The sequence below is a fragment of the Parambassis ranga genome, chromosome 9 (genome assembly GCF_900634625.1).
Source record: "Parambassis ranga chromosome 9, fParRan2.1, whole genome shotgun sequence".
Taxonomy (NCBI): Eukaryota; Metazoa; Chordata; class Actinopteri; family Ambassidae; genus Parambassis; species Parambassis ranga.
This window is the reverse complement of record NC_041030.1, coordinates 11,337,221-11,481,399: the sequence shown is the minus strand read 5'-3', so window position 1 is coordinate 11,481,399 and position 144,179 is coordinate 11,337,221. Positions and strand designations below refer to the sequence as shown.

General features: G+C 41.2%; 7 protein-coding genes across 14 annotated transcripts in view; 5 read left to right on the top strand and 2 right to left on the bottom strand.

Annotated features, from left to right (window-relative positions):
* The window catches only part of npr3 (natriuretic peptide receptor 3), a 13,897-nt gene extending 2,810 nt beyond the window's left edge, over window positions 1-11,087 (top strand). For both annotated transcript variants that reach the window (XM_028414405.1, XM_028414406.1), the window contains 7 exons: window positions 6,117-6,239; window positions 6,351-6,523; window positions 7,244-7,379; window positions 7,905-7,999; window positions 8,121-8,238; window positions 8,330-8,414; window positions 8,654-11,087. In XM_028414405.1, coding sequence (XP_028270206.1) covers window positions 6,117-6,239; window positions 6,351-6,523; window positions 7,244-7,379; window positions 7,905-7,999; window positions 8,121-8,238; window positions 8,330-8,414; window positions 8,654-8,765 — 842 coding nt within the window. In that variant the 3' untranslated portion in view covers window positions 8,766-11,087. The remainder of the gene's footprint in view (window positions 1-6,116; window positions 6,240-6,350; window positions 6,524-7,243; window positions 7,380-7,904; window positions 8,000-8,120; window positions 8,239-8,329; window positions 8,415-8,653) is intronic.
* A 17,182-nt stretch (window positions 11,088-28,269) lies between these two features.
* On the bottom strand, window positions 28,270-34,370 carry sub1b (SUB1 regulator of transcription b). 2 transcript variants are annotated; one of them, XM_028415254.1, is made up of 5 exons: window positions 34,270-34,370; window positions 33,053-33,122; window positions 32,773-32,892; window positions 32,448-32,556; window positions 28,270-28,833 (listed from the first exon to the last, which is right to left on the bottom strand). In XM_028415254.1, exons 2-5 carry the CDS (start codon window positions 33,119-33,121, stop codon window positions 28,754-28,756), a joined length of 378 nt encoding a protein of 125 aa, XP_028271055.1. In that variant the 5' UTR covers window position 33,122; window positions 34,270-34,370; the 3' UTR covers window positions 28,270-28,753. The 2 variants fall into 2 exon arrangements, with proteins under 2 accessions (XP_028271055.1, XP_028271056.1); XM_028415255.1 differs by having other exon boundaries at window positions 33,053-33,125; window positions 34,270-34,353.
* A 790-nt stretch (window positions 34,371-35,160) lies between these two features.
* Window positions 35,161-40,435, bottom strand: ube2l3b (ubiquitin-conjugating enzyme E2L 3b). Its single transcript, XM_028414926.1, has 4 exons — window positions 40,322-40,435; window positions 37,387-37,482; window positions 36,825-37,011; window positions 35,161-36,708 (listed from the first exon to the last, which is right to left on the bottom strand). Exons 1-4 carry the CDS (start codon window positions 40,346-40,348, stop codon window positions 36,554-36,556), a joined length of 465 nt encoding a protein of 154 aa, XP_028270727.1. The 5' UTR covers window positions 40,349-40,435; the 3' UTR covers window positions 35,161-36,553.
* A 951-nt stretch (window positions 40,436-41,386) lies between these two features.
* Window positions 41,387-49,850, top strand: pias2 (protein inhibitor of activated STAT, 2). 2 transcript variants are annotated; one of them, XR_003671287.1, is made up of 17 exons: window positions 41,387-41,480; window positions 42,642-42,829; window positions 42,992-43,079; window positions 43,213-43,263; window positions 43,441-43,531; window positions 43,608-43,742; window positions 43,849-43,954; window positions 44,390-44,463; window positions 44,797-44,957; window positions 45,072-45,205; window positions 45,415-45,589; window positions 45,700-45,836; window positions 45,924-45,961; window positions 46,109-47,603; window positions 48,004-48,054; window positions 48,934-49,034; window positions 49,819-49,850. XR_003671287.1 is itself a non-coding variant. In XM_028414958.1 (14 exons), exons 1-14 carry the CDS (start codon window positions 41,440-41,442, stop codon window positions 46,325-46,327), a joined length of 1,638 nt encoding a protein of 545 aa, XP_028270759.1. In that variant the 5' UTR covers window positions 41,387-41,439; the 3' UTR covers window positions 46,328-48,007. The 2 variants fall into 2 exon arrangements, 1 of the variants encoding a protein (XP_028270759.1); XM_028414958.1 differs by lacking the exons at window positions 48,934-49,034; window positions 49,819-49,850 and having other exon boundaries at window positions 46,109-48,007.
* A 3,222-nt stretch (window positions 49,851-53,072) lies between these two features.
* Window positions 53,073-55,986, top strand: wdr54 (WD repeat domain 54). Its single transcript, XM_028414736.1, has 10 exons — window positions 53,073-53,212; window positions 53,397-53,678; window positions 54,006-54,068; window positions 54,224-54,290; window positions 54,385-54,441; window positions 54,525-54,652; window positions 54,800-54,900; window positions 55,154-55,316; window positions 55,464-55,538; window positions 55,639-55,986. Exons 2-10 carry the CDS (start codon window positions 53,454-53,456, stop codon window positions 55,768-55,770), a joined length of 1,011 nt encoding a protein of 336 aa, XP_028270537.1. The 5' UTR covers window positions 53,073-53,212; window positions 53,397-53,453; the 3' UTR covers window positions 55,771-55,986.
* Window positions 55,987-65,236: 9,250 nt separating this feature from the next.
* On the top strand, window positions 65,237-100,538 carry rhobtb4 (Rho related BTB domain containing 4). Of its 5 annotated transcripts, none has more exons than XM_028413754.1 (13): window positions 65,237-65,400; window positions 66,036-66,175; window positions 69,303-69,388; window positions 84,550-84,751; window positions 85,033-85,136; window positions 88,499-88,684; window positions 88,806-89,625; window positions 89,704-89,923; window positions 90,826-90,944; window positions 94,291-94,441; window positions 94,646-94,734; window positions 94,830-94,935; window positions 95,355-95,533. In XM_028413754.1, exons 3-13 carry the CDS (start codon window positions 69,378-69,380, stop codon window positions 95,531-95,533), a joined length of 2,187 nt encoding a protein of 728 aa, XP_028269555.1. In that variant the 5' UTR covers window positions 65,237-65,400; window positions 66,036-66,175; window positions 69,303-69,377. The 5 variants fall into 5 exon arrangements, with proteins under 5 accessions (XP_028269555.1, XP_028269556.1, XP_028269554.1 ...); XM_028413753.1 differs by lacking the exon at window positions 69,303-69,388 and adding an exon at window positions 65,853-65,964 and having other exon boundaries at window positions 65,238-65,400; XM_028413755.1 differs by lacking the exon at window positions 69,303-69,388 and having other exon boundaries at window positions 66,036-66,160.
* A 5,589-nt stretch (window positions 100,539-106,127) lies between these two features.
* LOC114441636 (drebrin-like protein A) lies at window positions 106,128-130,334 on the top strand. Its single transcript, XM_028414647.1, has 16 exons — window positions 106,128-106,445; window positions 120,462-120,517; window positions 120,650-120,765; window positions 121,573-121,647; window positions 125,793-125,936; window positions 126,170-126,247; window positions 126,403-126,554; window positions 126,705-126,759; window positions 127,078-127,152; window positions 127,306-127,414; window positions 127,537-128,067; window positions 128,560-129,033; window positions 129,128-129,226; window positions 129,307-129,458; window positions 129,689-129,740; window positions 129,857-130,334. The coding sequence occupies exons 1-16, from the start codon at window positions 106,354-106,356 to the stop codon at window positions 129,991-129,993; spliced, it is 2,397 nt and encodes a 798-aa protein (XP_028270448.1). The 5' UTR covers window positions 106,128-106,353; the 3' UTR covers window positions 129,994-130,334.
* Window positions 130,335-144,179: the final 13,845 nt, after the last annotated feature.

Genomic DNA, 144,179 nt, shown 5'->3' with positions numbered 1-144,179 from the left:
TGCTGCACACTGACGTCCGTCATCCTGTCACCGTCACATTTATGCACGTACAGATGTAAGAAGCCTGGATTTCCACATACATGTAGAATTTATATTGATCATTATATACATATACATAATGCAAAAGTGATGTTATAAACAAGTCCTCTGCTAGTATCCTGCAACAGCGCAGTATTATTACACTACTGTGCTTTTCAGGCTGCCAGAGCTACTAAGAAAAATCCATACTTTGCGTCTATTATTGTATTTTTTTATCATTTGCTTAGTCCCCCACAGACTTAAGGTGTTTTTATAAAGCACATTAGTGTAGCAGCCTGTCTGAAAATGGGGTAAAGTTGGTTGGAAGTTGGCTCAGTGAATAGAACTTTGTGTGTGCAGGATGGGGCTGTGTTGAGACTTGAAAAGAGTAAGGATCCTTAAAAAAATAAAGCCAATAATAGATTTTTTTTATTAGTTACTATAGGTTACAGAACTCTTTGTGGGTTTAGATGTTATTTGTGTTTATTTACTGTAAATACATGGTGGGCACATTGTCCTGCATGATACCAATACCCCGTATCAATAAATAAAGTGCGGTGCTATAAATGCTAACTCATAACACCATATTCTCTGCTGTCAACAAATCACTTTCTGATAGGAATGTTTTTTTTTTTCATTGTGGCCGTGTGCTTCATCGTTTTGACTGGGACTTTGAGTGTGGAAGTAGTCAGACCTAACAGAGGATGACAAACCCTGCTCGGTTATCAAATTGCAGGTGATTTGATTTGTGCAGGCAGCAGGTTGTTTGATCTTATCTGAAGTATAGAGATGACATCTTATTGATCCTCATTGTTGCTGCTGTCTTCATGTCTTTGTGTTGCTGTTTTATGTCACACAGTGTCACCTTATGCTGAATTGGATTGATTTATTATCAACTGAAATAGTGGCAGATTGATGAGACCAAGCATTAGTTAAATCTCACATATTGCTGCTCTGAACCATGCAGACAATTATTCCAGCTGAAGCAAATGTATTTATAGCTAATCTTTATATTCTCAAAGGGTTAAATATGCTATAATGACCAGATAACTGCACATTATTCTGCTTACTACACAAGTACCTACAAATGAAATCAATAAGTTTATATAAAATATTAAGCTGACACAAACTGCATAATGAACAAATCAGTTTATGCAGAACGTGCTGTTGCTATGGACGCTGTTAAGATCACCATGGTGATCATGTTCAATCTATCTGAGAAAGAAGTTTAATTTTGTTTTAAGCCAATATTTGTGTAAAATAGGTGATATCTTTTGTGAGTAGTGGTGTAATAAGCAGGATAATAATAGCAAATTTAACCCCACATTGACCTGTGTCACCCTGTTGCTATAGTGACCATTACTGCTGACATCTATACATTCTCAAATATTAAAATTTTTAAGGCATTGTGGTGTATATACTGTTTATTTTTTTTAAATCACACTATATTGTTTTATATTATTCTAATTTTATGTACATTATCTCACCATTCTAGCTGACACATCTGCCCACAGTTGCAATATTACCACAAACAATAAAAAAAGCAGATTGTGTGGAATTTAACAATTAAATGCAACTAAGGCACCTAAAATAATTAAAGCGTGTTATTCTTTTTTCCAGATACAAAAATACAACTTAAATGCCACAGTGTCGGCGGACGTCAACTACACTCTTTTATCAGTCTTAGTCAGTTGGAATGGGGCTCATACACACACACACACACACACACAGTTATTGTGGAATGGGGCTCACATACACACACACACACACACACACACTCGTTTCTACACACTTTGTTTGATACTTAGACCAAACAGTGGAAAGAACAGCAAAGAAGTGCAATTTCCTGACTGGTATCCACCAGCATCAGACAAGCTGTCATTACGCATGCTGTGGTATTTATAGCTGTAACTAATTCATCACATGCACCTGTGAACCATCATCTGTGGTGAGTCACACTCATTACTATTAAACATCAGATCAGAGATTAATTTATGGTCATACTGGAATGGGCTGGCATGTCGGAGCAACGGCTACCATTATGTATAAACACCATATCATGGCAACCCTTAAAAGATCCTGCATTCCCATTGCTGTCAGACTCTCAGGCTCAGTTGTGTATCTCATAATATCACCTGCATTTGTTATCTCTGCATACCTGGTATAAAGTGTTGAAGTTGCACACTTTATGATCACAGTCTTGTTCTATAAATATCACTTTATGGGAAGGGCAAGGTGTGATTTTGTGCATCATTTGAACGTCTAGCCCCAGACGAGGTGGATGAAGAAGAACCCATGCAGAGAGAGGAAGACGCAGATGGTCCCCAGGATGTGCAGCTCCCACACTAACACCAGCAGCAGGTCAAACTTATCCAATGAAAAAAAAACTTGTGCATCATCAGGGTTAGATGTGGTAACTAACAGGGAGCTCTTCTTCCTGCTATTTCTGGAGGAACCCTGACAGATCCATATAGGAGCATATAGACAGTTTAGAGAGGTTTAGTTGAAGGTGATGTTCCTTCATCATGTTATGTTTGACCACAATTAAATTATATTCAAAATGGCCATTCTCGGCTTCCCTACCTCAGACTGACGGTGAATTCGAATTTCATGAGTTGTAATTAAGCTGAATTATTGTTTAAGGTTGAAGAAGTCATCCTCAGCACCATCTGTCACCCTCTTTGTATCCAGGACAGCAAAGGCAGCTGTTACTGCATCACCACCTTTTCTCCCACATGTCTGGCAAAGCAGCGCCTGTGGCTGTACATTTATAATTGCATTACAGATAGACCTGTTGCTGAGATGAACACCATGATGCAACAGAGTACGATCACTGTCAGTTTAATAGAGCAGTGGCACGACAGGAAGCAATAATTAAATCTCCTAAGTACTTACTTTGGTTGCAACAAAATCAAAATGACAACCTTAGACTATTAAATGTACGTGAAGCTGTTTTCTATCATTTTTAAATTTTTTTTTGTGTGAAGTCAAATTCTGACTTATCCACTTCTTTCACCTCGTGTTTTGCTTGTTAAAATCCCCTCATCCATTTGCCACATAATGTTTGTAGACTTAACTCCACAATTATACTACAAGTAACAACCACTTAGGAGGTAAAACGAAGCACCTCTCTTATGATTGGTCCATTTCTGATGTTAATCCTCCAGAGACATGCACTCCAGACCTGAGTCTGTAAGAAGTCTTTGTGTTGTGAGAATACTCCCCCTGGGCTCTGCATAGTTGTAAGGCACTGACTTTACTGTACAACCACAAATGTCTCAAGGTTCAGCCTGAGAGTGCCGAGACAGATATATATGTATCCACAGACAATACTAACAACAAACAGGGAAATCATCAGTGTGCTTATCTGACATTCATCCAGCAATCTTTACGTATGTCAGTGTGTGGCTCCAGGTCAGACACATTCATTTTAAAACATCACCTTTTTGGAGTAATGCTATTACAATTTGCAGTCACCTATTTGCATACGCTCTGGCTTTTACAGCCAGCACTGGGCACTTGAAATACACTGTGGGCACTCAGTAAGTGCGCCATGTGCTGACCCATTCCTGAGTTAATTTGTAACTAGCATCAGTGCCCCAGCAAAAAGGAAAATCCAGAAGTTTTGAAATATTGCTGGCTGCAAGTGCTGCCCCATGGAATGGCTTGCAGAGCATACACAGGGCCAGTAGTGTGTGTAGAGCCCAGTGTAATTAAAGGGTGCTATAGTGCTGGCAGGACTGAGGTGAAGTTTGTCCCACTGACTCAAGGGATATTTCAGGAGGTGTGTTTAAGTGACAGAGTTGTGAGGAATGTTCCAGTGAGACTCTGAATCTTCCCTATTAACAGGGACATTGGGGTTACTCTTTTTTTTTTTCAATCGCAACCCTTGTTTGTGTTTGTTGGTTTGTTTATTTTTAATCATTCATATACCACAGGGAAAGTTTATGCAACCCCTGAAATCAATCTTTTTTTTTTTTTTTTAGAAAAAATATGAAGTTAAAATGAACTGAAATAAGAATAGCTTCCGCTCCACTTTGATGACTTGTTGGGACTCATGCATCTCATGAAGCACTGCACTCATAAATGAATAGTGCTACACAAATAATCCATTATTAATATTATTACTACTGAATTTCCATGACTGGTAGCACAGTTGGAAGTGTATCGCTGCACTGCTTACTTTGCCTCAGACATTTTTTTGGAAACTAAAAGGAAGAATTCTAACTATGGAGGGCATTACTGCAGTGCAGCTTCTCTGAAATCTGACTTTACTGCAGTATGATTGATTCATTGAACCCTCCAGCCTGTGTAGTCATGTGATGGGAGGTGGATATTGACCCCATCTCTCAAACAGATTACATCAAATGAAACATGGGAAGTCTGCCATCCAGTCATATAACTAACTGGAGTGAGAGCTGTGTCCTCTTGGGCTGCAACAGGCCTGTCCTTTTGTCTCATGGGGCACCAAGGGAGAGGAGAATGTTGTTGGCTTCATCAAACAGTGAACTTCAGCACTCACTGAGGTGGTTTGCCAAGCAGCTGGGATGAGAGTCAGTACCAAGCCCGAGGCCAAAGTTCTCTGCCAGAAAATAGTGTCTGGGATGGGAGTGAGTTTCTGCCCCAAGTAAAGGAGTTTAAATATCTTAGATCACAGGAGAGAGTAAACTGGAGCGTGAAATTTAAGAGTGAGTTGATGCAGCAGTAATATGGGTGTTGATGTCATAGCTTTCAGTTCTCCACTTTTTCATAATTCAAACCCTCTATCTATGTACATGAGCTTATGAAAGCAACCTAATGAGAAGTGGGGAGCATATATTAAGTATATGCAATGAGTCTCCCACTAGGGGGGAGTCGTGTACAGCATGATTCTGATTTCGGTCTATGTTGGGACTAATGTTAATATATAGTATATATATATATATATATATATATATATATATATATATATATATATATATACTATATATATGTGCAAACCTCCAGGCGTCGCCATCTTGGCAGTGCCTGAACTCTGCCTAAATTCCCAATTAATCCAAATACAGGCAAAGAGGTGGACAGGGAGTGGAGCAGTCACAGAATCAGGGCTCCCACCAGTCACTCAAAGCTGTTGATCTCCTAATTATGCAATTGCAACCTGTCAACAGCAGAGCAGTGCAAACATGGCAGCATCTTGCCATCCTTTGAGCAGCTCAGCATGCATCAATCACACCGAATTTTAGTCAAAACATGATCATGCAAAATAACTCAGTAATTCTAGAGAGCATGTTATTGTCTGTATGCAGTCTAGGGCAGCAGTACCTGTTCTATCTGCAGCCACTAATCAGTGTGATGATCAGAGTGTCATGCAGCCAGCAGCACTGCAGTCTGCTAGTTACATTATGTGCTGCCAGACATTTGCAAATTAAACTACAGCAAACTTCATGCATAAATGTACGTCACGCTTGTTATCAATAACAGCTTAGATGGAAACACATGTAACAGTGTCACGCTGTATGCTCTGCTACTTTAATGGCATGTTTAATGTGACATTTTGCATCCTTAGTTTTATATTTATCATGTTCATCATGTGGAGGAAAACTGTTATAATAAACCTGAGAACTGGATGTTGCATAATATGTGACAGAGGAAGCCGGCTTGTAATTTCTTCTGCTGAAACAACACACACAACCCCTGAGCGCCATGATGGGATTTCCTAACATTTGGGGGAATCGGTTTATTTTTCTATTTTATGCTTACTCTAGTAGTACATTGTGCACTCTCTTGTTTTTGTTTTGCTGCTGAATTGACTTCCCCCACCTTATCTTATCTTTTAGAAATGTTCCCTTTACTCGTCATGGGTCAAAGGTCACAGTCACAGTCAGACAGGAAATGCGTTGTAGCCCAAAATTTTAGGAAATGGTTCAGGCTCTGTGTTTTTAATTTTGAAGAAAGAAAAGATGCAACACAAAAATTGACTGTAGCTTCAATTTTTAATTTTTACCAGTCATAAATGCAAGATGATGTTAAAAAGGGGGATTTATAGGGCTCTGTATTCATTGCAAACACATTTAAAAGTTTCCTCATCATGTTTGTATTTGCTGACACTTTTTCTGCAGTGGTGATCATGTGCATGGGAGCAGACAAAATACGAGAGATCATGCTGGCTGCACACAGACGACAGCTGACCAAAGGCAGTTATATGTTTTTTAATGTGGAACTCTTCAACGCCACTTCTTACGGTACGTTAACATCACATTACTTTAAATCTGGGCTCTTCAGACTGGATGATATTTATCTAGTAGAGTGCAAAGATTTGGACTGTAACACCTCTAGTCTGTCTCTCGTTCTAGGCAATGGCTCGTGGAAGAGAGGAGATAAATACGACAATGATGCGAGACAAGCCTATGCCTCTCTGAACACGGTGACTCTGCTCAGGACAGTCAAGCCCGACTTTGAAAGCTTCTCCAGAGAAATGTCCAAGTCCATGAAAAGATCTGGACTTTACTGCAAGGACTGTGAAAATGTATGTACATCTGCTGTCTCTTTACTAGTTTATTAAAAACAACCATGGATCCTTCTTCCTATTATCTTCCACGCAGTCCTGAGGGCCAACATGTGGTAGCACTGTGAGACATCAGCCACCAGCTTCCGCAGTCAATGGGAGCCAAGCGTGTGGTGATAGATGCGTGGTTTGGCTGCACATCCACACACATTTGTCCCTCTGACGCCCACGCAAATAATTATTTTCTCCAATTTAGTGACCCAAAGTCAATCGCATTATATTTCTCTGTGGGATTCGATAACCTCTGTTGCATAATACTTGATGCTGATTGCAGTATGCTGCGGTCAATCATTTCTGAAGAGCACACCGCTGCTATGCTAAATGATTGTTGCTATGGATGCGGATCTGGTCACCGAGGAGGATCATGTCCAATCCGCTTAATGAATTCAGTTGTCGTTCACCTCACAGCACACCAGCTTCATTTTTTTTCTCAGAATGATTAAATAACAAATTTATTTATAGCTCAGAAGCTTTAACGGTGGTAAAGTACAGTATTTATGAGCTTTGTATGAAATGTTTTGCTTGTCCTGTTGTTTGACTCTTGAATGGGAAGTATTTGTATTTGTGTGACATGTTTTGAATTGTTTACCTCTGAGTTCTAAAGATGTTTTGCAGCTTCCCTGAATTTCTTCTGTAACTGGTGTAGTATTCATATTAGTGTAACTTTATGTTTGATGTCAGGTCAACATGTTTATGGAGGGCTTCCATGATGCCATGTTGCTGTATGCCATTGCTTTGCATGAAGCTATGAAAAATGGATACACCAAGATGAACGGAACAGAGATCACTTCACGCATGTGGAACAGAACGTTTGAAGGTAAAACACACTCCTCCTGACACAAAACGGTCTAACATCAACACGGAATGTTCTCACATACACGAAGGAAAGAAAGAAACACCCTGAATGTGCTGCGTTTGTTGGATTTGTGAACGAGTAAACCTTTCAGTAAACCTATCTCATTCAAACCAGCTTACTAATACAACGATCAAAACAAAGCTCAAATGCAAAGAGTGGAGTAAAGTACTAACTGAGTGGTCTGTGGAAAACTTCCTGTTTATCGAGATGTGCTGCTCCTGTCACCTAGCAACCTGAAGTGGGCGCTATCATTTAAGTTTTTGCTTTTTAGAGTAGCATCGATGTTGTTCTATTTTACAAAGAATCAAGTTGACACCAGTTCTTCACTCTCTTTGAAAACGGGCCCATTGAATGAAGCAGCCGCTGAATGCATGCACAGTGTAATTCGTAGAATATATTATTCATGTATGGATGGATAAATAAATGTGTAAACCTGTCTATTCAGTAGCTAAGGGATGTTCTTGTGTTTCTCATGATGTTGGACAGGAATTGCTGGGCAGGTTTCCATGGATGTGAATGGTGACAGAAATGGAGATTTCTCTTTGATGGCCATGACCGATGTTGTAGCAGGAACCTATGAGGTGAGAGGAAACATTTCACAGGATTTCAACTTTGTAATGAGCCGATTCCACTGTGCCGACACCGTGCCTAACACGCAAAAGATGGTAACCTAGATGATGTAATGAAACAACAATCTTACAGGTGGTGGCCAACTACTTTGGTGTAAACGGAACTTTTCAGCTGCTGCCTGCTTTCAACATCGACCATTTCACTCTGAGGGGAAGACATAAAGCCCACCCAGAGATGCCAGAGAAATCATGTAAGTACACCTCACATCAGTTTACACAGTTTGATCACAGTGTGTACGATGGTCTTTGAACTCATGATCACACATCACACTCCCGGTACAGGTGGACTGGGAGTATCGGCTCTGACTGGCGTGATAGTCGGAGCTGTCCTGGGAACCGTAATGCTTATAGCCTTCTACTTTTTCAGGTATTAAGATGCATGTATTGTTGTGTCAACATCAATGAACCCCCAAAACACAAAAAGGAGTTCTTCTTTTTCTTCGTTTGTGTGCGCACAAAGCTATGTTTATAGACATACAGCACCCTTTTGGTTTTTCCTGCTAACTTCTACTTTAGCTGCTGCTTTCTGTGATGCTGATTAGCTCAGTTATGACAACTGGTGAAAACTGGCAGGGTGAAATTTTAATGCAGTTCATTCCTCTGCAGGAAAAACTACAGGATTACCATTGAGCGTCGCACACACGGCGAGGAGTGTGACTCTGGGAAGCACCGTCAGTTACGAGAGGACTCCATCAGATCACACTTCTCAGCAGCGTAATCAGAGGTGACAATGGAGAATCTCACATCTGAATGTGACCAAAGACTTTGCAGTGGTGGTCAGCAGACCACGTCGTTAAAATGAGACGTTCTGTGTTTGTATCCTTCTACGTTTTTTGACTCAGGACAGTTGTAACAGTCACAAAGCACCACTTACTTGGACTTTCCTCCACACAAAGGTATATGATTGTATTGGTATAATGAAAGATTTGGCTATTATACTCTCTTTAGTTCCGGTGGGGGTTACCATCAGTGTGAACAATCCAGAGCAGACCGTATATTGGCATGCACTAATAGAGTGGGTGGTAGACAGTAGAACAAAGCTTTGAGAAGATGATACAGCTGGAGCTAAAGAGATATAGGCTAGGTCTATATCTATAGGCTATAAGCTACTGATATTAAGCTACTGATGTTTTAAGGTTTTCTGTTCAGTGTAACTTTGCTGCGATCCAGCAGTCTTCATACAGATCTTATTTATCAACCCCTAATGGAGCACATTGCTCCTTCAATATGTCACATATCTTTTTGAAAATACATTGCTTCTATGTTTTTTTTTTTTTTTTAAGATTGGCCCATTATCATTCTTTGTTTTTGTTGATGAAGATTCTCAGTCATCATTCTCATTCAGAAGTTGGAAGCAAGGCATCTGGACTTTCGCTACCTGCCATTATGGAATTATGGTTCTACTTTTTGATAAGATATACAAAGCATTTTTTTTTATTTATGATAGCACTATTCACAACTAAGCTGCAACTTCAAGGACTGAGAAATGAAGCCGAGAGTTAAAACCCGTAGTTCTTCCTGTGGCCTCTAGGGGCTGACGCAGCAAGTGAGTGAATCTTCATAGACCTTCATGTTAAAATGTCCAACTTTACAGCAGAAATAAACATGTTGACAGCCTGTCACAAAAAACCTGTTCTGGCCTCTAGAGATAATTTACGCATTCATGACAACTATACAGGAAGTGTATTTTACCATAACTCACAGCAACCTGCCCACCTTAGCTTCACTCATACTTCACTTCTTTGGCTGTATTTGGATTAACTGCCAACATGACAGCCAAAGCCAACCAAACCTCTCCTCAGAAATCTATGGAAAGCGTATATTTATTTCTGTAGTTTAAACTGATAAAGCACTACCTGGATTGTGGTCCTGATGTCTTATCATGTACTATAGTAATTATCTAAAGTGTTAGCCAGAGCCACAGAAAAGAAGTGACGTTATTAACACACCCATGTTGATTTTGGTTGATTGGTCAGTTTTTGCAAACTGTGGCCAGTTATTTCTGAACAGCTGTTGCTATGCAGAACAGACTGTTGCTATGGATGGTGTTCTGATGACCAATGAGGATCATGTCCAATCTGCTAAAGTTGTTAAAATCAACTTATATCAACAGGCTGTGCAATGTGTAATAAACAGGATAATACACATCATGTTGTCATTATAGGAAAATTAACCCTTTCAGGATGATAAAAACGTACATCTCTCTAAATTAGGGTTATGCTTTAATGAACAGCTTGTGGTACATTATCCTTTGCATAAGTAATATTCAGTGGCTTTTATGGAGCTAAAGACACAATGCAGACTTCCTGCTGAAGGATGATAATCAAGTCTTACGTCTTATAACTGACCATTTCATTAATTTCATTAGCAGAAACATTGGAAAAAAATCATCAGAAAGTGAAAAGCGTTCCATCACTGCATATCAGTGAACCCGTTTTTTACTTTCAGGTATCTGTTGCTATGTATGCAGAATTTAAAGACAAGGATTCTATAGAAATAAAATTCAGACCTTGTTTGTTTGTTGGATAAAATCTTTTGGAGCTCCACATTTACATTTTATTTAAATCTCTGTATAATGTTACCATTATGAATTTTGTTATCAGGTAGGGTATAGTGACTAAACAGTGACTTTAGTGTATTTAAGTTATTTTATGTTATTTATAACAACACTTTCAAGATGTATTTCTCTCTATATTAAAATTATAATGGTTTTTATTAAACTTTATTCCATTTAGTTTCTTTTTATTATCATTTCTACATCTTAAAATACAATACAATACTTGTGGTTGTTGTACAATGAGTAGACATGGTATTGTTTCATATACTGTCAGTTATTACTGGAGTGTTAGTGTAGGGGCTGTTTGGTTTCAATTTTGGCACCTGACTTTGTTTGAATGTTATTGTGATTAGAATACACATAAGTTTTGGTCATTGGAAGTACAGACAATTTATCATAAATCACATTAAATTTTTTAATTATTTTGCAAAGCTGTGGTATTTCTGAAACGTTGCTGAATTGTTCAACTGAGGGAAACAATAAGAAATCAGGTGGTGTTTATGATGTAATTTGTGAAACAACAGACCATTTACATAATGAACATATGGGGTAACCCTACAGTGCTATAAATTCACTTACCTTTGACTGCCTAAAGGAATCTCTTTATTTTAACATAATCAAATAAAAAGAACACATTTTAATTGCTAGCCTAACAGAGTTAAAGGGTTTTAAGCCGATTCTTTATATTGTGAGTAACAAAGAAAAGTATGGAAGCCAAAAGATTCAAAAATTATCGTCTCATTATCTCTAGATGGTTTTTTCTAGTTTATTTTTCTGTAGTACTATATTGAATATTTCAACATGTGATCTGTGGAACATATTATTTATGAATCTCTGTCGAAGCTTTATAGGATGATAAACAAATTTCTGACATCCGAACTCTGTACGCAACCCTCTGTCACTGCTGTGTATGTGGGGCCAGATGGAGAGTGGTAAGCTGTTGAGAGGTTAGGACAATACACAGACTGCAGGGGGACCAGTGACAGGATCAGCAGGGTCAGATCCCGACCGATAGATCGTGTGGGTCTGCTGATACTTTTGGCCGATTACAGTGTATGTTTGCGGATAGGCTTTTTTTTCTTATGCTACAGAAAAAAAGATGTTTTAGGTTTGTGACATCACTTAGTTTGAGCTGCTTGAACTGTGCAGTGTCTCAGCTGAGCAGATGGTGGTGCAGTGAAGCAAATGATGCCTTCACAGTAAGTTGCTTGTAGTAGTTTGTGGAAAGCATTGCTAGAAAGTTAACAAAAAAGTGACCTTTCAACTGACCAATTAACTAAAAATGCCAAATTTGCCAAATGCCATATTTTTATGTATTTAGTATGCCACCAAGCCAGTTGGTATGTGCCCACGAAAATTAAATCTCGGTCAGGCTCTGGTCTTGATGCACCTCAGGCTGAACTTCTTGTGCATATTTGATGTGTGTGCATTCAGAATAGGCACATTTCTTAGTTTTTATGTCTGAATGCATTAAGGGTCAGTCAGGATTTGATGAGGAAAAAAAGCTGAGAAAAATAAATGCTATTAGTCTTTACTCTTGATACACAGGCTTAGAATGCAGAATTGAGTGTGTACATACATGTGGTTGCATTCATATGTTATGTAAATGTGGTGGGCAACTGGCTGGATTGTACAAGCAGAGGAGATCCAGAGAAAAATCAATACATCCACAACAAAAATACAATAAAGCACAACATGAATCATGAAACAACAACCCAAAGAGGAGAAAAAATCATCTCTACTTCTGAGCGAACATGAGCCGCATCCTCTGGAAATGATGCTGCTGGTTTGGCTTCAGGGTATAGTTATTAAAAAGTTATATAAATAACAGCAAAAACAATACAATTGTTGTAGTGTATCAGAAGATTCTTATTTAATCAGGTTCTCTCATAATAGGCGAACCGAGCTTTGTGTTACTCTTGGTCTTTTTTATTGTTTCTGTGCTGTTCGTTGTGTTCTATATTTATAATTAATGATGTCTTTTGATTACCTGTGTGTGAACCACAAAGGACCTGCAGCTCCTCGACCTGCCGTTTAACCTGAGTTAAATTTAACCATTCAGGTCACATTGCTCCCCAGTTTTACAGGGGCATTCAGAGGTACATGTCACTCATGTGACATGTACTTCTGCTGCACCAGCTCCTACATGGTGTTCTGGGAAACATGGGATGGTGCAGGCTGCCAGAAAATGGCCTGGTGGTTCCTGCGGCCATGGTCATGGTTTTCACCCACAGAGGTTGTGGACTACAGCTTTTCTCTGGCTGACAACATATTAGTGACTTCCAAATTCTGACTTTCAAATTTTATTGGGCAATAAACTGATCCAATTCTGGTCTGACTAAAGAAAGAATTGCCTTTTACAACCAGTCCTTTTCTAATGGCTGGAAGTGAGGGTAGCACAGCACTAAAGAACATGGCCACTAAACACCAAAATAAAGCCAACCCACAGATTGTCCAGGGAGCCTGGTTTTGCTATAAAACCTTATTGAAGAAGATGAAATAGTCTGACATCACGTATCTACATTTTAAATTGATATTATGGTATGAAATGAAAACATACTGTACATTCAATGAGACATTCTGCACTTGCAAGCAGCAGAAACAGCAGCTGGGCTCAGTAGCTGACAGGAACAGTAGTGAGGATGTCCATCAGTATCTGTGCTGATGGATGCTTCCTGACCGCGGTGAGTGTATCCCACAATTTACTTGTTTATTTATACCCACCCTCTAACAGTCCACAGCTGTGACGGTAGCTTCATGTCAAGAAATTCTCTGTAGTGGGGGAGGGCAGTGTGAGAATGCCCAGTTATAGAAATCATCATTACTAAAGGCAGAAAATGCTAAATCCTAAATTATGTAAATTAGGAGCAATTAGGACGTCACAAACGTTTTGAATCACGGTCCACCGTTTCAGCTACCATGGTGATCCACACCATCCAAACCAACACATCTGTCATGCACTGTAAAGATATGACCACAGGTGGGCACCAGATTCGCACACAGAGGTCAATTCAATGGCCCGGACATGTCAGCTCTTTTCTACGTTTTTTTACATTACATCATATATATATGCTTATGTTATAGTATTTTAGCTTGTGTGTTCTTCACTTTTTTTATATCCACAGTGTTGCTTGCAGAGAAAGATAAAATCTCTGTTGACATTATGCAGTTGCATGTGAGGCTGGAAACCAGTGGCATCCAGGCGGGATGTTTGCAGTGATAAGTGACATTCGATCGGTATCTGTGTTGTAAACATCACAATAAGAGCCACTCACTGTTAGCCTCAACAAAGAAAGCTCGTTTTGGCCATTTCCTTATTACCCTATCATGATGTTGATTTGGACATTATCCATTTGGCCATCATGTGTTCACTTGGATGACGTCAAAAAAACCTTTTATCAGATAGAATTCTCACACTCTACACAGCCAAGTTGACAATTTGCAGTGGAATGCATCCCCTCTCAGCTTTGGAAGAAATGGCTTCCTTCCTTCTTTACTTTATACTTCCTTTCTCATTAGTCCTGTACATGCCTTATGGTTGTTTTACTCTCCCTCTGCACACCACACCATTTCTTCAAATCAATCAGTAATATAAATAAAGATTTAAGACTTTAAAGAATCCACCTTGCAACCAGATGTAAAACTTTAACGTAAAAAAAATCTTTTCCACAGACGATAAACGATGTAATGTACAGCAAACGCTATTAGCTCAGGGGGAGCTTTTACATCTGCCTGGTAAAACCTCTTCAACAGACACCGTGATGTACATGCTTCTTCCTGCCTCCAGCAAGAGGCTTTTGACTGGGAGCCAGGCTCCAGAGAATGGGAGCTGCCCACCCTTCATTAAAATGCTCATTCATTCAAATTGCTCCGGCAATGATGCCACAAAGAAGAGCTAGTTCATGGCTGAGCTCATGCAGGCGACTGGTGGGTCCTTGGCTGGAATCAGATCCCCCTCATGGTAATGTACAATGACCTGAAAGGTCTTGCCAATGTGCCAAGGATTAAGGTAGGCTACTGTATGTCCATGCACACACTAATTAAGTCTGGCAGCCTGAATCCTACAGACACAAGCAAATCATGGTGCACAAAGACCAGGTCTAAATGGTCATTTGTTCCTCAAAAGGCAGCACACGGTATATCGAGTGTAGACTGTACAACTGACCTGACCATCCTAATCTGTTGGGTGCATGCCTGTGCATGTCAGCTGTTGATGAAATGCCCTTTGATTATGCTGCAAACCAAATTTCACCACAGGAAAAAAATGAAGTGTCTATCTAATGTTTCCATAGTAACCAACACAACAGAGTTGGCTGACTGAGCCTGCCAGATCAGATTGAACAAGGTAAGATAGATCCTGTTGTTGTACAACATTTTATCATCTGAGCCTGTTGCCAAGCAATCAGCTTTGATTATTCAGTGATAACAAGCTCACGTCTGGTTTTAAATATTTCAAATTAGCACAGAATATACGCTGTGAGGATATTTACATGAACATTAGTGCTGTGGAATCCTGTTTTTGGGATGACTATTAATCCTCCGTATCTGAGTGCCTCCAGATACAGATTGGATTAAGAACAAAGATGTCATCAAATCAAACCCTCCATCTGTAATGTGACAAAACCATGTGAGAAATTATTGTGGATTTCCACTTTGAGCATGCACACTAATCTTTTCTTTAGAACACCAGAAGAAACAGCAGATAACCCCGAAGCTGCGAGAAAACAATTCATGCAATCAGCCCTGAAATTACCACCGGACACTGTCAACAAAATAATGTTTTACAAAGTTCACCGCCTAGGCACAAAACACACCAACAACTGAACATCACCAGCAAAAAGGAAAGGGATAATTATGGCTTCAAAGACCATTTTGTTCCAAGAGAGATCCAGGAAAGTCCTGAAGCCGCTTTGTGAGGAAGGATGATTGAATGCTCACCAAACTACAAATACATGAATCCGCAGCACTACCATTGTGTTACATAAATCGTGACTCCTAATACAAACACTTGTGTTTTTGAATCTATTTTTGTATTAGATTTTGGGTTTGCACCTGAAACTGTCTCCCACTCTCTGTCTGACCATCCCTGTCTGTATGGCATTATAAAAGTAACTTTTCACCACCAAATTGAAAGTCCCCCCTGGGTGTTTCAGACATACCACATGAGCATTAAAATCTTTTGTGAGGTTAAAAAGACCTTTGACCACTAAATTCTCATCCTCGGTGCCAAGTGGACATGTGTACCAAATCTGAAGACATTCCTTCAAGACATTCCTGAGACATAGATTGTGTTTACAAGAATGGGGTGGATATGAGGCTACAGTGATCTCAACCTATGACAAATTTCCTGATGCATCTCATTGGTGTATGGACTTTTTTGTTGTTGAATTAAACCTTTAGTTTTGTGGACTCTTTTTGTTAACCTGTCTGATTCTTGCAGCTAAAATATGTCTGGCACTGTTCACACACTGCTGTTGGTTAACCCTTAGCAAGATCAGCAAGGGTTTAAGGGGACCTTTTGCATTTTTGGAAGGCCAACTCTTTACATATGCTCAAATGCAATAACCCTATTGCATCTCTGCGAGGACATCTACCAGATGCTGATGCTGCTTGGCCTCCACCATGTGAAAGACACTCATGTTTCTGTATCAGTTTAACTCATTAAGTGGATAAAAACCAGCATATGTTTGGATTATTTCTTTATTCAGGAAGAGTGGGTTGGGCAAGCAGCTGATCCTAGTCTGGACAAATGTCATTGTCAAATTAGGATATAAGTAGTACTGTCACCTGTTTGATGGACCACATAGCTGATGGGATCTTTAAAGTTTCACATTCTAAATACACAGAATCTGGCTTTTACTGTATTTTAGGGACATCATGCACAACCCAATGGGAAGTTTGAGGAGGTGATAAGGAATTGGCAGGTTCTCGTTTACATGAGGTTTACCCACAGGCACAGATGGCTTTGAGACCTGCTGAGCCTCAACACCATCTGCCCATGTTTCTGACTTCTGATTTGTAGGCCAAGGATTTGCTCAAAGGATGGGCAGCCACATATATCAGCTGTTAGGGCCAGGTTCAGTGTGTTCTGAGGGGTCATGTCACTTATTCAATCTGTGGCCAAAAATCTCACATAGTTTCAAAGTTTCTGCATTCAAATTTGATGAAGAAGAGGCCGGTTAATTTTGGCACTTAAGAGGAACATTGCCATTGCCATCAAAAACATGGCAAGTATCTTTTGGAATAAGCTGCACAGACACTTTAAGCCACACATGGACAAAGGAGCGCTGGACAAAAACATCAAGATCCCCAAAAAGAAAGAGTCAACAGTCAGCAGGCTGACGCAGACACAGCCTAGAATAAGAGCTACAGCAAGTGTCCAAAGCAGGGTTAGGCCTCCAACTAGGAGATTTGGACTGACAGAGATGATGCCAGAGAGAGGTCTCTTGTGCTTTCTGCTGCCCCATGTGGGCCCAGAAGATATTTGCAAGGTCAGCATTAGACTTCACTCCTTCTTGAGTAACTTCTGCAGGATTGTGATGTTATTGTTGTTATCATTACAACATTTACAGTTTGGAAATGCTCAGGGAGACAGTTGATAAGTTGAATTCTGTCCATTCATTTTATTGGGTGCCTCATTCAAGTGCAGCAGCCTGCTGGATAAGATAACATACCACAAATACTTTCCACTCCGTGTCAGACTAGAGGATACAACTTAAATGAAAACACAGCATCAGTGGTCACCATCTGAGCCCAGCTGAACAACATTTAGCCAATTCTGCATTCAATTTCCAGACACGGTTATACCCAAAACACTGTTTTTGTTCATGTAAAGATTAAAGGGTTCTGCAATTAAGTCATGTCACTTTGGCTCTTCATCACCCAATGCAGAGATGCAGATGTATTCTTATCCACATCGGCCAGGTGTTTACTGGCACAAATGCCGCAAATGCCACAGGACTGGTATGTATGCAATTACTGGGGTGATTTTTAGGCTAAATACCTCTGTAAAGATGTCTGCAGTTTAAATTGTGTACTTCCATATGTGTCATCTCATTGATACATTGAAGTAAGATAAGTGAAATGTTTGCTGTGGTAATCTCGGAGTGCATCAAGGATAAAATGCTCCCTTGTGTTCTCCAAATCTAAGAACATCAAACACAGCATCACCGGCTGCTCATTTCCCTGCACTTAACATCTCAAGGGAGGAGCGAGGAAAGGGAAAACAAGCAGTGCTCTGCAGCCTTATCAGTGATTGCCTGCCAAAAACAGGCAGTAAATAGGCAGTGTGTGTGACACAGAAAACAGTGCTGAGAGCAAAGAGCTGGAGTCCATCAATCAGTGATATGCAAACGTTCCTTTCACTTATCTGTGCTGTTTTTGATTCAAGAATAATAAATAAAAAACTAACTGTGTAGCATAACAGTAAACAAATGGATCATGTTGACTCTCTGGGCTGCAGTTTGAATCTGTGCGCTGTGCTACCAAATTCCTGCCGAATACTGTGCTCCCACTTGCACTGTATCAATAATAACACATTAAAATAGACTCTATTTTCATTAACTGGGATTTATAATATCTTAAAAACTTAACTAAACGTACAAACCATCTCACCAGACTAAGAACATTTTGGCACCTGACCTGGCAACACAGTTACCACCATTATTCCTGACCTTTCTATAACATGATTTGTTGCCTGAAAAGGATCAGTTGACAGAGTCTAATAGCATCTAATCCTTTCAACAAAGCACTTCCTCCTTCCACAGAAATGACATTTAAGCTAAATACATTTACACTTGCCATGACAATGACAATAATCATGGTAATATCTGGCAATAATCGACTTTCATTCAATGTGTAACAGAGTAAAATAATCATTAAATAAATTAGTGACACCAGCTGATACAAAAACCAGCATGTGAAGCAGTACCGTTCATCCCTATTTAAAACCGTTCCTACTTCTGACCAACATGTTCAACTTTATAAAGCAGTCAGTAAAATGTCTTTCTCTCCTGATTTCAAAATGTGTCTGACTCCTGAAGGTTTTGAGTGAGGGAGTCTCGTGAAGTCTGGCATACTCCTGTTTAACTAGGTTTTGCCTAGCAACATGGAGCAGCAGGAATTCTGAGGCACGGGATATTTCAGAAACACAGATGCAAGAGTGAAAATCTATGATTTAAAGAAGAAATTGTTATTTGTGTTGTTGATTTGATGAGGCATTCTATTGGTCATTGGTCATAGGTGAGATATTAACCCTAACCCTAACCCAAACCCTGAGAGACTCACAGCATTTTGATTGTCAGCCGTTATGGTTTTAGCACTGTGAAATGTTTCTTCTATGTCTGCCTGTCTCTCTGCTCTTGTAATTCTAGAAGACAAAGAAACAGCAAACAGCAAAGACGACCTAGTCAAAGACGGCTGGCACCGTCTGTCTTTGTTCGGTCATTTATTAGTGCAGTTAAACACCGCTCTGAGAGGTGCCTTTTCCTCATACACCATGACCTCCTACTGGGTTTACACTGACTGAGAAAATCATGTTTTTATAGCCATAGTAATATGACTTTTAAAAGTCATATTAAAAAACAGTGTGCAGAAACAGACCAACATGTATAATTATACTCAGCTAAAGTGATACTTTGTGGTTGTGATAAATCAAACAAAATAGAAATTAAAATAGAAAAAAAATACTTTTATGCACTGAAAATAGACACAACCTCATAGGTATCCTGCAAATGTAAGGAAGTTCAGGGAGTCAAGCTGTGGAGGAAGAGTTCTGTAGAAACATGTGGAGAATAATGAGATTAAAAGAAGTGGAAGTGGTTCACTGGGACACATGATCAGTGATGGTTCAAGATTCATGGCTATGTGCATTTGCTTTGCCAAAAGATGCAGAATGACACCTGATTACACTTTGAGGTGGTGAGTAAATCCTTTTCCATCCACTAACATGCACAATGTCAGCTTTGAAAAAAATCCAAATAGTTATGTCCTCAACATCATCTCTGGCTATAAGTGCTCTTATTCAAGCACAGGGTTTAGCACAGACTTGAAAAATACAGCTGTGCTGTATGTGTGAAGTCCTACAGTGGAACATTTAAAAACAAATTGATGGAACTTCAAATACCAGAAGGAGAAGCTTTGCTGGTACAATGCCAGTAATTATTTTGTTTAAAAAGAAGAAATATGTCACAGTTGTATTTTGGAGCATCTGTGCAAGCAAAGCACCAGTAAAGAGACCACCAAGGATCCTGTGGCAGATCTGAAGGAGCTATAGATCTCCATGGACAGCACACAGTGTACATACAACTGCTGCCCAGATGCCTCAGCAGTCACAGCCTTTTATGACTTTTGAAAAAACATAGCCAGTGTTTGCCGGGACAGGACATTGTTTTTGAGCTGTCACCTTTGGTAGTGGGACTTGTCATGGACATTTCTCTCACTCTTTTGACTAAAGGACATACTACAGAGAAACCAGACTACAATTAACATAACCATCAGATGTCCACCCCCCACCAATAAATTCATCATCATCTTCAAGTTGAACACCTTCGACTGCCTTTGTGGATCTGTAAAGGCCAATTTTAAAAAGTTGGGTGTAGGGTTCCATTTGGGAATAGAGGGCACACCACCATATGCTCATATAAGATGTATTAATAAGCTGCATAGGCTTATAAAGATAGACAAACCTTCTATGACTATATGAGGTGGCAGCTACTTGTCACTCATAACTGTCACAATATAAACATTTAAACAAATGAGGTATATAAAAATTCACTCCTCTACAGTTGTCATTTTTTTGGACTTTTGGCATCAGCCTCAAGTGGACACTTGAGGAACTGCATATAAAAGTTAATATATATTTATGCACTTAAATTCTGACATTACTTTAGGGGTTCTTCCATTCCATTCATATGACTGACTCTGTAACATATAAAAACTGAAGTGAAAAAGTTTTTTTTCCAAGTGAAATGTATCCTTTATCAGATTTCTTATTATTTTTGCCTCTGGTAAAAATCCAGTATTTACTTAGTGTCTCTCTTCATCGCTCTCTTTCTCTCTCACAAACACACACACACAAGGTTTCATAACTCACACGAGACAGCAAAAACTAACATCTGTCCTACTTTTGCTATGACCCATGACCTTTTTTTAGACTTTTTATATGTTTTTGAAGTCCTGTTGTTTCAACAGCATGTGTATCAACACTAGCCAAAATTCCCCCCAAAAAATACACACTCACAAAAATAGCCTACTCATAACCAGCTCAAAGACAGTAGTCACATGGCCATTATCATGAATGGCCCGCATCGGTCTCCGCGGTCACCAAGGAAACGGAGTATCACACCTACTAGCATAGCAGTTTCCTCTTGACTTGTTACTTTGACAGCAGGAATGTTAATTAGCTTTGCTGGAAAAGAAAGTTTGACCAGCTTTTGTTTGCCCCACCTCATTTCAGTCTTAGGGTGATTGGAGCTGCGAAAGCTAACAGTTGCTATAAATCAACATGGCTTCTCATTAATGTAGTTCAAGCGCCCCTTTTAGACATGCATTCCACAAGCTAATGCTATATCAACATGTTTAAAGCTCCTCTTGCACGGAGGTATTACGTTTATGTGGTTATTTGCATAATGAGTGGTGTTTAAGGTTTTGTCACTTCCTGCTAATTCCAAATCAGCAGTCAAAAAAAAATACTGCAATTGCAATACACTGTTAACTTATTTATATGTGAACAACCAGGAGCTAATGTTTAATTAACATATACCCGTAAAAACCATAGGGGGGCTGGGGGGGGTGGGGGTGGGGGGTGCTGCTTCGTAGATTTATGAAACACCAGAGTCCAGTTATCCCGGTTCATTGTGAAATCCAGATACGGAAATGAAAAGGCCTTAAAGCACTTTAGTACTGGACATGCTTTTCTCCTTAATTAGATTACATTCCTTTGTCAAATTGACTTTCATGGCTTGTCATTCACCACTGAGCCACAGCATGCTGAGACCACAGGTGGGCACTGATTGGATGGATGCTTCACTAGCTGAAACAAAGCTGTAAGATAACCAGCAGAGACACCATAAACTCATCATCTCACTCTATTGGCTATAACCAATGTCCCTTATTAATGTCACAGGACTATTGCAGAAAGTGAGAGATATAATGAGTAAAAATGAATAAATCATTAAAAACTGTGTTTCTTATGTAGGACTAGTAGGTAATTATGTGTTACAGGAGACTACAGTCTATGTTATTTTCACAGCTGGACCCAAATGATGGGTTCTACTACAGCTAATGACGCATGTCCATAGGTTGGATGGGTTTAAATATTTTACCAAATAATATTTGACACCCAATAGCTTGTTAAACAAATGCAGTTAAAATTAATGTTATGCCACCCATAAAGAAGAGTATAACAGCACTGTCTCTGGCCCCGTGCTGACAGGGGACCAGCTTATATTCCTGTTTATGTTACATATTTGTGTTTCTTATCAGACACTGGATTTTGTTTTCATCCCTGAGGTAACTTGCAGAGTGGATGAAAAATGTGAGCCCTGTGTTTCCTCTGTACCCCACAGTGGCAAGTATCAAGAGACTCTCTGTTTGATTATTTCTTTTCTTTGTAAATGTTTAGGAATTGGCTCATCTGCTGAGGAAAAACCCAATTTAGAGTATCTCGTGTGTTTTGGATATAAAGTCCATTGGACGTCTGATATGTCTTCCACACAACTCCAAGGAAATCCAAACAGGATGTCCCTGGAGACTTTGCAGAGGAATGTGGAACATTTCACTATGTACAAGATAAAATATACAATTCAAAGGATCGAATCCAGCAAGAGTAACAGTGAGAGTACAGGCATGTTGCACAAGCAATAAAAAAACTTTAGTAGTCAATGTCATGGATGCCATGGAACCTAGAGTTTGTTGGCCACAAAATGTAAACAATGATGCATACAGACATGTTTTGGATGGCTGTGGTTCAGTCCTCAGTCAGCTGGATGTAACGTATACACCATATCCACTGAAAATGTACACATTTCTCTCTTGCCTAACGCAATTAGAATCCTGAAAGCTGAGCCTCATGTTATTGTATTTTTCCATTGTTATTGTATTTGTGTCATTTAAATCCCCGTGTATGGGGACAAAACTTAACAGAAAGTAAAGTGAGTATCTGCAGTGATCCTTTACTGTTTGAATGTCTTTAGTTTGTTTGGTTCATACTGAACCATTACATTGTTCTGTCATTTCACGATTTAAAATGAACCACCTTATATTTGTGGAAACCACTATATCTACATTTATTTTGAGTTAAAACAGTATTTTTACACTGGCTGTGTGGGAATTGAGGGGGTGGAGTCACCACAGTTGGTGCAGAGTGAAGCTTAGCCATTGGGGGCCCCAATAGCCCCAATGTGTGTTTTTACACGTTGCTACAATATAAATTGTCAACGATACAATCTACAAAACAGTCTGCAAAAAACTGATGAAGTTTCAAACTATATATAATACTTTAATATAAACTTTATATATAGTTTTGAATTATGGCAGTGCTCTAATTCCATAGCTGTAGTTCCCAGGTGACTTTTCATGTATGTTTTGCTACACTGCCTCTGTTGCATTATTACTCATTTTAAAGTATTCCCACACAGTTGAAGTCTTCCTATTAACAGCCTCATAGTGTGGCATTTACTGCCCTGCTGTGAGCGTGCGGGAGGTCAGCATCCATGTTAAGATGGCATGCAGTTTAGTGCCACCTCAACTGCTGATGAAGAATCTGTCTTGTCACAACAACATGTCTACCACTTTGATCGTCATTTGCTAACCTTAACCCTTCGCTGTCTGCCCCATTGATAAATGCTGGCTAATATAAATTTCTTTGTTATAGTGTCACAAAGCGTCTAGAAACCATCCCCCACCCCCTAGTGGTTGAGCCGTTGTTTTCACCACTCCTGTCTATTGTTAACTGTCTCCCAGACCTTGTGACTCCTACTTTTGTTCCCCTCATCCTGTCTTTGTAAGTTCCCTTCCTGTTGCCTTCCTGACCCCTACCTGTAACAACCATGCTACCCCTTTTACCCCACCTGTATAAAAGTTGTATTATTACACCATTCTGGGTTGACTTAACATTTCAGACCCACACTCTGTGATTGTAAGCCCACTCCATACTAGTATGCCATTAAAACAACCCACTACAGCAGTTGGAATACAATGTTGTGGGAAATTCTTCAACAATGCTTTCCAAATATCCAGGTTTTATCACATGCAGTAAAAAGCACACATATACGGTGGCTCCAAAAGTTTAATGCAAAAACACCTATTACTTCAAAAGCTATTGATGGGTAGCATTACCATGGCAACATCTTGCATCGGGAGACTGGACAGAAGCAAATGAGTAACCTGAAACTATCTCCAGTCAATTAAAAAATTTAATAAAGAGACAATGAGAGACAGACCTGTGTGGTTTCACTTGTTCTTAAAGCAGATATCTGCCTCTCTGTTCTTTTTCAATCTTGAAATGTAAAATAATAAATAGTTTTCTTCTTCAAGTCTACGATCTCCAAACATCGAGGAGCTGCTTGAGTCATTTGTGTCAAAGAGCAAAGAGCGAACAGAGCAGGCACGCATGAGTCAACAGTGACAAGGAGCTGCAATGTCTGAAAAGCATGTTTTCCAGCCGGGCTTTGTTGGCTGTCATTCTCATTCCTGTTGGAGACGCATGTCCACACAGCAGTAAGTGCCTGGGAAATGTCAACAAATACTCCACACCCCCTCCTCACCAGACAGGTCACCAGTAAACAGTAAATTTTGTTCAAACAGTTACCATTACGCTTTTCTTCTCAGCAGGCATGATGATGAACTTTACCCAGTCGGGGCATCCTAATGGTTCAGGGAAACAGACCCACTTGAAAAGGATTTCTCCGAGCATTTGTACATGAGAGAAGCTGATGTACAGCAAAGCAGTGCTGCAGGAGGACAATGCAGTGCCTGCTTGATTTACTGGAATGTCTCTCAACTGTTAGCAGAGGCTGACAGAAAGAAGCGATAATCTGTCATAACACATACTTATTAGTGACAGAGATTTAGCATTCAGCTCAGTGGAGAGGAGGTATGTAGAGCTTTAGGCCATCTAAAGTGTAACTTCACCTTCAACTCTGAAGCAAGACCTAAATTCCAATAAAGCTCATTTACAAAGCTTCAAGTTCTCAGTAAAACATTTAACAAGTAAGGAATGGCGCCTGAAACATGACCTGTCATGAATACATGTTTACCAGCAGCCACTTCCAGACCAATTCCAGGCTGCTGCTCTGTGCTGCTAAAATCCTGATTTAAAGTGATTTAAAGGTAACCTGACAAATCAGATGATTTGTGACACAGTCGCCTTGGGAAAAGACAGGGGTCAGTGATGTAACAATTTCAACCAATCGCATCAACAAATCGCCAAAAAAGCAAACACAATAAGGGTTATCAGGATAGGATTTTGGGGAATGTTGACTTCTGGCTAAGCATCAGATAACTCCAACCAGAGTGGATGTAAACACCAACACATAAGGAGGCAAGCCCATGTATCGGATACAGTGGTATCTGGATTTATGTCACTGGACCACATCTCTATTTGACTTCCTAACATAAACTGTGTTAATACTTATACTGGTTCAGCAGCATCAAAGGCCAAACCTTAACCCAGAAGGTGGCACATGCAGATCTCTAGTCTCTCTCTTACCAGACCATACATATCTGCGTATCATTCAACTACACAAGCATCATACAGTAAAACCAGCCTGACCATCTTGTCAGTGCACCAACATAGTTTACAATCTGCTGGAGTTAGAAAGAACAGTGTGGTACCCCTCAGATGTGGAGAAGTAGGATGGGGACCAGAGAGGAAGAGAGACCTGTAGGAGAGTTTTCTCTATGCGATTATGTCAGAACCAGCTGATATCTGCTTGTAGTTGGTGTGACTGTCTATATCACAGCTTTCCTTTTACAGCAGAAGTTCAGTTTATAAACACACAATGAGTGAATTCATCAGTAGAGCTCCCATGGTACTTGCACCCCTTACACAGAGAAGGCTTATGAACTACAGCTTCATGTTTTATACATTCAATGTCCTGGACGTTTTGGGTGGAGGGGGGTCACAAGGATTTCAGGGCTGACAGAGCTACGGCAGCAAGGCCCAAGGCTCTGTGCTGAGCTCTGCCAGTTTACAGATTACACCACAGAGGCAGATGTGGCTCAAAGTCCAGAAGATTTTAAGTGATATGGCCAGATCATAGAAAGATCAGAAAGATCATATCTCTCTTATTTTGGCTGCTCTTCATTCACTCCCAGAATAGACTTTAAAATTAATTTTATGTATTCTTTATAATTTACAAGATTAGGGTAAAGCTCAAGGCAGCTGGTGGACCTCCCATGATGCACCTCTCCTCCCCTCTCTTTTCCAATGTATTTATTTCTCTTATTAGTTATTCATTTTGTGTCTCCTCTCTCCTGTAGTTTGTAGTTTTTCCTGTCTGTTCACTCTCTCGGCTGGCTCTGGAGCTGCATGTGTTTGATCTGCAGTTACTGGCCCCACAGTGTTTATTGTTTGTTTTTCAGTGTTCATCATCTCTCTGTCTGCTCGCCTCTCACCCCAGCCAGTCGAGGGAGACGGCCACCCACCCTGAGTCTGCTGGAGGTTTCTTCCTGTTAAAGGGGAGTTTTTTGTGTGTAAAGCACACTGATTTGATGATTCCACCACTGACTGTATGTCAGTTTCAGCTCAGGTTGTGGTATGTGCTTTGAAATAGACAGCTAGAAAAATGTTTTATCTTACATGTCATATCTTAACCTTTGTACATATTTTACGTAACTGTCTTTGTAGTGTTCAGTGTAGTCAGTGTAGTCTGATAACAGGTGTAAATGAGTAGCATGCTTTTGAGGTAGTTTGTACAACCTGTGCATAAATACATGGTTCAATCTCATTCATGTACTGAAGGTGCCACCTAGTGGTAACAGATTAGAAATTCCTACAGTTTCTGTTTAGGTTTGTTTACATAATCAATGCAGATAATTCCTTCAAATAATCATTAATAATGATATTGCTTCGGGTGACTAGGTGCTTTCTAAAATCCCAGTTTGTACATAAACTCTGATCTGAACATTTTTAATTTATATTTTTGCATCACTTTGGTTTATAGAGCAGCCATTTTAAAAGATATATCACCACTTTGTTTTATGTAATTATAATAAAACATATCAAATAATTATACAGACGCAGATATAAAGTCACTTGTATGTAAATAAATAATTACATTCTGTTCATCTGTTAATAAAGATCAATGGCCAGTAGACTCATCTCCAGGAGTCTACTGGCCATTAAGGCAGGGTGGTTACTGTAAGGTATTGGCTTATGGTACTATAACATGTTTTTTACTGTCATTTTTTTATTTTAGATTCTTTAGTAAAAAAAGTCACAGGCACAGGTGAAGGTTATTTGACAACCCTGCTATACCACTGAGCCACTGCTGCCCCAAGACTTAGGGAGGAGTTGGGATTGAACCACCAACCTTCTGGTTATTGGACTACCCTGCTATACCACTGATCCAATGCTGCCCCATTAGGCTCCTTGAGGTCAGAGAGGTCACATCCTGTATGTACTGTTGTTACATCACTTCACTACACCTTAGAAACAGTAAAATAATAGTCTGACTGCTCATTATCTTTATTTAAGCCAACGTCTCCAGGGACCTTCAAAGGTAGTGGACATGAATGGGACTTGATCAGAGCTGGCACCACAAAGTACATACTGTTACATACATGTAACTAACACATAACATATGTACTACTATGTTAAACTCCAAGAGATCTATGAACCCTTGTGTACAATATGCATTGACTATGAGTGGATGGGCAACATTGAAAACCTGCAGCTGAGCACACACACAACTAATCCTGGAGACAAGTGGAACAAAGTTTAGCCAAAACTGACAGGCGGGGACATGGAGCTGTCAGACTGGCAAGGATAGGAGTAGCAAGTGCTGCGAACCATATCAAACCATGGATAATACAATGACTGCCAGAGCTTCTTAGAATGAGGGGATGACAAGCCAAACCAAAACGGGCAGGTGTCATGGACTTTGAAAGGTACCTCATGTTACCCACCAGACTTGTCTGGGTTCCAATCATAGTAAAGGGTAAAAAATGATGTAGTTTGACAGCTCTCCAGGAGTCTACTGGCCATTAAGGCAGGGTGGTTATCATCATGTGAGGAAGCAGACTTGGTGGCCACTATTAACTATTCACATCCCGCAGACAGTATGATAGGGAGTTAATCAAAGTATTGAATTAAATTATAATAGTCCTATTATCACAGACCTGTAACTTGTTTTATGATTATTCTCTTGCAGCTGTTTTTTTCCAGTTGTTTCCTCTCTACCTCTTAGTACATAGAACATCATGCATGCACTACAAAACTAAAATGTTATGGTTTGACCCATTTGCTCAGATAATTTAAGTATTGTGAATAAAAACCTTGGTGCCCCAAATCCTTTGTATGAGGTACAATAAAATGTCATTTATTTCAGCACTCTGCTGTTGGTACTGTGATTGGTTATTAGTCACCTTAAACACACCAGCCTCTTCCACTGGTTCACAGCTCATATGTTTGATGGAACAACTTCACATGTACACCCACCTGTGTGTGTAATCCAAATTTTATGTGATTCTTTCAACAGTGTCATGTTTAACAGTATCATTTATTTTGAAAAGTTATCCCATGTTTCACTGAATAAAATCACCTTTAGTGACAGCATGACAGACTGGGCTGGGTATTCTGAAGGGAAGAGCACTAACACACACACACAACTACAGATATTACAATGCAGAGGAAGCCAAGAATATCCCCATGACAAACTGAACAGAAACTTACACACTGGCTAAAATTTATAGTAAGCTATTGCCTTGTTTATTATTCAGTACAAAAACACCACTGTTTTATAGCACAGCCTGTCACCCATCTCAACCACCTACTCGTCCGCCCACATTTACTAAAACAGCACAAACACAAGTGTCAAACATAAAATCAGCTAGGTAACCAACCAATTAGAAAAAACAACCCCAGGCTTTATACAAAACTAATCTGCCAACATGTTATTACTTCCACAGAACATTAAAAGGAATGCTTATATTCTTTTAATGGCATCATCAATTTCTGCGATCTGATCCTTCAGTTGGTTCCATTGTTCTGGATTCAGGGAGATACCTGCAAGAAATGTAATTAAGAACTTAAAAACGACCATAAAATCATAAATGATAATATTTGCAGGGTATCATATGCTTTTACTTAGTATGTATGTATGTGATCTTAATCAATAAATGAAGGAAAAGTGTACAGTGGTCCCTCGATACAACACGGTTCACAGCCTCGCACATTGCCTTAATGGCCAGTGCAATTTTGCATGTTTATTTTTTTACAGCGCATTGTGTTCCACATCCTGATTGGTTGAAGACCTCCGTGGCATGTCTTCTGGTTTTGATCTTTGGTTTCATTCTATAATACTGGACTTATGTTTCTACGAAGGTTTAAACTTTAAAAGTGTTTAATCAAGATCCCGCAATCCCATACAACCTGTACGCATGTGTGTGTGCAGGCAGTGGGAGGGATGTATTAGTTCTGTGCACACGTTTGTACATCCAATGCAGCAGGGGCAACAGCTAATGACGTTATACCTAAACAATTATGATGCAGGCATTTGATAACAACGCTCTATACAAGGACACTAGTAAACAGTAGAAAGAGGTGACGGCAGCAGTTCCATTTTTCCTTAGATATGATTCCCATTAAAATTTGATTCGCGTTCTAAATGATACTTTTCATTAATGTATGTATTGTTTAACCTTAGGAAGCACACTTCAGCCCTGTTTAAATGACAGTTGAATTTACAGAATTACATCAGCTTAGAGTCTACTTTTTATTTGAAATAAAACTTGTGAAATGGTTTTTCCTCATTGATATTTTGTTCTGTAATTGTTATTTAAATTTTCATGTTTATTGAAAAACTAATACAGAGGGCACTTTATCAGTGTTGTTTATCTTTAAGATCTACTGATAATTTTTAAGAAGTGACAGATTAGGCCACATTAAGTCATTTACACAGAAATATGCAAATTAGTGTCAATGTAAAAAACGAATCATGATAAAATCGTGATCAAGATTTTACCATTAAAAAATTGTGATATGATATTTTTGCCACATCGCCCACCCTTATAGCTCAGTTAGCATTAGCTTTACTTCCAGGCTTATGGCCTGTCTGTTATCCTACTTTTAAGTGCAGAACTGGTCAAATGGTCTCCCATGGACCCACCACCGGTGGAAGGAACCGTAAGGGGCCGGTGCAGAGTGGATTGGGTGGCAGTCGAAGGTGGGGGCCTAGGCGACCTGACCACGGGACACAGAAACTGGCTCTGGGGACATGGAATGTCACCTCGCTGGGGGGAAAGGAGCCTGAGCTTGTGTGGGAGGCTGAGCGGTACCGACTAGATATAGTCGGGCTCGCCTCCGTGCACAGCTCGGGTTCTGCAGCAGCGGGTCTGTTGGGAGCTTTTGGCCGAACCCTCCGCTAGGAGGAGATCTTCAACTCCCACCTCCGGGAGAGCTTCACCCAGATTCCGAGGGAGGCTGGAGACATTGAGTCGGAGTGGACCATGTTTTCCACCTCCATTGTCGATGCGGCCGCCCGAAGCTGCGGCCGCAAAGCCTCTGGTGCCTGTCGTGGCGGCAATCCCCGGACCCGGTGGTGGACACCGGAGGTCAGGGATGCCGTCAAGCTGAAGAAGGAGTCCTATCGGGCCTGGTTGGCTTGTGGGACTCCTGAAGCAGCTGATAGGTATCGGCAGGCCAAGCGTGCTGCAGCGAGGGCAGTTGTAGAGGCAAAAACTTGGGCCTGGGAGGAGTTCGGGGAGGCCATGGAGGAGGACTATCAGTCAGCCTCAAAGAGATTCTGGCAAACTGTCCGGCGCCTCAGGAGGGGGAAGCAGTACTCTGCCAACACTGTATTCAGTGGAGGTGGGGAGCTGTTGACCTCGTCTGAGGGGGTGGTTGGAAAGAGTACTCAATCCCACCAACACGCCTTTCGTTATGGAAGCGGAGGCTGATGACTTAGGGGTGGACTCGTTCATCACCTGTGCTGAAGTTGCAGAGGTAGTCAAAAAGCTCCCCGGCGGCAAGGCACCGGGGGTGGATGAGATTCGCCCTGGGTACCTTAAGTCTCTGGATGTTGTGGGGCTGTCTTGGCTGACTGACTGGCAGACTGGGGTGGTGGTCCCTCTTTTTAAAAAGGGGGACTGGAGGGTGTGCTCCAACTACAGGGGGATCACACTCCTCAGCCTCCCTGGGAAAGTCTATGCCAGGGTACTGGAGAGGAGAATTAGGCCTTTAGTCGAACCTCGGATTCAGGAGGAGCAATGTGGTTTTCGTCCTGGCCGCGGAACGCTGGACCAGCTCTATACCCTCCGCAGGGTGCTGGAGGGTTCATGGGAGTTCACCCATCCAGTCCACATGTGTTTTGTGGACTTGGAGAAGGCGTTCGACCGTGTCCCTCACGGCATCTTGTGGGAGGTGCTCTGGGAGTATGGGGTCCGTGGCCCTCTGCTGAGGGCTGTTAGGTCCCTGTATGACCGGAGCAGGAGTTTGGTTCGCATTGCCGGCAGTAAGTCAGACCTGTTCCCAGTGCATGTTGGACTCCGGCAGGGCTGCCCTTTGTCACCGGTTTCTAGGTGCAGCGAGGGACCGGAGGGGATCTGGTTCGGGAACCATAGGATTTCATCTCTGCTTTTTGCAGATGATGTTGTCCTGTTGGCTTCATCGAGCCGGGACCTTCAGTGTGCACTGGGACGGTTTGCAGCTGCGTGTGAAGTGGCTGGGATGAGAATCAGCACCTCCAAGTCTGAGGCCATGGTTCTCGACCGGAAAAAGGTAGTTTGTCCTCTCTGGGTGGGAGGAGAGCTCCTGCCCCAAGTGGAGGAGTTTGTGTATCTCGGGGTCTCGTTCACGAGTGAGGGAAAAATGGAGCGGGAGATTGACATACGGATCGGTGCAGCTTCCGCAGTAATGCGGTCGCTGTACCGGTCTGCTGTGGTGAAGAAGGAGCTGAGCCGGAAGGCAAAGCTCTCGATTTACCGGTCAATCTACGTCCCTACCCTCACCTACGGTCATGAGCTTTGGGTAGTGACCGAAAGAATGAGATTGCGAATACAGGCGGCCGAAATGAGTTTCCGTCAAAGGGTGGCTGGGCGCTCCCTTAGAGATAGGGTGAGAAGCTCAGTCACTCGAGAGGAGCCAGCTGAGGTGGCTCGGGCATCTGGTTCGGATGCCTCCTGGACGCCTCCCTGGGGAGGTGTTCCGGGCATGTCCCACTGGGAGGAGGCCCCGGGGAAGACCCAGGACGCAGTGGAGAGACTATGTCTCTCGGCTGGCCTGGGAACGCCTCGGGATTCCCCCAGAGGAGCTGGAGGAAGTGTCTGGTGAGAGGGAAGTCTGGGTGTCCCTGCTTAGACTGCTGCCCCTGCAACCCGGCCCCGGATAAGCGGTTGAAGATGGATGAATGGAACTGGTCAAGCCAGGTAGTAAAAGAAGTTATTAAATACCATTTTAAACAAAAAACCTTTAGAGGGTGAGGGATGAGTAAACTTTGTGGATGTTTTCCTGCAATGAGGCAACAGAGCTATGTCTTTATGGTAATTCCACTATACAGTGAGAGCTGTCCAACACAGTGAGTGTACTACATTTTCACGTATGGTTTGCCAGTGTTAAGAGGTACAGCCTGAGATGTTATGCTGGCCATGCTGCCTAAACCAAAGCCATATGAGTGTGATTACCTCTCTTCCCGGGCTTCATCTCCCCATCTTGGTTCATCCAGTACTCTCTGATGTCAATCAGGACTTTACCCTTGAAGTTTCTGACACTGACATATCGCATCTTTCCAATCTGCAAGAAGTAAACCAGCAGTCAACCTTTGATGTTTCTTCAATTCCCCGACCCATTACAAACATTTTCCCTAAGTCTGGGGTCTCTCAGACATTTAACCTTCACCTCTACTTTAAGAAGCAAGGTGGCAACCATCATTACCCCCCCTCCCCTCTCTCTCTCTCTGTTATGGAATAAACAGCAGCAGGTATACTACATTAAGCCTCTAACACCCACCTGGAACATGTTGTCGTCACCATTACTGCTGCTCTTGGATGAACCTCCTGGCTTTGAGCTCTCTCCACTCTTTGGCTTCTTGGCTGGTTTCTCTGATGTATTAGGCTTCTTTTTCTTTGCCTTCCAGAAAAACAAATACTTAAAATCATTACCTTTCATGAAAATATATGGGCATTATGGTTAAGAGTTAACTGGTATACATAAAAAGTAACCTGCTTTCAGTGACAATTTTGATTTTAGATATTAAAAGAACTTAGAAAGTTAGTATTGAAGCACAAACCTTGGTCTCAACCTCACTGTCGGAGTCACTTCCAGATGTGGAGGACAGCATTTCCTTTGATTTTGGCATTCTGCTGAGACAAAAACCAAAAATCTGACCTTTATTTAAAAACAAAATGTATTGTAAAAACAACATTAAAGCAGCACATTGGTATTATAATGTCATGTTCCTCTTTAACATTGACAAATTATAAGATTACATGCTGATGTGCCTCATGACAACTTTGGGTACACTATGTAATGGATAAAACACACAAGACTTTGGACAGCACTACAAAGTGACTGATTCACTCGATCAGACAATCTAACATGGTCATTATAACCACTGCTTTTTTGCCAGCTTTTGCCAAAAACGTGACGTACAAAGAGCCTGACAGATGTCAGGATTTTAAGGTAGATAGCAATACGGATTTGTTTCAGGAGTTAAACATTCCCATGCCCCCCATAGGCCAGTATTTCTTAAATACATACACAGCATGATAGTTATTAGGAACAAAGTTATACTGAAAGTGATATTTTATTTATTTTTATTGAGTTTAACTTCAATACATAATAACATTCAGAAACATTTTAGTCTAGACCTACGAATTTACTCCATATGGTTCCAAAATCCATGTTCATGAGGAATACAGGGAAAATATGATAATATTTCCAGCTCTGTAAACAATTTGCACCGTGCCATAAAATATTTACATTACTGGCTAGGTTGATTTGAATATTTAATGATTTTGGGGTGGGAAAGAGAGGATGACCTCATATGAACAAAGGCGCAATGACTGAATGTCCGTATTTGTAGGTTAATTTGCAATGCAAATTTAATTTATGATCAGGTTCAGAGCTGGGTTACACATCTGAAGCCTCCGTAGGATTTTCAACGTTTTAACTGCAACTAGACAGACGTTTTATGCGCTTTAACTCTGCAGCAACGCGCAATGACGCACCACACTTTAGCTAAGGTGGCGCACCAAAGTGAGGGCATCGTCTAACTGTGCTTGGATACATGCATGGACGGAAGCTAGCAAGCTAAAAGCTATCTTGAATCGTAGCCTCGGTAGCTAACATTAGCAGCGCTGAAGCCCCGTTGCACTTGTGTGCTGCTTCGTCAGGTAGCTTTCTGTAGCCATTGAACTGCACAAATAGAACAGGACAGTTCCTCCTTGAAGGCAACAGTCTTCACAAAAACAGGTTTTTAGAATTTTCTTCCTTAAAACTGCTTACATGAATTGATGTAGTGGAGCAGATCTCTTGACAGGAAGCGGAAAGCTGGCCGAGTTTTCGCTGCGAGAATAGCTGGAATCACGCGAGAACACGTCAGTGACGAGATTTGTAGATTTGCACTGGACCTATGATTCCAACGGAATTTAACCCTTCCTGCACCCAATGAGAATCTGTTCCTATTATATCTACTCTAACTGTGGTATATTCATTTTCCTGGTTTCCGGTTTCTGTCTGACACAGAAAGTTTCTGAGGCTTCTCTGTCAGGTGATCATGGTTGAGACACTCCACAGTGTTGCTATTCAATTAAAATGCCCGTCTGTATCCATTTTGTTCCATAAAAACTCTATACTAGTATTCTGTTTTTTTCTGAGGTTTTATCAGCACCTGAATTTCCAATCAAGCTATAGTGACTACAGCTTCTAACTAAAATAGTGGCACATGTGAACTACAAATAACTTTTTGCATTGAATACTGGTGAGAAAGTCCAGCAGAGCAATAACCGTCAATACTGGTTAAATATGCAAAAGGACATAAGTTTTACTATGATCTATTTGTAGATAATTATTTCTACTACATCATCAGACTCTGTTGCACTGACAAGGATCACATGAAGGTAAACCACATTTATTATGGCTCCGAGATATATGTTTGGTATAATCTTGAACATAACCACTGTGTAGAACAATGTCCCATACATGGACTCCAAACTTTTAACAAGGTAAATACAAATGTGATCAGTGTAACTGCTGATTGTGTTCAAACCGGAGCTACTGCTAAATAATGTAAGTTTGTAATCTATTTTATGATGATCAGTTTGGATTAATTCTGTTCCTTTATCTAGTCATCACAAACCAAACCCATGCAACATCCACTTCACTACCAGGCAGACAGTGAAGCCAAATGGTTTGCCATCTTTATTATGAAACAATATTGGGACCAGATCAAATAGCTGTTACATGGTGGTTTTGGCCACTGCAGTCCCTTTCCATGTCCTAACACATCCCTGGACAGCCAGCCCTCTCCCAGCTGCCTTCAAGGTGCTTGTTTCTAGGACCGTCTCTGGTAGCTGAGATTCATTCAAGCTGAGTGCTCCTTCTCCAGATTTTCTTCCCCTCCCTCCCTCCCCCCCAGGTTAGGTCCCTTTCATCTAGGAAGCTGGCAGTCCATCTGCAGCTGGAATATGTCTTACTGTAGTAAAGGGCTCTGTTTTCAAACCGCATGGTAGGTTGTTGTAATGGGGTTGCCAAGCAGTGGGAAAAGGGGGGACATGCATGGAAGATAAAAATCATTCAAACACATTCTTCCCACTTTCCCTTCAATTTTATGTCTGAAGCGCCAATCAAAACATAACACGTGGAGAGAGCAAATTATTACCAAGGAAAAGAAAATCATATAGCAATTTGTCATACAAGAAGTATTTTACCAGTACAGTCTGAGTATGTAAGTGATCAGTGTTGTAAAAAAAAATCATGAAAGGTACATCTGAGAATGTGAAGATAGTGCACCAATTTGTCTTCAAGGGTCTGCTGATTGTTGGACACGGAAGAATCCTCTGTAGCATTTACAATTAAATTTGTGTATGGGCTGCCATTGTTTCTGTTTACAAACAGTGCAATCCTAGAAGTAGTGGAGATCTTCAGCACACATACACTTCCAACTACATCTTCTTTTCCATCACATTTGTTCCAGCTTAAAACATTAGATTTGATGGGGCAAAAAGAACAATAAAAAAAATAAAATAGAGCAGTTGGCCAGTTATGATGCTCTTCAAAAATATCAGAAAAATCATGTCTGTGATATACTGTTTTTAAAACATGAGTTGGTTATATAGAGAAACAGAAAATTAACACATTACTCTGAGTATTTCCATCTAACTCTTCATCTGAATATCGTGTTCCCTTAGAATTTTTTTTCATTTTTCAATTTAAGAAAGAGTAGAAAGTTAGAAATGGTCTGGAGATTTATGGCTGTGGAGGAGGAAAAGAAGAAGAGGAGGCTGTCTGATCCACAGAGAGTCCTTGATGGGAAGCGAGGCTGAGGCTGCTGCTGCCTGGCTTCAGCTAGGCAGCTCCAGGGCTGCAGGAAAAAAGGGTGTGGGGGGATCAAGGGGGTGAAGGGGTGGGTAGATGGTGAAGGGTGGACAAGGTAAGTGGCAGGGAAGGTGGTGAAGTGTGGGGAGAGCGAGGAGGGATGAGAACGATCAGTTATTTGGTCAGGCAGATCAGGGGAGACAGGAGGAGTGGGGGAGAAAGACAGAGAGAGGGCTACGCGCTCATCAGATGATCAGTCCATTGGCCGCTTTTCACCGTGTTTCTTTGTAAACTCTTCCGCATTCTTCAAGAATTTTTTACGGTCCTTTGAGTACTCTTCTGCTAGGTCTGCCCGCAGGGGATGCTCTGGTTGGGGGTCATTCACCAGTGCAATGAGGGACTGAATTACTGCAAAACACACAGGTAACGAAATAAAGTTAGATTTTATGCAGAGTTAGCCTTGCAAAAGAGTATAGCGCTGAGCGACTTTTGTCTTTTATGTCGCTCGGAGTGCAAACACCAACCTTGGTCAGTTTTGGTGGCAGGTTTCCAGTTCTCTGCGCTGATCACAGGCAAGCACACCTGACCCTTCTCATCAATGTTGGGGTGGTAGATCTTTGTTTTGAATGTGATCTTGGGAGGCTTGAAAGGGTACTCGGTGGGGAAAATGATTTCGATCCTGAATGCACCTTTGTCATAGGGAGGGTTGTCCTGAAATGGAGAGGAGGTGGTTAAGTAAGAGATGACACTATACACAATTTCAGTCAACAGGTGTTTTTCACTGCAGAAGATAATTGGTGCCATAGCTTATAGGAACAATCACCAAGCCACAAAGGGGTTATAGCCAGAGCCAAAGAAAAATAACCAGCAAATTTAGAGTAGAATAATGTATATTTGTATTAAGAGCTATTCAGCAGATCTTAATACAACCAAAACATAAACATTAATAGAATGTGTTTGGCTTTGATATTTGAGGATTCATTTTCTCAAGCTAAACAAAACAAAACAGTGTTACAATGCAAGTTTCAGTGGTGGAAATGTAAGTTCCTGCAGTAGAAAAAAAACTTATGATAAAGAGCTACTTACAGGAACAATAAGCCCTTGCCATGACAATAGGTTTGATTCCTCAACTTGAATGTTTCTGAAGTTTTTCATTCCAGACGTGCGAATCTCCTCGAGTTCCTGAGAGAACAAGCATATAAGAGATAATTACAAAATGGAATGCAGTTAGGTGAAATACAGCAGAAAATGATGTGTGTATGATGGTATTATTAAGACAAAGAAGTATTGCTTTTAAGTTTTGTTTATCGATTTCTGATGGCCTTGCCATAACTTCCTAGGTATATACAATTACACAAATGTGTGTAGGTACCATGGGAACTCCACAGATTAGTTTGTTAATTGCATGGTTATAAAATGGAACTCTTTTTGTCAAACGTACACCATTATATAAGCGGTCACACCTCTTCTCTGAACTTCCTGTAACTGCGTTCCAGAATCACCTGTCATGTCAGGTGATTAAAAAGAAGGAAGAAACAGTTGCCCTCTGTTGTTGAATGGTTCTCCTAAACCACGTTTGCTGCTGCTCAACGCTGACACACTGGACACTCTTCTTATGAGCCTTCTTGGCAAACAATACAATGCTGACTGAAAGTAAACAATTTATTTGGCCAGAAGCTCTGACGTAAAGTGTACCTGCTAATTTTACAAACAACAGGTGTAACAAAGACAGCTAGTACCAAGCTGCTAAAGAAAGACAACACCTGCCTACAGTATCAGAACCAAATCCCTGCCTGGCTCATCAAAAACATACAGATCACCAGTAAACAACATGGCACATAGAGGAAGCCCCTTTTATTGACAGGAGATTAGTTGGGCATACAAAGAGTGTACACACTTTGTACACAACTAAGCACATGTGAAAGGTGTGGCAGACAGGTGTCATCCACCATGGGATCTTCCACACAGCAGATATAAGCCTCCTGTTGGCTGCTACAATCCAAGACAGTGGAGTTAAAGCTTGTCTTAGATGAGACAGTCACTGGAAAGACAAGTCAGTTCAGATGGCACCAAACTTACCAGCCTGAACACAGATGATCAAGTGCTAGCATATACATGTTAAAACGGAAGCTTTGCCGATGCCGAATTTATCATAGATGCACATCATATTTTATCATACATTTTTCAGTTATTCTTGCTTAATTTAGCCATGTCTAATGCCACATGGAGATTTATTCTGTCCAAGTAGTCAGCTCCAGACCAGGCTAACAGCCATACTTAATTAATCCAGGTGACGTATCTACTCCATCAATCTAATCAAAAATCTGTCCTTTTTTTCCTTTTCTTTTTTTCAAATACATCTGTCATACAATGATGTGATGTATGTGTTGTGCTATAAAGCCAGATTGTACTGACCAGGCCAGTATTGATGCATTCAAAGACAGTAGGTGTGGGGTATTTTTCCTATATACTTACCAGCAGATAGAAATGACAAAGTAATACCTTCATAGCATATTAAAATAAGAGACAGCAATGAATTGTTGTTTGTCAATATGCGGGTCAGCAAAAAGGCAAGTGAGGTGGAACATAGTGTCAAGCAGACATGCAGCATATCACATTTTTTCAAACAAAAAAAACAAAGCCATTGTTATGATTTTGAACTGTTAATTAAGTGTAAACTGCATTCTCCATGCTCACATCTTAAGATGCATGCCAGAGTATAAACAATGTTTTGGCTCTGGTATGCATCTTCTGTTGTCAGAATACCCACCATCTAGCTGAAGCCCTGACACTGATTGGTGCCACCCAAAGACAAGCTGATGAGTCCTAAGTTTCTAAGAATGAACATCCAAAAAACTAATGAAACTAAGATTTCAACCTTTTGCTCAAAGTCTCACTGACCTTGGCACACCCTGTGTTGGATCACTAGGTATAGACCTGTTGTCATACAGTGTGGTACCATTTGTGTTGACAAAATATAAAGGATCTCTTCAAAATCCCGTTAGGACTATATTATTACAGTACAGCTTTTAATAATATAGCACCTCTCCTCATGGGCTAAAAGTAAAGGCATTTCTCGTGACTTTTACTTTCACTTAAGCTAAAAGCTTCCTTGTTCCGTGTATTCTCTAAATGACAAAATGTATAGCTAACTGTCATCCAACATTTAGTAAACGGTCAAGAGCGTCGAAGCGTCAACGTTTGAAACCGTTTTTGCTTTCCAAGTTAGTTAAAGTGAGACTGTAGTGATCACATATCGTAAGAGCTAAACTGTCTCTTGTTCTATGTAGTTTCACTTTTGTCTCGTCGACGCCAGACACAACTGAAAGTACCTATCTATTTCCACGGGGAATTCTAAATACCGTGGTCATTTGGCGAAAAGAAGGAAATCAGTTTGGCAGAGTCTAAACACATGCATGCACGTTTAACACGGGTTCACACAGATCTTACACAAAAATGATACTACCACGTTACAAACCCAAACCAACATTTACTTCACTTTAGCAAACACAATAATGGCTAACGCCCACTTATACTCTAAACACGAACTCCAGGTCCGGCTAACTCTGATTAGCGGAGTCACTGGCTAGCTAGCTGACAGCGGCTAAGATCTGGGGATAGCAATTTAGCTGATTAGCAAATGCCTTACGCCGCACACGGTCTTACGGCAGCCGCAACTAAACGCACTCCCTCGGCTACAAAAGCCGTGTCAACCTGACGTCCAACATCCGACACAAACCCAAACATTGGCCCCTCGGTCGTGTTTGGTAAACTGAGTCGGGACTCTCTGGCCTAATTTGCCGGTGTTCTACTGTTTAACGTTAATATTTGGTCGGCTAGGTGGCCAGTAGTGACCTCTCTTTTTTATTTAGTATACCGCTAAAGACAATCTATAAATTGTATCCTCACTCAACGACATCGTCTTATATGAGCTTAGGTAAAGAACGAGGGCGTTCGCAAACGGCCAATGCGTCTTTACACATTAAAAATTATCTGAAAATAACAAGATCGGGAGGTTTACCTTGGCCAGCCTCCTGCTCGCCGCCATCTTGAAATTACTGTGTGTTCCCAGAATACACAGCGCGGCCAATATGGGTCTGATCCTGATCCTGGGACAGACGATCAGGTCTGCCAACAGCTTGTCAGATCTGTCACATCGAAATTAAGAGAAACCTGCAAGTTTTCTGTGACAGAATCTGTTGAAAACGAAATGGATTAACGTGATAACAATAAGCCTACACGGTGTTGTTGATTTTGCCTAAATTGTTTTAGGAAGTGTCAGACATTTTTACATATGACATAGCAACAGTATCAGTAATGATAAAATCTCTATACATTATTTTTTGTATATAATATTTAAAAGATCACAACAACAGTGCTAAAAAAACTGATTTTCTTCAGTGGACTTGCAAACATATTGTATTTTATTATGTGTCTTTTTCTTCACTGTTTCCCCTGCTTCTTTCTCACTGATTAAATGTTTTCTCTCTTTCTGCTGGCTTACACTGTCAGCTATAAGGGACCGGGCACCTAGTAGTGCTTGTAATTTGTCATCCTGCTATAACAGCAGCCAGGGGAGGAAGAAGAAGATATGATGTGGCTACTGGTTTGTAGGATAAAGGATATTGCTGCAGCATAGCTGTGGGTTCTTTGTGGGAGGTTAACAAATATTGCCTTGTGCATAAATTCACAAACTAAAATTATGTAGAATGATTTAATGGGTTCTTATTTATTATCTTATTTCTTATGGGTAAACAATATACAATAAGACTTATTGTATGGATTTTAAAAATGTTCATATTTTGGTGAGTGGCAGCAGGTAATGAGACTACAAAACAGATCACATGTGCAGGGTGAAACATTACGTTATTTGTAACAGTGTACAGTGAATATAATTATGCAAAACTTCTACTATTTACTTTATCAGGTGACGTTTTCAGTAATTTACAATACCCTATTATGAACCAGTGTCACAGATAAAAATATAAACATTTTTCATATGTTAAGTTGGAAAACTGTGTTTTTTATGAAACCAAGATGCTGGGGTAAAGTCACTTTTTTGTTGATGAGGGTCACACACATACAGCACAGTAGTGGACGTCCACGGCAAGTCACCTGGAAGTAGTCGCGCTGGGCGGAATGACCGGAACAACAAGATGGCGGAGAATGGAGAGTCTCGGGTAAGCGAAAAGAAAAACACCGATTGTCACTGACGTCCGTCAACAAAACAACATGCAACCATGAATTGCAGCGAGTATATAAGTTAACACGTGGTGCCAGTTGTTGGACTGTGAGGACACTGCAAGGCAAACATGTACATTATCAAATCAGATCGTTTACGTTTCAGCATTTAGCATTAATGCTAACAGTTTCTAAATAGCCAGTCGCTGATAGGTCTATTATTATCTGGAAAGTATTTGAAAACAGATTGTTGTTGTAACAATGTTGCCTCCTACGTAATAAAGCTGTAATTATCTGAGCAGGTACGAGTTTTAATTTGTTTAAATCTTAAAGCGACATCAGTGTTCATGTAGGAAAACAACAACAGATCGCTAATACCACGAGGATACACCCAGTTAACGCGAGGCTCCTAAATATGATAATTTCACGAAACTGCGCTGAGTTTATTCAATAATGTACTCTTTATAATGTCTGTAAAGAACATTTTAATGCGATAATTCAGATCTGAATTAATTTGATCTGAATTAATTTGTTCCGTATAAAATATCGAGATTGAGTCTGATGTGATAATTGTTTACGTTAGCTTCTTATTTTGTGATTGTGTGCTTAGTCTGTGACAAGTCCTGTAAAGCGTGGGCCTCGATAATAAACGGGTAGTTCTGTTGTGTACTGGAATAACAGCTGACATGAATGCTTATGAGCTGAAGACCCGCCCCTGCCCCTCGGTTGGACAAAAACACAGCCAGCATAGTGGCATATCATCAGGTTACTGTTATAGGAATAAGCAGAATACTAGGTCAATGATAATGTGTTATACTGCAGATGAGCAGATCACAAGAGGCACCCGCTGTTGTCAGTTGTGAACAGTGAATAAACATTTGATGCTCCTCCTGGATCCCCACAATCATAGAAAAGAGAGGAAATTAAAATGTATAATCTTACTTTAAAGCCCTGGGATCTAATTTAAGTCATCAAAAGTTATGGAAGTAAAAAATATTGATTGAGCTTCTCTTGTGTGTTTTGTTGTTGCTGCTGTTCGGTATCAGTGCCTATCACCAATGTTTTTCCTGTGCCATTGATTGATGAGAGTCACAAAAAGTTACTGTTGCTCTCTGCTGATTAGGTCTAACTATATTCAATATTGTTGTCATTGTTATCAGGGCTCAGTCCTGTAACACAGACAACTTCACCTTGTTGACTGGTAAAACAGCTGTGTGGCACCACATCGAAACCAGCATGAATATTCAGCAGCCGGCCCCCCTCATCCCCCCCGTCCACCCTGATGTTCAGATGAAGTCCCTGCCCTTCTATGATGTGCTGGATGTTTTAATCAAACCTTCAAGCTTGGGTCTGTCACATGTTTTCCTCTTTTATGCGCTTGATTATCTATATTTTTACCAATAAAAAACAAACTTCTCAATGCATTCATTGTGTTCATACAAGCCAAGGTACCAGTTTTAAACTAAAACACTTTCTAAAGTTAGTGAAAATGAATTATTTGTGCTTGCAGGAGTGAGTACTGCGCAGAGGTACCACCAAGAAAAGTATTTTGTCTTTGCCCTGACACCACAGCAAGTTCGAGAAGTATGCATTTCACGGTAGGTGTTTTTTCATTAGGTATGTTATTTGACAGTTTCTGTAACAAACATTGTTTTTCACAGAACTTTATTTTCATACCAGTTCACATTTACATGTTATAGTAGGAAATTAATTAACCTTGTTTGTTTACAGAGACTTTTTACCAGGTGGCAGAAGGGATTACATGGTTCAAATTCAGCTGAGGTGAGTTGTCTAACCTGTATATATGTAAACGCCTACAGAAGTTATGCATTTAATGTTTTTTTCCTTTATCCATGTAATCTCGCCTTAACCCTAAGATGTTGAGGTCAGTACTCTGTATGAAGTTTTGCATGTAGCTTATACAAGATCCAAAATGTTTTTTTCTTATTGTGTTGTCAGGTTCTGCTTATCAGAGACAAGCTGCCCTCAAGAGGACAATTACCCCAACAGTCTTTGTATAAAGGTCAATGGGAAACTTTTTCCATTACCAGTAAGTTCTTATTTTAAGTGAATTCATGTTAATTATTGTACCAATGAGACACTAACTAAGCAGTTTATCCTTTTAGGGTTATGCACCACCACCAAAAAATGGTGTGGAACAGAAGAGACCCGGAAGACCCCTAAACATTACCTCTCTTGTCAGACTGTCATCTGCAGTACCCAATCAGATTTCAGTCACATGGGCACCAGAAATTGGAAAAGTGAGTAAAAAATATTTGGAACTCTCTCTTATAGTTGAGTTATTCATATATTTAGGAAACATTTATGTTAGTGTTGATTATCAAAAGGTGTTTCACATTTTTTCAGACCTATTCCATGTCTGTGTACCTGGTGAGGCAGCTGACATCACCACTGCTTCTGCAGAGGCTGAGGATGAAGGGCATCCGAAACCCAGACCACTCCAGAGCACTAAGTAACCTTACATGAAAACACTATGGAATTACATGTCAGACCTGTGCTCTAAAAGAGCAGCAGTTTTTATGCTGTGTTCTCACAGGCCTGAAAAGTACTCAGCAGCATATTTTTATGCACACAAGAAAGCAGGTTACTCAGGAAGAACAGGTTTCACAAATAATTAGTTTCTCTACATGTGCTGTTTACTACTACAGAAAACTAATTTCTCACAGCATGTACTCCAATAGAAATGTATAGCTAAAAAATTAGGTGTCTTTAATTGCAATTTTGGAAACCAGTGCTATCTCTCCTATATGGACATCAGTGTAATTAAAAGCATTTGTTTAATCGAAAGCCTTTGTAGTGTGTTCCTGTTGGCTGCCTTCATTGAGGAATAAGGTTTCTTTTCAATTGGGTTTTCAAAAAATATTTTCTTCTGCTCTCTGTGTTCCAGTTAAAGAGAAGCTGACAGCAGATCCAGACAGTGAGATTGCAACCACAAGCCTTCGAGTATCACTTATGTGCCCGGTAAAAAGATCATCTTTACAAAGTAGTGATGTGTTTTTGTGTGTTTGTGCTAAATATATTGTAACCTACTGCTATTAAATTAAATCAAAAAGTGTATTTTGGCACATACACCAGATATTATGATAAACTTATATTGGCTGTAATTCATATAGTAGTATGTGATCAACTATTTCAGTTTTGTTATGGAATTCTGTCAGGGGTCATGCATCCTTATCATGTGACTATTTCTGATCCCATGCTCTTGTACTTTGTGTACCAACCGCAGCAGTGTGTATGGGATCTGTTTTTCCATTCCTCTGTGAAGGCTGACTTCAGATATGTTTTGTCTTTCAGCTTGGTAAGATGCGACTGACTGTGCCATGTAGAGCAGTGACCTGTTCTCATCTGCAGTGTTTTGACGCTGCACTCTACCTGCAGATGAATGAGAAGAAGCCTACCTGGATCTGTCCAGTGTGTGACAAAAAGGCTACATACGAAAGCCTCATCATTGACGGGTTAGTTAAAGAAATTACTAATCAGGCATATGATATGCTGGAGATGCGATTGTGTAATGAATTAGTGTGCAATTATTGTGTACCAGTGATTTAAGTGTGTCACTCTGTACTTAGTTTATTTTTGGAGATCCTGAATGACTGCTCGGATGTGGATGAAATCAAGTTCCAGGAGGATGGAACATGGTGCCCCATGAGACCAAAGAAAGAAGCTGTTAAGGTCCCCTCACAATCAGTTCCTAAAATTGAGAGTAAGTACATCATCTTGACACCAGGGCAAGTTTTGAAATGTGTGAATTTATAGAAATCATATTTGAGCTTAAAAAAAGGACAATTGTATTTACCGGTAGTTTGTTTTAAAGTTTACATTGACAGTAGAAAACATAATTGTTTTCTTGGATATAATTAAAAAAAAAAATAAGACAGATCATATCCTTTAAACTTCTTTTTTTTGCCTCAGCTCCTTTGCGCCAGCTCTCAGTTGTTCCCCATTCCACTGATCCAAGTACCACCAAGAAGGCAGATGTGATTGACTTGACCCTGGAAAGCTCCTCCTCTGATGAAGAAGACACTGACCCTCCACTGAAGAAACGCTGTGTTTACATTTCCAAGAACGAAGAGATGCATCCAAAGGGGTGAGCAAAGCTTAATTTTGCTTTCTACTAGAATGATGAGACCTGGAGCTTGTATAAGCTTCTTAATGTGTTAGCTTTAAGCATGCTAACAGTTTGCTGCTTTCCCTCAGCGTGTTGGCCTACCAGCCCACTGTGCGCGTGTCAAACGTCCAGGCACTGGACCCAGCGTATCTGACCTCCACACTTGCTGACTATGCAGTCCCCTTCCACCCATCCACCCTGGCCACCATCCCTACCGACATGCAGAGTGAGTGAACTACACAAAATGTCCATCTACATTATGCACAAGTTAATGTTAACCATGTAATATTTTCTCTGCTTTTCTATTTTAAAGGTCTGGATTTGTTTTCCTTAATTCAAGCAGATCCCCAGGTATGACCACAGAAACGTTTGACCCATAATCTGAAATAAGCTTGCTGTTGCTTGTTGTGACATTGACTTTATGACTAAAAATACTGTTGAAATTGCAACTTGACAGTAAATAAAGTTAATCCTGACCAACTTGTTTTTCCTGCTCAGCACTATCGCCCTCCGATGTTTTTGGATAATCTGACGAGCAGCATGCAAAGTGCATCTACAGCCAGCAGCAGTTCAGCTCTGGTCTCCTCATCCAGCAGCCACTATGAAACCAACGCCCACACTCCTAGCTCCATGCACGAGACCCGGGTCATCACAGGAGGAGTCGGGGGCGCTGGCGGGACTGAAAGCAGCATATCAGATATCATTTCATTAGACTGAGCTGCATCTCACTGGACCTCTTCAGGCCTGCTTTTGTGGCCTTTTTACATGTACATGACGTGGAGTTTTTTCTGAAGCACCCATATTGGTATACATGAGCATTTTGATGACCAAAATATTTTCTCATCCCCTCAGATCATTAAATTGTTTTCTCTGCTATGGTAGGATGATAGAGGATCTGTGCCGTTATGAGTTGGAGCGTACCTATGAGGATAATCAGAGGAAGTGGCCACTCTTACATAACATAGTTTTCGAGGGTCCATATCAAAATCTTGCCTGAAACATTAAGTTCTTCTTTATTTGCCTTCATTAACTGACTTAACAGTTAGTCTTGTAGCCATCTGTATGTCCCCTGAGCTCTGCGGAGGTCCTCCAGGCAGATAAATATCTATAATACTTTTTGAAGTTGGAAATGTTTAGAACATTTAACTCACTTATACCAATCTGCTTGCACATTCATGTAAACTTGATGGGCCTGGTTGACCTGAAGTATGTGCCTCACTGGCATGGAATATAAAATGGGTGGAGTTTGGACTCACTGTTCTCTGCAAAAGCTCAACAGACTTCAGCCAGTGAATGAATCGTTAGGCATAGTAAACGCTTCTGTAAAAATGACTTGTGGACTTATAAACAGTCTGTTCACTGCGGAGGTATACTGTACATGTATGACCTCCGACACACAGTGGGCAGGGCTGTCTTTATTGTATTGGTGCTGGCTGAACATCTGCCTGTTTGATCTTTCATTCACACTAAGGTCCAGATGTTTTCCTTTGTTCTAACAGTAAGTACTTCGGTGGGCTTACAAGGCAGCATTTCTGTCGTCCCTGTGTAAAATATTTCTTTGTTTCACTATCATTTAGTCAAAGCAATAATATTTGACACGTGTTATGTCAAGTAGAGTTATATGTGTAGATTCCAGCTGAACTGTACCACTGCTAAATCAGACCATTGTGTTCTTTTCTCAGTTACCATTTAAAAGTCCATTTGGTAATTCTTCACAACTGTGACCTCTGCTACGTTTAGATTTGTGCGTATGTTGATGATGCTTTGTGTGTCTCTGGGGTGAGTAGACACTGAAACTTTAGCCTACTTTCTCACAGCTGACAGCAATATAAAAGAGTGATCAACAGAGCAGCTACTGTATCATAATGGCATTATCTGTTGCTTTCTGTTAGTGGACACCCAGCCATTGGAAGCTCAAGTCTCAGGGACCTACATGTTCAACTATAGATGCATAGAATAGAACGCTGTCAGCATCTGTACTCAAAATACAAAGGTAAAGTAGGCTAATGTTCAGTATTTTAAGTTCTGTGTTTATTTTTTATGATATGTTTTGTTATTGATATCGCCATTTCCAAGTTGACATGTTAAGGCCTGTGACTCGGGTATGGGCTTGTCCTTTACACCACAGTAAAAAGTGCGTTAAGGTCACTGTTTAGTGAAATTACTGATTCGATTTTTAAATGTGTCATCTGCAGGCAGATGGTGGTGATGTGCATTGTGTTTTACTTTTGACACCATGTTAAACTCAGAGAAACATTACCCCCTCCCCCATGTTTCCTTTCAGTTTCATCACAAGACGGTTTGTTACAAAATTGTCTGTTTTTCTGCATCATTTTGCATTGTGGTACCATGTGTGGGTGTTTTATGATTAAATGTTTTCCTTTTTTATTCAGTTAATGTGTGCTGCTCTTGGATAGTTCATGTTTAATCCCAGGAAGTGATGGGTAAGTATATTGGCTTCTTTTAGGGGGACATAAATGTGCAATAATAAATATGAAATAAATTTGGTAAAATGGAGAAAAGCTCAAAAAAAGAAAAAGAAATGGGGCAGACCTTTTATATAAATAAAATTAACTTTAACTTAAATAAAATTAAGACCTCCCCTTTCACCTAAGGCAGTGAAATGCAGAGAAAAGAGCTCCTCTCCTTTTCCACATGTGGGCAGTACAACCTCAAAACAGTCACACAGAACACAGGTAATCAACAACAAGACAAATACATGAGTGTCATGTCTTGCTTGGTATATTTTCCGTCCACACAACCTACTTCTACACATAACACAAAATATTTTCTAGTAAACTACACATTGTCAAAAAAAATGAGACCCAAGACATACCGAGGTGATGCACAAATAAAGGTGCATCTCAATAACTTAGAATATTATGAAAAAATGTAATATATTTCAGGAGTTGAAAAAGTGAAACTTCTATATATTATATAGATTTCAAAACATTTTTTTTATTGTGATTATTATGAAAACCCAAAATTTAGTATCTCAAAAAACACGAGCCCAACAGAAATATTGCCTTTCTATTGCCCTGAAAGGTATATTCATGTATGTGCACTTAATATTTGATTGGTGTTCCTCTTGCATGAAGTCCTGCATCAATGCAGTGTGACATGGAGGCAATCAGCCTGTGGCACTGCTGTACTTGTTTGAATGTTTTGTAAATCTTTTTTAAAATGTTAAATAAAGACCTCCCTGAAGCCCTATTGATAGTTTTACTATTCAGATCTGCTATAAATTTAAAATAGCATGCTCACTGTTTTAACAAGTACAGGCTTTGACTGATTATTGTACTCCTACTCCTTCTCTTTTGCAGTTTAATGTGTGGAACGATATAACAGAATATAACATCCATCCATCCATCTTCTAGTAACCCACCCGTCATGGGGGCCTGGAGCCTATTCCAGCTATCTACAGGTGAGAGGCGGGGTACACCCTGGACAGGTCATAAACAATATTATACTGTGGATTTTTTACAGTATCTAATAATTAACTGTAGAAAGAATCTTGAAGAAATGGAAAAAAAGAAGAAACTCTTAGACATGACTATGACCTGGATGAATGAGTACATTAACAAACAACAAAGGAGAAAACAAGAGGGCAAAGAAAACATAGGAGTGAAAAAGAAACACAGCTCAAAAAATGACATCAAATCAGAATACATCCATCAAACAAATCCAGTCTGTTTAAAATGCTGTTTATTCACAATAGTCATTGTAGTGTATCTATACATATATCTATATCTATACGTATTGTTCAATGCTTAATGCTCAATTCACCTGTCCAAACAAGGAGGATCTTGAATACACTTCAAGATCCTTCTTCTAACCTACAAGGCTCTTCATGGACTTGCTCCATTGTATCTGCAGGACCTGATTGTACCATATGTTCCTAATAGGACACTCAGATCTCTGAGTGCAGGTTTACTAGTAGTTCCTAGGATTCATAGAAGTAGAATGGGAGGACGAGCTTTCAGCTATCAGGCACCGCTATTATGGAACCAGTTACCAATCTGGGTCCGAGAGGCAGACACTGCCTCCACCTTTAAGACTAGACTTAAAACTTTTCTGTTTAGTAAGGCGTACAGTTAGCCTTAGACCTAGTGTGTAGCACAGCTATGCTGCTCTAGGCCTACGCTGTCAGGGGCACAAACATGATCCACTGAGCAGTTTCCCTCTTACCTCTCCTTTTCTCTCCTTAGTCTGGCTCACACTGGTCTCAAGACCTGGATGATGACCTGCAGTCCGGCCCGTGAAGTCTCTCTTGCTCTACGTTGTCGGGGGGCACAAACACGATCCTCTGAACACCCTCTGACCTCTCCTCCACTCTCCTTAGTCTGGATCATACTGGGTAATATCGTCTCATAATCTGTGTTAACTGTCTTCCTTGTAGTTCTGTGCCTCGCTCTCGCTCTCTCTCTTTGCAGGTCTCAAGACCTGCATACTGACCTGCAGTCTCTCCTGTGCTCATCGACTTCACTAGCCCCTGCTGCTCATCTTTACTATCAAATTACTATTCCTACTTATGGACCGACGATATATATAGATATCTATTACAATATAATCACTGTTTCATCTTGCTGTCATGTTTGCTCTGTACTGTATCATGTTTGCTCCTCTCTCCCTCTCTCTCTTTCTCCTTCATCCTCTCTCTCTCTCTCTCTCTCTCTCTCCCTCATCCTCTCTGACTAGCGGCAGGACTGGTTCCCCCTTAAGTTGACGGGTCCTGCTCAAGGTTTCTTCCTCTTAAAGGGAGTTTTTCCTTGCCACAGTGCTCTTAGGGGGGTTCCTGTAAAGCGCTTTGAGACAATGTCTGATTGTAATATGCGCTATATAAATAAAACTGAATTGAAAATTGAATTGAATTGAATTGAATTCAAACAAGCTGCAGTATTTATTAGCCACATTTAACTAAAAGCAAATGTTGCATTCATTATTTTTGTCAATTTCTTTAAACAACTAAGCTGGGCTTGCATTAAAGTATTACCCAGGTCTGTGATCAGGCATGTTCATGGTAGTGTGGCTGTAAGCAACACACAGACTTTTATACAATTATACATTATGTCCATAGGACTAGACAAGAAGCTCCGAATGCAGCGATAAACTTACAATGCCATTACATCAAAGTTACAAACACACACATGCATAGTTTTAGCACTATGATTTCATTATTACATCTGAGTATTGTTCCTACATCTTAATTAGGATCTCTTACATGTGAGAATCCAAAAGAAGGTGATTCAAATTTAATCAAGGAAAAGACAACACATGTTGACTAGTAGACCTGATACATGTTTTCATAGATATACAAAGTGGTTGTCAAAACATTATTCTATTTAATTGGCATAAAAAAATAAAAGTATTTTAATCTAAACATAATGTGTATGTATAGCTAAATCTTTTGGTCAGATGTCACAGCTCTTAGAGTGAAACAATGGGGTGACCTGAGGTGGTGGACCTGTGGTAACCTGCTCAAATGAAAACAGTGGGGCAGCTGCATCACCCTTTATTAATCTCAGCTTCGGAGATCGGGAGGGATGGTTACATTTGAGAGGGCTAATTTCAACTGTCTCAGGATCCAACAAAGAAACACCTTTGGCCAATACCAATTTGTCCATCCTCAGAGGCCCAGATAAATCCAGTTGTCCCTCTCTGTGTCCAGAGGGAAACGATTTCCTCAGACCAGCATCACACTTATTTCTGTTGTGACACTTCTCCAGCTGCTCCTTGGAGCATGTTGGCAGCTTTAGTGAGGACACTGTCCTCGCAGTTGGCTGCTTGTTTTTTCCTGCTTCTGCTCTGGGTTGTATGCTTGGTCTCCTCTTGGAGTTGAACTGTAGGCAGATGCTATCCACAATCTCATACTGAGGAAAAACACAATGTTGAGGCAAGGAGGGCTGATTAAGCTTTAGTAGGCTCTCCTTTTTCCTCTGATTTAACGACTTAGTGATGTTGTTAAAAACAGAGTGGCCTGTACTTTTCCTCTCTACCTCCATAACCTTCATTTCTGGTGAGCAGGGCAGGGGTGGCAGGAATTTATCTGGAAGTTGCTGGGAAGGTAAAGTAACTTGCAGTTTTTTCCTCCTGACAGTTTTTGGAGGAGGGCAAGGAGTCGGTACTTTACAGTTCTTATCAGGGACCGGTCTTCTGGGACTCACTTCTTTTCCATCTTGCTTTGGAGAAGTGTTTGTTTGGGCCACAACATTACACTGGCGGTCAATTTTTGGCTCTGTTTGTACTGGGATTGGGCCAGTGTCAGCCTCCTGTTAAATAATAATAATAAATATGAATACAGATACACACATTCTCAGTTGAGATTTTAAAAGTAGACAAAGAGAAATATCAAGAGCACCAGTTGTGCGGCGCGATGAAGTCGATGGGTAGCAGTTACAACAGGCACACATCCTTGAGCCCAGGAATCTATAGTTACTGGAACAGGCTCCAAGTCTTCTGTTTCAGCTAATTCCTCAGGTCCCTCTCCTTCATCTATGCACATGATTTGGCACTGTAAGTATCTCTTGGTCCAGGATGCGGTGTAAGGTACAAGCTTAAAGGCAACATATAGGACACATGTATCAGTCTGCGATATTATGTTAACATTGATTTCAAGATCCAAATAAAAAAGTTATATGCCTTTTCAGTTTTACCTGTCTTTTAATGTCCACTTTAAAACAGCCTTCCATGACCTTGTTCTGAATTTCTTCCTTGAGCTCCTTTATCAGCTCCTTTATATCCTCCTGGATCGATGGATCTGGTTGGTCAGTCTGATCCTGCGTTTGACCATCAGGGATAACATCCTTTGTTTCAAGGTCCTGTCCTGGAGGTGGGGTCTCCTGGACAGTAGGCTTAATTTTTTTCTTTTTACTCCTGGACCTGGGTGCAGTGCCCGGCATCTTGGCTCAGATTCTGTGAAATATGAATATGATTGACAGGAAAGAAACAAAAATGATCAAATCAAATAAAAAAGAGCTTATTGTATCCATCAAGTAAAAGTAAAGTAAAAGTACACAATGAACTGTCTCAATATCTAGGTGGGGTCATTTTGATAAAGAATAAAAGAAAGATAGAAAGATAGAGCACCTGATGCCTGTACACAAGTCACTGCTAGTAAGTCCCTGCCAGCAGCTCATGCTCCTGTATATCCTGTTTTAGAGATTCTCGGTTCAGTGGAGGCTGACTCTGGATCCATGTTCAATAGTAAAGTTAGCTGCACCCAAATATGTGTCTAATACACACGAGCACACACGCCAACAACTGTCGGTATAGACGGTTAGGATGACCTAACCAAGTCATCACTGGACCACAACACGTTAATAACTTTACCTTTGAACAATCAGAAGGTGGGTAAATGAATCCAAACTCATTCGTTTTTCTGCTTGTAGCTTCAGCTTGGCCAAGACCTGTGGTTGCTACGCAACCGAGGACATGCAGATGACGTATTACGTAGAAGTACGTTGTCTCTATGGCTGCCGAGGACGCATAATCCAATTGCTAACAGAGCAGTGCTTCGTTCCTGTTTAGCGCATAATGAAATAACCGTCCACGACAGCACGAATGGAGGCAGAGCCTGTTTTTCAGTGAACAGAAGCAGCAAGGGTATGTGCAGAGTGTCACAGGAAGTAACGCTGTCCTCTTTTACTTGTAGTCATGCAGCCGACTGCGCTAACACATCTAGCTTGCTGCTGATGTTAGCTTTAGCATTTTCTGGGAAATAAGGGTAGGCTGATTAGCAAAGTTGGTTTTAATACAGTAGTTGAATCTGCTTATTTTCTTCTTTTAGACTGACGCAGTATCACACCCTGTCCAACAAGTCTAATCGTTAAGTGAGAACTCGAAGATGTATCACAAAGAAAAGAGCATCCAGATTAAAAATAGCGCATCCGCGCTGTACAACAACCTTTGCGTGCTGCGCATCGCTCCGAGGCGCCTCACCTACTTCACGGTGGTCCATGCTAACGTGGTGAACATGGTCAGCGCGTCCTGGGACGGCCTCAACTACTCCCATCGTCAGCTGCAATCCAAAGAGCCAAATGTTGCCACAAGCACATCTCTCATCATGCAGGTCAGGCCACAGTGTGACCTTCTTTTTCTCTAATTTACGCACCGCACAGGTGAGATAGGATATCACAGTGGTGCCTGAGGAACTACAAGTGCAAATCCTGCATATCCCAGGTTTTATTTGTAAGAAATGCACTGAATGCACAGTGCTGTATATAGGCATTGGCATTTAAATCCCTTATTTAACGCTGCTATGATCATATCACAGACAATAAATAAAGAATTTCAAACCTGGAACACATCAGTTGGTGTTTTTTGGTTTTTAGCATTGTCTTATTTTCTTTTATCTGGAATTCTATGCATCATAAACATCATGTTTTTCTGGTAACAGGCTGCATTTTGTGTCCTGACATCTCGTGACCTGCTGGTGGTGACCTCTCAGAAAGGCATCCAAGTGAGTTTGTTTGCTATTCCCTGCTGTCAGTGGCTGTGGCCGCCACATTTGAGAAGGCCTGCTACTGAGTGTGGTGGAGTCCCCATTGTCGACTGTATCAACTAACATTTCTGTGACTACTTGCAGCCCTTAACTTTTATATCTGTTTGTTTAAGATGTATGAATCTGATGGCTCCATCATGGTGTACTGGCATGCACTGGAAACTCCAGAAACACCTACAGGTAAAAAAAAATCTCATCTGTTAGCATGACAATAAAATATGCATTAAAATATGCATTTTTTAGAACACAACTCACAAATGTATTTCTGTCCCAGAGCAAGCAGTGTTTGCTCGAGGGATATCAGGCGTTTGGGAGAATTATATATGTGTGGGTAAGTACTGAGTAAAATATATTTCTTCATCCATATTGCTGAAAAAAGAGAAAAACTCTACTGTGTGTTGTCTTTTTCATTAGGTGTTTCATCTGGTGCGATGCTGGTCTTTGATATTCCCAGTAAAGGAAGTAATATTACCCTGTCTGAGGTCCTGCATGAACACAGTGAGTCCATCACTGATATGGCCTCGGAGTGTTCTGGCAGCCAGGTACTGAAGGATTAGTGTTTGCCTGCATTTTCTATCTTAGTATAAAAAACCCATTACCCAAATACTTCCATGAATTACAATTGTAGAACAATGATTATTTCTTTATATAATACTTCATAATCCTATCACCTGTTTCTGTCCCTTCAGGAGTGCATAGCTAATCTGGTCACTGCAGATGATGTGGGCAACCTGTGTGTGTGGAAGTCTGGGGAGGAATTTCAGCTGCTCAACAAAATCCCTGGTTTTGAGTAAGAAGTTGATTGAATTAGTTTTGTGTTTTTCAATGTAATGTAAAACTGAGCTCAAGTAAGGTATGACAGTGTAAGCTGTGGTGAAGATACATCACCCTCTTAAGCACGTCTCTACCCACTGTCTCTCTCTCTTCCTCTTCAAACATTGTTCTTCTTATCTACTCTAATTTACAGTGATTTTTTCCTTTGTCTCTAATCCAATAACCACTATCTTGCCTCTTTACTCCCTGGTTATCCCTGCTGCGGTCAGTATGAGCTGCTCATCCGTCAAGCTGTGGAAAGGTACAGTGGTGGCAGGTTATGGAACAGGCCAGATCCGGCTCTACGAGGCGGTGACGGGAATTCTGCATGCTGAAGTCAACGCTCATGCTCGCTGGATATACTCACTTGACATTGCTCCTTTTTCTGGACTGGTGAGTTGTATGAACACATTTTATTTCATGATTTATTGAGTTTCATTAAAGACAAAACTAGTTCTGAGGTCTAAAGCAAGTTCTGATAGTTACCATGTACTTTTTGTATGCAAATGTCATGTCACTTAATAATTCTGTGTGTTTTAGCTTCTCTCTGCTGCTGAGGATTCTCTGGTCAGGGTGTGGCACCTGACCATGACCCCAGAAACCAACAGTGTGGAGGTAATGGGTCTTAGGACAGAATACAGTGATTGTTTTCTCAGGCAATTTATTGCCCTCTAGGGTTACTAGACCATGACTGTGTGTTTTTCTCTGTTTTTAGATTGCCCATTTGCATAACGAATGTGTGACAGATACACAAATCTGTGGCGCCAAGTTCTGTGACGGCGATGGATATGCGTTCGCAGTGACAGGCTATGACCTAAGTGAGATTATCCGCTATGTACAGTCATAGGACTTCGTGTTCATCAAAGCTAAGTGTTTGAATGTTATGTAAATGATGTGTAATTTAGAAGAGGCATTTTAAGGTGTTACTGTCTGTATGTCTACCATGATTATGAGATTAGCATTCAGCAAAATAATGCAAAAGCAACATTTTTGTATACAATGAAGTGTGGAGGTAGCTGTAAGTGGTTGTGTTTATAGCACCATTAAATATTTTGTAAAGAAAGCAGAGTTTTATTTTTGAACTTCACATATTTAACAGTAGATGGTGCTATTGGTTAAATTGCAATGAATGTGTTGTACAAGCAGAGTTCAGTAGGAGGCAGGATGGAGCTAACTTAAAGGGAACGAACTGACGACAGACCATCACAGAAACTCCACATTGCAGTTAGGCAGTGGTGCAAAGGTCACAGGACACATGTTATCACATTATCAGCTAGAAAATATTGAAACATCTCAGGTCAAAATTCATTTCCTCTTAGTTAATTTCTTATCTTTCTGTCCTCTTCCTCAGTGACACTATATTTACTTTTATACATTCAGTTTTATTTATTTATTTCACAGTGTAAGACATCCAGATTTACTTGTTTTCCAAGTGGATCTAGGATGTGTTATGTGTTTTTTCCTCATCGTGTGTTTGTCTTAATTTAGTAAACAGGGGTTCAGTGAGGGCAGTAGAAACAGAAAGTCTTGCTGCTTCCTACAAATTGGAACAAAGATCCCCTTTCTATAATCAATGTTTTACAACAGCAGGAAAGCAGAATGCAAAGTCCACAAAAGATAATGTTTTCTATGTTTTCAGATGGGCTATAACTACTTTTACTCAAAACAACTCTTGCAAACTCAGCTGTATTGGTTTTGTGCTATTTTTGATAACCACAGGTCACATGAGTGTTTTTTAGTTCATGTCAGGCAGCCAGGTATCATAATCCCACCTTATCGTGACAAGATAAGAAGAATCAGGTCAGCGAGGAATTGTAGGTTGCTTGCCAGCCGAAGGCTAAGCATGTATTAAATCTTTTCTGGTTTGCAGTCAACATTGGTCACATAACATCAGCTGACAAGACTGTTTTGAACCCACACACATGGCAAGGTATGTAGCCTAAATTTGTTACCAACTGACTGACATGTTAATGATTTGGCCGGGTCACACATAAAGTATAAACATGCACTGCGGTAGCATGAACACACATCCTGTTCTATAAAATCTATGATTTTATTGCATGCAGGGTTGTGTCATTCTTCCAGGCTGTATGCACTGACCCACTACACTGTCTGGAAAAAGGGTCAGTCAAGGACTGAACTGTCAATATGAGGTCCCAGATGACATGGACGCTGAGATTACATAACTGCTGGAACAGTGCAGAGGAAGGGAAAGGTTGGTCAAAAGTAATACATGAGCAAAAGCACCACATCACACGCACAGTACAAAGTACAAAGCCGGACGTGCTGAGGAAAGGGCTGGCAGAAGACAAGCAGAATACAACATCGCATTTCTGAGAGCAACACAGAGAAAAACAACAGTGGTGATATATTCCATGCTAAAAAAAAAAGTCAATAACACTGTGTGACTCTCTAGTCCCCAGTACACAGCCCGAGGGCCACTCATGCTGTGTCAAAATAATCATCAACAGTTTGCTCTTAGGTGTTACACACAACTGAGCACACAATGTTGGGTAGATCAAACATCAATATGTTCTCAGATATGCATGTGTGTCAAGTCATAATTCTTCCACTCGCATTTACTAGTAGACACTTCTTTTATTAATGAGAATGTAATAAACCACAGAGGAAACCCCTGACCTACCCCCCTCAGAGAAGCCCTGACAGGATGCACCTGCTTTTTGTTTAGTGTTTCAAATTATTATTAATGACGGAGAATAACCGACAAGACAAGAAAGTAAGTAAGTAACCTTTATTTATAGAGCACATTTCACAATATGTGCTTCACAAAGTGCAATTAAAACAGAAAGAACATGTTAAAATGAAATAAACACAACAATAAACACAAAAAAACCCAGTTAACTCAAAGCTTGAAAGTGTTTTCAGCTGCCGTTTAAAAGAATCAACAGAGTCGGCCACACGGATAGAGAGGGGCAGGGGGTTCCAAAGCCTGGGAGCCACTGCCTGAAAGGATCGGTCTCCCTGGGTTTTAAGCCGGGTTTTTGGAACCTTAAGGAGGTATTGGTGAGAGGATCGGAGAGTGCGGCCAGAGGAGTAACACACCAGCATATCTGTGACGTACTGGGGGGCTAGCCCATTTAAAGCTCTAAACATTAAGGTTAAAATGTTAAAATCAATCCTATATTTAATGGGGAAAGAAGTAAAGATGATGAAAAGAAGTTGAAATCTGAGTAATGTGTGTCCTTCCGTTTGATCCTGGGTTTGACAAGACAAGACTTTCTGTTTTGTTGTTGTTTAGTAGTAGGCGGTTCTCTGCTAGGCAGTAAGTAGCACAACTTATCAGGTCTTGTAACTGGTCTAACTGTGTCTCTGAAGGAACAATACAAGTTTGTTCAGTGTACAGCCCAAACTGTTTATGGGTTTTGACCAAGCCCAGATCGTGGAATGCAGTGCAAGTTCACCATCAAGGCTAGTTGTGACTTCAACATGTGACTTGAACATCTGTCTGTGTGTGTTTGCGTGAGCACCACACACCATGGATATCCTTTAATCTGTTGGTTTGTGTGTTACTTCATTATTCTGGTGGAGAAAGAGCAATTTATCCCTGTCCCATCCAGCCTTGTGGCAGCTGCCTAGGCCTGTGTCACTAAGCTTTCTGGGGTACAGCCTCACCAGGGGGGATGAGGAATCTAAAGCCCCTCCAGCCTGCTGCCACAGACAGACCAGCTCTCTGATGAAGCAATCAGGAAACCAGCTCCTGCAGACACGCTGTATAAATAGATCTCCCATTATAAATGCACACAAATGGAAGAGGGAGTTTGTACTATACACCCACATACACAAAAACTACCACTGCTGTGGAGACATGAACACAGTAGGTCAAATGACCTACCTATTATCTATTATCATGTCAGCCTGGGATTACTGGAGAGGACAGAAGAAGATGAGGTGCTGTAAACTCTGCAGAAGACCTGTGCCAGGCTGCTTGAATGCTTCACAGGCCCCTTGCTTAGGACCTGCAATACTATTATGATTTATATTGCTACTTTGATATCTCATGTGATTGACATGGTCAATCAAGCACAAGCACAATGTGCAGATGGGTGTAACCAGTTAAGTGGAAGAGAAGATGTAGAAGAAGTAGAAGTGGAATGTTGTGTTACCTGAAGAGACTGCAACTCACCCAGTTTGCAAACAATCACAAAAATGTGTAATACAGGTGTAGCAGGGCAGAACAGTTGTATTGCTATGAATGAGATCATAGCTAAGCCAATTCACCCACGTCTATAGCTACTGCTTCTGCACCCAACCACACCTACACATGCCATGCCAGGAAGAATCCACCCTTCCAGTGTCTGACTCACAAATCTCTTGATTTGACTCTGGAATTTAAATGAAGTTGAGACTCTGTGTATGAGTGTAACAATATGGTTAGACATATGAGTGTAAGTGAAAAGTAAGCATCATATATTTAAGACTGTAAATACTTTTGATTGTTTCCTATTATACCCAATAAGCACTCTAAATGTAACAAGTGTGTTTGATTAATATAGTGTCTAACCAGACATATCCACTTTTAAATTAGGAGAGTTGTTTTGCAATCCTTAAAAATACCAGTATGTAATTGAGGAAGATAGCTGCATCAATATCTTTGTTTTTTTCCCTTCATCTGATCAAGCTCCCTAGACGAGAGCTGTGGAAAGAACAGTGCTCTGTTCCCCTCTGAGGTGAGGTGCAGGCAAGCTTGAGCAGGGCATCTTTGAATCATGCTTAACACCAGCATTATAGGTTTTGTCTGATGTATTTTGTCCATTGAAAAAAATGGGAAGTGAACACAGGGTTAATGAAGACACAGACACACAAGTATGGCCTGTGTATTCCCAGTAACGTCATTTGAGGGCATGGATAAGCAACAGGACTTAAATGCATTACATTAGAGCAAAATAAACATGATGAAACGCCACCATCTGCACTGGGATGGCATGGTTGCCTAGCACCGGGCATTGTTTGGTTTGTCTGACGTTGGTGTGCTGATGCTGGAGTGTGTGTTTATGTCAATGTGTGTCTGTGTCCATATGTGCAGATGGCAGCACTCAAATGAAGATACATTCATCTTTATTTTTCCAAACCGCGTCTGTCAGTGTGTTTAAGCACAATTTAAAGAATAAGTGATTTAGGTTTTTTCATCTAAAAAATACAATAAAATACATTTTAATTTTGATTAATTCACTCTAATCTTCCAATTCCTGAACACTGTTTTCACATAAACACCCTCCTCTCTACCTCTGTTGAGACAATGAGAGTTATTGAGTCTCAAAAATAGTCACAGCAATAACAACAGCAATATCCTGACAGCCCTTATCATTGTGCTCTGTCAGTGGGACTGCTAATAGGGTTAATATGAAAGAGATGAATGAGTTTCTTCAGGGCACAATCCTGAATTCAAATCACATCAACATCTCCATCAAACATCTAGTTACACTAATTCAATGTACAAACTAGGTTTATGTATGTGTTTGTGTTTACTACAGTTCCCAGTGTCATTTGATATATTTTATAATACTTGGTGCAGAGGTAGGTTAGGTCTAGAAAAATATTGGTCTCCAGAAGAAGTCAGGTTTAGTCAAAGTGATTCCCTCTGTGATGGAAACATGACCCTGTCTGTGTGTGTAAGTGTGTTACACCCTCTCTGCGTTCACCCCTCCGCACACAGGGCAGCTTTGAAGGAAACAAAGCTGATCATTCAAATCAAATCAGTCCCAGTGAGCTACAGAGAAAGGTTTCTGCATATACATTGGTTGATTTTTTAATTTATTTTACTCCAGCACAAACATCTAACAGGGAACTTTTTCCAGAGGGTCTTTATTTTGTGCCCCACAAATAAGGCAAGTCTGTTTTGCTTGGAAAGTAATGTGCGTACTTGTTATTAGTGTTTGAATGACCCATCTGTGTCATCATGGTTACGGTAACTTGATTTCCAGCAATGCTCTGCTATATAATCACACATGGCAGCATCCCAGGGTGAGCATGGTGCAATCCCTTTCTGACTTTGTTTATTTGATTAAATAACATTATTTTGCATGTGGACTATAATCTCTAGCAAAGTATAAGAAAAGGAAATTATACAATAAAAAGGATTTAGCAACTTACCTTTTTTTATTGAATCCAATATAGCAGTGACCTACTGACCCTCTTTACCCAACATTCCCCAGCTGTTCTGTCACTCAGTGTAAATGTGTCCCCACGTACACCCGTCCCCAGGCTTGTAATCTTATACAGATGATGCACCATAAAAAATAATGTGACAGCGGTTTAAAGTTTAACTGACTAGTTCTGACTCAATAAGTCTCAGTTCAGTTTTTTTCTTTCTAAACTCACTGAAGAGGAACTTATGCCCTTCAGTGATAGAAATGACTCCCCGTGTGAGTGCCATAGTATCACATATCAGTGCACACATTGTGTATAGGAAAGCAAAGCTGAGAGGGAGATTTTAAACTGCTGTTCTCAGCTTATTCGTATTATTATACCAATTTGTTGGTTACCAGTTATAATGTTCTCTTGTAAGCATTTAGACCTTATAGGAGTGGAAAAATGGCCCAGGTTTAAAACAAATCCACTCCTTTAACTTAACACCTGTCCCCATTCACTGATGTAGTAAATGACAGGTAATTAAACACACAGTGGTAAATGGAGCAAAAGTACAAACACTGCAATCTGCTCATTTATCCTGAGAAACCTCTCGGTCCAGAGTGAAAAATGCAGTGACCCATACACCCCTCTATTAAGGACAGTCACTCCCCCACCGCATGCCTGCGTGGATGGCTGAAAGGAAAGCCGAAAGTAATTTGGCAATGAGACAAAGTCCGAGGAGAAGAGATACGTGACGGTTTTCATGTACACAGAAATCTTTAAGAAGCTTCTGCTTGGCCATTGACTCACCAGTGAAGAAACCACAGGCACACACACAGACATTATCCAAAGGAAAGTTGAAGGCTCAGACCTTTCCTAAATATACTTTGCCTCAAAATTATATTCTTGTAAATTTTAATTAGAACAAGACTTTAAAAACTCATAAATACAAAGCCCTCTGGATGGAATCACAAACCACCAGCTCCCTGTTGAGCGTCATAAGTCACGTAAACAAGAGAAAGAAACTGAAAGGAAGGCAGAATGAGAGAGGGAGAGGGAGAAAGACGGGAAGAGATGGAGAGAGATGGAGAGAGAAACAGATCAGAGTTTGTCTGGTAAAAGCAGCCAATGGATGTCAGGGCAGAGGTAGCTGTGCTCGTCCCTGTTTCCATGGCGACCCGAATGTGCTGTCAGTGCAGTGACGCCACTGAGGAGCATTGCGCTGCAGCCGTGCTGACATGAGCCACACGTGCCAATGCCCAGCTGACAGCACTGAGCATACGCCCATGTCTATTCATAGCACCTAAGTGATGCGCTCGAGGGACGCAGGCAGCCCGCAGTAAGGGCCAAGGAGGCCAGGTGCCCAAAACTGGATGAATACTGGCCCAGGACTGAATGGCACCCCTGATGGAGGTGGATGAATGAATGCATGGAGAGAGAGGGAGATTATGTGGTAGTGGGGGTTATGTCTTTGTCTCTCTGATCTGAGGCCACACTCAAAAAGTGACACCTGCTCTCACAGTCATCATAACGGATTACACAAATCTCTGCTTTTTGAAGTCTCTAAATATATGGACATAAATAAAATGTCACACAACCTGATGGGGTCATTGGAGGTCAAGATGCATTTGGCTGATCATGCACCACATGATCAGACAAAAAGGCCAAAAAAGTGTATTCTCCATTAATCAACACACAGTACAGAAAACATATGATCATAGGAAGTCTTGCACCAGTCAAGCAAGCATGCATTTTCATTACTACAAACCTTTCTGTGCATAGCTGCATGTGATGCCACCAATGTGCTGTCCAGACTGTGGTACAGTTGGCAAGAGGTGCTGCAAACACCAAGTCAGTGCGTCTTTTGTCTGCAATTGTTCAAGCTCAATTGGTACTTCTCTAACCCTGCTTTGTCTGGGAGATCAGGCAGAAGAAAGGCAGAGGCTCTGAGGCAGAGACAGGCCCATTGTGGTCAGTCAGCACTCAAAGTTAGATGTCATTGTGGTCATTGGATGGCTAGTGTGAAAGGCTATTGTGGCTCCTGACATGCCCCGGTGAAGGTAAAAGAGCTGCTGAGTGAAATTGATCTGAGTGGGACAAAGATCATCTTTTTCTTTGTGTCAGTTATGTATTGTTTGTTTATGAACAGTTGTGTACATGTGCATGCTGGGCATGCAACACTATGGTTAACTGTGTTTGTTTGTGGAGATTTAGCTGATGCAGGCCTCTCACACCCCTGGGATCAGCAGTTTGCTCCCTCAGGAAAGAGATTGACCGAGTGAGGGGCGAACCATGTGGATCCCCTATTATGCCCCTATTGTGCCCATGTGGCTGCATCAATAGTGCAATGGCTGGGACCAATGGCAATGGAAAACTGCTGTACAAGACACTTTGAGATAAAGGTTCAGTGCACCTGTGTATTTCATGAAGAAGAGAGTGAACACTGATTATAAACATGCCATGTGACCTCCAGTCTGTGCAGTATGTCAGCAGAATTTAGGAAACACTGTATGTAGCACTGGAGTTAGTTATTTTTAATGGTAACTTATCTTGGCACAGCATCAGGAAGTGGTGTGTGTGCTTCTGTGTGTGATGATACTCCTGCCTGGACACAGCCTAATGATGGTTGCTAAGGACTTGCGTGCATGCAAAGGTATACAAGCAAGTCCGGGCAGGTCGCTCTGTTCCATTCACAGGACAATCACTGATCCAGATGCCTGGCAGAGCAGGAGTTTTAGGAATCTGTGAGAGACAAGGGGCCTCTCATAGATTCCCGAGAGGCACCATGTTTACATGCACAAAATATTTCTTCCCGACAAAGACATAGCTATTTTTAAAAGAGGTTTCTTTTATAATGAAAATTAATTTCCTACTCATCTTTCCAGTTACATGCAGTTGTGCATACACATGGTAATGTACTGGAAAGGTGATATTGTGACATCTGCATAACCAAAAGATGATGATATCTAAATGATTCATAATCTTCTAAGTAGCTACTTTGAATGAGAAATGTGTAACAATATGATCAGCTGTTGTCAGCTTCATGTCAGACAGCCTTTAGTGTCAGTAGAAGATTTTGGGTTCAGAGAGAGGGTACATCTCTATATAGCTCCATTACTCTTGTTATAACAATGGTACGTTTTTAAAATCTCTACTTTAACTGACAAGACTGAGCACAACCTGCTCAGCCCTGATGACTGAGTATGCATGATTAAAAGTTTCAACTTGTGCCTCCTAATACAACATGCTATAAGTTGCTCCCTATAGCCATTGTTAGGCTAGAGCAGCCACCTCTTATGTTTGACTATAGACTTAAAAATCCAACTCCAGGGTGTATGTATGACCTTTTGCCTAATTGCACATTGTGAATTGTGTAATGTTATACGACCTTGCTCCAACACACTGGTTCACAAGTCAGTTGCATGATAATCTGAACAAGCAGTGTGTGTTGTCCTGACTTCAAGTCTTTTGACATTTAGTGATAAGATTTAGGTGAATTTGATAAATGAAGTTGCACTTTATGTGTCTGCCCAGACTTACAAGCAAGAAGACCTTGAAAGAGTTTAATAAATGTGATAATAAAAATGACCTTTGACCTGCAAGATATAAAAAAATAATAAATTCAAGAATTAGGGGCAAAAATGTGAGTCTAAGACAGTGAATGTTTGTCTCATATAAAAGACACAACATCAAGGTGTTCTTGATATGCACAAATGAGCTGTTGCTGGAAAACTGTAGGTAAGAGTGCCTTTAAATAGTTCAATCAATCTAATAGTCTATTTTATCAGTTATCAGTCATTCTGTAAGCCTTTCTCCTGAATTTGAACTAATCAGCTATTGCATGTGCAGCAAAGGCAGCAGCAGTGCTGTACTTAGGATTCTGAGCTGTTCAAAATTTTTGTTTATGGTACATTAATCAAACAAATAACAATAGTTCCAGCAGTGACCCATTCATGGAGTATACTCATTTGAGAAGTGAACTATCCTGTAAAATGTTGCAGGAGGCAGCTTTCCAAAAATATACAAGTAGGCTATCTGTAAAAATGCAATCTTCTCATTTTCATCAGAAATAACTGGTGGTAAACATCAGAGACACCGTGGATATTTTACTGTAGCTCCTGACAGTGCGCGAGCCTGGCACAGGCTCTGCTTTATGAATGGATGGGTGTGGCACTGCTGACTAGAAATGAGGCTGTCGTCACGGGGCTCGTTGATAGGCGCTGGCGTGCTGTCCGCGAGGGATGGTCTGGAGTGAAACATAACTGGGCTCTGCCACCGCTCGGGAGAGACAACGAGGGAAAGGGGAGGAGAGGAGAGACAGAGAGACTGAGACAGCGGTGTCAGCCCACTCTCCCCACGAGGACTTAAACTTCTGCAGAGAAATTTGGTGAGACAGCTGCATGGGATATAAACAAGGGTGCGGTAGAAAGAAAAGGCAAATAGACTTTTATATACGTGTTTGAAATGAGAAATAAATGAGATGATGAGGATGAAATGAGGTTATAGAAAATCCACGCGTGGTGCATCTACGATTTTAAAGTCTGTATTGTTTTTCATTGAAAGAAAACTCGTCCAGCCACGATGAGCAGTGCTGCTGCGTAAAAACTGACAGACAAAAGAAAGTCTAGGCAAGGTTCCCCTCCTCCATGTGTTCCCTCCTCGTAGGTGTGACAGATACAACAAAGGGACGTGAAAAAAACTCGCATCAGGACCACAGGCAGACAGATCCCAGCGCACAGTGAACGTGGGGTCTGCAAACAAGAGCATGTCTGCAGGTTTTGCAATATGCAGCAGTCTTCATGTAATTACATTCCTCCTGGCGTCTCTCGGCTGCAACAGTCGGGAGTATTTTTCTTCTGTCAGCTCTGGCAGATCTTCACAAAACACGAAACCAAGCCGATAATTTGAGGACTTTCAAGTCCGGGCTGAAACGGAGCAAGTGTTGAAACACGTGAGTTGTTATTAGGCGCTGTCATCCAGAGGAATGCTCTAAAGTGATCGCGTTTGTTTGTGCCTCTACAGTTTGATGGGGAGAAGCGAGAGTCGAATGCTGGCCAGACTGAAGTGAATGGAAAAGAGCAGCGCAGAGGTGTGATCCGTGAAAGTGGACGTCGAGGGTGAGAAAGAGACCCGAGCTGACTACAGAGGTGAATGTCTCAAAGGTAGGAGGGATTGTTACATTTACACTGCGCTTTAACTTGGAGATAAAGTCTGTAAACCTGGCACAGTGCAGACCACATGTGGACAGACAGTTGCATAACGGTTCAGTTATGTGGACTGTATCGATTGAACTTGAGCACTCTATAACTTGTGCTGAAGGATTGACGAGTTTTTGGGAGATAAAGGCATATTAGAGTAGTCTGTAAGTGCACCACATCAATATTGGTGTTTTTAAAACTTTCTTTTTTAATGATCTTTTTTTAAACAAAAGTTTCAAGAACAAGATCTGCACAGAGAAAAGTCATGTGGCTTCTTTGCTAAAGGGGCAGCATGAGTCTGCATTTCTTTGGTTCTTTTATATCAAGTGGAGGTGTCAACAAACTTTAGTGAAAATGGACCTTTTAGCTGGATCTAAGTTATATCTGTGTAACTCTTGTCCTGTTTTTATCTTTATCCTGTAGCATAGATTCATATAAGATGCAACAGTTTAATGAACAAATGAGTCTGTGTAAAGTCACTCAAAGTCAGACATTTTTATAATATACCAATGGTGTATATGCAGCCAACAATCATAACATCTTTCAAGTTTTATTATTATTGTATGAGATATGCTGGAAACATGATCTTTCCGCTGCATTGTGCATTTTGCAAAATTTGAGACTGCAGAATCAGAAATGTCCACCACCTGCAGCCCTCTTGAGTGGGCTTATAGGCATAGCTGGGGAATGGAGTCACTCGCAGTCAAACAGTGGCCACTGCAGTTACTGGCCCAGGCCAGATGGAAACTCAGTATCACCACACCAACGACCAACCACACCAAGAATGCCCACATGAGTCTAATATTTCCTGATTGCTTTTATCATTCCCTCTCCATGTGCAGATGGTGGGTGTGGGGATGGTCTGACATCAGTTCCTCCGCTCCTGCTCCTCTGTGTTTTTCTATCAGCTATGGAATTTGAACCTTTTTTCCTTTGGGGTGAGGTCTGTCCCTCTTTCTGCCCCTGCTTAGAGGAGTGGGTTGTCTTCTGAGGAGTCTGGAAGTCTGTGTGTGTGTGTGTGTGTGTGTGTGTGTGTGTGTGGGTAACTGGGGCTTTCCAGTACGGTTGCACACTAAACATTCCTGGCTGCCGAACGGCTGAATAGTGGGCCAAGTCCACGCAGCTGGGAGTCATATAAGAAGCAGCGCCTTTGTGTGAGCTGAGCGATGTCCCACACACATGCACACACAGCCTGACACACACAAATATATACAGAGCCACTGTCTGCTTTCTGACTAGAAGAGATGTGGGTAATCTTCTATTGGATCATTTGTAAATCACCTCTGCATGTAATTACACAAATATTTTAAGTAGTAATTACTGAAGTATGAGAGTGATCCTTGAAGAGATACACACACACGGCAACAAAAATGCACACACTCTTTAGACTTACAGCCACCACACAACAGCGTCTTACCAGCACCGCATGATGCTTGCCCTCTTCAGTAAGATTTTAAAAAGTGGCAGGGAAGAAGAAGAAGAAGAAGTGATTGTGCTGGTGGTGGCAACTGTACAGTTTGCTTTGTACTGGCTGCTGCTTTGGTTGTTTTTTTAAACAGGGTGTCAGTGTGCAAAGACTGTGTATGCAAGAGCAGAAAGCAGAGTGAGACAGCTTGGAGAAAGAGCATAGGCCCTGTGTGCTGAGAGAAGAGAAGAAAAGAGAAGAGAAGAGAAACAGATTTTCTGAGAAACCGAGCCGTAGAGAGTGGAAGGAAGGGAGGAGAAAAGGGTGCTGAACTTGAGGAAGAGGGACGCGAAAGGGGTTTTGGCTGAAGGGTAAATCAGAGCAGAGCTGACTGAGGGGATGAAAAAGAGATTTGGAGAGAGAGAGTGCCAGATTGCATTTGATTTAAAATAAATAAACCAGAGGGAAAACATAGCCTGAACCATCTCTTACCTCAATATCGTCTCTTGTAAGTAACATAAAAAGTAGAAAAGGAGGATTTGAATAGAGGAAATGAAAATAGAAGTTATAAAATCTGTCCAGGGGTCTCTGACTAACTCTGATGTGATGATCTGATGTCTCAACCTCGGAAGGCCTCTGCTGCTTATCTGAAAAACAGAGAGCGGCAGAGATATCCCACTAAACTGTCAGATTTCAACAGATTTAGCTTGTCCCATGATGTCACATACAGGAAGTAAAACACACCTTCACAAGGCCACAGAGTCGTGTGTAAGGGAATGGGCTGTTTATGTGGTGAGAGACTTGGATAAGAAGGTGTTTTATCATCAGTCAGGACAGGACAGGACAGGGCAGGGCCAGACCAAGCATGCGGAGAGGAGATAAGAGAGCCAGTTCATTTTAGAGAGGGTGTCTTTGTCCAGTCGTTGGCTGCTCAGATAGCTCCAGGTTGGACTCAGGCCCGGGTCTGACAGGGGGTTGCGTCCAGAGATCCAGGATTTCTACGCTGATAGGGAGTCTTTACTATACAACATTACTGTTGACAGAATATGATGAAGGAGTTCTGTCCCAAACGCTTTCATTCAGCAACTATAGTTTTTTTTCTGACTTGGTCAGCGTTTTTTGGGTAATTAATTAACAGATTCACAAAAAAGCATCAGTGTACGTCCCCCAGGTTCAGTGTCACTTATTTATTTACTGTGCACCTGTAGGAAACTCTGTCCGCCTGCTATTCACAGTCTCTGCATCGCATAGCTTCAAAATGACAAATATGTAGAGGTCAGTAGAGGGTCAGGGTCAGCTTAAATTACAGCTCTAGAAGAACTAAAAAATGGCTCATGCACTGGGTGCAAAGGCCTTTGACTGTCAGTGAAGTTTTAAACTCTGGAAAGTCTGCCAATGTGCTCTTAATCATTAATAGTGTGTAAAGAAGACTGCTGCTTTTCTGCTTCTAAACCCCCGTCAGACATGCACAGCGCTTCCATCTGAATATTTCCTTTGTGTGTCAGTGTGGCGCTTGGCTGTAGCTTCCCTCTATTTATGTTCATGTTTGTGTTTGTGTGATTCGATGTATCATGGCAGTGCGGATATATCACTGTAACAAACACATCTCACCATGCATCTGCGTGTGATTATACATGTATATTTTTGTATGTGTGCAATTTGATCCCTGGGTGTCTCTTTCTTTAGCATCCGCTCCTCGTATTTGTGGCAGACAGCCGATCCCCTTGGGTGAATTGGCTCCAAAGTCAAGTGACTGAAGAAATGCCAACTAGGTATTCAAGTGTGTGTGTGTGTTCTGAAATCACATATTGCATGTTGCACCACAGAAGCTTGTCTGAGGGTTTTGTAATACATGTGTGTGTTAACTGTGGGGTAAAAACGCTTTTGAATGGGTGTGGTTTTTTTTCTTTACATCCCTCTGCAGGACTACAGAGGCTGACCTCCCCATTAAGCACATTTTCCATGTGTGTGCATGGACCCATATGTCTGGCTTCTGTGTTGTTCTCCCAGCAGCTTTGTCTTTTTGACCGTCTGTCTGCTTATCTTCCTGTTTACTGTCACATTTCGTCTGTCTACCTGCCTCCCTTTAACGCACAGTATTGTTGCTTTCATTAAGAAACCCCAATTAGCACTTAGAGCAGCACATCACTGGCTGCGGTTAGGTGAGATAAATTGAGAGGAAGAAAGGAGAGTTTGTTCAAAATTTGCTTTTGTCACACACTGTAAAAAGAAAAACAATCTGGGAGGTGCCACTGCATGCTTCAAGTCACGTAGGCAGTTGCTCTCCTGTCATTTTAACACTGTCTAAATGCTGTTAATAAGACATAAACGTGTCGAGGACACTGATTAGATGATTTACAGTGTTCCCTGCTGTGTGTTACTCCACACACTAACAGCATCACAGGGATAGATAAAAAAACACCCAAACTTATTAACAGACACACAGACTGTGACTCACACAAGAAACCCTGTTCCTGCATCTGCAAACATGTGTACATAAACACATTGACACATCGACACACTCTGTCTACCTACACATGTCTGCTCTATTAAGCTTGAGGCTTTAAAGTTATATTCACAGAGAGAAACACCCTAGGGTGCCGTTCCTGATAATCAGGGTCAGACCAGTTTTAGTCTTGGCCAAGCCACTCATGAAACCACAGGATTTAATCTGCAACTGTATTCGTGTGGTTGTAAATATGCACGGTTTAAGGTGTTTCCCTTTGGCATCTGTATTTTTTTACTTGCACTTCTAATCAGGACTGCCCAGTTTGATGCAGGATGCTGATGCAACCTGACTGACACTCTTTCTCACACACACGCACACACACACACAGAATGGATGAATCAGATATGATAACTGATGGTAGCAAGTTTGTGGATAAGCACTCCTCTGTCATTATCCCAGTCAGTGTTTGTCTGACTCCAGTCTCTCTCTGCGGTTCGCTCCCACATGAAACCCTGAAACTGACTCACCACCACCACATTATGTGCTGTTACACATTTTTAGCCTGGATCTATTTTTAGAGTTGTTCAGGGACCTTTCCCTTAATTTAACTCAATTATTTTTGTTTTAAAAAGGGTAGTAAAACAGTGATTGGGTTGGGTTGTTAGTTTTTATTGAGCTTTTGTTTAAACCACAAGCTGACAGAAGTGTTGGAATGAAGTTCAGGAAATATCTCTCATGTTTCATCTTAATATGCCCCTCCTGTGTTACACAGCTGTAGCACACATATTCCTACTTTGTGGTATCGACATCCTGGACCTCTAAAAATTGGTCCACAGCAGCAGTGACATCATCACCACTCCCAAAATGGGTGACCACAAAGCTCCTTTTTCATCTCAGGGAGGAGGAAGTAGTCTGAGTGTTTCAAATCTGGTCAATAAAGCAGATGCTGAATAATTTCATACTCATTATTAATTAGAGCTAATTGCCCTGAAATAACAAAGTTACAAAGCACTTTGTAACTCACCTGTGCTCAGCAAAGGAGAGCATGGAAGCGAATGAAACAATCTCTCTCTTTGTTTCTCTGTCTGGGCCTCCCACTGGAATACAACACTCATATTTCAGTATAAATATTTAATCAATATCAGCATTATCATTCCTATTTTATATCATGCGCTACTTAATACCTATGCATTCCTCAACAGAGGTCATGTTATGTAGAAATATTGACTTTCTGAGTGAGCTTAAGCTCCATTATGGCTGTTCTGGCTTTCTATTCAATTGCCTTTTACTTCCTGCTCCAACACATTGATCTATTATAAAGTGAGGCATATAAAGTAAATGACCAAAAAAACATATAGACAGTACTTTTATACTTTATACTTTGATATTTGTTGGACAAATTACTAGTGTCTCAGCATGTTTCATGTAGACATTTATCTGCTCTGTCTGACCTCTGTTCACAAGTGGTCAGGATTAGCTGGGATCAACAGCGATGCACCATCCAAAACAGCTCACACCCTCTTGCCCCTTGCTCTATAATACAAATGATTAAAACCGGTGTGGCCATGTTGCAGCTTGTGAATGACATGTGGTCACAGTGTGTGGTGATTATACTGTACGCCTGTTGGATCACCAGGCTGCGGCACAGCAGTGCGGAAATAACTGAACAGCCGTATAGATTTTTCCATCATACTATTTTCGGATATGCACTGAGCATAGTGTATCATCAGTGTGTGTGTGCATTGTGTTGTTTAATGTAATTGTAGATACAGACTGACCTCCATTCTGGCATATTTAAACAGAGTGTAGGGAGTTGGATGTCACTGCTGTTAGGTGAAAATCATATCTGGTAATTTTGATGGTTTCAGGCCAGCTGAAGGATTACATGGCTCCTCCACTGCCTGAGAAAATGCTTTGACCACTCAGGATTATAAAACCCACTCAAAGCCCCATTGGATCAAATTAAAACTGTACTGTTATTGAAATAAATGTCTGTGAAAGGTAAGGTTTTCACCTCACAACAGGTTGGTTTGTTTTTTATTTGTTGTTGTGCAAGTGGAATACAATATGAGGAACTCAACAGAGCAGCACAAATGGATAAACAACACACCGGCTATTTGAAGTAAACACAACAAAGGACCTTCCTGTTATGCCTTGGCTTGCTGTAATGTGGTTTATTTGTCTGTCTGTGTTGGAGCCTCTGTGATTTTTGCTTTTTACACTGCTGTATCCCCCCTCCCCCCCCCCACACACACCATTTTCTCCTCTCTATTTCTGTATCTGTGAGCAACAGTAAGTTTCAAATAGAGGCAGATGGATATTGAGATGAGCCCAGAGTGGAAAACAGAAGAATCGAGTTACATTCCAAAATACATACCAAGATAAGATATCACATACTAGATTGAATTCAATATGACGACTGCATGCTGTATAGTTTTTAATCTATGAAAGTCTATCCAGGACAGATGTAGCAATGATGGACAGAACAGGAAACTAAATGTCACAGTCAAAAAATCTTTAGTATAATTGACCTGATTTAACTGATGGGAGCATGTAGTCTGTGACTCGCAGGTCACAAACCACATAGAAGAGGTGCCTCTGATACAGTACTTTACAGAGTACTTTACACGGGTTGAAGAACTGACTGTGTGCAGCGTGATCTCGGCAGGACTGCAGCTCTGCTTTTCTGTGCCAGACTGAAGTCCAGAGGTGTTTGTCTTGGCTTCGCCCTTTGTTTGATCAGGCTGTTTTGAGAATACTGACTGACCTGTGCTGAGGCCACATACATCTCTTTCCTCATAACTTTAGCATTTCCTTTGCCTTTGGCCTTCCTCCACATTACTATCACACTAGTCAGATTGTACATTTATAAAAAATTCCCTAAACCTAGAGCAACATGAATCTCTCCTCGAACGTTCTTTCTGTCTGTCATATGTTGAAGCTTCATAAGCCCTCGTTCACCTTTTCCTGTTTACTGTCTGATCTCAACTTTAGTACAAAGTTTAAGCTCACACATCCTCTCCAGAGTGTGAGAGTGGTTTCAGATCTGTCCCGGGTTCAGAGAGGTTACCCAGTATCAGCACAGGCAGCAATAAGTCGTTACTACTCAGTATTATTGGAAAGATGTTGCTATTGCTATTAAAGTGCAGATCAGTACAGCTCTGATATGTACTGTACAGTGCAAGAGGACTCTGCAGGATATTATAACACTTATGGCAAGCTTCATGGATGGGCGTACACAGAAGGAACATTTCCTATTTTATATAATCAGCATGCATTGTTTCTTGTGTTAATAGTAAATTGATGATCTTGTGACTGCCACAGATATCTGTTAGCACCAATAGCAACAATAAATGCTTTTTTGGATGTTTCACTACAGATCAGATTGATGGGACATGTCCTCTGTTAAATAGGCTAAAATACTGTAATTCTTATGACCCATTCACTTAACCTTTTATATATTAACAAGCTCAAGGAACAAAATATCCTGTCCTTTAAAACACTTTGCAGGTAGTTTATGATAATCTGCTCACTGATCCCTGCTGGTGGATTTACTGAAGGACATATTAAGAGAATACATCAGTCGGATTAAATCAGTCTCAAGTTAGGAATGAACCCGTGGTGTATGTGTTATAAATCTAATAAGAGGTGGCACAGAGAACATGTTCAGTGGATTACACAAGAATGTTTGACTCTCTTAACACTTTTGTCAGAGGGAATGTCACCTTTATGAGTGAATGGAAATTAACGGGACACTAATTGGTGTAAAACCAAACTCTTTACAATTCATAGCTCACTATGGCTAATGCCAAACCGCATGCAGTTAAGGGGAATTACATCAAGGCCACAACACCAACGTCTTTCACTCTATTTACAGTCTCAAGTTGTCGTCTTTAGCTCCTTCCATAGGTCCATGACCTTATAATTTAAGTCTTGCTGATGCTGTTTTCCTGGCTAACCCAACAGGTCCTTGTTTTCACTTCCTTCAATATCATCCCTCATCCTAAATGTCGCACCCCTCCTTGACATCATTTCGTTCTAGGCGTTTGACCTGTTCACCATTTCTGCAATGCCCTTAGACCCCCAGAGCCAATGGGCCTCTAACTGGCTTAAAGCACTATTTCATTTTGCACAACATATGTTCTTTCTGTGATCTACACACAGTCTTTCCATTGATACTTATGCGTGTTATAATGTGCATTCAATCAGGAAAACACCTGTCTGAATAAATGTGAATCTCTTCATGGAGTAAAGACATGTTTAGGTTTAAATACTGTTTATTTTCCAGCAAAGTGAACTATCACTTTAAGAGACTTTAGGACCAGCAGCTGAAGAGAGAGTCTTAATAAGATTAGCCCTGCCACTTGACAGCCACAGCTTAAGAGGCACCTCTACTGACCTGCGTATCTCTATCCAGCAGTGTGCTTGTGTGTGTGTGTTTGTGATCTTAAAATTGTATTCATTGACAATTTGGAGAACGAGTTTATTCATAGCAGCTGCACATATTCCTGTATGTTTGATTATTTTTTTTGTTGGTGTTCATGAACATAGCAAAACACGTCCGTACTGCAATCCCCTCCTGTCAGATCGAGCGCGTTTTATCCTCCAGAGCAGACATGCAGTTCGTCTTCGTCACAGAAGATTTGTGCCACTCAAGAATTTAGAGCATCCTCTCGACCCTTTAACATCTCACAAACCCTATCCACCTTGTCCTGTCCTAAAACACTTTACTGCTTAACAGGCAAGGGTCTTAAAACAACAAGAAAACATAAAGCCTATGGCATCATTGGAATTTCTCACTGAAGTGTTTCCTACTTAAGAGATGTTTCAACTGGGTGCATGATACCCACAGGGAAGCCTGTGTTATTTGGCATGGATACTAGCTGATGCAGGTTGGGATGGGCTGTGGTTGGGTGTGCTAGATGCCACAAAGCTCTAACTGGGTCGTTTTTGCTTCTAGTTAAGGGCAGTGAGGAGTGTGCGGGCGGCCCTGTGTTCCCATCCAGGCGAAACAGTGAAAGCCAGTCACCCCACTGTGATACATTTACACTGGCATTAATATTATACCCAGAGGTCTGTTTATTCTCAGGCGGACAGCAGGCAGTTAAATACATAGAGCTCCCCCTCTCTCCCCCCACTGTGCACCCTCAGCAGTGCTACCTTCCTCCATCCATCCATCCCTCAAGCCACTTTACATTCCAAACATATTTCACAAACAAGACCCATCATCACCAGAACAACAACCAGAACAAACTCACCCGTTACACATTAGTAATAAAGTCAGTATCTGCGGCCAGTGAGTCAGACTCAGACATGACAAGTAAATGTTTTATATTCTTATCTTGTGTTTGGGTGGCTGCAGAACTTGAACACTTTAATAGATCATGAACCGTCATTATGTCTCAATCCTTTTTCCTACATTATGACAGGAGATTATGCAGGGTGCACTCTATGTTTTTTAAAGTGTGAAACAATTCAAAGTCTTGTGATTTGACACAAGTCATCTATAAAAAGATAATTACAGAGTCACAAAACTTGTGAACTCCACCATTATAACCACAAAGCTTAGATTTCAAATGTGACGACTTGCTCACTTGTTTCCAATCAGCACATTGCTCCACTGCAGCCTTTTACTCCATTGTCTAGTCTTTCTTACCAATGGAGTTGCAAGTCTTCATTAGGATACTATAAGGGAACAACAGCTGGTCACACACTTTTTCAACTGACTTTGGATAAGGCAATCTAATGACACCCCCCCCCTCTCTCTCTCTGAACATGGTTCTTTCTGCACTTTCTCTCAGGTCTTATCTAGCTGAGAATGTTATTCACTTAAACCCACACCCCTACTAACATACAAAATGCACTGTATTTTATGCCAGGGCGCTGGTTCTGGCAACGCTCAGACACTTTTCCTTGTCAGTGTATCTGTGTGTGAGCGCTAGGTGGAATTGAAACAGAGACTGATATAGATGTATTTCGATGTCTGTGCATTTGTCACTGTTACACTGTTTTTTTGTATTCCTGCCATTGATCATTTAGTAATAACAGTTTCCCACAACCTCTCATTTCACTCGGCCTTCAGTCCTCCCTTTTTTTACCCTTGACCTTTGACCTCAATATTTTCTTTCCATGGGAACAAACAAGAATTTATATGATACATTTTTTCTGCCCCTTAGCAAAAAATATTTTATGCCAAGTTCATCCTGCCTGCCATGCACACAGTACAGTGATCACATACATCACATCTAGAGCTACATGTCATGCACTGTGTGTGTGTGTGTGTGTGCATGTGTTTTGTGCAGAGTGCGTCAGAGCAGAAGGTAGAATTTAATCTTTGATATTGTTATCAGTTCCATGGTGATGGAGGACTGTTTAGAAGACCCACTGCAGCTTTGACCTACTTGTGTCAGTGAATGGGCAGCAAGACTGTTCTTGTTGAGTGTGATGCATGTGTGTGTGTGTTGTGTTTGTTGGAGCTTGGGACGGTGTATGTTTAAGGCGATCTCTGTGTGGATGCGGGGAGTGTGAGAAGCTGGGTGTTTTGACAGCTTTAGAACAGTTCCAGTACAGCGCTGGGGCAGGGGGTGAGCCAGCCTGTTGGATATTGGGGTGAGACTAGGGTCAGTGGAGGAGTGGACAGAAGGAGATGAGCATATACTTCCAAAATGACTACACAACTACATCCTGCCATTTGTAAGATGTCAAAAAACAGCAAGGTTGGAAAAAATCTTTAATTGTGGCTTTGTGTAGAATTTCAAGTACTTTCACTGAATGCACTCTGTGTTCAGTAAGACGCTCCTTGCTGAAGTAGTCATGCCAAATAATGATCTCAGCTCATTCTCTCAACTTCATTCTCACTAGAATGTAAAAAAAAGCCATGGGAGTAGACTTCCCACACACTTAATAAAGGAGCGATAAAGCTCGGAAACAAAACGCGGCCTCTTTTCGTACTACTGTAGCTGAAAAGGCCAGACATCACCTCACACTGTGCTGCTTAAGAGTTCTCTCACAAGTACACTCCTCTAACAAAAAAGGGGCTGCCTCTCCACATTTCTAAACCCTCACTATGCCAGTGGTGTTGAACCCCTACTTTATCCAATAGCATTCCAGCCCATCTTTCATGCTGTTTCATTTTGGCCATGCCAGCCAGGTCAGGGGGCAGCATTTTCTCAGGGCTTCAGCACAACATTGGACCAGAACAGACCTGCAGGTTGCATGTTGTTCATGAATGTGTGTGAAAATAGATTATATTGTGTCTCTGGTAAGATGCAGACACTTAGATTTATGGTTACATACAGCATGATCATGCTTCTACAAACACGGCATACACGGCTAACCTGTCACAAAGATGTTGCTGTGGTGACCTTAAGTGAGAGCAATGGCCTGCGAGTGATGCCTCCTTTGTTCAAGAGAGATCAGTACCATATCCCACCAGCAGATGTCTGTCTTCAGTCTTGCACAGCCATTAGAGAAAGTTGGAAGACAGACCAGGGACCCCACAGGGCAAAACACCACCAAACATCCCAAATTATTATATGCAATGCAGCCTAATAGAGATTCCAGCAGGTGGATTTGAAAGAAGGTTCCTGTCTTTAAAACCTGTAAGGGAGGAGCTTTATAAAGTTACACATACCTGCCAGCAGAAGGTGGGATATTTGCCTCTTGGTGACATGGCAGCATTTTTCTTCTTCTTGCACAGCTTAACATTCCACAAATGACTTCCCAGACATTAAGATTTTGGAAAAATGTGAGGGTAAAAGGTTGTTATTCTTCCATGATTTACGGTTTCTGTGCTCCTGTGCTGGCTATCACAGCAATGACACAGTTGCTATGTAGTAGTTGCTATGCCTGAACACCCAGAATAACAGAGAGAGGAAAAACTCTCTCCGTAGCTCATGAGTAATAACAACATATTGCATAATTCATCTGGATTTTAGTTTTGATAAAGGACTTATTGTATAGTCTGGGTTATAAAGAACAGCAAAATCAGATGACTATTTATACATATCCACATTTGATAAGTGCTTCTAATTAGATTGTTTTTGACATCCTATTATCTTTAGTCCCTTAATAGAAATAAGCATGTGAGAGCGTCTGCAGCCAGGACAAAGGTATATGTAGGTGCTCCAGAAATAAAAGGCAGCATGTTTTGCGGGGTGCTGAGTTAACAGGCTGGAAAGAGAGCAGTTTCGGGGCGGGGATACTATCAGATTTACAGGATGTGATTGGCGCTTGTGTTTTAATCTCCGGTGAGACTTTAAAGTGTTCCAGGTTAAACTTCCATGCCTTCATATAAAGTTTTAAATTAGTAATGTTTTGACCGTTCGGACTGACTTAGTGGTAACACTTTGTGGAGGAAAGCTATTCAGTGGCTTCTGTTGATTTTAGAGCTCACAGAAATACTGAACATATAAGACGAAATATAAATGTCAGCGTCTGAATGTAGTGTTTAAGATAATGTACAAGCAACGTGCGTCATTATATAAGTTAAACTCATCAGTATTTTCTTCTATGTCATGTAATCGTCTCCGAGTTGTATCTAGGTCAGGCATCAGGTGGATCGATTAGAGGATAAAGCCTAAAAAAAAAGCGCCGCCCTTGTCTAATTGTCTATCTTCGTACAGCACTTGAACGCAGCATAGGAGGAGTTGGACAGTTTGGGTCGTGACGCGCAGCCGTGGAGGCGTGTCTGTGATGAAATCAGCTGGGGAAACAACAACAGAAAAGGGGGTGGCTCAGAGCAGAGAAATCTTCCGGCCAGTTATGTTTAGATTTCATTCTCAAAAGTGTCCGTTCACAAATCAAACCACATCACAGCAGGTCTGCAGCAGCGAGTCGGTTCTTGTAGACGCTGGATTAAGGAGACAGCAAGGGGGGAAGTGAGAGGAGGAGGAGGAGCATGTGACAGGGCAGAGGTCCTGTCTGCGGCAATAAGTGCTCTTTGTCAAACAACGGGGCTACCGCTATCACCTCTTCATTCTCCGCGCGTCTTTGTCCGGTTTGAGTGGCCGGCTGAACCACCAGCAGAGTGGCATGTGGGTCAATTCCGGAACCGTTGGAAGGTAGGGACTCCTCCTGCAGGAATACTGGGTCACATGCTCTGCTTGCGTTCCTTATTGTGCACAAAGCAATCCACACAGCGCTTAACATTATTTTCACCAAAGATTCTGACACAATGACCAGATGCATTCAGCATATTTGCGTTTGGTAGGCGAATGCACTTCATTGGGTTTTAATTTCCTCTTATGTCTGTATTATGTCTCTGTAACAGCCTCTTATATACACCACACGTTTTTGATGATTATTATGGCAACAATGGAAGATTATTGTCATTTTTGAATCTCACATGTGCTCCACAGACTTGGCCTGCATGGGCATTTTGATTCAGTGCTGTAGTGCAGCTGATGGGCTTGGCACATTACGCAAGACTTATCAGATGCATCATTTGGGAGGCTGCACGCACCTGCCTTTTGTCATCGATAAGTAAAAGACATTCTGTCTGAATATGGTGTATGTCCTATTTTTTTGTAGGTGACAATACAATAGATTGTCAGGTTTGTTGAATGCGTTATCAAAAAAAAAGAAAAAAAAAATATGAATGAGCCAGGTGGTTATGAATGGCTGCAGGGAGAGGGAGCACACGAGGTTCTATTCATTGATGAGTGTAGTGATCCCACACCACAGCGTGCTCGTCAAAACGTCTGACTAAAGATAACATGCAAAATCTTTCAATAGTTTGCTCGCGCACGAACACACGTAGAGGCTACACACATACACACACACACTGTAACGCTTATCCTGTGGCTATGACGTCACCAGGGGGATTGTGTTACGCAGCTTGGTGCGTGGTTGATGAAGAAGCCTCTCACTTCAAACAGGAAATAAATAAATAAATACACCACATTTGTGTGTGTGTGTGTGTGTGTGTGTGTGTGAGAGAGAGAGAGAGAGAGAGAGAGACCATATCTTCATTTCCAGTTATAAGCAATTAATCATAACTACAGGATGTAGTTGCATAAACTGTTTGGCAGACACACACACACAAACTGTTTATTGTGCAACGCTTGTCTTCTGGCCAATATATTTTTTTTCCTCCAGACTATTAATGGCTATGGTGTGACTGTGGCTCATCCTTTTGTGAAAATACCAAATACATTATTTTTTTTTAAATACTTCATCACAGCATCGACACGTCACTGTGACACTGTTTGGCATGTATCTGAAGTAGAATTGTGTTTTGGACAGTGTGACTTTAGACTTTCTAGCACTATGGCAAATGAGTCAAAGATCAGGGCTGTCATTACGTATACCGTCTGATGGATTTGGAACAGAGCTACTTATTGTCCCGATTAAGCTCTGGGCCCAGTGCTTTGACTGTGTCAACAGCTTTGAGATAACACTGTGCATCACTGACAAACCTACATGGAAGAGTGAACCAGCATTTATACGGCTGGCTTGAACGTTCTGACCCCTGTGACATGCTGCTGTGGAAGATACACAGATGTAACAGAGCTTGCAGTTGTGGGATTTCTGTTTGTTGTGATTACAGCAGTTAGAGTTTAAGGACTTATCCTGCAGGTGTGTGTGTGTGTAAGCTGTACAATGGATAATATAGAGCCCAGACGTTTTTATATTCTCATGTGTGACCTGGAATATCTTCTTCCAGACAAAGTTAATCCACCTTCTCATCTGTAAAGTCGCTGCAATATCTGGGTCACTGTCTGAGTCCTTTGTCTTAATATCAGGGTATTAAGCTTTTGATACTATTTAATACTATTAAATACTATTTATTCAAATTGGACATACTCACATAGAAAATAAGACAATTAAGCTACTGTATTAGATGATGCAATTTAACCTTAAACATCAAACCAAAAATCATGATTAAACAGATACAAAACATGAAAATCAGTCCTCTCAACATTAAGCTAAAACAATCAGAAAGTGCTTCAATGGTCCATAGAAGATTGCAAAGGGTCTTAAATAGTGAGAAAGCAAGAGAGGAGAAAGAATAAGAATGGCAGTGTGAAATAGAACTGAGAGTGAGAAACAAGTTAAGACAACAAAAGAGATGAAGGGAAAGAGTAGGTGGAAAATATGGACAGGGAGGAGGAGGAGGAGGAAGATGGGAGGGATAAAGGAAATGAGGGCATCAAGAGGAGCCTGTCTGTGTTTACAAAGAATTATTGCAGCAGAGTGGAGAGAGGAGCAAGGCTTTCCCGGCTAGACTGACATGAGGCTTCCGAAGATCCTCTCATTCATTAGGATAGATGCCTTCATAACATCGTCTGCCACTGGCCGTGCATTAATACCAGTACCATCTGCAGTGAGTGAGGCAAGTACGTGCAGGCATGTGTGTGTGTATGCGTTATGCTGCTTGTGTGTGTCTGTGTGAGTGAGTCTGAGGTCTACTGTCAGCCATCCAGTGAGCCAAGCAGAGGCTACAGACCAGGTTATGTAACCAGTCTGTGCCAGCTGCGCCTGTGGCAGTCAGTGTCTCAAACACCCACATTGCACAGATACACACACACTTTCACTTCACAAACATACCTGAAATACACACGAATGAGTACTTTTTTTCATGAGAGACTTTTGACAAGAAAAAATTGAGAATGCATTCATGAATGCACAAGTGCCCATTTTTTCTGCCAACAATTCCACATGGACACTTTGACTATGCAGTCAAGCTTGTGATAGCATAAAGCCCATAGCTCTGTGTTAGTGCACAAGTGTTTGCCCATGTATAAAATGGGTGGTTATTGGGGGCATTTTTTTTTTTTGCACGGATGGGTGAAGGGAATGAAGAGGCAGGCGGCATCATTATGACATTTAGGTGATCTCTGACCCCAAAAAAGTGGACAAAACAAAAGGGGGGGTTTGGTATGAGCGGCTGCTGCCGGTGGATCACTAAAGTTGTTACATAAGTGACAGAGGAAAAGGCGTAGGGTAGGGAAATTGGTGTGGGAGGGCTTTTTGATTAATGCTGCGCCTTGATCGCCATCCAGAAAGGTGTAGATAGATGGATGGCTGCTAATAAAATGGGTGGATTGCAGTGTGATGTGGGAAGTGACAGAAAAGATAGGATTGTGGAAAGCGGTTACTAAAAGTCAAAGAGTGAAGTCGAGTCGACAGACAGACAAATGAAAGGATTTAGAAAATAACAACTTGAAAACTGGGCATTTGGGTTCCTTCCTATGCCAGTCAATACACAGGAGAACTGTATCTCATTTCGTTGTCACATTCCAGCACCTCTTTGTCCTTGCAGACTCCTTCACTGCCATGCTGGGAAGATGACACTGGCCAGCAGATGAAGTCTAGACGTCTGTGTACAGTTCACTATAGCTCGTTGCCTAAAATGAAACCCGATCTTTACAGCTTGTCTTTCAGCTCCTCTGAGCTGCATCGCTCCGCTCTCACAGTCTTCTGCTTCTGCTCATTCAACCGCCATGCAATTAAAAATAATTGTCAGAGCCCATGAAAGCTCAGAATGTTTAAATATAAACCCGTGAGCAGGTGCACATCTGTTGAGTGCAGTGGTGTATGAGTGGTTCAGCTGTGTTTTGTGCATTGACTGAGACCTGGTGAAGGGCCTCAGATGCAGAATGCAGTCTGGTCGTTGGGTACTCCTGATCCCCCTGAGAAACTGTTCACACACCACCACTGTCAACACCGCCTTCTGGTTACTTCATTGCTTACATGGTTCTTTGCTTCATAGACTAGCCCAAAGCGCATGAACACACATGCACGCTCTCGTATGCATGACATCCAGGGTTAGTAGTCAACTGTGTGTGTCTTATTCTTTGTCTGTCATCACTGTTATCGCTGGGCTTGCCAAATTTTTTCAGTTCATCTGTATGTTCTACACATAGAGTGACAACAGAAGTCTTTGAATCTTTGAATCTCTTTGATCCCAGTGGCAACACTGACTCTAATACTGGCCTGACAGTCCCTCTCTAAGACCAGTAATCCCCTCCCAGCCTTGTCTCTTTTGCAGTTTCCTGTTGCTCATTGTTGCATTGGAAATAGTAGGAATTATCTAGAATTCTGTCTGTATCCTGGTGTCATTTGGACCTGCATCTGCTTTTCTTAATACACAAGCACTAAGATGACTTCTGCTTTAGACTTTAGAGGCAGACAGCTGTTAGATAACAGCTACCTTTTCATTGCTTCTTCTACCTCTCTCCTCTACCTGTAGTATGTGTCTCTAAAGGTGTTTCAGCCAGACAGGTGTCAAGGGAAAGGCTATTTATAATTCTTAAAGTTCTTTCGCTTCCATATGGGCCATTCAGGAGACATACTCTCTCTCTCTTTTACAGACACCTTTCCTGCAGCTCAGATAGACAAAGGTAGACTTGATGTGTTGAAGCAACTCTGACAGGAAAACAAGACGTATGCAGATGATTTTCTTGTTGTTGTTCTTCGAACATTTCAGGGAAAAAGCAGTGCTATAGTAAATGAGGGGGATATGTAAGTGCCTGGAGAGCAGGTCATGGCTGAATAGGGTGCACGCATGGCTCATGTGTCTGATGAATAGGTGCCATTTTTAGCTGCTTGTGTCTGTCACTGCTGGACTGAAGTGTTGCACTGGCATCCACGTCAGTGGAATAACAAGCGAAGGCCTTCATTAATGTTTCAGATGCTCTATTTATGGGGGCCTTTGAACAAGTTGCAATGATGAATAGACTGATTAGCTGACTATAGATCTCACTAACTGTGTGTGTGTTGGTGTTGCAACTGAGCAGATTCCTTCAGGAATGTTTTAAAATGGGTATTAACATTTGATGTGTCATGTCAGAAATGCTTGTAAGAAGTTTATAGAAAGGCGATTGTGGTAAGCTTTGCACAGTGTATGTTTAGGAAGTCATTTGAGTTGTATGTAACAACCTCCTCTTGTGCAAACATTACCACAAGTGGGAGAGACCAGTGGTTGAGCTTGTTTTTTTCATCCCTCTGTATATGGTATATGGTATATGGTTACACCAAAAGACACTGCACAGTGATGCATGAATAACCTAAAATGTTAATTGGTGGTTTGTGTCTTTGAGCTGCCAAGGTAGATGTTTCAGCATCAAAAGTAGAGCAGACAGGTGGTGAAGTGGACAAGGGGAAAAAAGGACAGTGAAGTCTCTTGATGTCTCTTTTTTTGTCTCTCCATCTTTCTCTCTCGGTGTGCTGTTACAGAAATAGCTCTGCAGTCCCTCTATTCCTCAGCCTGTGAACCATGTGTTCAGTTGTGGGGTTTGGCAGAAGCCTCTGTACACTGGGCATTACAGCTACGGGGGCTTACAGCCTTAACAAAGCTTCCCTTGCCTGGACCTGGGCGAGTGTTAGAAGCTACTGTGCCTGATGCCAGTTGGTTTTTCTTTTTTTTTTCCTTTTGTGAAAATGCACTGTCATTCTAAATTGGGTGTTATATTAAATGTGATTTAAATTTTTTCATGAATATTGAATTAACCTTTTTTTCCCCCCTCTGGTTTTCTCCAGGGCCCTCTCCATGGATATAGACACAGACTATGAGCGGCCCAATGTGGAAACCATTAAATGTGTGGTGGTAGGGGATAATGCAGTCGGCAAGACCAGGCTAATCTGTGCCCGGGCCTGCAATGCCACCCTCACACAGTATCAGCTGCTTGCCACCCACGTGCCAACCGTCTGGGCCATCGACCAGTACCGTGTATGCCAGGAGGTGGGCACACACACACACGCATATATACACTGTGGAGAGAGCCGCATATAGACTAACTTCTGGACAAGGATCTGTTTGTTGAGCATTAAAGCACATTGGAAATAACATTTCAGGTCCATAAAAGCAAATGAATGTTAAATGTGTTGACCACATAGTTTGACATTATGTGCTTTTTATTTCCTTTAGTGATTAAATAATCCTTCAATTCCACTAAAACACAAACCTCACAATCAAGTTAAGACCTTTTGACCTGATTACAGGGATATGTGTCTGTGTTGCAGGTGTTAGAGAGATCTCGTGATGTAGTGGATGAGGTCAGCGTGTCCCTGAGGCTATGGGACACATTTGGTGATCATCACAAAGACAGAAGATTTGCCTATGGCAGGTGAGAAGATACAGAGGTACACGCACACGCACACACACAAGCAGTCCACCAGCTGGAACTTACAGTGACCCAATAACACAATTTTAGGCTGACCACAAGGTTAACTACCTCAGTGCAGCCAAGTCCTGGCTGTATAATTTGTAAGGCATTAACACAGTTTCCTTGTGCTAACACACTTTATCACAGAATTTAGTGTGATTTTACAATGCGACTAATCTGTCACACCCACACAAACATGCCCACATAACTTTACTTTTTTTGTGTAATCCAGCTGCCACGCTTTTTAGTTGAACTCTGCCCTCAAGCTGTTACATGCTTCCTCCACCAGACATGATTGGATCATCGCTCTATCCTCTTACTCCCTGTCCCTCCATCAAAGCTGCTTTATTGGCATGAAATGCAAAAGTACTTATTGCCAAAGCGAAATCAGCAAATAACAGTTCGATTGGCAGTGATCAAACCTGACCACATGACATCCAAAAGAACAATGAACACAGAGGAGTACAGTATATACTACTGTAGGCAGATAAGTACGTAGTATTCCTCACATTTTTCTGACTCAGTGTCTTAAGGTTTATAATTTCCATTTTATCTGTTGTACATCTTTAAATCTATCTCTATAACCCAGCACTATGACGTCACAAACATCCACTCATATTATACTGTACAGTCTATGTTGTGTCAAGGAGGGGTGGAAGCACTTTGTGTAACAAGTCACACTGTGCCTGTTTGGAAGTGTGATAGACTGTGTATTTGTGCATTTGCAGATTGCGTGCCATTCAGTTTGCGGCTCACATTTCTCCGCCTCTGTTGTGTCCTCCACTGTCTCAGTGCCTGTACATGTGCGCAGGGACTCGCCTCTGTTTGTGTGTGTTTTGCTTGGTGTGTGTGCCCTGTGTGCTTTGTCAGCCTGCAGTCAGCTGATAACGACACAGTGCCAGCTCAGCTGTTTTCACCCTGGCTGCCTCCCTGGTGACACCAGCTCTAGGCATCAATCTCCCCTCCAACCCGGCCTCCTCCTCTTCCAGCTCTGCTCATCCACTCATTCATCCTGGCCAGATCCCCCCCACCCCCTTCAACCTGTCCTCAGTCTCTTCTCCTTCACCTTGTCTACCCCTGTCTGAACCCACTCCTTCTACCCTGCTAAAGCATATCACTAGTCTCCTCTGTGCCCTTGACACTTTGCCGCTCTTTCACCGCTCTCCACACCTTCCTCCACTCTGCTGTAGCCTTTTGTTGATATCAAAACTCAAAACATCACATTGTCAGACTATACCCAGACTGTCACATGTTTTGTTAGAGGGGGGGGCATTCCAGTTATTCAAACAGTCACTGCCTCAAAATAGGCTAAGCTAAACTTAACCTGAGCCAACCTCTGTTTCAGTCAGCAGAAATTCACATTATTTCACTTTTTGGCGAAATAAGCAGAGCAATGTCACGTTACATTTGTAAGCACTGATTCTGTTTAACTTGTGTAATACTGCTGTGACAGACTTAATGACTGATGAGGGATGCCATGCTGTGTGATTGCAGATAGGCCTGCATGAGACTCATTAGTTTCTGCATTGCAATGGAAAATCTAATTATTTCTATCTCTGTTTATTGGTGTAGGTTTGTATGAGTGCCTTTGTGCATTCGTGTTGTTTTTCTTTCAGCTTTTGACATGGATTATAATGTAACCTTTATTTTAGTAGGAGCAGACTATTTTTTTTAAAGAGCAACAGGTCCGGTGGAAATTAAAAGGATGTAAACAAATGTGACATTTAAGGAGCAGGGATAAATATCAACAGCTTGATGTTTATTTAAAATTTGTTTCAGTTCCTTTAGTAAGCTAATCAAATCAAAGCCTGCTTTACGATAAGGTGTGTTTTCAATTGTTGAATGTGAGGCCTAAAGAAAGACATTTAAGTGATTTATTTTGTATTTAAACATTTTGACGATAATAATAAATCAAGGTATATATAACTACTTGGAGCAATATCGTCATCATGTTGTCTCGCTATATGAACATAGACCACTGTCAGCCATCTAATGAACTACGTTTGCAAGACCTAGATTGTTAAAAATAAATCCTTTAGCATGAGAGCAAAGGGATGAACATATACCATGACCTTAAACAGTCTAAGCTATAGTAATTTAAAAATCCTTTGACAGAGTGCTAATTCCTGTGTGTGTGTGTGTGTGTGTGTGTGTGTAAGCTGTGATGTAATACTTTGATATTGTATATTATGTCCTTGGGAATAGAAGCTTTGCAGAGATTACATTAGTGAAAGTAGAGAGTATTACTATGGAACCAATGTCTACACTGCAAAAAATGACACGACTGATTAATTGCTGTGTGTACACAATAACTCTACTCATATTTCAACTTTATTATCATCAAGGAAACATGTGGCTGGCAATCTCCATGCATGGTTGTAAACTAACTCGTATGTAATATTATTTATATCATTACATATATCTATCATTCACATTTTTAGAATGTAGCCTCTGTTTGTTTGTGAAAAAAATCACATTTTTGCCGTAGCACAGACATGGACGTGTTTCAGGAATTCAGGAATGACTTTACCTCATACATTCTGATGTATAGTGTATACCTGACAGATTCTAGAAAACTGGAACTAGACAGTCTACCAATGAGTGTGATATCTGGCACAAGTCTCAGTGGCTTGTGTTGTGGCATTGTAATGAGAATCAGATCATTCATCAACAACTGGGATCAAGTGATGCATGTCACTGACACACACCTCAGTCAAACACTACACTGAAGCAGAGGCAGACATGTCACAGAAGCAGAGAACAGCTGTAAAGTGCCTCTGTCTGCTCGCTCAAACACATCAGTTGAGGAAATTAATTTTTTGTGTGTGTGTGTGTGTATTCTGATCTATTCTTAGCCTTCTCTTTGTGGTGTATGTAGCCTTGAAGGGCTTAGGGAGATTTACGTAAGAGAGAGAGAGAGAGAGAGAGAGAGAGAGAGTGAGGGAGACAGAGTGGAGAGAGAGAGAGAGAGAGAGATGGGTCTTACAAATCACCAGCCCAAAGGCCCAGACTCATACACACACATAAACATAGACCCACCCATCTCCATACATACACATCTTGTGACCCCACCTCATATGTCTATGCTCCCACAATGCCTTGCTTCTTTCATACACGCATGCTTTAACATAAACTGACAGGACGTTCAGTGAGTCAGCGATGACCCTCTTTCTCATTTCTCTCCCATCCGCCCTCTTCAGTCCATCAAATACCACATGTCTGACATCTCTTACTCATGACACAACAGATCAGCTCTCCATTTTTTTCCTGTGATCTCTGTTACTCTGTTAGGACATGAAGAGTTGTTTTTTCTTTCACCGTAGGTCTGACGTAGTGGTGCTCTGCTTCTCTCTGGCTAATCCCAATTCCCTGCGCCACGTCCGCACCATGTGGTTCCCGGAGATCAAGCACTTCTGTCCCCGAACGCCCATCATCCTGGTTGGCTGCCAGCTGGATCTGCGCTATGCTGACCTGGATGCAGTTAACCGTGCACGGCGACCACTAGCCAAGTGAGTCTGCGTCAGGAGCAAACACTTTTTAGACTTTACAAGCACCAGTGTGGCTTGATGGAGGAATGTGTTTAAGTGTTAATCTAGAAATGATCATTTTCTCTTTCTCTCTGACTCACAGACCCATCAAACCTACAGATATCCTTCCTCCAGAAAGAGGCCATGAGGTGGCGAAAGAACTTGGTATACCCTACTACGAGACCAGCATTGTTGCCCAGTTTGGGGTCAAAGATGTCTTTGACAATGCCATCCGTGCTGCTCTGATCTCACGGCGACACCTGCAGTTCTGGAAGTCCCACCTGAAAAAAGTCCAGCGGCCTCTTCTTCAAGCACCCTTCCTGCCTCCTCGTCCGCCACGCCCCATAGTGGGGATCCCTGACCCCCCTCTCACAGATGGGGAAGGTCCTGACTCCCTTTTCTGCCAACCTCTGTGTGCAGATGTTCTTTTCCTCCTGCAGGGTGGCACCACTCGTGTCTTTGCACACAAAGTCTATCTGGCAACATCTTGCTCCAAGTTCTATGACCTTTTCACTCTTGATCTGGGTGGGTCATGCATGGGGGTGCAGGGGGAGGAACAGGAGAGCCAGGAAAACTTGGAGAGTGGAGAGGAAGATGAGCAAAGCAGGAGAGGAGCCAAGGAGCAAGCTGGGCGCACTAAGAGCCTTGATATTGACAAAGATGGGGTTGATGGAGGAGTGCGGGGCCTGAATCGACCCCAGCTGCTCCAGCAGGGCTCTTTGAGGACTTCACAGAGTGATAATGCGCTTCCTTCTCGTGCACAGTACTCCCTTGGAGCACTGGGGACTGGTCGAGCACTTTCAGGATGGGGAAGGGGGTTCTTGAGTGTGTGTCTGGAGCATATTGATGATCCCATGACCGGACGGCCTCGTCTCATGACTGTAGTAGCCATGGATGCACTTATACAAGAGGAACCATTCAAGGTATAAAGAGATTTTTTTTGTGCATTCAGAAATCTTCCAGAGCTGTATACTTTACCATTTCATTTGCTCTGTTCTTAGGCGGTACTTCAGTACTTGTACACAGGCAGCCTGGATGAGGGCAGAGGAGATCTGATGCAGGTGGCCACCATCGCAGAGCTGCTGGAGGTGTTCGACCTGCGGATGATGGTGGCCAACGTTCTTAACAGAGAGAGCTTCATGAACCAGGAGATCACTAAAGCCTTCCATGTCCGCAGAGCCAACCGCATCAAAGAGTGTCTCAATAAAGGGACATTTGCTGGTAAACCACTGTGCCAATCTTTCAGAACCGCAGCACTTTCTTTCTGTAGCATTGGTATCAGTGCAGATGTTTGCCATGAATGCATTAGCCTGTCTTTGTGTGTCTGTGTGAAGGTGTGAGAATGGGAGAGTGATGAAGAGAAAGTGTGTCAAGCAAGAAAGATTTTACTAATTTTCAGCACTCTCTTTCAGTCAAAAAATGTACACTGTGTGTACATTTGATCATATATTTGCCATTGAATAATTGCTTTTAAACTGCATTTTGTATGTCGTTTATGTGTTTTATGCAGTCCTAATCATCAAATGACTTGATGACGTGTTTCAGTCTGCTTGGTTGTTTTGTGTCTGGTCTTATTGTCCTGTGTGTGCCTCCTTTGTGGCGTTACTGTTGTGTACGCACGTTTTCACAGCATTTGCAGCCAATGTCAGACATCTGCTGACTCCGTCTCACATTCACTTCTTCCATACTCTCTCTGTTGTCTTCATCATTACAATGAATAAATGGGAGTTTTGATTGATAATTGATAAATGAATCTGTAAACTTAAACAAACATACATTCTGATAGATGATTCTGGCTCACATGCACATTTTCAAAAGTATCAGTGCAATAGGTTTAATATGCTTTCCTGCCACAGCACCACTTCCTTTACCCAAGCTCAAGTTCACAGTGTATTTTCAGCCTGACCTACTACCCTGCATCTGCTCTCCTTCCCTGTTTTGTTCTGTCCTCCTGTCAATTTATCTCTCTGTCTACCTGTGTCTATGTCTCTGTGTGTGTCTGTCTGGCCTTCTGTCTGTCTGTTTGTATGTGTGTCTGCCTTTGTCTGTCTTCCCCCCCTTCTGTAGCTTGGGCCTCTGTGGCATTCCACGAGATGAACGCTCTTTTCCCACCCCGGTTTTAGATGTGGTGTTCCGCCTGGACGATGGCTGCCTCCCCGCCCACAAGCCCCTGCTCATCTCCAGCTGCGACTGGATGGCGGCCATGTTCCGTGGCTCTTTCATGGAAAGTTACATAGAAGAGGTGAGTTGATACATACCAGAAAGAGCGTGAGGATAGAGTTACCTTCAAGTTTAGAGCAGGGATTGAGTTGCTGTGCCCTAAATACTGGGAAATTCACAACGGAAAACTCAGCACCTGTGTAAACATGGACCAGTTGTAGGTAGACGAGTTCTTGGATAAGGTTTATTGCTTGTCTTATCTCAGCAACGGTGTGCAGAAGCCTACAGTTGAATTATAGCCCTGTTATCAGATTGACCCAGAATCCTTTGTTTTACTTGCAAACATGGTTAAAGACAACTGCCAGACAGTTTGCACCTCAATAAAACTCAAATTTTGCATTATGGGGGCTTGATTTCTGTGCCCAAACAGAATATGAGTCCTCACACTGTGACTGTGTAAACAAGTTTGTAAAGTAGACACACACCTTCTGACTGACTTCCTGTTGCTGGATGCTTGCTGGCTGTGTAAAGTGCTGCTTTGCGTGAGTCTTATTAAAGACTTTGTCTTGCTGGAGTCTTTGCTTTGTTAGTTGTGGGGGCTCAAGCTTGCAAGAGCAGAGTGTGGATGTTTTGCAATCATGTTTCAGTGAATCAAGTAAGGCCAGAAAAGTCCTACTTTTGAGGTCAACACTTTTAGAGTGATGGCTCTGGTTACTTCAGGTACTCTCAGCTTCTGTTTTCTCAGTACTGGATGCAGGATGTGTGCTCCTGACCTGACCCAATCAGAGAGGAAGTTACTGTCTGACTTTAAGTTGATGGGCTGTGTTACAGAGCCAGATCCTGTTACTTTTAAGGTCAGCAGGGTTAGGTTACTTAGATGCAGGACCTTAGTAACAGAGGGTGAAATATCACTAGATGAATTAAAAATCTGTTAGATTAAAACAAACGAGTTGGAAAAACTGTCGTATTTTTGGTGATTCCAGATGGATTTTTTTTCCAGAACGCACCACACAAGTGGGTGTGCACAAATCCATTCCAGCTATGTTGAAAGCAGGACATCAGCATCTCTGAGGGGGACGCAGTGTTTGCTGCTGGTGGGCTGCCTGTGTCTATGGTTACTCTAAACAGTTCATGTTTGTGACTATTGTGACATTTTACGACATGAAGCTGGCAGAGCATACACAGCAGGTGCTCTGGAGACAAAGACTCAAAGACTGACTGCACAATGAAGCTGTCAGCATTCATGTTTATGGGCAACAGTAGTTTTTCTATTGCATTTTTATGGTGCAGAAAGGCTCGGTGCAACTAAATAGTGAATTCAGTTGCATATATGTTGCAGCATTTCAGGACCCCATGCATTTTCAGCATGCTATTGGCTGACCATACGGTATATCTTATTTAATATGAGGCACACATCTTGCCTGTTAGCTAACAGAGCTGTGCAAATAGGATTGAATGCTTGCTCCATTAACCACACTACAACATTGGTCTTTAAATAGAGAATGACACAGTAACAATTGTTCAGCCTTGAGACAGGAGCCAGTCCAGTTCTATTCAGTAAAAGAGATTTAATCCAGGACAAAAGGCAGGAGCAGATGTTGATGTGGTAGTTTTAAAAGAAATACGGATCCAACGATGACGAGATGGCAAACAGTACCAGGATGATAATTAAATTTAATTTGGCCTCCTGTGGATTATACGGACACAGCCTATAATTCCCAGTGTTACAAGAATTTAACCATCCACAGGAGATTATTCTTTTCATCTATTCAAATAACAATATGTCATTTGGTTTTCTAGGTAACATAGTTATAGAACATTTTATAAATGTATGAAATAAAACTGTGACTGTGAGAGTAACATGTGATCAGGCCGTCCTGTTTTGATGCACATGCCACACTTTGTTCTCAATATTTTTATGCTCACACATTTCAGTGATCATGCTGTTGTGTGATAACAGGCCTATTCTAAATGCGCACTGAACAGCATAAAGTCGTGTAAAAAGAAATATTGATATTTTTATCCCATTAGACAAAGTTAAGAATCTTGCATAGTGATACAAATCATCACCATGTTAGCATACTTCTTCAGCTTTACATGTTAACAGGCCTAGATTTTCAGAGCAGCATCAACCGGAAGTCTGAAGAGACAGCTGACCACATGTTTGTTTTTTAACTCGTAGTACTTCCCTTTTCTGTGGTAGTGACTACGTGACTCGCTGCTTTGAATTTGCTTGTGTTTTATAAATGTATCACTTCCACGTGTGTTGAAAATCTGACTTTTTGTCAGATTGTATCATGTGTTTTCACTCAGCCTAAACGTCGTGCACTTGCACATGACATTATGTTATTCTAAACTCATAATTGAGTTTATCAAAAGAAAACCTGTCAGTACAGTAGATGGGTCCTTTTCATAGATGTTCCGGTACCGTGAATGTGTCCACTCATTAATGCATCCTTGGCCCAGCTGGGGCCTTAAGCTCTAGAGACCACCCTTGTGTTGGTGTTGACTTTTTCATCGTAACGAGAGGTCGCGCCAAGCTGACATTCTCTTAATTGCTTCTGGGTATTCAGGTTGAAGAGTGCCTCAGTGGGTAGACTCGGAGGGCTCCTGCAGGGATCAGGTCATCACTCCTATAATCATTTATCCCGCTTCCGGGATTTACATTGCATTACCTGCCACTGAATTGGTATTGGGCTGATGTACATTAATTAAGCAGTTAAAAGGTCTTTTACAATTGTTTGCATTTATTTATTTAACTAAGAGGAATGCCAAGCCACACTGAGAAACAGCAGGACCAACACATTCAGTGTAGCTAAACTTGTGTATTTTTGATTGTGTAAAGGACCAGTGTGTAGGGTATAGTGGCATCTAGTGGTAAAGTGGTAGATTGCAATCAACTAAAAGAACTCCAGCTAATGAACACATGCACACAAACACCTGATGTCTTACACACTCTGGGCCTTTAAATGTGCACATCTGGAATGGGATTGCATTCTAATAATTAGATCTGGTCATATAGTAGTTTTAGAGCATGGTGTGACCTTCATCTCTTTAAAGAGTAAGTCTGATTCTGCATGTAGCTTTGATGCACATGTCTCACTGTGCATGTAGGATGGTTGCCTCTGTGTGTGTGCGTGTGTGTGGTGAGGTATTTTGTGTTAGCCACATTGCTCACATCACTAGCCCTCAGACAGCGCTCTCATCTGAGATGAAAAGGAATATGTGACCAGAACAGTGTGTCCTCTGCCCTTTACCTTTCAAATACCCGCAACTCTGCTCTCATTGCTGTTTTCATGGGACTCCACCCACAAGATACACTTATGTTTATTTTCATGAAGCTCACCTCTTGTAATTTTTTTAATACATGCCCTTATTTTTTATTCATTGTTTTTTTTCTCTTTTCTCTCGATCTGGTCATTTTCCAGGTATCCATTCCTAACACCAGTACAGCCTGTATGCGTGGGGTGCTGGAGTTCCTGTACTGCGGCCTTCTCACGCCCTGTCCTGGTCTGGAGCCCATGGAACTAATTGTTCTGGCCAACCGCCTCTGCTTGCCACGCCTTGTCGCCATGACTGGTAAACACTTTCTCTGCAGTATTAAATCTTGTACAATATGGCTTCCTTTTTTTTATTAACACTATCACTATCACAAAAACAGTTAAGCAACCAACAGACAACTCTGACTGGGATCATGTCAGATGCCAGTGCTGCATGAAAACATTAATTGCTAACATGTTTTTGTGCATTTTATTAATTTGTTTATTTAATTTGCATCTTCAGAGTTGCATGCTGTGGATGAGCTCCTCCAGCTGGCAGTGAAAGGAGTTGACATCGATGGGCAGGTGTTGGCTTACCTTGAGCTTGCACAGGTCTGTCAATTACATAAAATATGTTTAATGAAAAATAATTCATCTTTAAGCAATACGGTTCTAAAATGTCTCCTCTGATTTCTTTTTTATTGCAGTTTCACAATGCCAAGCAGCTATCAGCTTGGTGTCTCCATCACATCTGCACTAATTATAACAGCATCTGCCGCAAGTTTCCCAAAGACATGAAGGCCATGTCTGCAGGTACAGACACTGTGGTTTGTCTCTTACAGTTTTCAAGCACATATTTTCTACATTTTTGAAAAGGGGAAAAAAAACATAAAAAGCACAGTAGTAAAGAATGGTAGCATAGTGTGACTTGTTCATAGCAAACATTTGGTTGGACTGGGAGGGTTGAATTTTTCTGTTGAGCGAGAGATAAGAGTTGTTTCTTTGTAAAAGAACAATAAATAAAAGACAAAATATCCTTCATTTCATTAGCATGATAAATGCAACATTCATCCTCAACTAAAATAAGGATGTAAATGCACAGTGATAACAATTAACGTGAAAAAAAAAATAAACATTTGCAAACCTTCAATCATTTTCCTGCCTGGCATGTTTATTTATTCATTTTACACTGAAACACATCATCTGTTTTATATTTGCTATTTTCTCTACAGAAAACCAGAAGCACTTTGAGAAGCAGCGCTGGCCTCCTGTGTGGTTCCTAAAAGAGGAAGACCGCTACCTGCGCTCTCAGAAGGAGCGCGAACGTGAGGAGGAGATCTTGCGCAAGCAACACACCAAACGGGGCTGGTGTTTCTGGAGGCACCCGTCCTCCACGCCACATGTCTCCTAAAGAGTTTCCTTCCACTGAGTTCTTCATCCTGACCCTGGATCATCCCAGGACAGGACAGGAAAGTTAACACCAACCCCCCTTAATGCATATAGAGGAGGATGGCCCTGAGCCCTCTATCAATGAGGAAAGGACTCTCAGTGCTTTTATGCCTGAATGTCTCATGTTTGGGGGAATGTATGTGCCTCTTTATAAGTGTGGGTGACCACATGAGTGCATTTTTTTTGGTATGCTGTGTGACAAGTGTGGACAAGTGAAGGGTATGTGCATGGATGTGTGAATATATATGTGTGCGGTATTGTGATTGAGTGATGCTTCCAAGTTGAGTGCTTCCCTGACGCCCTGCTCTGTAAGGGCCTGTGGCGTTGCAGTGCAGCCCCTCGTCCCCTCCACAAGAGCTCCGTCCCTCCACCAGCACTCACAGCGTCTCATCCTTTGAGTGATTGGACTGGGAGTAAGGGCTCTCTATCTCTCTCAGTCTCTCAGTCTCCATCCTTCACATTGACTTTAATGACTATTACACATTGACCACTGCAGCTCCTCTCGGAGGGGCGTACCTCTGCCTTCGATTCTATACAGACTGTTAGCTTGCACACTCAGACTCACACCCACAAATTCTCTTCTCTAAAACCAGCACTGGATTTCTAGGAACTGATTTTATTATTTTTAAATATTACTTAACCTTGTTTTTATACATTTCTATGCGCCTTTTAAGACTATCAGGGGAAAATGGCGCACATTATACTCCCAGGATGCAACCACAAAGATGTTCATCTTTGGCCCAGGTGTGAGCATAGCTTGTTAGCCTCCTGAGTGGACCTCGCTGTCCATCATCCTCTCCTGCACCTCCCACCACCTTAACACGTGCACCATGCACACAAAAGCAAAACACAAACTCCTCTTGATGAAGAGTTCTAACCAACAGCAAAGATGAGGGGTGAAGAGGGCTAGCCTTACTTGATACCTCTGCCGAGGAGGAATTTTGGAGACCGTATTAAAGGAAACTTGTAAAGTCTATGACCACTAGGTTGCGTTGAAGCAGCTCAGCCAGCTGGCCTTTTTACACACATACACCACTAAGGGCAGCACTGCTCAGGGGGGCCCCCTGCCACTAACCCACACACTAGCAGGACTTTTTATGCCTGTCTTTTCCTCACTCTGGTGTTAGATGTTAACATCGTCAGTATCAATCCTTTCAAAGTGTTAAACAGAAGCTAAAGCACAGGCACAGTGTTGTCAGTTTTTCAACTGATTATAAATACCAAAGCTGTGATTCTTCTTCCTCAGTTTCTTCATTTCTGCTTCCCTGTTTTTTTAGTTTTTTTTTTAGCAAGAGGGAAATTGAAAGTGACTTGTGAGAGACGGAGGCAGTGTGAAACAATATTTGAACCCCCCCCCCCCCCCCCCCGCCCACACACACACACACAGGGTAGCATTTTCAATCTGTGGTGTCGGAGGAGAAAAGAGTCACTGCTGGACACTTCCTTTCTCTCCTGTTGCTGGAATTGAAAATGGTGCTTAAGACACGATAAGACGGTGTCCACGAGAACACACAGACACACATTTTATGTTCAGAGTTCAAGTGTCTGTCTATGTTATGCGTTTACCTGCAAAGAACAGAGCAGAACTGTCATGATGGTATTCAGACTTGTAATATTTCTTAATTTTCTAACAGTCTATAAGAGGTCATAAGAGGTCACTTATTTTAGAATGTGCACACTTTATTTTACATGCAGTGGTTATGTCTCTGTATTGTCTTTTTGCTGCTTTCAAAAAACAATGTGATATGTTTTGCTTTCTTGTTAACCAGGATATTATTACTTTAGGTTGCAATTATGAGTGTTATTTTTAACTGTTTATTAATATAACTGCATATGAGGGCAAATTGGGTTTTCATGTTAAGGGTGCTAATTTCTTCTAGGCTTTGGTACTGAATGTGGAAAAAAAAAGATGATGTGGTGATGAGTTTCTATTAGCACGTTGTTCTATTTGTGGGTTTGCACCCCTCAGCTTTACCCAGGCAACTGTAGGAGATAGATTGTGTGAGACATGTGGTGTGTTCTGCCGTTTTTTTTTTTTTTTCCGCAGGAGGCATGTAAAGTCATTGTCAGCTACCGAAATAGAAGTCAGAGAGGATCTCACGAGACCCAAGTGAGAATTGAGCTGATTCGGCTCCAAAAAAAAAACAAAAAAAGAGTAAAAGTGGAGAACGTCTCAATGAGGATTACATGCATCCTGCAGAGTCTGGAATTATTCTGCAGATTTTATCCCACTGCAATGTTTTGGGAGTTTAGGAATAAGACCTACAGTGGAGAAAAGTTGGAGAGTTTTTGTGATGGACTTTGATGGCCTCCTTTTAGTTCCCCATAGAACTGATTTATCTTGATGGTAGTCATTGTTAGTATGACCCATTAAGCCTCTGCTCTTGGTCCATGTGCCTTATAGTTAGACAAAACTAAATGTGGAATCTTAGCAACGTTTTAATTCAAACCTGCAGACAGGTGCTGCAGTCAATGCCTGGATGGATTCAGCATCATTGGCCATGATCATCTGTAAAATTGGTTATGATGTTGCTCATGCACTCTTAGCCATTCTCCTTATTTGAGAGGATTTTTAACGTGTGCAGAATCTTTTGGCCAGCTTGTTTTAAGGAGCCAAAAGGCCTTTGAGATGATTCATAGAGTGCACAAATTGTACAGTTGGTTGGTCTAATCACATGGCCTTAGATTAGATCAGGACTCTCATTGTTCTCCACTGACCAGGTGATTGAGAGGTAGCAATTAAAATAGACAAGGTCTAAGTTAATAACCACTGAGAAAGCAAAACGTTTTTAAAATGAGCACTAGCTGGCCTGAGTGCTGCGAGGGTGCAACCACTTTTAGAATGTGGTTCATTTGCATGGTGGCCTAACTTTGTCATTACATGACGTTTGTTTTGGAATGCACTTTCTTCTTTTCTTGTCTATGACTATACCTTTCTGTAACTCTAGCATGAATTGATCCTGATGTATGATTGTTTCTAAACCTGATTGACTGTAGCACAACATTTCCACCTTCAGATTTGTCCACTCGTCCATCTCGTTCAGTGAGGAACTCAGTAAACATTTGACTTGCCCAGCTTCTTAAAAGATCCTGTTGCCCCTGAACCACACAGTAGCTCTCTACTTGTCCCGTTGCTTTGTGCACAAGTTATACTAAATTAGCACAGCTTAAGGTAGCACTAAATATATAACTTTAGATAACATGCTGGGACATTTGTCTGCTGCTGCTGCTGCCGTGCAGTGGCACAGCTGACCTGTAGTAATGCAATCAATCAATCTTTATTCTTTTATAATTCTGGGGTATAAAATTGAAATGCCTAAAAATTTGACCTGAAATCAAGTATTGTACATTTTTACAATGCATTTTTAAGAATGTTTTTTGTTGTGCAATGCATGCAACGACAAACAAACAGAGGAACGGTGTACAGCATGGTGCATGTTTTTTGGGGTTAGATATTGGCTACTGTATATACAACACAGTTTCTTAACCCTCAGTGTTGGGACCTAGCTTAGGGTCATTTGATTTGCTAATGGAGTTGTGGGAAATGTCTCAAAAATGAATTCTTATTGGAGTGAGAATTGTGGGGAGTATGAGTAAAGTTGCAGGACCAGAAAGGTTGAGAAATCCTGAGTTACAGAGAGGGACTAACAGAGTTAGGAACCGTCCCTGTGAAGGAATGAACTGCAGTGGATGACATGCAACCCCACTTAGAAGCATCTTTAATTTAGCCCTCACTGCTTGCTCCACACTGACCCCTACAGGCCTCTGGTCACAGTTCTGATGTAGGACAGTGTTTGTGTGTCTTACCGCTTACTTTTCACTGTCCTCACTTATTATTTTGTATTTGCTGGCCTGCTCTCCCTGTTTTAACTTGAGGCCTAGTGACTTTGTTGTCTCCTCTCTTGTGCCTTCAGTGAAATCTCACTCTTTTTGGCTCTGTATAGGCTGTCAACACTGCACCTACAGCCTTCTGGGCTCAATTTTAAATCAGTTAAGCCAAGAAATACTCACATGTGAGCACAGACATACATGTAGGTAGCTTTCATTGATGTACAGCATCGTATAAGGATTTGCTTCTCTTTCTCTTTTTCTAAGCATTTACTCCAGTTTCTGACTTTCTGCATCATACTGATAACTTCCAGTTATAACATATGAAGCTTTACAAGTTCAGTATAATCTATGCTAAAACAAAATCAAATAAAATAACACAATAGATGGCTTAAGTTATGAAATGACCAAGAAACCCAGCAAACCAGCAGTTTTAGAGTAACCTTTTCCGCACTCTTTCAGGTGCCTGCACTTTGTAATATGTAGCCTGATACTACGTTGTTTTGTATCTTTATATGTATAGCAGTTGTCTTGATCAAAAAATATCACTTTCTTCACTTGGTCTTTATCTGAAAGCCAAATTCAGTCATGTACTTTGTTGCTTCCATTATTTGTCTGCAATGTATTATGTTGCAGTCACACATACAGTCAGCTTAGCTATGGAATGGCATCTGTGAACTACTGGTGGGATTAAAGGCAGATATTATCCGTGACAACTTTATATATAAATATAATGCTTTAATGGAAGTAGTTATTATCCAAAGTACAGTATAAGTGTAAATTTGATGGTCCCAGCTGGAAATAACCTTCTCACCTTCTTACTGCTCTCCACATTGTTTCTACTTAACAAGTCGGCGTATACACGTGTATGCACAGAGAGGCGTGACGGTGCAATTAACCCCTCGGTTTATACTGTAATCTGTAAGTGGATTGTATACTGTATAGTATTGTTATGCACTTTTTTTCTCTCTCCATCAACTCATAGGAGTTTTATTAACATTTACTGCTTATGTTACTGTGTTTTATGACAATAAGAGGCAAAAGAAAGAGCACACCACACTCACAAACTATTAAGGGCTTTCAAGAAATATATTCAACAATCAGAATGTTTTGCTGCTGTTGCAAAAAAAAAAAAAAAAGTTTTGGAACTAAAATTTTGTAATATTTTTAAACCACTGTGATTTGTACAAAATTTCAAAAAGAAATGTAGAAAAAAAAGTTTTTTGTCTTTTTTTTGCCATTTCAGTATTTTGACGTTTGACATGAATTTTATTAAAACTGTTAATCTTTTGAACTTGTCTTATGTCATTTTTATTTTTATTTTTCAGTTTTGCAAAATTGCAAAAATGAAAAAAAAAAAATATATATAGGTATAGTGGACCATATAGGAGTGGCCATTACATTTGAAAATTAAGTTATTTTTATTAAATGACACTTTAACGATCACCAGTGTCAAGGATGTTGTGTCATTGTGTTTCTGGTATCAAATAATCTAAAAAAACAAAAATACACTTTACTAGACAAAGATGGTCTTATTTTCATGACTAGTATATGCTCTTAGTTAAAGTCTCATATATATAACAGAGAGCTGACATGTTCTATAATATGAAAAATGCAGATTTTCATGAATAAAAAAGTTAATACTAAAGAATGGACACAGACCATTGTCTTGGTTCTTTGTCTATTTGCAGCCCTTTGTCTCACTGCCTGCAGACTTACACTGGTGCAGCTCTGCCCTCTAGTGGGTAAGAAAAATAACCTTTTGGAACAGGTTGTGGAGCTATTTTCAACACATAGAAGCAATAAATTAGTTTTATGCCTGAGTTATCTTTAAGATGCTTTTTTCGGTTTTAGTGTGTCTCAGTCACACAGTCTCTTTATTTTTGTCATAATGAAAGTAAAAAGCTGTGCTGCTGTCAGGAGGCTTCTGCACTGTTTCCTGTTTAGCTTGAACATTTACATGTGCCATCAACCAGGATGTCCTCTCCAAAGTGCTGCAGTATAAAACCTGAAGTATGTATGATTACCTCAGTCTGAATTTCTGCCAATGCTTTTGTCAGCAGTGGAAGCACTAACTGAATTTACCAACCCATATTTTCTTATGTGTCTTTTTATGTTTCCTCCATAAACTTTGGATGAAAGAGAGCTGAGTCAACAACCCTGTATGATCAAGATCAACATGCTGCAAGCTGAGACTTTTAATAAAGCCTGGTAAGGGACCACAGAAACCCACAGAAACATGGTAGGAGAGGTTGCCATGGAGATGTTTACTGATGTGGCTGATGATGTGTAAATGTAAAGGACTGACAGGGAAAGGTGGTGGTTTACTAGGGACTGGAATATTTTTTACCATCTTGATGCATACATGTGCATCACAATCACACTGTTCTTGTTGCCAACAAACTTTTAACAGCCAGTGATGTACCTCAGTTTTCCTTTCATTTTCTTTCTTGTAAATGGAGAAATTTACTGGCTTTTTCTAAAGTAACAACCTCAACCTCCATGGTCAGGAGCATCGGTTTGAACGCTGATTACAGGCCGTTATGCTGCGTCAGCTATCTGCGCCATGGGCTGTGTTCGGATTTCCCACAGTCTTTGCCCCTGCCACAGCCTCGTAGAGCAGAGGCACAAATGTGCGCTGACATCACCACATCTGGCTCTGATTTCCTTCAGGTCTCCTGGGAGCAGATAAGATGAAAGCAGAAGATGCTGTCGTACAGTGGACACACAAGCTTCTTTGGACTGTGTTTTAAACTTTTGTGTGTGCCATTCATTTAAACATGTAGGACCTGATCAAGCCCCACACAGAACTGCTTTGTCGTACCTCTTGAAGCTCTAACAATGGACAGACAAGCAAACACAATGTACAAAGGAGGCACCTCAGCTAAGTGACAGCACGTTCCTTTGTGTATTTCACCCTCCTTAAAGTGTGTTTCATTTACAGATGTTAGTCTAGACCTCCCCAAGGTCTGCTCCATAAACAAAACTGCCCCCGACACACACATTCTCTAAATCAGGGCCTCTCAAAGCAAAGCTTATGAATACTTTATCATCCTGACACTACGGTCTAATTTAAGGCCTATTTTATAATGGGAAGCAGACATAGAGCTTGTTTTTAAACAAAATTTGTGTCTTTTTCTAGTCTTTCAAAAACAGCCATTTGTTAAAACTTGTTACATCTCACTGAAGCAAGGAAATATGTTTATTCTACATTGTGAGACAAAGCCATGAGAACAGAGGGCTGTAATTTGGAAAACTGTTTTGTGTGTGTTTATAGAGGTGAGAATGTGATTTAGTATTGCAAATGCACACAGACACTCCCACTTACACACTAAGGCCCAAGGGAAAGATTTCTCAGGGCTGCTGTGAGGGTGCATAGCTGAGGAGTGACCTCACCTGGAAGCCTGATGAGAAGACACCCAGATTCTCAGAGCATGTGCATATCTCTTTTCTCTCTCTCACACACACAGAGACAAAATGTATATTCATGCTGTATGCAGCCTGTCATTTCTTCCTCTTCTTCTTCTCTTCAGTAGCGATCTCTTGTTTCCAACATTGCTACATGTCTCTGATGTTGCCTTTTTTTATCAGGCCCATCTGGCAGCCGAAGTGGCCTCAGTGGTCTTTTAATGCTACAACATGGCGTCAGCTGTCGGATAAATGTGTGTATGTTACTGACATATAGCTACCTTCCATTCAGGTCCAGTCATCGACATCACCTCTCCCCCACCCAAGCCGTTAGCTACACAATTAGCTGCATAATATGACTCCTCCACTAAACAGAGTGTAAGCATGACAGGACAGGAGGTGAGACAGAATTTAGAGTGTCTAGGACATATTCTAATAAAAGAATATATGTAATAAGATTGTAGCCTAATGATATGTCACAGTTATGTTATATTCCCTTTTTTGGCACCAGTTAAAAGTTGAGCTGCAGCGTTTTGAATTATTAGTAGATGAGACAGCGATGTCTTGCTCAGCCCAACATAACTGTGGCTAAAAGAACATCATTAAAAACCCTCACCAGTGCTGACTCAGTACTGTGACAGACTGAAACACCTCAAGAATATGGTGCTCATCACAGCTGTATTCTACGCATGAACCTTTGACCAACAAAATCTAATAAATTCATCCTCAAGTCCAAGTGAATATTTGAAGAAAATTTCAAAAACTTGTTCCTGTCATGGGAATGGGACAAACATAAAGCTCTCACTCGTAAAATGAAATCTGTTCATCTCTGAATTTACATAAACTCCAGGGATGCCGCTGAAATGCCATCTTAGTTAAACTCAACTAAACTTTGTATGCATAAACAGTGTATTTTTAAAAGTTGTTATATTTGTTTATATAAAAGTTCAACATGTTCGTTATATAAGTTAATAAAATGTTTACAGCATGCTACAAAAAAGGTTTTGCTCCCTGTTGGTTCCCTTTCTGCGCTCCACCTGTTGCAGGTGTTTGGAGTTTAGGTGGACAACATGGCGACAGTTGGAGGGTTCCACAGACTAAAAGCCTACAGGTGATGTCATGGATGCTCTGGTCTGTGTTTGTACCACAAAGTGGTCAACACAGCCTCTAGTTTGCCCTCAGAACAACAAAAGACAAAGATGTATTTGACCCTGCAATCATTCAACAACTGACCTGTATGATGATCTCTGTCCCTACACTGATTTAATCACCTTCAGTGCATACAAATATATCCATGTAGAACACAGCATATAATCAAAATTTGACAACAAATTTAGAAACTGCTACTATCTTTGAGCTTTGTTTTCAGTTAAAAGATTAATGTACAGGAAGGTCTGACCTGTGTGGAGCACTGCTAAAGGTCAGGCACATTCCAGAGGCTTGTACTGTACAACAGTAAATTCACAACATAATGGGATAATGTCATAGGTAAGGGGTATATTTATGACAGCTTGAACAAATGATTGCAGCCACTGCAACTGTTCACACACACACACACATGTATGACAACATATGCTCACATCTAGGTAGATAAATAGGTCCTGACCAAAGAGGGGTGGAAACATATTGTGACCTCTGACCTCTGGGAGCATTTCCTACCTTTTAACACTAACTATCACGCCTGAGCACACACACACATAGGATTATTGAACACACATGGATTTGTTAACAAAGAGACATTTTATTTTGGAGGATGTTGCATGTGACTAAGCCACTCAACACTGCCATTAGTTTAGGCCAAGTCAGAAAGGCAGGAAACTGAACAAAAAGCCTGGGGAAGAAGTTTCAGCAAATGAGCAAAAAAAAATCCCATTAACCCACACATACACATACACATACATTCAAATCCCCACTGGACACACAATCATTCCCACATTTAGACCCCATCTCCAACAACAGCTGCCACCGCACCCCACACCAGAGGAAATGCCAAAGTCCTCTGAAGTGGAGCATAACAGTGTTGCCGTTCACATCCACAGTGCAGAGCTGAAAGGCTGGAAGAGCAGAAGAGCCTCTAATAGCAGGAAGTTGTAAGAATAATAGTGGTATGGGGATGTCATGCACTTTGTCCCTTTGGCATGCGAGCCCAGAACCAAAACAGCAGTAACTATGTCTGCTGCATGTGATGATTGTGAAACACATTTTCCAGACAATGTACAGTGATTCAAATGTACTGTCATCTTAGTTAGAAATGATTTCCTTTAGCTGTGTTGACCTATTAACTATCACTGGAAACTCTGTCTGAGAAGGAAGTGAGTGATTGCATCGGATGACTGTGTCAATCCAATATCCACCAGAGGATTACTCAGCCACTGTAAACTCTTTCCAGTTCCAGCTTTGGCTGTGAATAGCATAGCATGGCATAATGACTGTTAGAAAAAAATGACCATAAATCACATTTTATGTGCACAAATCCAGCCTGAGTCTGACACATCCCAATATAAAAACCTGTGACTTTTATCCTCTGCATCTGCATCTGCCCTGGATTATCTAAGAATGGCTGCTAAGCAAATTAAAGAGCTCAGGAACAGTCCCATAATCCCAGATCTTAAAACCCTGTGCCACCGACACACAGACAAACACCAGCGCAGGAGTGTATGAATGTGTGTGTGTGTGTGCATAAATGTGAGTGATCATGTCTGGAGTGTCTTGAGTTCACAGGTTGTGTGTGCATGAATGAATGCAAGACAGCATGTGTGAGCGTGTGGTCAGTATGAGTGTGTGTCATTGTTGGGCAGCAACTGAGCAGACCCCCAGCCATTCCTCAACACTGAAACAGCCTCCCCTTCCTTTTTTATATGCTGCCTGCTTCAAACCCAGTTCCCATGAAATTGGTTCTTGTTTGGCTTGTTGAGAGATTGCCTGCACTGTAAATGGCTTCTCTGGATTCTGCCAGGGGCCAGTGGGGGCCAATTCAAAGACAAAAAGTGACAAAAAGAGACTGACAGATCCAAAGCTGCCGCCACTTGTTCAAATAATTCAAATAATCTCACTTATTATTCATTATGTGGCCATATGTTGCACTCACTTTTGCTTTAAGATAGTGAAAGGTGAGGAAACTTGCCTTATAGAAGAAAAAAGCTTCCAAATATATATAATTTTGGGATATGTAGAGCTGTTTAAGGATCTGTGTTGCACTGTGAACACTTTTCTTCCAAGTGACCCAGCTAGTGAAGTCATTATGCTTTCCACTCTCTCAACAGGAGGTGGGGCTTTTTAGTGAAAACTTATTCTACCCAGCTGCACAAAGACCAGAGAGCAGTCACAGTCTCCTCCACGCTGGGAGCGCGCAGCGTCTGCACACATCGCTCCAATTTGGAATTAAAACCCTCGTCGCATGAACCTGCTTACCTTCACTGCAGATTTCTTGGTAGACACTTAGTAGTATTCCGCTGTGGCTGATTTCCAGCAGAAACTTCGACCCCGAAACCCATCGGGACCTGCGAACAGAGAAGCTGCGGGAGTGGTTTGGAAACTTTTGCCATCATGAGCACGCAAACGGTCAACCTTGATACCTACAGCCTGTCGCTGCTCACGGCCAAAGAGGACATCCTCAACCCCCGCTCCTCCACTAACTGGTAATAAACCAAACCGCGTCTGCCTTCCAGAGCATACAATCATTTGACATTATGATTCACATTAGTTTCAGGGTTATAGTTGTGCGTCAGTAAAGTGATTTTGTAGCTTTCTCTAAAGTTTCATGTTCTCCATCTTGTTTTACTGAATGAGTCGTTTACGCACGAGCAGAGTGCTGGTTGCGTAAGCGCAGACTTGATTTCATTTAATCCAGTTACCGATATAGAGGTGGACAACTCAGAGTCAACACGCACCCAGGCTGTCACAGATGAATGCAGGAATAGTTGACTTGCACAGGGATGCTCTGCCTTTAGATGTCCGTCTGTGACGCACGCCAGGCGGCTGTTGTGGCTCAGAGCGCGCAGCACCTGGCCGGCGGCCCGTTGCCCTCTCCCACAGGCGTTGTGCACCGTGACTCTGCTGTTCTTCCCCCCAGGAGCTGCGGGTTTTCATCGGATCGTGTTTCTGCTGATGTTCTGATCTCTGACAGCAGTTGTCTTTCAGGGGCAGACTCTTTAATTTGACAGCAGACAACATGAATATTGTCCACCTCACTTCAAAATACAAGAAAGGATAAATCGCAAATACAGAGCCAGCTTTCAAACCACACACACACTTTACTAAGAATATGTGTTACAATTCTACACTTTAACAGTTTAATTCATTGTGCATATTAGACCTCATGTAGAGGTCTATAATTGCTGGGCAACCAAACTAATTAGAGAGCACCCCATGTAACCTGAGTACCTGACCCCTGTCTTATTTGATCCATTGTCATAGAGTTTGTCTGTTACCATGGAGATCTATCCATCCTTTCCAAACAATACCAGTCTGCATGTGTAATCTTCCTCCATTTGTTTCTTTTCCTACACTCAGTGTGTGGGTGTGTTATTGTCATATGAAGCTACACACATGGTGTAGTAGTATTAAGGACTTGATTTGATATAGTATAGAAGAAGGGAAGTGATTCTGATGTTTCATTTCCTCTCACCTGATATCTTACTTTCTTCCTATTCTTCCAGGTTTCAATTTGGAGCTAACACTGCCATTCAAAATTTCAGCTTGTTAACCTTGACAAGCTGAAATCTGACATGGAAAGACATTCCCCATCCAGGCAGAACTCCCTCAGTTTCCATTCTGTCTCACACATTTGGAAAAGCTCTTAAAGTTTCCATGTTCCGAATGGCAGCAGCCTCACATTGACACTTTACTGATCCAGCAGTTCTTCTTTTGCAAAAGCCACAGTCAACAACAAATTTGGGACTGTCTCAAAGCCAAAAATCCCTCTATCACACAGATGGATATGACCACAACATGCACATGTTTGTGTTTACAAGAGAAGGCCGAAGGAAATAAAAAGAGAGGGAGGCACCCTCCAGCATTCACTAAATAACACTGCTGTGACTGAACAGAGAAGTGGGAGGGGGACACGATGATGTCATGATTCTCTCTGTCAAACTACAGGAGCCTCACCCACTGTGTGTGCGTGTGCATGTCGAAGGGATTTTATGTGTGGGTTTGGATGTGCATATGCATCCTGCAGAGGGTATTGTAGTGCATTGAGGGCCTTGAGAAGTTTTCATGGAGATGGGTGGGATTCTTGTTTTGTTGGGCAATCCCGGCCCCACTGTGTGGCCTTGAGGTCCCTGTGTGTATTATCTAATGACCTTGTGTCCTGAATGGGAAACAGACCCTTTGTGGGTGAGACTGAAGAAAAGAGGAGCAGTTTCAATGCATCCTTCATTCAGACCTCTCTGCTGAGAATATCACAGCCTTGGAGGTCTGTGTTCGGTCTCCCAGACCACTAAAGACTACAAACGTTGAAGGCTGAAAACCAGCACTGTTTGCCTGTGTTATGTGTTTGTGTGTGTGTGTGTGTGTGTGTGTTTTAAAGAGACAGAAAGACAGGACAACTGAAAAAAGATGCATGTTTCCAATTAAATTGTGCAATACTGAGAACAGGAAAAAAAGGTAAATGTCTGAGGGAGGTTTGAAGAAAGCTTACAGTATTGTTTCAGTCTTGCAAAGCATCAGATAGAAATTCCTATTGAGTTGTAGAGTAATTCTTCAGAATGGATGTAGGGCATATCTAGACATCTGTGGGACCTGTGTAATCACAACTTTTTACAGAGCTCCTTCTTGCAGGCCACACTTTGATACTGTGTCCTCCCTTATTGCATCAGGCAGTGACACATAAAGTAAATATCTGATTTAATTGTATTAACAGAGTGATTCAATTCAAACAGAGCATTCATACACCAGTCTGTCTTGTTTTCATTCATCCTTGACTGAGTGTCGAGTTCCAGGATTAGGTCAGATATTTTACATTCATTAACAAAGCTTTCTAAGCTTTCATCACACTAGGCATCTGTGTTGAGCTTGTACTTGGTTAACATGTTAAATCTTATTTTGGTTAGAAATGTCTTAGGAGGTAGACACATACAACTATGGCACAAGTTTGCACTGGGTCTGGGCAGACACAGTTCTACTCTATAGTAACTTGGTAACCACAGTATCTGCAACCATGTGCAGCCTTTAGAAATAATGGACCATTTGTATTGAATTTGGAATCTACTCTAAAGACTACCTGGTAGATGTGATGTGGTCTTGTGTGCTGTGGGTTTTGGCACACACTGCAGCTTGCTTTGATGTAGGGCTGTGCATTTGACGATAAATGATCGTGAAGGATTTGAACGTATCGGCGATCTACCAGAACGGACAGATCGTTTTATCGTCCATAGAGCACGTTCTATTAATTGTAGTTCTATGTTCGCGCACACGCATGAGTTTTTTTCACTCGTCCAACTCTTAGTGCGCTTAATGTGAACACGACCAACCAGTGACAGCCTCCCCGTTAGGAAGCTACGGCTGAAAACGAAAAGAGAACGGAGGAACTGGTCCCTAAAACGAACTCCACCTTTATGTTCGGTGCTGTTTCTGCCGGCAGCAGCGGCGCGTCTTCTAAGCCTGTGTCTGTGTGCGTGTGACGTGTGTCGCAGTGGAAGGGCCGCGTGTATTATAATGCTACGAGCGCGTACGCGCCACCTGTACACCCACCTGAACATTACCAGCTCGTTATATTCAGGTTCGCTGCTGTTGTGCCGTCAGCACCTGTGTGTGTGTGTGTGTGTGTGTGTGTGTGTGTGTGTGTCTAGTGGGAGGGCCGCGTGTGTACATCAGATGCAGAGTCAGCAGCTAATGACGTCACCAAAACAATAACGCAGGCATTTGATGAAGAGGCTCCATGAGGACTCTAGTAAACGGTGGACAGAGGTGACAGCAGCAGCTCCGTTTGTCCTTAGATATGATTCCCATTAAAGTTTGATCATTTGGTCTAAATCACATTGAACTTTAGGAGTTACTTAAGTCTCAATAATGTATTTATTGTTTAACCTTAGGAGGCACACTTCAGTCTGTTTAAATGACTGTTGAATAATACTTTACAGAACTACATTAGTCTTCTTTTTAACCTATTTGAAATAAAACTTAATTTTGTTCTGTACATTATTTAAATTTTCATGTTTATTGAAAACTAATACTGAGTGCACATTATCAGAGTTTTTGTTAGCCTTTAAAATCTACTGACAGTTTTTGAGAGGTGACAGTAGGCTACCTGACGTCATTTACACAGAAACATGCAAATTAGTGTCAATGTAAAATAAAATCGTGATAAAATCGAGATCGTGATTTTATCATTAAAGAATTGTGATATAAATTTTTGCCATATCGCCCACCCCTACTTTGATGTGAAGCTTTAAGCTACGTATTTCAACTAGATGTGAAGTAACTTCCCTACTATTCATTGATTAAGGAAGCAGCTAATAAAAGTTGAGCAACAATGGTTTGCTTGGTTAACAAATATCTTTGTAAATGTCTTTCATCCTCAGTGGTTCATACTTTTGGGAATGCCACGTACTCTTTAGTTTGGTTAATCGTAGTTTTGTCTTATTTCTTTACATCAGTTTAGTGTCTTTTCTTTCTAAATAAGGCCACCACAGCTGATATTTTGCTCTTTATTTGGATCAGCAGTTCTCTAGAAAGCTGAACTCACTGGTTGCTCCTTCTGTATTTTGCTAATAGTTCCTCTTTGATTTCAAAAGACTTGTTGCTGAATGATGCAAAGCCCTTACTTTTGCATAGCTGCCAAGTCATCTGTCATCAAATGGTAATGGTTGAAGAATGAAAGATATTAGATGTCAGGTTTTGCTCTACTGTGAAATAGAACTTCCCCTCGAGCAACAGTATTTAAAGGCCTTCATGTTATTTCAGTAACACTTTATTAATGACAGCCAAGATAATATATCAGTCATTCATACCACTGAATTTGTTAATTATCAGGAAAGGCTTTTATTTTTTTTACTTTTGTTTGTTTTGTCTTAGAATTTGGCAGCCTGTGCAGTGATCAATCTTATTCATTCATTTAAGAAGCTACACACTATCCCTGCTCTGTGCCTCTGATCTTCTGTGAAGGGACTCTCCTTGATGATAAATGGAGGAGTCTTTATTTCAGCACAGGCCTGGGGTGTCTGTGTTGCTCCAACTTGCCAGAATTTCCACAGGCTCATGCATGATTAACTGATACTGAAAGAGTCCTTGGGTCTAAAGTTACGTGTTGGATGGAATACACCTGTGGGTGTGGACAGCGGATGGGAGAGAGAAAGGCAAAATGCAGGGCTGTAGGTTTGTGTGTGTGTGTGTGTGTGTGGATGAATATGTGTGAGTGCTTCTTCTGCTATAGGTGAACAGTGTATCCTTACTGAGTGTGAGATTATATGTGTAAGTGTACAAAGCCAGTTATCTTGTATGTAAAGAGATAAGAAACTCACTGCCCGATCTTTCTTGCACAGGTTCTGCTTTTTCTCAGTTCCTCAGCAATCCACAAAGACAAACCTCTCCAATAATACCCAGAAGCACAATAATCCCAGCCTTTGATCCACTAGCTGTTGTGCAATCCTCATCTTGCTAGGTAAAGGTTGTACTGTTGTATGCTGCATAATATCCTAGTGATCGTCTTACAGAAGGAAAGCAAGCGGTCTGGTTGGTTTCCCCTCTCTGCGCAGGATAAGGCTTCAAAGGCTGCACAAAGTGCGTTTATCAAGCCCAATGGTAACAGGACATGTCTGATTGATCCGAGCTGTATAAATAGCAGGATACTGTAAACGAGAAGTCAAAGGGCAGGTACACTGGACCACTGCCCAGTCTGTGCTCTTGTTCTCTGTTACACTGTTCTGTTTCCTGCAGTCACTTGCAGTTAACTGTATGTGTGATAGATAACTCACTTGCACCATTTAGAAACGTGTCTCATATCATACATTTCTGCTGCAAAACACTGGTTTGGGCATAAGTCCTTTAGTTGACCAGAAGAAGAACCTAGAAGCATCAGCATTGATGGCACAAATATTAAGTATATGAGTGCCCTTAAGGCTAAATAAATGCTAAATGTAAGTTTTCAAAAGCTGAGTGATAACAAAGAAAGAGTGATAACAACGTTGCACCTTATTGTGTACCTATTTGCAGAACCCTCAGCCTGGCTGCCTGTGAGAGCAAGTCTGTGGGTGGCGTGTTGGGAGATGATGACAATGATATGCTATAATAATGGCTGTTGTATGTGTCTCTGTTTAGATGAACTTTGAGAATGATTCAAGCAGTTATCGCTAAACAACTGCTTACTATTCCATTTAAATATTGTTTAGGTTTATCTGGGGTCTGAGATGAAGGTGTGAGGTAATGGTAGGTTTTAAACATGATGGAACATGACTGTAGGGGGTTATGTGTGTATTATAATGTGTGTTTGGGTGGAAGTCCACAAATAGATACTGTGTTCAAGTGTCCCACAGAAGATGCAAATGAATCATTAATGACTCGGAGGCACTGTTGTGCTGTTATTCTTCTTGGTGTCAGCTGTCTGTTAGGAACAGGTAAAGACCTGCCACATTAAAAAGGATCCTGCAGGTGTGGTGTTTCTATTGTAGTAGAATTTCTACATCAGTGTAAACAATGACCCTTGATGTATTTTGTCAGTCCTCCTCACACCTGACCTTTCTATCAAATACTCCTTTTGTTCATGAAGTGCCTTAGTTGATCTTGGTGCTGATGCCCTTTTGCATATGGTTTCCAGTGGAAATCTGTCCTTTGTATGCCAACAGCTGTGGATGCAACAAATATGGTATTGTTTCTCTTTGCAGTTTGAGACAAGGCCAGGGCACTTTGCTGGAAAATTTTGTTGCACTAGTTGACTCCTTCATGTAAATGCTGTGAACAATAGAAGCTACATTGAGGGGATCTACTTATTTAATCAAACCAATGGGTCTTGAGTGTAGCAAAGAGTATGGTATTTCCAAGGGTGTGTCAAATAGCTGTCGAAAAAAAACATCTGCACTTTAGTCTTCAAACATTGGCAGGAGCATGAATACAGTGCAAGGAGTGTGTGTAAGGGAATGTGTGTGTTCATCCCAAGCCCAGCTGAGGCACTGTAAGGGGGTGTCTGAGCAACAGACTTTTTAAACTGATGTCTGTGTGTTTCTGAGCTGAACCGTAGATAAAATCTGTTAAACCAAACTTTTGGTGAAATTCATAGTTTTCCAGATAATAGAGTGCCTACCCGTTGTGATGGTGGTGCCATGCTTGCATTTGAAAACAGATCAGCATGATAACAACTAGTTACCACAGCCAAAAACAATTGTTGGGGGAAAAAAAGTGAGGAGTGATTTTATATCTCAGTAGGGTTTGTGTCCCATCTGCTTACATGGTGGAGGCAGGATCCATTACCTATACTGCAGCCAGCCAACATGAGCCAACATGAGAGGTTTGGCTGCAATTCTGTGGGGCTGTTATGTTGTCCATCTTTATTTACACTCTATGGTCTGTCACCTCCTTGTTTTAAGTCTATGACAGCAACCAAACAACAGAATGTTTGCAGAAGTGCTCGCTGAAACATTTTGTCTCACTCAGGCTTCATTTTCTTGTAAATGTGCCAAGAAGAGTCACAGAGTGCTTGACAAATGTATTGTTATTTTTGCTCTTAATTACACAGTTACGAAATCATCAGACACATGCACTGACACATTTCATGCAGACTTGAGGGCATAAACACATGCAAACATACTGAGCTAATTCAGATCAGGCACAGCCCTCTGTCAGTCCTGACACTGCCGATGTAATAGAACCTTTGTTTCAATTGATGATAATCTGATAGTATGATGAACTGTCACCTTCCACACAGCAGAGTGACACTAAATGTCTCTTTCACCTGTCATGTTTGTTCACCAGTTTGATAGTATTGTTGGTCCTTGTACAGAAAGTTGGGGGGGGGGTAGTCTGTTGCCCTGACAACCCCGGTGGGAAAGCCAAGCTGTTTGCTCAGAGAGTGAATGGATTGTCTGAGATGAGTGGAGAGTAGCACTGAGAAGGCTGGGAAGAGGCTACACATGAAGAGGAGAGGATCCTTGGTGAGAAATATGGAGGAATAATGAGATGAGAAAAGACAACATGTGAGGGGACAGACAACTGGAGCACAGGTGGTTCAGACAAGTGGGTTTTGAAAAGTAGAACAAGCAACTTAGGGCAGTGATAAAGTGAAGATGAGAGGGCAGGTGAACAGATGAAGAGGGATTTTTAAAGCTGAGAAGAAGATGGACCAAATAATGTCTTAAGTGGATACTTGAGACTTTGCCTTGTTTAACTGAAGGAAATAGTTATAGATAAGATGTTTTAGTGGTCCTATAATAACTGCGATATGGAGAGGGGAAGCAGTTCCTGTGTGTGTGTGTGTTGTGTGGCAGGGTGAGACAGCATGCACAGGAAATGCCAGAGAGATCCCAGTGGACCACGATTTTCAGGGATTTATTGCCACTCTCTCCTCTTTTCTCCTCTTCTCTAACCATACACCTCCATAGGCCATAACAAGTTACCCCATAGAGATCCACAACAAGTGCCCTGCTTCACTTTCATCAAAACTCTTGCTCCCATTAACCACATACTCCACTGCCCCCTTGGAAACCTCCAATACACTCTAGATGTTTCCCATTGTGTGCCATTGTTAAATGTGCCCCTCTTAGCCTACCCATTTAAACCTATCTACATCCCCCGGTGCTTTTCATCGTTTTTCCCAGTGTGAACTCTTATCTTTGAGTGGCTTTTCTACAGCCTGAATGCATCCCTTCCCCATGTGCCCATCACTCTTTAAACTCAAACACTCATGACATTGAACTTCACATACATATATTCTATTAAACACCAAATAGAGATCCATTAGCTTGTTGAAATTTGAGTAAAAACGGTCTGTGTAACACTCTTGTCAATCATGTTGACAGGCAGGTATGAATGAAACAGCTGATGACTGAAGCTCATAGTAAGCTACAATTGTAGAATAGGATTAGCAGTAAAGAAGCCGACTGGCTCAAGTTTGTTTTTAGCTTAGCACGGACAAGTGACGCAGCGTGAGCCAAGGTTGCATAGCTTATCGCGATAGTAGATCATCATGCAGTTTGGTCATCAGGTTTATTTCTCTAATGGTTATGAAATGTCAATACAGCATTCTTGCTAGTGCTAAAATGTAGGCCTACACACCTGTCTTAGGTATAGAACATGAAAGGAAATATATAAATAATAAAACTAAATGTCATTTTTCTCTTAGTACAGAGATGGGCTCTCGGTGTAAACATACTTGCATCCCCTCTGTTATCAGTTCAAACACACACACAGAGCACTGACAAACACCATTTGTGATAGTTGGGATTATATTACACATAGAGGAATGTTAAGTAATTAGAAGGTGCACAGCTCTATGGATTAACTCAAGGCTGTAACACGAGGCCGACTGTTTGTCCGTGTGCTGCCTCACAGTTCATCAACTGATAATGTAGTCTTCACTCCTGTGTCACTCCCTACTCTTAGTGTTAATGATCTGGTAAGTGTGTTGTTTCAGAATTTTTGTGTGCGTGTCGCTCTTTTGTTCATCCCCCGCGCTCTGTTTCCATCAGCCTCAGCACGGGGAGGGCTGTTTTCTCTCACTGGTCCTTGGCAGTGACTTAATTGCTTATTTGTTTAGTTTGTCAAAGTCTAAACTTCTCTGGCTCTGTGTTTTGCTGAGAACTGAAATGTTCCTTTCTCTCTTCCTCCTCCTCCTCCTCCTCCTGCTCCTTCTAGCATTCCATCCAGTCTCCCTGCCTGATATTGTGTGATTTCTGAACGTTTAGCTTAATTTCTTATAACTTTGTTTACCAAAGGGCTGCGTCATTTCTTCAATGGTTTATCACCAGGCCATAATAGCTTAAGTGGTCACTAATAGTCTCCAGGGGAGTCTGATTTGTCCTCCACCCTGCCACATATTTTACATATCGGTGTTACTCACAGGGTGGATCTGACCAAGTAACTGACTCTTATGGGTCAAACAGGCTTAACACTTTATGTTTGCACAGCCGCTGCTAAAGAGACTTAAGCCCGATTTGTCATCTGTATGAGCATTACAGCACCATCAATGCAAATCAATTAAAATAGAATTATTGTGATCATTTTGCCTTTCTTACAATAACAGCAAAGCATTGTGTGTATGTTCTGTTGGAAATCATGAATTCAGCTTTACTTCTGACACATGGAGAATAGATGAGACACAACATGCTGGGCTGGGGTTTGCAGCATATGTTTTACAATGACAAAAACAATGGGTTTCTCATTTGGTATTAATATAATCTCAGCAGGAGATATACTTTTTAAGTGACAGCAGCAGGATATTACACCTTACTTTATATAATACAGTACGACTAGAGGATATTTGACGTCCGTCTGGATCATTGTAGGAATTCACAAACATTTCCTGAGCTGTATTTCTGTATTTGATCAGTAAACATATTTACATTTTCAATTGTTTAACCAACAGCATTTTAAGTTGTGCTCTCAGAATCTTTGGTGCCATGATTCAATCCCTAACTGCTCAGCAGCTCTCATTAAATCGCCCTGCTGCTTATTTTGTGAGGATTACAGTGATTACAGCCCACTCTGCAGGGCACCTGACTGAAGCCTCTGCAGCAGGTTATGAGTATAAAGATCCTCTCTTGTTTTGTTCTTTCTCCAGTGTTTCCCCTACCATTATATCCCCAAGAAGGTCACGTCCATTTTATTCCATTTTATTTTTTATATAGACAGTGAGAAGTGTTTATATAAACAACATCCCTCAGCAGCCGTCTCCACAATTTTGACATTAATGTTTCATCACTTACTGAGGGGCCAAAAAGGAAAAAAACACTGCTTGACTGCAGATTGTAAATGATTCTGGACGGACTGTGCATAAAGACCTGTAGAAACTTCAGAGCAGCATTTCATGTGATGTCATGGTGTTTAACATGGTGATTGTGCCTCAACACAAAGTTAGTATCATTCTCCTCTTTAGCTTCTATTCCCTGTAAGTGTCTCCACTTCTTCCTTTCTTCTACTCATATTTCCCAACCCCTGGCCATAAACCTCCACATGTCTCTGCAGTCCAGACGCATGGAGGAATGCGTGTACCACAGGGGTCACGGCATGGACACTATATGAGTAACACACTGGACAGGGGGTGAAAAAAAAGACTTTTTCAGCAGTCTTACTAGACTTATTTTGCCCATGTTTGGAGAGAGGAAATGAGTGCTGTGTTGCTGTGGGGACGTCTCTGAGCTCCCCAATCCAACACAGGCCGAGAGGTAGACTGGCTAAAAATAGAATTGGGAGCTCAGGTCAGCTTTGAGCCAGCAGTAAGGAATTGGGGGAGCTGAAGGGGGAGGGGAGGTAAAAAAAACATATGATTTAAAATGAAGGGAAGAAAAAGAATGGAGAGTGTGTGTAGATAGTGAACACACATATCTGAAAGAGCACAAATTGACAAATGCCCTTATGTGAGTGTTAGCGGGACTATCTGTGCAGTATGTGGAAGGCAAAATAATGAACTGATTGAAAGTGTAATGGGGGCTGTGAATCTTTGTGAAAGCTCCCTGCCTCTCATATATATTTTCTCATATCTTTTTTCTTCATGCACAGTTTATCATACTGCAACAGCACGCATAACCAGAAATCTCTCATATCTCTCCTGCTGGCAGAGATGGAATGAATAAATGACCTATGAGCTCACAAGAACCCTCTTGTCAGTGAGACACAGAGGGTGGGAAGTGCGGAGAAAAGATGAGCGCGAGATATGGCTTCAGTTTGTGAAAGAGGTATGTTATGCTATAGGATTTACAGTAGGAGGAAAAGGAATATACTGTTGCTGGGGGGGGGGGGGGTCATAAGAATAATGAATTAGAGTAGTAATGATGGTGACATATCAACAGGATATATGTAGAGGGTCAGGATGGTGAAGTTAACAGTGCATCCGATAAGCGGTTATTGGATCTGGAGCCTCATATATAACATCATAGATTCATTTTGCTATTTCTTATTTTTATAATAAAGCATAAGTTCAATAAAAGGACAACAAAAATAGATAAGAGAAGCAAAGAAAATCTTCTAGTCTCTTTATAAATTGCAGTACAAGAGAAATGTGTACGAGTATTTCCTGCATATCACCACAGTCAAATGGTTTATCCTGGTTTAGCAGAGCAGGCCTACAAGTGAAGACAAGGCCTTCTCCACACAGCTCAGCATCTGCTTCTGTTATGTTAATCTTGAAATGGTAGAGCGTAGCATGTTTGGAGGTATTACAGGGCTGTGGTTGTCCAAAACAAACCATCCCTATTGTTACTGGCTCAGGCTTATAGTACATTGTGCGCGCATGTGTCTGACTGTGTGTGTGTGTGCATGGCTGTGTTTATAAACAGTACGCAGGCCGTTCTCTTTGAATGCTGTATGTTTGTTTTATGGCTGCACTGAGTGATGCAGTGGTTTCATTTCTCACTATTATTTTAAAACGTTCTTTTCTTTCCTCTTCTCTCTTCTTCTCTCTTCTCTTCTCTTAGGTCATAGCTGGCTAGGTTTGAAAGGTGGACTGGAGTACAGACATAGGAGAGTCTGTTTTTCTCATCACTGAGTGTGTAGCCTGTTACAGGGGGGTCTATCTGCTCTGTTAGTTAAGGAAAATTTTACTACTTCTGAAACTGCTTATTCTTCTACAGCAGTAACTAATAAAGCGTGCATGCAACAGAGAGTGGGTGAAGGGCTCACTCACTTGGTATGTTGCACATCACAGACCCTGAGACACCTTATTGTCTTACTTGGGGATGCTGTATAAACACAGTGATAACCAGTGATATTTTTAAAATTATTTAGTGAACCTTTAAACCTCTGAGCCAGAGATTAAGCAAAGTCTTGGCTGAAAAAAAAAAACAATCTGATCTTTGCCATCTCTGGCAGGACAAAGAACGTCCCACACGGTGTATGCTCATGTGCAAGCCTGCTCTGTTGTAGGTGGAGAATTTCCACATGCAGCTGAGACTCCTTCAGAGGCACCATGACCTTTGGCCTTGACTGCTTGTGAATGGTAACCTTTAGGAATGTCAGAGGAACGGGGATCAGTAAATGTGGCTTGGTGGCTAAGCTCTGGATTCTGGTTAAGACTAATGAGGGAGTAGTGTGTGTTGTTTTGGCGAGGCAAATCCCTGAAGAGATATGTGAATGATCCAGGTGGCACACAGCTTACATAATACAGGAGAACTGCGTTCCCACATGTTGCTTGTGTTCTGGCGAAATCTGATTACGAAATATTTGGTTTTGATTGAATTTGTGATATTTATACAGTAAACAGTCAGCACGACAATAAAAATGACAGTGCACAGCGTCATGACAGAACAGTGTCAGTCTGCCTCCTCACTCACTGGACCAGCATGCAGTTTGCTCAATAGGGCGTACAATATAGTTATTGTGTCAGCGCACTCACATACTGACTGACTTTTGGACGTTCTTTGTTCTATGAGGAGAAAGAACAAAGCCAGACTTGTTGTATCAGGAAACAATAACAGAGATGCTAACAGAGTTGGCCGGCCCATTGTCTGCCTGTTTGCCAAACTGTTTTTTTTTTGCAAAGTTTGTAGTTTGTTTAGACGACTGCAACATTTTAAGCTGTCTCTCCCTACTCTTCACACACACACACACACACTGCACCTTTTACACATTTCACCCTTGGCCCATTGTAATAGCTGTTCGTGGCCTCTTGCTACCCAGCTCCAGATGTTTTTGACACACCTCCCTACACAGAAACAGAAACACACACATACACACACACACACACATGTACGTACTTGCACACTCACCTAGACACATATGAGTGGTCCTATAAAGACTTGACAATTTATCTCTCTGTAGGCTCCCTTGTAAAGTCACTTACACACACATTTACACAGTTACGCTGCAGACACACACACATGAATAAGGATCATGTTAGACGCACTCCATTTCAAAGCATATGGACGTCATTTTGGATTCTAAACCAACCAGCACAAAACGAAAAAGCACATTTTGTTTTTTGTTTGTTTGTCGTCATGTATTTCTGTCTTTGACATTCAAAGCATCAAAGCAGATATTTATATCGATATATATATCCACCTTAAATCAGTCTCTGTGCACTGAACTGAGCAGGGCTGTTGCATCTCAGTGGTCTCTTGTAAACACATCGTGAGTTATGGAGTTACCACAGTGATGTCGGCTGACTGAAGGGTGTGGTAGGACAGGTTTTCACCTGCAAAATGTCAAAAACCCCACAGCTCTGAACAGCACTGGTTGTATTTATTTCACATTCAGGAGCTACTCATCTGTGAGGGGAACACAGGTTATTGTGCTGCAGTGCTATAACGGCAGTAAATGAGAGGGAAACATGTCTCAGTTGAAAAGAATTCTTTTAGGTTGGTGTAATGATGCTATGCACTGCAGAGAAGCTTTGAATGTTTTAGACAATGTATGTGCAGTACAACATCTGGCTATGCTTGTGTGAATCCCTGTGGGTCCCCTGTGCACAGTGAAAGAACACATGCTGTCTGCACGCTCATGCTTGCATAAAAGTTTTGCATGAAAAAGAAAGAAAGAAATCACAAAAGTTGTTCAATTGTGTGTGTTCACAGGGCATTATTTGCATATGATGGCATCACCAACAAGCTCAAACTGGCTGACTCAGGAGGTAAAGTGGATTGTCACATGTTTTTTTAAATAATACAATTTATCTTCTTCAGATTGTAAAGGAAAAAACAGTGTACTCCACAGTTTGCTTTAAATAGAAAATGTGTCCTTCTTTTTGTCTGTTTTCTAACAGTGGGTGGTGTGACAGAGCTGGCAGAGAAGTTTCACGTCTCCAAGCCTCAATATGGACTGTGCAAAGTGGGAAGCATGGAGACAGCAGGAGCCCCCCGGATCGCAATGATCAGCTGGGTGAGTGGCAGACGGGCTCAGGGAGCTTAGCTTGTGAACGTATCCTAACACACATACCAGCACAAATGACAGAAACAGACTCAGGTGTATGCTGTGCACATAACACATAAAAATGGCACACAAGCACCGATAGACATGCCTCCACTAAGAGTCATTTTGCAGCTTTAGGATAATGAGTTTAACATCTTAAGTGGTTGCATACAGGAAAAGCTATGTACTGATTAACATAAGCTACTTGGCTTATTTACATTCTATGGCCCTGTTTTGACAAAGGCTTTCTTATTATTTGACATGTGGTTAATGACTCTGTGCTCAACATGTCTCAGTCATGTGAAAAAATAAGTACCTTTTTTTATTTTATTTTATTTTTTTTACATATTTGTCATACTTGTCTTCTTCATGAGCAGATGTCTTGTCTTCTTCTGACCTTTAAGGTTTTCACACATATTCCATCACATATTTTTTATAACTTTCTGTCCCTTCAGTGGATTTGTTGATTTACTCAGTATCAAGTTAAGCTTCCTTACAGACAGACTCACATTTTCTTCAAGCATTATTAGATAGGATGCATATTTGGGTAAGTTTAACTACAAGCTTAGGAAACGCAAATTATCCTCACAGGCATCCACAAACGTTATATTTAGGCATGATGACGCCGCAGACACCAACACAGTCAATGTTAGCCTTGTGACATCATTGTGAATCTTATTGTTCCACAGTCTGTTTCCCCCCTTCTGTCTTTTTTTAGTCTTTTCTGAGAGAGGTATGACATGAATGTAGGTGTCTGCATCCTGTGTTTGTCCTCAGGTCGGCCAAAAGGTGGATGACTACCGAAGGACAGAATGTGCCAGCCACATTCCAGCCATCAAGAACTTCTTCAAGGTGCTGTACTTTAAGATGCTGTTTGACAAACACTAATTTAATCATGTAGCTTGTGTCTTTGTTTGGCTTCTCTGGCAACACATTCCTGCTACAGAAAAAGTGACATTCTGTTCCATTTTTATACTCAATAACTCTAAATTTATACACGGTAGTTTACTTAGTATTGTTTTGAGAGCTTCCTGTCCTCAGTCTCCTTCCTGTTCTGTTAGCGAGTTGGTCCTGTGAATGTTTGGTCTATCTGCTGCTCACCGGGAGGAGGCTGCTAAATTTGGGGTTAAATGCTCCATATTTGTACGTTTTTTTTTACCCAAAGTGTGAACATCCTAATCCATGATAGGACACTAGGACAGACATGAATGATTGAATAAATGATGCGGATGAATGTGTGTATTTGTCACAAACTCCATCACATTAGCTCCAGCTTCTCTCTATCTGTGCCTGTCATAATGTGTTTATTTAGTGTTTCAAGTAGTAGGCGTAGGAGCAGTTCAGCTGACCCCTGGGTTTATTAGTTTCCATATAAAGGCATCACCCAGTCAACTGCTGAAGAATCTGTGGAATGTTTGTTGTTTTTTTGTCGAGTCTGGGATTTTGTCAGCCACTGTCTGAAAGTGTACTGACTCCTCTGTGAGATTGTGTGTGTGTGTGTTTGTGCATGCACTCTTTGGCCTCAGTACATATTCATGAGGGATTTCAGCATTGTAGAGAAATGATTACATGTGAACATGGTTCTCATTCTGTGAACTGTGGGAGAAATGTGACTTTAGCAAACACACATATACATACGTTAATGGCTGGATCTGTGTAATAACAATGCCTCTACCTGCCCTCACTGCTGTAACTGTTCCACTGCTTGTAGTTGACTCAAGTGAAAAAGGAACAGAAACAACAGATTTTAAATTAAGACCTAGTGTTATCTGAGATTAAACTGTAACAGCCATGCAATAGAACATTTGATTTTCATTTTCTGTTTAGAGTAAGCTGACTTAAAGAGAACTTACTTTACAATGGACGTCATATGGAATCAGTTTGCAGAAATATTCTGACCTGTAGACTGTGGTGATGATGCACAAGGGCAGAATCCAATCATTATTCATTCATTCTGTGTCACCAGCAGATGTGACATTCTAAAGCCACATATGGTCCTTTTCTCAAGTACAAGAACAAAAAAAGCTCATTTCAGTTCTGGTCATATTTCTGGGTGAGAAAGTGATTTCTCAGATTTGTTTGTTTTTCAGTCTCCGTAGTCTGTGGTTGCCTTTAGTTTTTACATGCAAATGCAAAATAGACATTTGCATAACTGACAGCAGGTTTTGTGGATTCATCCATCAAAAACGGTCACTTCTGTGGCTTCTGTGGGAACACATGACATCGTATTCACTAAATTATATAATTATAATTCATTGTTCTACCTTCAGTGCCAGCTTAAGTAATGCTTATAGTGCTGATAGGATTTCTAAAGGGCTTATTTGGCATTTTGTCTGTCTCATTGGACAGAATAGGATTGTTGACAGACAGATATTATCCATATAACCATTAACTTTAAATGTCCACATTTAGATGCTGTGGCCTTAACTCTTTTGATTCTTAGCATTTTTTTGATCTTGCAATGACAGAAAAAAAAGCTGCAGAGATAACCTACTCTGGCAGATGATAACAGCTGGGCTCCCTGTGCTTGTTTTTCTTAGAATTTTGACTATTATGTACAGAATTCAGTTAGAATTTCCCTTAAATGTGTTTGTTTTTGCTGTTATTTGTTTCCTAGTTCTTCCTTTTTTCTTTCTGTCTCTGTTGTTTTTTGTTTATTTTCCTGCTGTGCTGCATGTCCCAGCTGGCAGCAAGGGGGGTTTGTCAAGGCGAGCCTGTAGCAGCTCATTTGGGCATTTACAAACAGGAGTCTAGTGTGGCATTAAGCTATGAAAACTAAAATACAAATAGGCTGCAGGTGTTTCCATTGTCCAGCATTCCCACTGAAATAATAACAGAATTAAGAGTGCTCAGAATGGCGCCATTTATGTTCAACCAAGGGAGAAAATAGGGATGGGAATTTGGATATGGCAAGTTTAATCTTTGCTAAATTTACCTTTTGTTAAATGTGACCCTAAATGTGTCAAGCATATTGAACCGTTTTCAGCCACGTTTGTCCGGGAACAAGAAAAAAGTGGCACAGGAGATCTGGATTGCAAATAAGTACACGTTCGGGTCAAGGCAATGAACCTTGCAGCACCTGAGATCACGTTGGCTTGACACACACTTTACTTATATACTTATTTACTTATTTATACTTATTTATATATATATTTATATGCTTATTTACTTATAGCATTATGTCAGTTAACATCCTCTGTCTTCAGCTGATGGGCTCTCATAATGTGAAATGTCTTGAAATGTAAATAGGAATCCAGAAATCTTCAGGCTAATAACAACTTTCATAAACCACCCGTCAGTCACCTGGGACAAACTTTAACTGGAGAGACCCGAGTATCTCCGCCTTCACCTACTGCCTCTTACTCTGAACAAGTCTTGAGTAGGAGAGAGACTACAATATGAAGCAGTTGGGTCCCAGAGCAGCGAGACAGTTTGTGCGGAGTTGAGCCCAATTATAAGTAAAAAAGTCTCTCAACCTGTCACACCACCTTGGACTCCTGTTCCTCCAAGACAGGTTATATTCTTAGTGAGTTTTCATGGCCGAGGTCATCAATGCCACACATCCTGAAAATACTGCTTCACATGGCAACACTTGGTCACTGTGCTGAGATTTTCCCAGGAAAATATGTGTGGCATGACACATTCCTCTAAGTAGAGCAGTTTAATATGAGAAAGTCAAATCCAGAGGTGTTCTGACAGCTTGGCTTTCACTGAATTTGTCTGGGACTATTTTTAACTATTTTTAGATTAATAGAAGTCTGTTGCTCCGGTATATATAGGTTTATAGTATTGAGTTGATGCTGCTGCTGAACTTTGCATGTTTAATAATCATAGCTCTGCTTTTATATGATGTACTACACAAATTAAGATCCCATTTGTTTTCATATGATGATAATGTGACAAACCATGGCAGTCTTTGTACCTCCTGTGCCTAATAAATAACAGTACATAGAAAAGCAGAACAGTACTCTATGCTACTGAGAGCTTTTAATGCCTGTGCTGCACACCGTGGTGTGTTTCCATGATATTCCCAGTGTGGCTGGCAGCGTCGTGGACCGCTCGTCTGGTCTCTGGGCCAACTCTGTGTGCAGTTGGCAGTGACAGTAAGAGTGATATGGATTATACACTATACTGACATGTATTATAGGGCGCACTGAATGCTCTGCTCAGTGTCAGTGTCGGTGTTGTCACTCAGATAAAGCTGTGGTTTCCTGTTGGAGGCTGACAGACCTGGCCCTCTATCAACAAGCCTGGAATTACTCTCCATGGAAATTATTCAGAGGTTCTGGCTGCATACAAATGCCTGTATACATACACAGACATGTGTTCAGCCCATGTTAAACACCTACATGTTCCAGCAATGGAACACTTATGCTTTGGTCTTTATGAACTGTCAGTAGTCCTTTTTTGTTTACTCTCTGAGGCTCCACAGAGACAACTTGCTGTTTTTATTTATTCTTATGGTGAAAATAGTGCACATAGTGATTTGACAGGTAAAGTAAGACTCATTTACATGATAGAAAACAGGGTGTATATGCACTTTTGTTGTAAAGTTCTATTGTAAATTACATATATTGCACTTTTGCTACAAACATGCACCATTTAAAAAACAGTGGCAGAATGTTTTGCTTTGTGACTTTGCAGGGGTCCTTTTGTGCCTCTTTGTAACAACACATTTTCTCTCATTTTTTTCCCATCTTTTCACCCATAACCATCCAAACCAATGCATTCTTTTCCACACATTAGAGCTCTTTTTCTGTTTTTGTTCTCTCACAATCCTTACAACTGAAGCTGTTGCACAACTGTTTGGCTCCAAGTATGCATAACTCCAAGTCAGGAAAGAGAAAACCACCAGAGGCAGTGTGTGTTCTTGTGTATAGATTTTCTGTGTGTGTGTGTGTGAGTACAGTTCAGCATGTAAGGATGGATTAAATTCACATCTGTCTTACTCTACTTGCCATCTCTCTTTTTTTTATTCCCTGCCCTCCATGTTCCAGGAAGCGCAGGCCTTCATTAGTGCAGAGAAGGTGGAGGATGTGACAGAGGAGAAGATAATGGCTGAGCTCAGCAAGGCCCAAGCTCAGAATCCGACACAGTGGGTGAGAAGGAGCTCCAGGTCTGCAGACAAGGAGGACATAGTGGTGAGCTTCTTGCAATACCTCATCTCCCCCATCAGATGGAGACAGAGACTTCCACATGCCCGTTGTGGCACATTTTAAAGTCAAAACCCATTTTAATGAGCTACATTTACTTCCACTTATTGTCATAAAAACAACTTTAAAAAATTCAATGCTTGCTTTTTTGCATAGGTAAAATATGTATCATAACCATACAACATTCGCCATCTCTCCTTTATTTGCCCTTTCAAACAAAGGGTACAAACTACAGAAAAACAAATGCCGCAATGGAGATGAGACTAATAAACAGAGAATCCTTCTGGGCACGTGCAGAGGTATGGCACATTCCTTTCACTCTGTCTGTGTGGCTAAATGAAGTTCAGCTTGTCTGCTTTTTCTACTCTATTTAATAAACAGGAGTCATTAAATAGAGCCGTCGTTTGATTTAAAATAAACATTTTTACATTGTGACCTTTTGTCCGTGTGTCAGCGTGAGGAGGAAGAGAGAAAAGATGAGGAGAGGAGAAGAGAAGCAGAGGAGAGAAGGCGCCTTGAAAAAGAACGAGTTCTGAAGGAGCGTCGGGATGCAGAAGAGAGAGACAGAAAAATGAACGAGAAACTACAGATGATTGAGGAGCAGAGGTCAGAACAATCTTTTTTCCTGTCAATGCTGCCCTATAGTGGTTATGTTTTTTTATGGGCTGGAAGTGCATTTAGGCACACAGTAAATATTTTGGATAATGATATATGAATGACAGTAATATGGTGCCAATTTATTTTTCTGTCTTGCAGAAGAAAACAGGCAGAGCAGGAGGAAGAGCTGCGCAAAAAGGAGAAATTTAGATGGGTGAGTGAAAAGAGCTGAACCTGTCTGTGACTCCTCATCACTGTTACGACCAACCCTAAAAGGCCCATTAACAGTATAATCAGAGGAGACCAGCGGGCCGTTTTATCATCCCTGCAGGAGCAATGATCATCAACTGAACACATGTGATTCACAAAAACGCCAACAGCAGTTCACTAAAACTGCAGCCCTGCCTAAATATTAAAAAGACAACAGAATAAGGCCAGGCCCTTTACTTGTGGTCGCCATATTTGGAGTGCGTGTTGTCTTCTATCCATTCACATAGTCCTATTTTGAATATTTAAATCTGATTCTGCACAGGAGCTGCAGCAGAGAGAGCATGAGGAAGAAATGAGGGCTCGTCTTCGAAGGAGCGAGTCCATCGAGAAAGCAGCAGTGAGTAACCCTCACTAATACAAACTTTACCAGACCCTTTATTGCCTGAATGGGCCACCTATTTTTGTCACTAGAATAGTGGGTTGTTGCGAGTGCTCCGAAACAGTTCAATCATTTAAATTTGTTGCTTAGTGTTTGTTACTTGCCTTGCAGGAGGCAGCAGCATTAGTGTCCCAACGCTCCATGAACCCCAGGGAGTTCTTCAGACAGCTGTCATCATCTTCTTCACAAAGTCCCACCAGCCCTGGATCCTCACGCACTGGTATGAACTTGAGCAGAGTGATAATGTCCAAAGATCTGTCCCAGATAACAATGTTTTAGTGGTGTTTTTGTCTTTTTTGTGTGTAGTGTGTATTCATTTTTGAAATGCTTACATCTCTCCAGGCAAACCTTTCAGAAGATACCAGCGCAGCCTGACAGACACAGCCTTCATCTTCTCTAAAGCTGAAGAAAGCACAGCCTCCTCCCCTCGCAGTTCTCCTCTGGTCTCCCCGTTCTCTCGGGCCCCTCCCTCCCCCATTTACCGTACCATGTCACCCCCTACAAGCCCTGTTTTTGCTCCTGCTATTTCTCCACAAAGGTCCAGACCCCCGATGTCGCCGCCCACATCACCTGCTCGCCCTGCTCCACCTGTTTCCACCCTGCCCGACATTCCACAAACATACAACCCAGCACAGGGTGCTGTTGAGCCCAGAGCTACATCACCCACAGAACCTTCTGCTCCTCCAGCATCTCCTACTCTCTTGGCTGACTTGTCCCCCAGTTTAGTAGACAATAATCCCTCTCAGTCACATTCGAAGGTCTCGCTTGCCTCACCCCTAAATATCCAAACCCTGCCTAAGGACTCCTCATTGGACTTTGAGCCGCCACAGGCTCCCATAGCTCCTCTTCCTGAGATTCCACAGCCAACTACAGGTAGAGTAGCACAGGATCTAAATAATAATATGAAGCCCTGATTTTATGTGTGCATAGATATGTCTATATTAGTCTATTTGGAGCAATGTTTACACAAAAAAAGCAATTACATATATTTATGTTTACCAGACAGTGATGAGAAAGGGAGCAATTGCTCTGTAAATTGTTTGTCATTAGTCATAAAAGGTTGATAAAAAAACATATTATTGTTTAAAGTTGCAAAAATCCACCATGTTAAGCATGCCAGGGACTATGAGTCACAGGCTTGTTAGAGGGAAATGACAGCTTCAGTCACAATTAAATGTTCCTAAAGTAACCACACATTCTTAGTCATGCCAGGTCTAACGGTAATGTGCACTCTGACAACCAGGCACCCTCTAAAGCTTTTCTGACACTGACACACACACAGACTTTTCTTTTATAGCACGTGTGTTTATCAAATATACAGCTGCCTTTGTGCATTCATAACGACACAACTTTCCCTTCCCACAGACCTCAGCACAGCCTGTTACGTGCACACTGAGCTGGTCTCAGACACTGGCTACAAAGTACAGGCTGTACTCGTGGAGGAGGATGAGGACGAAGAAACAGAGGATGAGCCTAAAACACAGACAGAGCCTAGTGCCATCGCCGAACCAACCCAGACTGAGTTAGAGGAGGAGGAAGAGGAGGTGAAAGAGGAGCCAGATAAGGAAGAAGAGGAAGAGGAGGTGAAAGAAGAGCATGAGAAGGAGGAAGAAGATGAGGTAGAAGTGGAAGTTGAGCATGAGAAACAGGACAGGCAGGAGGAGGAGGACGAAGTTAGAGAGTTAAAACAAGACACTGAGCTTAAACCACTGGAGGAGCCAGTGGAGATATCAGAAGATGAAACAATGGAAGATGAAGAGGAGAATAACCAATCAGATGACAGTCAGCCCCCTGCTGTGCCGACTGAGTTTTCAGAGCAGGAAGAAGAGTTGGTCACAGGTAGCTCCCATGTTCTTACATCCTCTTACCTGATTATCCTAATGTGTGTCAGTACACCGCCACACAGGATTTTTGAATGATGTATTTATTTCAGATGCTGAAAAGATTTGTCAAGAAATCAAATATGAGGCTGTAATCCCATCAACCAATGGCATCACCAATGGGGATGACACAGGGGAGCATAATGGCACAGGTTTGGCACTTCATACACAATGTGGTGGTCTGCTGGTTAGGCTGTGATACCAAAACACTCTTCACTCTGGTCTTCCTCAGTTCGATCTTTGAGTCCATCTGACACAGAGCTTAGCACGTCAGAGCTGACTGGGTTCTACGAGGTCCATGGCACTGCTGAGGAGGAGGAGGAGGAGGAAGAGGAGGACAGCACTGAGGAGAAGGAGCAGGAGATCTCTGAAAATGGACAGGAGGTGCTTACAAATGTATAATACAGAACTATTGTTAAGTATAGCCACATAAATATTAGTGTTGCATTGCACCTTTCATTAAAAACTTTTTTTGCATTTGTTGACAGAAGAAAGTTTATGCAGTAAAGTTTTAATGAGAGTACATTTTTTTCCTTCTTATAATGTTTAGTTAAACAAGAAATATATTTCATGATTACAGCCTTTCTCTGACTCCATCTTCCTCTCCACTTCAGGTTTTACCTGAGCGGCAAATGTGCGTCCGCGCTCTGTATGACTACCAAGCAGGTAAGCTGCCATTTACGGGATAATCGCCATGCATGTGCGCACAAAGTGCCTCCATTTACAATAATTACACTGTGATTATCAAAGCCTTCACCATGTTATCTTGCTGGTTCCCACAGAGGACGAATCCGAGATCTCCTTTGAGCCAGGTGACATCATCAGGGACGTGGAGACCGTTGACAAAGCCTGGTGGAGGGGTTGGAGCAAAGATGGCCGTCAGGGCTTATTCCCTGCCAATTATGTGGAGACTATATAGGCAGGCAATCACACAGTAGCACACACTCACACACACACACAAACACACACATAAACACACACTCAGGGACACCATCTCCCCTCACGCTTCACGCTTATGCATGTTTTTACCTTTATCTTCCCACTGAAACTTTGTACTCTCTACTTTGTTGGAAGAATACAGAAAATGTGACTCCCTGTTTTGTAAAAAGCATAAATAAAAGTGTGACTCTATTTTGATGTTTAGGAGGAAAACAAAATATTTTTACAAGAATGCAAAAATTACCCAGCCTCATTTCCTTGGATAAAATAGCGACAACCTTTTCTTTTTTTTTTTTGGACCGAAATAACTTATTTCCCTTTGACATACAGTGGAAATGTTTGTAGGAGAGATCAGATCGCATTGACAAATGATCACAAACTTGCCTTTCGTCTAAGAAACACAAACAGATTTTTATAGTGTATAGTCTTCTTTTTTTGATCCACACACATAACAAGCATTCCATTCTGCTCACCATTTGTATCCATGTATCAGACATCGTCTTATAATCATCTTCCTGTATTTCTTGAGTTATTATGTAGCACTGTATCTGTTACTGACAGTCTCACAGCATAGTTTAATTATCCAACCAAGAACACATGATGAAAACAAATGATGAAAAAGCAGGAAGGTCGCGTCTTATTTTACACCTGTGCATCTTAAAGGGAGAAGTCCTTCCATAAGTTTTGTGATTTTGTTTGTTTGTTTGTTTTGAACAAAATGTAAACAAATTAATGTCAGCCCGCAGATAATTTGAAAAAAAAAGTCTCCAATTTGAATCTTCTGTAATATCATAATTCTCTACACTGTATATAAGAATGTATAAAGATGTCAAAGATCGTCCCTTTTTCTATTCTCGGTTTGTATGTTTGTACGCTTGTTTCATGGTATGGTTGGTTTTGTATCTACTCCAAACTTACAAATATATTGCTTCTACAAAACTATGCTGCTTTATTCTTGACTTTCTCAACAACGTTTTTTTCTTTCATAATATTACTATTATTTCAAGTTTCCCTCCGTTTATGTAAAATTTAAAGAAAAGAAAAGAATGTTCATGTAAAAAATCTCATTGTATGTTAACTACTTTTAGATATAACAGTTGAAATTAAATTTTAAAAAGTGCACAACACACCAGTAGTACAAAACTAACTCAGCGTGATGTCAATGCATCTACATTAGTCTCATATAAGTTATTTATTCATTGATTTTCAGCAAAAGTTTAGCATTTTCTAGTACTCAAACTCATGACTGGACATGATTTGACTAATATGTTGCTTATTTGGCTTTACTTTATATCTGTTGAAGCTGTGGCAGTGCTATATTTGCACCCATAGGTGGAGACATTGCCTTTTCCAATTAGTTAGTGACAGCGTTTTTTGAAAGAGTGCATGCAGAAACGAACAGATTCCTCAGGACAAAAGGCAAAATATTTTGACAGGCAGAGAGGAGGCTCATTGTTGCACACATTTTAGAAGCAGGATATCCTGACATTTCCAAAGCTAAAAATTGCTAATGCTTTTACACCTTAAACAGGATTTTCCCCTAGGGTAATAATGATTGATTGAATATGACATTAATATTTCTTAACCGTGCACCTTTAATATTTATGGGGCGACTAGGTTACGGTCTTGTAGTGCCAGTTCAATAACAGTGTTTGGCAGATGTGCCTCTGTTCTGAAATAGAGAGGTAATGTTTGACATGGGTCTCATCCTGCTTGAACTGATGCCTGTTGACAGACTGACTAAATCTATCCAGGAGACTATTCTGTCGAAGTTATCCCAGAAGGCTTATCATTAGTGATATGTGTGAAAAGGTGATGAGCCTCTTATGAAATACTAATTGGTTTGCGAGAGGAAAACCATGAAAACCTCAAATGAGCAAAGATTGAGGAGAGAAAAAAAAAGTTTTGCAGCGGCAGTAAAGAAGAAAAGTGAATGTTTAATATAACTCAGTATATATTTGATGCATCTTTATGCCAATGGAGTGAGAGGACATCTGTTCACGGAGGATCTGAAGGCAAATCAGTTCCGACAGTTGTGTGTGTCCCCCTTCTTCTCGTTTTGCCAGTTCCCCGTTCCCATGGTCATCCCCACAACTCAAGAGATCCCTTGTCTCTTCAGATTAAACAGAGTGATAGGGAGACACCGGCTAATGTGCCAGTCAACTTTTCCCTTCCTCCTCTTTGTCCTTAGGCTGTTCCTTCCTTCTGTGACCCTCATCAGTAACAAAAACCCTTTGACTGTGGTGTTAAACTAACAGAGAAGGCAACCCCCCCTTCCCTCCTCCTCGACTTTCCCTTTATCTCTTATTTAACTGACAGACCCTATCTGACCGGTGGAGGACTGACAAGTGTGGGACGGCCGAGGTGAAATGGCGGTGGGGAAGTGCCACTCACTGCTTTTTTATCAGTGCAATGCCAACAACAGAAACCTAATCTGACCTGGCTGCTCATGGCTTGTGGCTTGTTGGCTAGGTTTCTGCTCTGGAGCAGATTCTGGCAACCCCCGAGATACTTGGAGGCGCCGATAAGGACGCACAAAACGTATGCACATATGGATATGCACATGAAAACACACATAACGTGCACCACTATTCTTAGCCCTCTCTTTGCTGCTCCTCAACTCCTCATGCCTGTCATTGACAAGCTAATAGTTTACTGCAACTTACGTGATTAATTATATGTTCAGGAGAGCAGACAAGAATCTTACCACAGCAGTGTAATGACTCTGAGTTCAGCCGTCTTTCTGTACTGTACCTGCAAGCACCTGTGTGCAATGGAAGGCAAATAGCAGCTTTTTTTTCTTGTCTTTTTGGCTCAGTGTTCTGCATGGGGAATCATGAAGGACGGGATCACCTCCACTCCTCTTAGGGCTTCAGGTTACCTTTACAATCTTTGGGCAAGAAAAATGTTTGGATCCCCCCCCCCTATCCAAAGTGCTGTGGCGCTCTGCTTTAGTAAAGGTTTCACAGAGCCCGGGCATGGAGTGTTATTCTTAAATCTTGAAGAAAGCTGCTGTTTTTCTCCTCCCTATAGCTGAAATAAAGAGCAGTGTTTCTAAGCACCTGTTCAGAGCCCACACTGAGAAAATCTGTTTCATTTTCTTTTTGGCTTTTTTTTGTCCTGTAGGGCAAATAGTCACAGTAGGAAACATTTTGTGGATCAAACATTACATACAAGTAGCAGAAAACTCCATTGCTAAAACAGCTGATAGTGAATCCACCACTGATGCAGTCTGCTTTTGAGACAATTTCAAGGCTACAGCAGTTATCTAGGAAGAATGTCTCTAAACTGTTATCCATAAATCAGCTTTAGCTTGGTGATAATTCCATCTGCTGTGATTAAACCTTTGCTTTTTAAACTTGTCTCTTGTTCTTGACATTGTCATTTTCTGTTTTTCCCTTTAAAGATAATCTTCAAAACCACTGAAGTAGATAACGCCTCGGAAGCTAATGACAGCTCCAGCCAAGATTTTACTGTCAGGACAGAAACTGGCCCATTAACTTCTGAAGCCCTCTTTGGCAAAGCTCCCTATCCCTTCTATTGCCATCAAAAAGCTATTTTCCTCAGCCAGTCCCACACAACCCTAACAATGAACAGAGGATTAGAACATCTCTCTGTCTTGAAGCAAAAAAAATGGATTTAAAAAAATCTCATTGGTGAAATCTAAAAGTTGGCGGCATTTCCACCTCAGGATTTTTCCTGACATGTTTCCCAAGAGGCGGTTTTTCGCTTCTTTTTTACGATACAATTCCTGTCCTTGCGATCAGCCAACATGTGGCATTGTGATCCAATCACAGAGATTTTCTTCTCCTTCAGTTTGTAAATCTCTCTGTCTATTGTGAAGGAATCTTCAAAGTGCTTGGAAACCACAGGGGAACATTGGTAGCTGTTAATTAATGCAACACAATCTACAAATGCTTTATTTTCCTGAATCTAGCAACAGGCACATCAAAATCTTTCTCTCATTTCATCCTGGACAATAAAAATCAGTTGTTTCTCTGAAAACCATATATATATATATATATATATATATATATATATATATATATATATATATATATATATATATATATATTAACCCTTCTGTGCTTCCAAAAGAACTCCCCCCCATTTTCTGGTTTAGGTTTATTGGATTTTTTTTTGTTCATACTGATCATTTATATTTCCATGCAGTAAAATGACGTATAACGTGTTTTGCTAAAATGATCTTTTCTGGTCTTTATGACTATCATTGAATTTGAAAGAAATGGGAAACATGTCAAAGGCTGCGGTAACGGCTCAAAGGCAACCAAAGCAAAATGGGCCAAGATAAATGATGGATAATATGGTTTGATTTTAAGATTTTCTAAATTGCTTTCAATCCAGTGAATGACATAAAGTGTGTTAGATAGCTTGTGATTTTACACATTATCATATATTTTTTTTAAATACACAGCAATAAGTAAAAAAAAAGCAGAAAGAATGGAGAAATCCCGTCAATAAAAATCATGACCCCAAACTAAAGACTAAATTGTTGTCAGAAGTCACCAGTCAACATGTGAATGTGGGTAAGGTCCAGGAGGTTAATAACGGGGTGAGCTGTCTCTTACCCTAAAGACTAACAGGGGTGAAAAGCCCCTGTCCCATGGTGACACACACACACTTAGCCGCTCTGGGTTTGAGACACACTGCCTGTGGCACCACAATCACTGCCAGATGCTGTGACTTTCAGACAATTCATTTCACAAGTATCTCTGAAGGAGCGATGCCGCTGGTAGCTTTTGAGGGAGACAAATGTACATAACCGTGTGTGTGTGTCTGTGTGTGTTAGCAAGTGATGGAGATATGCCGGTGGCAGTGTGAGAAAAGGACACATATGAGATCAGATAGAGTTGAGACTAATTCACAGCCTGGCCTAAGGACACCAAGCAGGATAATGTGAGACATCTTTTCTCACACCATTTAGGTTCAGCCTGTAGGGACACTGTGTTTATTTCTTGGCAGATCTACATGATTCAAGCTCACTTTATGCACCTGCACAAGAGAAAAAAAAATCAACAATGATAGTGACAGGCGTTGATTTTTATTAATTGGATATTAAAACATATATTAATCTAACCAATTCATTTTTTGTGCCCACCCTGCATTAGACATAACTTGGAGTGTCAAACTGCTGCTTCAATGACTATGATGTTACCGTGCAGATTTATAGTGGATGAGACACCCAGTGCCAGCCCTTGGCAGCCCAGGCACAGTGCCCGCCCCAGGGGAGGTAGATGATGGAGAGCAAACAGCTAATAATTAATACCATGATTACACAGGCTGCAACAACACTGGGAGACAAACCTTCACACACCCAGGCAGGGACCTGACCAAGACTGATAGCACAGTGACAGCAAGTACACACACAGATGCACAAATATACAGACACACACTGCATCTGTCACACACACACACACACACACACAATCAGGGGCAACATTTAGACAATTATTACCATAACATCTAACATCTCTGTATTCACACATAGATCAATTAGAAAAAGTGAAAGCTTCACTGGAGGATTGGATGAATAAAAACTGCTTTGTTTTATAAAGCCTATTCTATGGTATTGTATACAGCACTCCTCAGATAAACAACACTGGTGTTAGGTCCTTTCACTGTAAATAGAGCAGCAGCCCCCTCTGTATCTATTTGGCTGCTGTGAGACATTTAAAGTAAATAAATCCCACTTGCTAACCAACCACTAAACCCTACCTGCCATGTGTAGAACTGATACTATAATTCGAAGGCTAAAAAGACCATAAAATGTGTTTAGGCTGTAACAATACTGCCTAGCCCCCCCCCCCTGTGTGAGTGTGGATGAAACCTCCCATCCTATAGCCATTACCTAAGCCACACAGTAGGATAACAACATAAAAACGTCACGGTCACCCTCATTAGCAGCTGGGATGGAGTTCTTTTGATTTGTATGTGCATGCATGAGGTCTGCAATGGCTTCCATATGGGCACCCATTCATTTTTTAATATAACCAGCATCACGTTACTCTGAGATGAAGTGATTCCGATTTCTCCAAAACCGCAAGTATTTTTCTAAATGTGCTCGACATGTCCAGGATTTCCTACCATTTGAAGGGATGCAGGGGCGGTGTGTGTTTTCACTACACTGTGGCTTGCCTATCTTCCTTATATATGTGTGTGTGTCAGATCCTTAGAGAGAGAGAAATGTGGTGTGAATAATGTGTGCAGAAATGTGTGTGTGTGTGAGTACAAAGCGATGCCAACCATGAAGGGGCCATGCAGGGCCCAGGGCCCACAGCCATTGGCCACCACTTCCTAGCTGTCCGTGCCACATTGACTCTGTTTCCATTACCACAGTGGAAGGAACAATAAAGAGCTGCTGTGGATGTGTGGTCTACTAACACAGCAGAGACCAGGACAGAATGAACTAAGCTATAGACCTGGAAAGCTGTGTGTGTGTGTGCAGACTGAGCATATTACCTGGTGACAGCTTGTCAGGCACACAAGAGCAGAGTAGAGGATTACTGATGTAATCTTATAAGTTTCCGCCCCAGTTTGATTGTAACACATCATTCTGCTTAGGTCATAATGTAGTGGTATTGACAATAAAAGTGATATTTAAAAGTGAAATGTTAGTTTCATAACATCTATGATTTCAGCATAAAAGTAACCCAACACCTCATTCATTCTCATTTTGGCATTCTAGGTCGAATAGCGACTCCTGCATACACAAAAAAAAGTAGAAGACACACTAGCTGGCTAACTACTAGCAAATATGCTAACCTTACTACTTTTCCACTGGTATTCAGACACAAGTGAGACACACAACCTGTTAAAAATGTTTCAGTGTTGAAGTTTGTTTTCCTTGTCATTCACCCCCACCACGGTGGTTTTGCCACAGCAGGGTGTGTCAGCCCTGTTGATGAAGATTCTAAGTCATCCAAGTCTCTTTTTTTCCCCATTCAAGAGCCTAAAGCAGGACATTTAGACTTGTTAGACTTCATGAAAGATGTTTTTGCTGCTCCTCCAATCAGTTTCATCTTAAAGGATCTTTGAACTAGTCCGGTTGAACTGATTCATACCTTGGAATGTAGGCTACTAGTCCTGAACCATCACATTACTTTGAGTTGTCTTGTTGCCATTATGCACATACAGCACATGCACATGACATGACATGCACATACAGTTATTTGTTAGGTAAAGCAGCACTGAATAAAATACATAATAAAAATGGATGTAACAGAAAAATAGCTTATTATTATCTTTTTACCACAATATCTGTGAACTTGGTTATGGTGAAAGCCTTAGTTTTGATTATTGTAATGCCTGGATTCTCTCTTATCTTAGCAATGTAACATTTTAACATTTGTTGCTAGAAAGCAAACCCTCAACAGTTCTTGTCTCTGTCGAGTACTAAAAGAACTAAATATTACTCTATAAATAAAAAAACTGCTAACAAAAATTAGCTTATGCTGCACAAAAGAGTTTCTCATCTCTTTGTTTCTTTGTTTGAGGAGATGATGACACATTTGATCCTGTCTCACAGCGTCACATGTCAACCTCCCCATGCCCTGTCACTCTGACAGCTCACAGCCCGCAAGGCAAAGGATCATGGGTGCTGTGTCAGACACAGCGGGGAGGTCGGAGGAAGGCAAGCTAAATGCAAGATGTGCAGCATGTCACTGTGTGCGTATGTGTCTTCTGTGTGTGATTATTGTATGTGTGACAAGGCCCGTGCGCGCATGTGTGTCAGTATGAAGGGATGGATGCATGCCAAAGGCGAGAGCAACACCATGTCAGAGTGCTAGCAGACGATGCCCATTTCAGTTACACTAATACAAACAGTCAGCTCAGCCATGAAACCATTTCCTCCCGTGATTCCTTCACTCCCTTCCTTCATGCTCCAAGTGCGTCAGCAAGGTAGCAAAAGGGTCTCAAGCTTGAATCTATAATCCATAATACCAGACTGCAGATTGATAGCAAATGTCCAGCTATAGTCACTAAAGCTGATTAATTCATTTTGAACATTTGATGTCATTATTTGTACTTTTCCGACTTTCACTTTGTCTCTCTTAGAGGTACCCCAGGATTATCAGTGTTGTAAGACCTAACTCACTATCTAACCTATCAAAGGTACCTGTCCTGACACTCAGAAGTTAACAGACTGAAACATTTGCAATTAAAATGCAATTTAACCACAGATGAAAACATCAGGTGAAAACAGAACAGCTCACAGTGTTAGGGGGACTCGAGCCTTGGACTTGTGAGGGAAAGTCCACCATGTAACATGTGTTGTTGTTTTTTTTCCAATGTCAAGAGAACATAAGATAATCCATTTGAGTTGAGTCCAGTCTGCACATCACATTACAGTGTGTGTGTGCATTTTCATGCTCTGTAATTTTGCCGTTGCTGCTTGTTCTTGTTTTTCTGCTACCTTGAGCTCCTAACTATCACTTAGATGGACCAGCTCCTCACAATGATTACTATTTTATCTTTATCATCTGTCAAAACATATTCTCTCCCAGACATTCTCTGTCTCCTCTTCATACACACAGAAAGAAATTAAGTCATTGAGGGCTTCAACTTGAAGACTAAACTTTCTTTGTTGACAAGAATTCTCCAGCTGATGAAAATTGAATACTAATTTCTGTTGCTGAATGACAGTTGCGCTAGTATGAATGAGACAAACGTCATTGCCGTGGCAGCAATGGTATTAAATAAATAAATGACCGGGACTACAGTGTAATTGCCCATTAGAGAGGCTGGAACATTGCACGGTTATGAGATCTCTCCAACAAAGACCATTCTGTATAGTTTAAACCAGAGAGCAATCATATTACATATGAAGCAAGTATGGAAATTGTGATGGCCTCATACAAAGATATGAATAGTAGGCCCATAATAGTTGTGGCTTTGCCTGAATGATCCCTATTGAATGAACAGTTGGTTATGGCATTGCCCTCAAATCGTTTTAGCTGTCAGCCACCGTCAGACACAAAGAGTACGGCTTACTTTTCAGTGTTTTGGTCAAGATATAATGCTTTTTACAGGTGTATGAGTCTTGGGGTAATTAGTAATGGGCAGCGGCAACATGAGGCCCCTCTATGCCACCTGGAGAATCACACTAACCCTGCCAACCACCACCCATTTACTCCCCCCAGCACCCACACACACATGCAGACACAGTAGTCACAGAAGGATGTTCCTTGGAAGCAGAAAGAGCGAAAACTGGCTCTCAACGTAGATGTATAAATAGTCTTCACACTGCACAACATGTTCTGTTTTGATGTAATTATGGTGCAGGAAGAGCCTGGTTTAGCAAGGAGTGCACTTGGGCAACCATTGTAGGGTCTTTAACAAGGGATTTAGTAAAGAAAATGCTTGCACCTGGCTGAGCTCGTCGTGTTTCAGTGTAGGGGGGAAAAGGAAAGAAGAGACAGAGATGTAAGGAGGTAGAGAAAGTGAGACAGACATGGAACGAGAAAGGATGACAGACACACACACACATGTACGCACACATATGCACTGTTGCAGAAACACCTGGACTTGATGAGAGCCAGATGTTCTGGCCAGTTAAGCCTTCTGTAAAGTGGAAAACAAAAAAAAGGAATGAAAGCAAGCACATGCTGGGGCATGAGACAGACACTTTATCTATAATCTCACTCAAATGGATCATTTAGACCCCCCACACCTCTCCCTGTTACTTGCCAACATGTTGGATTGATTCAATTTACACAAATCCCCAGAGAATGATCAGCCTGTTAACACAAGTTGAGAAGACAGACAGTCCATTGGCAGACATGTCTCTTTTTCATGATGATAAAATGAGGTAATGTACTGTAGAAGAAGGACCTGAAAGGCTAAATGCAGGTATCCATAGTGACAGAGTAAATATTAAAATTAAATGTCATTCTGCTAATGTGACCAAGAGGTACACAGTCCTACCAAATGAGACAGGATTAGAGACAGGAAGTAAGTGTGCTGAACACAAGGGGGAGCACTTATCCTTTCTGTGCGGCTCGCAGGCTGCACAGTTTTGCCTTTACTTCAGCGAAGCGATCTTTTCCAGTCCATTGTTCCCTGCTATAAATCAGGAAGTCCTGAGTGTTTGTGCGCCTGTGTGTGTGAAAATATACCCAGCAAGACCAGTTAGTCTAATCAACCTAATCACACCCACCCACACATGACATGTAAATATAGAATATTTACAAAAAAGCAGCACTGTACCTTAACAAACTCAAACTTTTTCAACATTTCAGTACTCAGGCTGAATGCTGAATTCATATATGCAAGGATCAAGCACAAGTCACACACATAAATGAAAGCTTTAACCTTTTCAGGACATGTAAAGAACTGTAGTAAATCCAAAACACAATGGAGCTCAACACGCTCCCTCTTAACACTTGTACAGGCCTGTGGCATTGAATGATTTGAATTCTTACTCTGGTGAGTTTCCCCCCTCCGTGAATTAATTAGTCTTTGCCAAAGCGGGCCACATTTGTCATTTGAATTTATGCTAATGAGTGCCGAGGTCTCGTGGAAGAGCTGATAGGCCGGAGCAGCTGCTCTGTCCTTGCGGGGCCTAACTGTCTCCCTTCTTTTTAACTGCTCCATCTCTCTGTCTACTCCTCTGTCTGGCTCCTCATCCCATTTCTCTCTTTCAGGTTTTGTCTGCTTCTCTATACAACACACCCCCCCCTCTCTCCCCTGTTCTCTCTCCCTTCAGCTCCTTCTCCCTTACCGCTGTCTCTCTCTTTCTCCCTCTTCCTTGTCTCTCCTCCTGTGGCCTTATCATCCCACCGCCTCCTTTTTCTTCAGCCTCCTGCTGGTCCTGGGCTCCATGACCTGTCAGTGGTGAGGAGACTGTCCATGTCCCAGGCTGATAAGGCAGGTAATTATCCAACACTTCACACAGGGAAGCAGATCGGCAAACAGACAGCCACACACATACAGACCTATATGGGCTGCAAAAACACTGTCAGACATATGCATACAGCAGCAGGATACAACACAAGTTAGATAGACAGATACAAAAATAAATAAATAAATAAAAAAGTTAAATACATGAAATTAGTCAAATCTGCAAAACAGTTTTTGAACCAAAATACTTTGGTCACACACACCCCTGTAATACTGTTATAACTGAAAGCTGGTTGAAAAGTCAGTGGCATATCTTGGCAGCAATTTTTTGGAGCTGAGCACTCCATTCCAGCCTCCCAGGCTCCCAATTTGATGGAGCAGAAATAAGCACTTTGGTGCTCTTTCTGCAATGTTCAAAATGCAGCATTGGTGGAAGGAGAGGTCCACATTCTGTAATGCTCCATTTTGAAGTTTGCTTCAAGTAGTTGACCGAGTGGTTAGGATACTTTACTGGAGGACAATTCATCCAGGCGATTTATGCAGTTTGCCAAATAATAGGGCTACATTATGAAATACAGCATACCATAAGAATGAGGCTTGATTAAGTGTGATCAAACACAGTTATGGTAGCAGGTATACTTTTTCTTCTTTAAGGCACACTGACCAAGAGAGAATGAAGTCGATTTAATTTTCACTGTTTGATAATGTACCGTTTGACTGCTAAAGAAGTCAAGTCAAACTATCCTATGGACAAAAAAAATCATTTACTGTAGAGCTCCTAATAGGCTTAGCATGGAATGCGGAGCAGATACCATATTTATACTTTTTAGACTTAATCAAATTACATTGGGAACTTTATATGTTTATCACATCGTTCCCAACACCCTAGAGTGTCTTCAGTAATTTGGCTCAGATACATTCCACCTACTCAAAGAGGAGAGTGAGGACTAATGTCATTTCGAGGGGATTATTGTGATCTTTCAACACATCTTTGGGGAGTTAAGCATGTTGTTAAAGAGAGGATGGGAAGAGCAAGAAGAAGTGATAAAACCCCACCGCACAGCCTGTGTTTTAACTTTCACATTTTCTCCCCTCTCTCTCTCTCTCTCTCTCTCCTCCGATCTCTCCCATTTTCTCCCTCACAGCACCAAAAGCCATATTATGTGCTTGTCAAGATGGATAAACCCCTCAGCCAAATGTTCAGATGAAAACAAATAAGTAGGAGACGTTCATGTAATCGCTTCTGCCAGAGAAAGGCTTTAAGAAGAACATAAACACTTTCTGGAAATGTGCCTCGCAAATACTAATTCCCTCACGCTTTTGTTTGAGTCTCATTCAACTTCAGGACCATTTCATACTGCGCCATGATGAGATGTCACCATTGAAGACACGGTTAAAAACTATTTTGCAACACGGTTAGCAGCGCTAAACAAAAATATGAGATCATATTACCTTGCTGCTTGTAAAACTGTCATGATTATACTCTGGGGAATTAAGGAAAGAATTCTTTAATTAACCTGGCTACAATTACAAATCTAGAGGCAGGCAAAAAAGAGGGTGGGTGGGGGTGGGGGGTGGTGGCACTAGTTTTTAAAATGATCAAACTTAGATTGCTTCATTATCAGGTCATGGATGCTCTTTGTTTGCAGTAGTGTGTTTTTTTCTATGGGATGGCTGAGCTCTTTTCACATGAGAAAAGTCCCCAACTGTCACTATACACTCCCACAGTCTTTCCAGCCAACCCCTCTAGTAAAGTTCCCATGGTGGTCCTTGGACAGCTCACAGACTCCTGCGCCAAATACCTCAGTCTGATAGGGAGTTTGCTTAGGTTGTCACACCACAGTGTGAGTTCAGATTCGGTGTGAGGATCATCGAGATCATAGGAATTATTGACCCGGTGTGTACAAAGTATACTTTACTAAAAAAAATGTCAAAACATTTTTTCCTGTGTGTGGATGCATGACTTTTTGACTGTGCCTGAGAATGTTTGTTTCAAGTTAAGTAAAACATCACAAACACACGAACCACTAAGGGTTAAAACGGACAAACCTTCTCTCACTTTTGCCCTTTTTACCCGTGTCAGACGCAAAGAATGTCTTCAGCAGTAAACGTAATACAGAAATAGCAGAGAAAGAGAGAGAGAGAGAGAGAGAGAGAGAGCTTGGTGAGATGAGAAAAAACATACAGCGAGCAAAGGATACTGAAAAGTTTCAGAGAAAAAGCTCTCCTCTCGTTAAATATTAAAGTGAATGGCCATGCAATATTCCTGACAACTTCCCAGAGTTTCTTAAACTCACTCAGTGTACTTGCAGTACATAGAATCCATTTCTCCTCTAAACCCTCTGAAACTAAAAGCCTTGTATCGTTGCGTCGCTTCAGTGCTCACAATTAGTTTTAAAGTGTCATCTGCTTCAGCTAAATCTCTCATCTATATCAACAAATCAGCCAAACCTTACATGAAGCCAAATCTACAATCAGTTTCTGTTTGTGTTGTGAAAACATGCAGCATGTGAAGTGAGTTCTCCGCAGCAGTCAGACATCTAAGAAGAAAAATTATCCCATTTGATGTGGCTGTGTTTTTAAGAAAAAAAAAACTGTAACTGTGGGTAAATCCCAAAAAACTAACACGCTGCCTGTTAAATGGGACCATTGAGAACTCCTCCTTTGGACTAGCCTGATTTCAAAGTGATGTAATACACACAGAGCACAAATAGCAACTGGATGAAGGGCTGTGGCCATGACCTATGTGTCTAGGGAACTCATTTTCATAGTAACTAAACACCGATGAAAAGTCTTCCCCGGAGTGAATGAAGCCAGAGCACCAGCCATCCAATAAAAGGGATGAGGAAACGCAAATATGCTGAACAGGAAATAATATTAGAGATGTAAAATGAAACGCACAAATCTGTACTGATGACCTCTTTAATTTCCTCTGAACTCCATTTCATCTGTCACTAATAAATGTTATAAGGATGTTCTCGGAGACACGTTTGTTGAAATATAAAGGATACTACTGTATGTGACTGTGCCCTGCGAAACAGCGTCCTTATACTGAGATGATGAAAAACTTCTCTTTCAGCATTAATTTGTAGTTCAGGGCTCTGCTGAAACTGCATTTAACCTACTCCAATGTTCTGACTTGAAAAATGAATTTATCATTACATCACAATATCAGCATTATTATGATTCAGTTCTGCTCAATTACCTCCAATGAATTAAGCTGTGGATGTCCATGTAAGCCTGGTTTTTAGGCCTGTAGTGTGTTAACTGATAAGCAGGCAGAGCATGTCAAGCCTGTGGGCCAGC

Bases quoted from the DNA above. Each gene is read 5' to 3' on its own strand.
- sub1b (XM_028415254.1), bottom strand. From the start codon at position 33,121: ATGCCAAAATCAAAGGAAATGCTGTCCTCCACATCTGGAAGTGACTCC. The intron at 32,557-32,772 runs GTGGGTGTTAGA...TACTTCTTGCAG, and splicing joins GTGACGACAACATGTTCCAG to ATTGGAAAGATGCGATATGT. The intron at 28,834-32,447 runs GTAATCACACTC...CATTTCTTGCAG, and splicing joins GATGAAGCCCGGGAAGAGAG to GTATCTCCCTGAATCCAGAA.
- ube2l3b (XM_028414926.1), bottom strand. From the start codon at position 40,348: ATGGCGGCGAGCAGGAGGCTGGCCAAG. The intron at 37,483-40,321 runs GTAAACCTCCCG...TTGTTCTCTCAG, and splicing joins CGAGCAGGAGGCTGGCCAAG to GAACTCGAGGAGATTCGCAC. The intron at 36,709-36,824 runs GTTGGTGTTTGC...TGTGTTTTGCAG, and splicing joins TGCCACCAAAACTGACCAAG to TAATTCAGTCCCTCATTGCA.
- pias2 (XM_028414958.1), top strand. From the start codon at position 41,440: ATGACCGGAACAACAAGATGGCGGAGAATGGAGAGTCTCGG. The intron at 44,464-44,796 runs GTAAAAAGATCA...TTTGTCTTTCAG, and splicing joins GAGTATCACTTATGTGCCCG to CTTGGTAAGATGCGACTGAC. The intron at 45,590-45,699 runs GTGAGCAAAGCT...GCTTTCCCTCAG, and splicing joins GAAGAGATGCATCCAAAGGG to CGTGTTGGCCTACCAGCCCA.
- wdr54 (XM_028414736.1), top strand. From the start codon at position 53,454: ATGTATCACAAAGAAAAGAGCATCCAGATTAAAAATAGCGCATCCGCG. The intron at 54,069-54,223 runs GTGAGTTTGTTT...TGTTTGTTTAAG, and splicing joins CCTCTCAGAAAGGCATCCAA to ATGTATGAATCTGATGGCTC. The intron at 54,442-54,524 runs GTAAGTACTGAG...CTTTTTCATTAG, and splicing joins GGAGAATTATATATGTGTGG to GTGTTTCATCTGGTGCGATG.
- rhobtb4 (XM_028413751.1), top strand. From the start codon at position 79,099: ATGTGGGTCAATTCCGGAACCGTTGGAAG. The intron at 94,735-94,829 runs GTCTGTCAATTA...TTTTTATTGCAG, and splicing joins CTTACCTTGAGCTTGCACAG to TTTCACAATGCCAAGCAGCT. The intron at 94,936-95,354 runs GTACAGACACTG...TTTTCTCTACAG, and splicing joins CATGAAGGCCATGTCTGCAG to AAAACCAGAAGCACTTTGAG.
- LOC114441636 (XM_028414647.1), top strand. From the start codon at position 106,354: ATGAGCACGCAAACGGTCAACCTTGATACCTACAGCCTGTCGCTGCTC. The intron at 125,937-126,169 runs GTGAGCTTCTTG...TTTCAAACAAAG, and splicing joins CAGACAAGGAGGACATAGTG to GGTACAAACTACAGAAAAAC. The intron at 126,760-127,077 runs GTGAGTGAAAAG...GATTCTGCACAG, and splicing joins AAAAGGAGAAATTTAGATGG to GAGCTGCAGCAGAGAGAGCA.